The 134,859-nt window shown below is 45.0% G+C and overlaps 1 protein-coding gene across 1 annotated transcript; it reads right to left on the reverse strand.

The window, feature by feature from the left end:
- Positions 1 to 35,596: 35,596 nt before the first annotated feature.
- Positions 35,597 to 99,055, reverse strand: NOTUM (notum, palmitoleoyl-protein carboxylesterase). Its single transcript, XM_044298932.1, has 12 exons — positions 98,601 to 99,055; positions 66,350 to 66,674; positions 63,205 to 63,257; positions 60,634 to 60,729; positions 60,380 to 60,440; positions 60,210 to 60,268; positions 58,900 to 59,002; positions 58,606 to 58,797; positions 57,813 to 57,913; positions 54,615 to 54,762; positions 54,483 to 54,530; positions 35,597 to 36,343 (listed from the first exon to the last, which is right to left on the reverse strand). The coding sequence occupies exons 2-12, from the start codon at positions 66,652 to 66,654 to the stop codon at positions 36,043 to 36,045; spliced, it is 1,467 nt and encodes a 488-aa protein (XP_044154867.1). The 5' UTR covers positions 66,655 to 66,674; positions 98,601 to 99,055; the 3' UTR covers positions 35,597 to 36,042.
- Positions 99,056 to 134,859: the final 35,804 nt, after the last annotated feature.

Here is a 134,859-nt window from a genome sequence, read left to right on the forward strand (position 1 = left end):
CACCAAACCGAACGAAAAAGGAGAAGGAACAATGAACAAGACCTGAAAGCTAGTTAAGAAAGAAGGACACCTCCTAGTCAAATCCCTAGTCACAGTCTTGACTGGCTATCAGTATGAACAGAAAGGTAGGTGAGTTCATACGCAGGATTACCTAGAAGACCCAGGCAATAGTGACAGGACTGAGACAACCTGTTCCTCCAGAAAGGAAGGACGAACAGGAGTCTCCCTCAGGCCTACAACAAAGGGCAGGGGACAAACAACACACAGATAAACCAAAACAAAATGCAAAAGGGAAAGGAAACACTTAACTTTCCAGTAGTTATGGCCCCAACAGGAACTCAGCCGAGAACCAAACACCAGCAGACCACAGATACCACTGAAGCTATAACCAGCACAGGAATGTGGGAGAAACAACTATAAATAGGGAAAGTTAAATGACCACAATAGCAACACCTGGAGGTTAAAGGTGTGGCCAGAATCAGAAACTACACAGACGCCTATTGATCCACAAGGAAACCTGTCAGATCAAAGCATGTGTTGCCAGTCTCACAGCTCTACTAGCACCCACTGTCGTGGGGACGTCCGTTTGTCTCGGTACGTCCATGACACTGTGTTGGGCGATGTGTCTGTTTTTTGCTTTCCGTGTGCCATCCTTGTTTCACTGACCCTGCACAGCTGAAAAATTATTTTCAAAGCATCTCTTCCTAATGATTTGTGAAACCCGGATGAAACCCGGATGGCATCAGTGTTGCATCCGAGGTTTTTATGGACCCATAGACTATAATGGGCCTGAAGGACAAAATAGAGCATTCTTTTCCAGGTTTAATTTTGTTGTCACGTTCCGACCTGGGGTTAAAAATGTGAAAGCGGATGCCCTGTCACGTTGTTTTCCGGGAGGGGGGAACTTCGAAGACCCGGGTCCCATTTTGGCTGAAGGGATAGTCGTCTCTGCTCTTTATCCTGATTTGGAGGCAGTGGTTCAAGCAGCCCAGGCAGAGGCTCTTGATCTTTGTCCCCCTGGGAGGTTGTTTGTGCCTCTCGCTTTACGACACAAGGTTTTTAAGGAGCACCACGATACTGTCCTTGCTGGGCACCCGGGGAGTGGAGCCACAGTGGATCTGTCACGGATGGTGTTGCAGAAAGCTGGAACTTATAAATAAACCTCCGACTGGCTTGATCCCAAACTAAGGAGCATATGGGTGAGCCCTATAAAACCCCTAGAGCTCTCCCTGACTGCTATGCCCATGCAAAGGTCTTAATGGTAGAAGATTGCATGCCCTCGTACCTTTTACTATATGACACCTGAAAACCCTATAATAGTGAGGGGACACGACCACCGGCTCCCTGCACTTAATACTGACGGAGTCAGGGTCACCTACAATCAAGCCAGGAAGGAAACACAAATAAAGGAAACAGACTTATCTGAGGAATCAGGAGAAGCAGCCTCCAGCAGTGAACACAATACAGGAAGAAGTATAAACCGCAAAGTGAGGCAGTATGGGAGGGAATATAAAGGGAGACAATCAGTGCAAATAGGTGACAGCTGGGAGAAGGAAAAGAGATGAGAAAGTGAAACCAAAACAAAGAACATCATACAACAGGTAGAGAAGAACGTCTGCCAGATCTTCTCACAGAGCTGGCGGTGACAGGATCTCATTGCTCAGAGATTCTGGTGGCCGGCTCTTCGTAAGACGGTTAAGGGTTTTGTGGCAGCCTGCGAGACCTGCGCTCGTGCCAAGGTCCCTCATTCACGGCCATTGGGTTCTCTCCTCCCGTTACCCATTCCTTCCCGTCTTTGGACGCATCTGTCCATGGACTTCATTACAGACCTGCCTCGTTCCTTGGGAAAGACTGCGATTCTGGTGGTGGTGGACCGTTTTAGCAAAATGGCGCATTTCATTCCCTTTCCTGGGTTACCCAATGCTAAGATGCTGGCGCAAGCATTTGTTGATCACATTGTTAAATTGTATGGCATTCCTTCAGACATCGTTTCTGATAGGGGCACGCAATTTGTTTCCAGATTCTGGAAGGCCTTCTGTTCTCGCTTGGGGGTTCGGTTGTCATTCTCTTCTGCTTTTCACCTGCAGTCGAATGGTCAGACCGAACTCGTCAATCAGAATCTTTGTCCCTTGCTGTGTTTGCTTTAAATAACCATCGCCAAAAGTCCTCGGATAAGTCACCATTTTTTGGTGCATATCGGTTTCATCCATAGTTTGGGACATTCTCTGGAGAGGGGTCTTCTGGTTTACCTGATGAGGAGAGATTTTCCTTGTCTTTGTCATTTATTTGGCAAAAGATTCAGGGTAATCTGAAGAGGATGAGTGAGAGATATAAGCGTGTGGCAGATAAGAGACGTGTGCCTGGTCCGGACCTGAATGTGGGTGATCTGGTGTGGTTGTCTACAAAGAATATCAAACTGAAGGTTCCCTCCTGGAAGTTGGGTCCTAAGTTTATTGGTCCTTACAAGATCTTGTCCGTCATCAATCCCGTTGCCTTCCGTCTTGATCTTCCTCAGACTTGGAAGATCCATAATGTTTTTCACAGGTCCCTATTAAAACATTATGTCCAACCCACTGTACCCTCCTCTTTGCCTCCTCCTCCGATTTCTGTTGATGGTAATCTTGAATTTCAGGTCTTTAGGATTGTGGATTCTCGCATTATCCATGGTTCTCTTTAGTACCTCGTTCATTGGGAGGGTTATGGTCCTGAGCAGAGGATGTGGGTCCCAGTGGTGGACATTAAGGCCACTCGTCTCATCAGGGCTTTCCATAGGTCTCATCCTGAGAATGTGGGCTCTGAGTGTCCGGAGTCCACCTGTAGAGGGAGGGGTACTGTCACAGCCAGTTCTGTGAGAAGGTCTGACAGACGTTCTTCTCTACCTCTTGTATGACGTTCTTTGTTTTGGTTTCACTTTGTCATCTCCTTTCCTTCTGCCAGGTGTCACTTATTTAGACTAATCATCTTCCTTTATATTCCCTCCCATACTGCCTCACTTTGCGGTTTATACTACTTCCTGGATGAAGTGTTCACTGCTGGAGGCTGCTGCTGTTTGCTCAGATAAGTCTTTTCCTTTATTGTGTTTCCTTGCTGGCTTGATTCTAGGTGACCCTGACTCCATCCGTATTAAGTGCAGGGAGGCGGTGGTCGTGTCCCCTCATTATTATAGGGTTTTCAGGTGTCATACAGTCTTAGATACGTGGCCATGTAATCCTCTACCATTGAGACCCTTGCATTTGCATAGCAGTCAGGGAGAGCTCTTAGGGTTTTAAAGGGCTCACCTATATGCTCCTTAGTTTGGGATCAAGCCAGTCGGTCGTTTATTTATAAGTTCCAGCTATCTGCAAATTTATCCGTAACAGAACCTTCCTGGTGCCCAGCCACGCTTCTCCTGTGAAGGAGCCCAGCACCACCTATGTCCTCCGAATCTCCTCCTTGCTCACAGTTAGATTGCCGTAATCTCGCGATGCGCGAGCCTGTATAGTGTTCCTTCCCTGTGCTGGCATCAGCCTCAGGCAAGGAACTGCGCATGCGCGAGCTCACGCCTCGCGAGATTGCGGCAATCTAACTGTGACGAAAGGAGGAGATTCGGAGGACATAGGCGGTGCTGGGCTTCTTCACAGGGGGGCGTGGCTGGGCACCAGGAAGGTTCGTAAAGCCCCTTGGACACCTTACAAGGTTCATTTACATATCTCTACAATCTTTTTTTAAACAAAATAAAAGGACACAGCCCTATAGGACCGGTATATTGCGAACATGCTAGCACCGATCTAGCAGTGCATGTCCGCAGCTCTATAACCGAAAATGAGGTGACAGAATCCCTTTAAGTTACTATGAATCTGTGAAATCATATAGTTATCTTGTGATTCCTGTTGTTTACCCCAGAGCTTTGGATCACTTGTTGTTTGGTAAGTATACAGTATATTTTCCAACCAAACAGCTAGGAGATACTGCATCCTCCTCACACTCTTGTGATTACAGGCAGAACGGAGAACAATTTTAAAGACATAGAGCTCTAGTGAATGGCGTGGGAAAAGGTACATATGATAGGTTAACACCTTGACATCATTAGCACCTCCTTTACTGATTCAGTTTTTCTTACCAGTTAGTCATAAGGACCAAAAATCATTGCTAAACTAGAAAGGAAAACTCTTGATAGCTTGTCTTTTAAGTATTAGGTTAGTACAATAAAAAGGTATCTCTGCAAACCACAATACTCTCGTATTTTGTTATCTTATTTATATATAGAGATGGCCTTGCGGTTTCCCCCAGCGGTCGTTTTGTGGCGAACTTTGCGTGTTCGCGATTCGCCAACACATAGAGATATTCGCGCCCGCTATATTCTTTTACATTGTGAAGAACTTTGACCCATGACACATCCATCAGGTGGTACAGGACAGCCAATTGAGATGTTTCAGCACATGGACATACCCCCTACCTTATAAATAAACCATTTTACATTCAGTGTTTTGTCAGTGTGGGGAGAGATTGCTATGTGGAGCAGGGACAGGAACACCAAACGCTAGCTAATAGGGCCACAAAAGTAATTTTAAGGACTGGTATAGGTGTGCTATCGATTGGTGTGGTGATACACAGAGGGGTGCGATATACTTATAATATACTTTTATAATGAGTCAAAAACACATAAATCTATATAGTGATCACCTGGAAGTCGGGGGCCTAGGGGCTTACTAGGGCCATTTTTATATAGGGTAAGGTTCCTGTCGGGTCGCTCTTATCAGGGCGCGTGGTCTTTGGTTAGGCTATCAGGGCCAGAATAGCACCCCCCTGTGGGGCAATATCAGGGACAGTTCTTTGCCCACCCTGTCCTTCAATACCACATCATCATCTAGCCCAGGGATAGATGTGTTTTGCTTTCCCTCTTGCCGCTTACCCCGAACTTGGACTCGAATCTGGACTACACACATTGTTGTTTGGAATATGCAAGTACGCCGCATGCCCTGACTTAGCACTGAGTTCAGACTATGTCCTGTGTTCCGTCCTTGGTGCTTCTTTCACCTCTGGGGGTCAGCAGCTAACTACACCAGGAGGTAGAGGCCTTGTTGGTTACCTGTGGTGAAGTCCAGATCCCTGTATAAGGGTTAAAGAGTGAATACCAGGTAACCACCAGGACAATGCCCTTAGGTTTTGCCCAAAGCCAAACTGGGTAGTTGGCACAGTGGGTCCACACCAGCTGTCTGTTACACACACACATAACTATATTGCTTTTTTCACAAACCCAAAAACAAAATGTCATAACAAAAAGAAATGCTAAGGGCAGCACTCACCAATGTTGTATTCAGATAGACAATGTCAGTGGCGTGACGAAGCGCGGTTCTGCGCAAAACGGCTGTCGCCACCAACATGTGTGGGATTGACGAATACTGCCCCTGCTTGCCATTTCAGATGTTTTTGTAACACAATAAAGGACTGCCTATCTGAATACAACATTGGTGAGTGCCGCCCTTTGCATCTCTTTTTGTAATGAAGTTATGTCATTTTTTTAAAGGGCTTGTGCACCGCTAGATTGTTAGTACCTTGAAGACGATGCAGTCGATGTTTATGGTTTTTGAGTAAAACCGCCTTTTTCTCTATATTGGGCCAAAAACAAAATGCAACTGTCTGAAGTTGCCCTGACACAGATTTCAGCCTAGTATTTCATATTAGCATTTCGAGATTTCAAACATTATCATCTGTATTATAAGAAACACGTTGCACACTTGTATTCCGTATTGCTATATTTCACTAAACAAAAACAAAAAGTTTAACTGTCTGGTAATGCCCTAACACAGATTTCAGACTAGTATTTCACATTTTAACTCAGAGATTTCAGACACTACCTTCTGTATTGTAAGACACACGTAACTACTATATTCTGCTATTTTCCCAATGCCCCCTTCCCCCAAAAAATAGAAAATTGAACTATCTAGAGATGCCCTGACATAGATTTTAGACTAGTATTTCACATTTTCACTGAGAGAATTCAAACATTACCCTGTGTATTCTAAGACAAATGTTGCACACTAGTATTACCATGTTTCACAAAACAAAAAAAAAATGAACTGTCTGGAGACGCCCTGACATGGATTTTGGACTAGTATTTCACGTTTTCACTGAAAGATTTACAATGCTAACCTCTATATCATAAGACACACATTGCACACTAGTATTGCTATTTTACACAAAAAAATATAGAAAATTGAACTGCCTGGAGACGCTCTGATTTTGGTCTAGTATTTCAGATGTTTTGATTGACATTTAAAACGCTATCTATCCTCTGGCTGGTAAATCACATGTTGTACAGTTGTATTGAGATTATTCCTGCCACACAAACTAAATTTCTGGTAAAATAGGGAAAAAAAAATTCTTGCAGGTAGCTGCTTTCTAGATTCTGCAGCAGCTGCAGCTGTGCTGGGAGGCACACCCAGCCTCAGCTCCTCACTTTCTGGCTGACAGTTTTCCCTGCCTTTCCCTATTCTACACAATTCTTCTTTTTAGCTTTTCCTTTCACTGTTGCTGACACTAGAATAGAAGCTTGATTGTGACTGTACACTGTCATTAGCATAGTTTCATATCAGATGCTGCTACACTCATCTACCCTCATTCACAGCCCAACACAGAATGACACTCTGCTTATTCTACTAGGGCAGTGTTTCCCAACCAGTGTGCCTCCAGCTGTTGCAAAACTACAACTCCCAGCATGCCCGCACAACCAAAGACTGTCCTGGCATGCTGGGAGTTATAGTTTTGCAACATCTGGAGGCACACTGGTTGGGAAACACTGTACCAGGGCATCTCCCTGCCTGCTGCAGCAGTGATTGGCTTATTCTGTTAGCCTGTGTGCCAATCAGGGAAAGCCTTCCTTTCCCTTTCCTCCTCTTTCTTTTTTTCTTCTAACAGGGCAGATACACTTTAAAGCTTTCACAAACCCCACCACTAGGTGGAGCTCACGTTCTTCTCATCATTTGCATGTGTATTTTCATATATTGCTATATTTTTGAAGACTGGTAGACATTCGCACCTGGGCAAAAACCTTCCCTCTGTGAACCATATATTATTTTCTAAAAATGAGTGCAGATCACATCATAGGAGATCAAAGATCAAAATTAGGGGCCTAAATATTAGTGGGTAGTATTGCAAGGGATGCATAAAAGGGGTTGCCTGGTTTTTAGTACATTCTTCCCCATTTATTGTCGGATTACAGTCTGGAGACCTGTACAGACACTTCTTACAGAGTTAGCTACAACCGTATCCAGATTAGACAATTGTGGATGACCAACAGTCCGTCAGGTCATCATTCTAATATCTTTATCCAGAAAGGACACTTTCCCCTGCTACTTCACCAGAGTTATAATATCGGTGTGTTGGTATTACTTTTTAGGTTTACTAGGGCCATCAGATACTATGGAACTACATCAGGAGTATCTGATGGTGGGATTTCACTGGTCTTAACTGTGCTTTTTTTTTTTACCAGCTTCATCGACTTAGAAGGTTGTGCATGTGGTTTTAAAAACTAGCATTAAACAAGCTATCCATGTGTGCAACAGACTGCATACGGACCCTTAAGAAAATGGTACAATTCACAATTCTATTTTTCAATGCGGAGGAACTCTGACCATGCCCTTTCTTTGGTCCATGCCTCTCTGGAACATGGATCTGGAGACAATTGTCTTATGTGATTGTTAGGTCACAGATATATGAACCTCACCCTGTATTAAAAATTGTCTGTGTGTGTGTGTTGCAAACTTGCAATCACATTGCAGCTGATTTTTCATATAGCGGTCTGAATCAAGGCCTTTTTTGTATAGCCACTTTAAGTTATACTTCTTGCTGGAGCCCTTCAATCCTTGATGCTGCTGTCTCAGGTGAGATCCAAGGAGGCAGTCTGTTCATAGTTCAAGTAAGGTGAGAGTAAGGTAAGAGTTAAGGAATGGTGCTCTTAATTTATTATAAATCTGTGAAATAAAATAGTTATCTTCTGATTCCTGCACAAACTTGTTGTTTACCCCAAGGGAAAATAGGCTTTGGATCAATTGATGTTTGGTAAGTATAAAGTATATTTTCCACCCAGACCAGCTAGGAGACACTGCATACTTCTCACATTCTTGTGATTGCAGGCATGATGGAGATGAGCTTTAAAGGGAACCTGTCATCAACTTAATGCTGACCTCACTGAGGGCAGCATAAATTAGTGACAGAAATGCTGATTTCAGTGGGGTGTCACTCATGAGCTAAAAGTAAGTGGTTGCCGAGAACCAGCATCTTAACCATTGCAGCCCAGGCCTTGAAAAGAGTTAAATCTATCTGAAAAGAGTCATGATTATTCATAATCTCCTGCACTGTTACCCATCTGCTAATGGTTGGCAGTTCTCTGCTAGAGAGAAAGGGAGAAAACTAGGTATAAGACGGTCAATCATCAGCAGGTGGGCAGGGAGATCAGGAATTCATAAATAACCATGACTTTTCTCAGGTGGCCATGACTCTTTTCCAGGCCTAGTTTGCAATGATTGTGAAGTTGGTTCACGGCAACCACTTACTTGTAACTTTTAAATGACAGACCGCAGAAATCAACTTACCTGTTTCTACTTTATTCTGCCGTTAGTATGGGCAGCATAAAATTGATGACGGGTTCCCTTTTAAGGACATTAAGCTATAGTGACTCGCGCTGGTAAGGGTACGTATGCCAGGTGAATATACTATCATCATTAGCAAGTCACGAAACAGCGGGTGGGAACCCATTGTGCCACGTGTCCCACCTCCTCTAAGGATGTTGTCTAAGTATACCCCTCGATTCTTTACAGTACCCCTGATGGTGGGATAGACTTTCCCGAGGGGAACACGAAGTCGCTACCTCTTGAGGAGGATAGGCATATAAGGCAGCTGGTCCAGGAGGACCAGGAGATACCTGAGTAGGTACCAGAAGTACAAGCGTAGTCAGGCAGGCGTGGTCATTACCAGGAGAAACAGTGCAGGACCGAAGGATGAGGAAGAGGTGTAGTCAGACAGGCAAAAGGTCAGGGCAGGCGGCACAGGTACAGCTCAGGCAATCTGGATCAGCAACAGGAGAGTCAAGGCAAGCAGGCAGACGAGTAGCAGAATCCAGGAACGAAGTGTAAGTCAGGAGCACACGTGAGTATCAGGAACTTAGCAAACACTAGGAACTTGACACTGAGGCATCTGGGAAGAGGGGTGAGACACTTTAGTACCTGCAGGAGAGCTTGGGTTGGTCAGCGAGGTCACATGACCCAACCCATGCAGCCAAGGGAGTGAGGCGCGCCGCCCCTAGGGCAGTGTAACCAGAAACCAGCAGCAAGCATGCTGTGGTCAGGTCTGAGTGGAACCTGTGGAGCAGAATCCTCAGCACTACAGCACGTACAACAACAGAGCCCAGGACTGCAGCGGTGGACAGAAGGATCACCGCTAAGCATGGCACACAAGTCCATGGCGGTAAGTGGGGGAACATCGGCGTACACCTCCTTTCCTGATTCAGTTTTGCTTACCAGGTAACCATAAGGACCAAAAATCATCCGTAAACCAGGTATTATAATCTTTGACTAGTCTTTAAAGTTTTGGCTAAAACTGCATCAAAAGAAGACGGTTTGTTATGCTGCTGCTTCTCTTGTAGGGAAAGGCCAGGGAAAAGTGAAGGCCCTGTGGGCATCAGGTGCTGAAGAAGTCGCAGTAAGCCGGACTTAACTGGACCTGGAGAGCCTGGCACAAGAGGTAATTTGACCAATAGTATGATATTTAGAGAATAAATTGCTTCTTCATAAAGCAATTTGCAGTATGCCAGACCAACAGGGGAATTATATGGAAGGTCACGGTGTGAGCATTAGATGGGTCGAGGTAAATACAGTTCTGGTTATTCACGGTTATGTCGTCCCTGGGCAGGCCTGCACAAGTGATGAGGCGAATGGCACAGGAATTCTCTGGGGCACACTCTGGTGTAAGGGACATAGGCCAGATGGTGGTTCGAGGTGCCCTTGATGGTCTGTAGTAATGTGCCTATGGCAAGGTCCCTTGTAGTTGTGATGCCAATACCTTTTATGGTGGTACAACCATTTACTGTAGTGTTAACTGAGGAATTGGATGGTGCAATCCAGCTTATAACTTTTACTGAACGTTGCTCCTGGTAACGATTGCATCCAAGAATAAAACTGTCTCTAGTACATCCAGATATGAAATACAGTCTTTTTAAGAGGGGAAGAAGTAAAGCTCCAAGAGGTCCACTGCTTACAGGTGTGACGTCTGTCTCTGAGGCTTCCGGAGGCTGGTAAATCCTTCACTTTTAACTCCAAAGGTCTTAAGGAGTGCATAGCGATGGCGGTAACCCTTTGGGTCTCTGTTTCTTTAGTATTTTCGGAATTAATATCCTTTTCTGAAGCTAAACTTCTACCTGATGTCCACTAACTCTTAGCAGAGTTCTGAGTAGGATGTGGACCACTTCAGCTCAGGGCTGAAGACTGAAGACTAAAAACTAAGACTGACACACTAAGACTGACTCCTAACTAGGCCTGAGCTGGGTTATATATGGGATGTGTTGTCTCCCCCTAGTGGTAGGCTCAGTGTAATGGAATCTAACACACATGTTGGCAGGGATTATGCATAAAGATGCACTGCAGCATAAAAAAGGTTAGATAAAGCATACAAAGCATAACACTACAACTTTGCAGTATCCACATGGGTAGTGGGACACTGCATACACCCTTGTTTAACCCGTGTTGTCCTCGACACGAAGATGAAGGTCTCCTGAAAGATACAAAAATAGAACAATCCAGCAGGCATGAAGAACAGTACCATAACCCATAATAATACATTTTCTTTAGACTGAAAATAAATTGGTTAGGCACAAATGTAAATATCAGGCAAACATCAATAATGGTAGCAAACAAGTGAAAAGGGGCATTGTTTCTTCCCTCTGGAGACTGATGAACAGGGGGCGCTGACCTGGCACCGTGGAATGGCAATAAACCAGGATAGTCTGTAATGGGGAAATAATAAACATGGATGCAAGTCAGGAGCCTCACGGAGCATGAGTCCATTCCCTGAGCATAGGGGATGGAAAGATGATGGACAACACAGAGGCTCATGTACATTAGAGTTTTTCTCCGGGCACAGGTTTGAACGTTGCGACAACAAAACAAAGAAGACTGTAGAGACTCCTTGGAGTAAGGCAAATAATCAGAGTCAAAAAGTTTCTTACCCTGGCTCTGTAGTTTCACCAAAAAGCGAAATTGTAATCCAAATTTAACTGGGATACCTGGAAGCATTCTTCTCTGATTTTGAAGTAAACACTCCATATAACGGGCAGGTTGTCCCTTTCTAATAGGACTGGATCTGCGAAGTGGGGGTCCTTCTTCTGGCCTTGGCGCAAGGGGACTTGGTACATCTGGAGTTTCTTGCACTACTGAAACTTCTTCCTGAGGTGGTTCCCCTGGCTGACGTGACACTGTACTGATTGGAGTAGGCACAGCAATGTTTAACCATGGTGTAAGAAACCATTTTAGAGGATCTGTTATTGGTGTTTCAACAGTTTGAATAGGCTCTACAGGCTTAACTTGTGGTTCAGGCACTTGAATTGGAGGCTGATGTTCCTCTGCAACAGTCTCGTCTGGAAGGATTCCTCCTAGAGTATTTTTCTCTTTGTTGCACAGTTTCAAGCGATTGCGATGTACTATTTGAGGTGATTTGTTTTCTCTGGTGATCTCATAGGTGTCAGTTGCTGGATTGGGGATAGCTGAAACGATGTAGGGGTCTCTATCCCACTTACTGTCCAACTTGCTGGTGCGATGATTGTTCTTTAGCCACACATAATCACCAATTTTAAGAGGCTCTGTTTTGGCAGATTGGTCATATTCTTTTTGCTGCCTTTTGTGAGCATGTTCCATGTGGTGGTGAACAATTTCTTGTGCATCAGCTAGGCGTCTTTGGTGCTCGCTCACCCAATCAGTTTTTGGCAATGGATTGATGGCATAAGGCACTTGTACGTACAAAGTATGGTACCTTGTCGGCCAAACATGAGGTAGTAAGATGTATACCCAGTGGAATAGTGAATGGTATTATTATAGTATACATCAATTGAGGCAGAAGAGTAGGCCAATCATTCCTGGTAGCAGGTGGCACAGCTCTAAGCATTTCTATTAGTGTCTGGTTCATCTTTTCACAAAGTCCATTACCTTGGGGATGGTAGGCTGTTGTTCTGATTTTCTTGCAATTGTGAAGTGAACACAGTTCTTTGAAGAGTTGCGACTCAAAGGCAGATCCCTGATCTGTAAGAATTTTTTCTGGACATCCATATGGTAACAGGAAATGTTTCCAGAAGGCATCTACAGTTGTTTTAGCGGTCAAGTCCTTAACAGGTACAGCTACAACGAATTTGGTGTAGTGGTCAATAACGGTCATAGCGTATGTGTAGCCTGAGTGACTTGTTTCCAGCTTGACGTGGTCAATTGCAATGATCTCCAAAGGTGTCTGGCTTACAATAGGATGTAAGGGTGCTCTTTGATCATGCCTTTCACCTCGACCAACAGCACAGGCAGAACACTCTCGACACCACTTCTCAATGTCTCCTCGCATTCCAATCCAATAGAATCATCTACGGACAGTAGCTTCTGTCTTCTGCACGCCAAAGTGTCCTGATTTGTCATGTTACATCTCGAGAATGATGCTTGCATCCCGGCAGGGTATTAGGATTTGGTATACTCTGTGATAGGTAACTGGATCCAGACTTCTTCTCAATAGTAGGCCCTTCTGCAGAAAGAGTTGTTTCCGGAGTCTCCACAGCTTCAACAGTTCTGGGTCTGCATTTCTTCTGCGGATTCTCTCAGGTGTTCTTCCACTGGTGAGGAAGTCATGTAGTTCTCCGATTACTCTACTTTCTGACTGAAGTTTGATCCATCTCTCCTTCTCAATTTGAGATTCTGGATTGTTCTGTAGATGGGGATTTAGGACTCTTGTTTTTGATGGAGAGGATGCCTTGTTGGGCGAAATTTTTGTAGAAGTTAGGCATCTCCACTTCTTCCCAGACATCTATGTGTGCAGTAGGATCTTCCTTGGTAGGCAAGCGAGATAAGGCATCCGCGTTCTCGTTGCCTGATCTGTATTTTACAGTGAAGTTGTAGTTAGCAAGATGTGAGGCCCATCTTTGTTTTAAGGCACCTAGCTTGGCTGTATTGAGATGTGCCAGTGGGTTATCAGTGAAAGCTATGAAGGGAGTTGCTGCAAGATAGTCCTTACATTTTTCTGTGACAGCCCACGCAATTGCTAGGAACTCTAACTTGAAAGAGCTATAGTTCCGGTCATTCTTTTCGTCTCCTTTCAGGGATCTACTAGCGTAAGCAATCACTCTTTCGTGTCCTTCTTGCATTTGGGACAGAACAGCTCCCAGGCCTTTCTGGCTGGCATAAGTGTAGAGATGGAATGGCTGTTGGTAATATGGATATTCCAAAACAGGTGGTTCGGTCAGCTTCTTTTTCAGGAGCTGGAAGGCAATTTCTCTGTCTTTATTCCACTCCAAAGGTATCTGAGTCTTCTGATACTTCTTTGGATGTCCTCTTAGGAGTTCCTGAATTGGCTCAGCAATCTGGACGAAGTGAGGGATGAAGCATCTGTAGTACCCCTGAAAAACTTGGTGCATTACAAAGTCCAAAGGGTATGTAATTAAACTTTAATAGGCCCATGGGGGTGGTAAAACCTGTTTTCTCCCAGTCTTCAGGAGCCTTGGGTATCTGCCAGTATCCACTGGTCAGATCAAGGGTAGAGAAATAGGCTGATGACCCCAGTGCTGTCAGGGATAGGCATCCTTGTGAGTGATTTGATTAATTTTTCTGTAATCCACACAGAACCTGATGTTACCATCCTTTTTCCAGACAAGAACTAGTGGTGCAGCCCATGGACTATGGCTGTCTTGGACAATATTGGAATTCATCTCTCGGATCATTTGTTTCACAGATAGGTATATCATTGCTTGTATAGGCCGGTACCTTTCTTTTATTGGAGGGTGAGAGTCGGTAGGGATAGTGTGTTTGATTCCACGGACTTCCCCATAATCCGTAGAGTGCTTACAGAAGGCTTCATGATTTTCCTTCACATTATTCAAAACCCCTTCAATTTGGTTTTTGGGCATACAGCTGTCTCCCACATTGAGTTCTTCCCACCATGCTGCAGGTGGAGCATGTTCTGGAGTACTGGAGCCCTGCACATATTGTTCTACTTTAATTGCAGGTACGCTGATGACATCTTGGAAAGAAATTAGCAATAACTGAGCAACAGGATAGTGTTTAGTGAGGGTAATGTGGTGATCATTCAAGTTTAGGAGACGGACAGGCACTTTACCTTGGAAAACACTAAGCTCCTTGCAGCTCTGACTAGAGAATGATCATCTAGTGCAAAGGGCTCTACCATGGCTTGGTAGTCTTGACCTCGAATTCCCAGGGCGGCACGGCACCATATGAGTGTCTCGGTATTTGGTTTAAGGATCACAGGTTGGTTATCGCGAATGAGGACACAGCAGATTTCCCCTCTCTCATTAGCTAATTTTTGTTGTGCGCTTAACACACAGATGGTCTGTTGTATGATCCTTTTGGAGGCAGGTGAAGCAGTGGGCATAGATTGGCGTAATGCCTCAAGCATTTCAGTGTAACAATTCCTAAGGACATTCATTCCTAGGATTACTGAAGAGCCGCCTTTGTCTCTGTCTTGTACAACGAAAATACCTTGTTCAGGTAGGGTGGTTTCTCCTACTTGCAGAGTTGGCTCCCAATAACTATGTATTGACACGGGTTTCCTGTTGCTGGCTGTAAGATCCAACCAGGATTCTGGTGGTTGCGTAAGTTGGCTCTGGTCCCAGTATTTATCAAATGCAGGCCGTTGGATGGTAGTGACCTGAGATCCGGTGTCTAGTAGGGCGACAAAGGGAACTCCGTTAATTTGGATTGCTAATTCCGGGCGGGATCCTACATATCTGGGCATCCAGTTGGGATCTTGTGGACCTACTGGTTTACATCCCGAGGGGCGGTCCTTAGCCTCGATGGTTTCTCTTTTAACCACCAGCACAATGTTTCTGCATGCCCTGACTTATGACAGTAGGTGCAAATAGGTCGCCTGCAGGTGTTGGAGTGGTCATTTGGACACCCACCAGGACCTCTGGGATATACAGTCAGGTCCATAAATATTGGGACATCGACAATTCTAACATTTTTGGCTCTATACACCACCACAATGGATTACAAATGAAACAAACAAGATGTGCTTTAACTGCAGACTGTGACTATTGGAGCTGGTGGATATGGAGGCAGGGCAAATATAAAGCAACAGGATGCAAGTAACTGCAAGAAATGCACTCTGAGGTCGACATCACCTGAAATATAAGAGGACAGGAACATATGCATAGCGACGTCGCTAGAGTTTAAGTCTGCAGGCATGCGCAGTGACGAAGAGTAAGATCCGGAACCAGAGGGATCGCAAACTAAGTTGAAAGACATGCGCGTTAACATATCCGGTGGAGAGAGCCTAAGTTTACCTGACATGCGCGGCACTATCTTATGACGTGGACCAATCGGGAAGAGAAAGATAGGAGGCAGCTGACGTCAAGGGGCGAGGCCAGGACGTCACAAGGCCGAGCCCTGCCGCATACCCAATCAGCACTTTAACAATGATCTCTACCACGCCCCCAAATGAAACGCATCGCAAATACGTCACCAACGAAGGTCTTATAAGCTAGCAGTGAGGAGAACACGCTCACACCCTGCCCTAACCCCTGAAGACACCGTGGTACGGCGAAACATGTCGGGGGGGCAGCGTGAAGCTCTGATTTTAAACAGTTAATCACTGTGGCCTACTAGCATAGTAATAATGAAAGACACAGTGCCCATATAATACAGGCAAGCGCGCAGCGTGTCACGGCAGTAGTGTGATCAAACATAGTATCAGGTACACCTAGTCAGATGATCACACTGACAAGGTGTTCCAAGTGATATATAAAGGCCAGTGATACTGGGAATTTTAAATTAATATTCAGTTACCTACATAAGTTTTAGTGCCAATAATGAATAAAAGTTAAGTCTTAGGTAATTAGGTAGGTGCAGGATTAATAGGTGTAAATTAGTCCTAAAGGACATTAGTAGTAGTGATTTGTTGAAAACACACCGTATCCTTGCACTTAAAGGGAAAGCTTAGAAATTAACTGCAGACTGTCAGCTTTAATTTGAGGGTATTTACATCCAAATCAGGTGAATGGTGTAGGAATTAAAACAGTTTGAATATGTGCCTCCCACTTGTTAAGGGAGCAAAAGTAATGGGACAGAATAATAATCATAAATCAAACTTTCACTTTTTATTATTTGGTTCCAAATCCTTTGCAGTCAATTACAGCCTGAAGTCTGGAATGCATAGACATCACCAGACATTGGGTTTCATCCCTGGTGATGCTCTGCCAGGCCTCTACTGCAACTGTCTACAGTTCCTGCTTGTTCTTGGGGCATTTTCCCTTCAGTTTTGTCTTCAGCAAGTAATATAGATGCTCAATCGGATTTAGGTCAGGTGATTGACTTGGCCATTGCATAACATTCCACTTATTTCCCTTAACAAACTCTTTGGTTGCTTTTGCAGTATGCTTTGGGTCATTGTCCATCTGCACTGTTAAGCGCCGTCCAATGAGTTCTGAAGCATTTGGCTGAATATGAGCAGATAATATTGCCCAAAACACTTCAGAATTCATCCTGCTGCTTTTGTCAGCAGTCACATCATCAATAAATACAAGAGAACCAGTTCCATTGGCAGCCATACATGCCCACGCCATGACACTACCACCAACATGCTTCACTGATGAGGTGGTATGCTTAGGATCATGAGCAGTTCCTTGCCTTCTCTATACTCTTCTCTTCCCGCCACTCTGGTACAAGTTGATCTTGGTCTCATCTGTCCATAGGATGTTGTTCTAGAACTGTGATGGCTTTTTCAGATATTATTTGGCAAACTCTAATCTGGCCTTGTTTTTGAGGCTCACTAATGGTTTACATCTTGTAGTGAACCCTCTGTATTCACTCTGGTGAAGTCTTCTCTTGATTGTTGACTTTGACACACATACACCTACCTCCTGGAGAGTGTTCTTGATCTGGCCAACTGTTGTGAAGGGTGTTTTCTTCACCAGGGAAAGAATTCTTTGGTCATCCACCACAGTTGTTTTCCGTGGTCTTCCGGGTCTTTTGGTGTTGCTGAGCTCACCGGTGCGTTCCTTCTTTTTAAGAATGTTCCAAACAGTTGTTTTGGCCACGCCTAATGTTTTTGCCATCTCTCTGATAGGTTTGTTTTGTTTTTTAAGCCTAATGATGGCTTGCTTCACTGATAGTGACAACTCTTTGGATCTCATCTTGAGAGTTGACAGCAACAGATTCTAAATGCAAATAGCACACTTGAAATGAACTCTGGACCTTTTATCTGTTCATTGTAATTGGGATAATGAGGGAATAACACACACCTGGCCATGGAACAGCTGAGAAGCCAATTGTCCCATTACTTTTGGTCCTGTAACAAGTGGGAGGCACATATGCAAACTGTTGTAATTCCTACACCGTTCACCTGATTTGGATGTACATACCCTCAAATGAAAGCTGACCATCTGCAGTTTAAGCACATTTCGTTAGTTTCATTTCAAATCCATAGTGGTGGTGTAAAGAGCCAAAAATGTTAGAATTATGTTGTTGTCCCAATATTTATAGACCTGACTGTATATCTTTGTAGTTAGGAGGGAAATGTTTTCTTGGTAACGATGTTTCATCCTCCAACAATAAAGGCTTCTCCCACTGTTCTAATTTTTGACACACCTTCTCCAGGCTTTTTTGTCAAGAAGTTAACCTATTCTGTTAAGGCTGCTACGGCATAAGGGACTGGACTTTGAGCTGCCTGACTGGCTACGGGACAACACGTGGAAGGGGTAGCAGGCGTATGGACAGGAGTTTTAGCAAATTTAGCAGGCTCTGGTGGCGGACTCTTTCCCAGAATGCTAATGGCTAGCTCTTTAAAGTCCAGGAAGGACTAGACTTCTCAGACCCCCCAAACTAGACCTCATATTAGACCAGACCCCATATGATACCTCAGAAAGACCCCGATTAGACCTCTTAGACCCCATTAGACCTCTCAGACCCCCATATCAGACTTTAGACCAGACCTCCATTAGAACTCCAGAACCCTATATCAGACCCGTATTAGACCTCCAGACCCCCAAAGCAGACCTCAGACCAGGGGCGTAACTACCATAGCGGAGACATTGCGACTGCTATGGGGCCCAGGGCACTGGGGGATATATTCTGGAGTTCCTGTGACGAACCTGGGCTCTCCATTGGGCTGCCAGGCGGAGGCATTTCATGCTTCGATGTTCTCCCTTGCCCTGCGCTGGATCGCCCAGGGCAAGGGCTCTTTTATTTACGATAACACACTGCCAGGCGGAGGCTTCCGCCCAGCAGTGAGCCCAGTGACGTCACCGGCACCGATGTGCAGTCTTTAGCACTGCCCTAAACCAAAATAGGCCTCAATAAACCAACATTAAATCAGGACATGAATGCAAAAACCATAATATACCTACAATGTTGTTCACTCAAAAACAATGACACATGCCCAAAATAGTCAAAAAATATAAATCCATTTTATTGCATAAAAAATCCATATACAAAACATATCACAATATGAAAATAAGAATGTAGAGGAAACAACAGTATAAGGGTGCCCGAATAACGTAACCTCTGCTGCTACTACCCTCAAACAGATGTTACACATGTCCCGCATAGTCACAAATATAAATATGTCCACTTATAAAACATAAATTTCCCAGTGAGCCAAATACACGTTATCATGACAGCATAGAGAGGGGAAAACAATTGCAGGTCACAGAAGACAGTCTATAGGGAGAAGTACTATGTAAACTGATGCAGAGTCAGTTCAGTGAGGGATGTCAAATAAAGAAAAAGCTAAAACCAGCACACACAGAGTGTCATGGTCTTACCTTCTTGCTGTTCTCCTTCGTTTGACATGTGCTGGCGGCCATCTTGGTTTCTGGGTTTCTTGTAGCCTCCCACCCTGCGGCTTCTCCTTCCCACTGGGAGGAGCTGGATGCCTAGCTCATATATATAGGAGGTCTGTGGCTTCAGTTCCTTGCTTGGTCCTCCTGTGTTCACATGCTTCTAAGACTGCTGCTGCTTCCGGTTCCTGATCCTGGCCTCGTCTGACTACCCCGCTGGTTCCTGATCCTGGCTTCGTCTGACTACCCTGCTGGTTCCTGATCCAGGCTTCGTCTGACTACCCTTCTGGTTCCTGACCTCTGGCTACGCAAGACCCTGCTTCGGTTTAGCCATCCGTTTGGACTTTTGCTTACAGCTTGATTTTCAATAAAGCCTTCTTATTTCCACTTATCTCTTGTTGTACGTCTGGTTCATGGTTCCATGACATTAGGACCAAGCCATGAATTCTGACGGTACAGGGCCATCTTCGCTACCTACGCTGATTGCCAGACTTGGGGTATGACCGGTTCTGCCCCCCTTCCACAGCGCTTTGGGGGAGAGCCAACTCAGTGCCGAGGTTTCCTTAACCAGGTGGGCATTTATTTCGAGTTGCTGCCACATGCCTTTCCTACTGAGAGATCAAAGGTGGGCTTCTTGATCTCGCTGCTCTCGGACAAGGCCTTGGCCTGGGCCAGCCCTTTATGGGAGAACAACAATCCGGTGGTTGCCGAGTTTTCCGGTTTTGTTGCTTCTCTTCGGAAGGTATTCGATGTGCCGGCTCGTGCTGCCTCTGCTGCGAAGCTCCTTATGTCCATCAGACAGGGTTCACGATCCGTAGCTGAATACGCCATTGAGTTTCGTACCCTGGCAGCAGAGGTGGGCTGGAATAATGAGGCTCTGGTCGCTGCTTTCTCTCATGGTCTCTCGGATGCCTTGAAGGATGAGGTTGCAGCTAAGGACCTACCAGTGGAGCTCGAGTCTCTTATTTCTTTCCTGATTTTGATTGACACCAGACTCAGGGAGAGACCTTCCTTTAAGGAGAGCCTGCGGAGGCCTTCTAACAGATTGGCGCCTACGTTTGCTGTCCCACCCGTGCCTCCCTCTCCTCCCACGCCTCCTGGGGATGACTTGTCTGGGGGTGAACCCATGCAGCTGGGGTTTGCTCGCCTGTCCGAGGGGGAGAGGGTACTCCGGAGACGCGAGGGCCGATGCATGTACTGTGGTCTCGGTGGGCATTTTCGGTTGGCATGTCCGAACCGTCCGGGAAACGCTCGCACCTGTTGACAAACCACTGATCACTGTTGTCCTCTCCTGGGTCGGGGGCTCGGTGACGACCCAGGCGTTGGTGGACTCTGGTGCTGGTGGTTTGTTCATTGATAGTGTGTTCGCTGCCGCCAATTCCATTCCTCTGCAGCCTCGAGGTTCCCCACTGGCTCTTGAGGCGATAGGCGGCAGACCCCTTCTGCCGCCACACGTGACTCATGAGACCCTTCCAGTGGGGATAGCCATTGGTGCCGTTCACAGAGAGTCGGTCTGTCTCCAGGTGATTTCGTCTCCACACTACTCGGTGGTCTTGGGGTACCCCTGGCTCCAGAAGCATAATCCGACTTTCGATTGGAGATCGGCCGAGATCCTCTCGTGGTCACCGCAGTGTGGGGCTAGTTGCATCCATGGGCCTGTCAAGTTGCTGTGTACTTCCTCGGACTCTCTGATGCCTCCTGAATACGAAGAGTACCGGGATGTATTCGATAAGGTGCGCGCGGTTGCCCTACCTCCGCACCGCCCATACGATTGTGCCATAGAGTTACAATCTGGTGCCGTTCCTCCTCGTGGCAAAGTCTATCCACTGTCGGTAGCGGAGAATGAGGCCATGGAGGAGTACGTGAGGGAGGCGCTTTCACGCGGACACATTCGCAAATCCTCGTCCCCGGCAGGGGCTGGATTTTTCTTTGTGAAAAAGAAGGGCGGTGAGTTGAGGCCTTGCATCGATTACAGGGGTCTCAATCGCATCACGATCAAGAACGCTTACCCGATACCCTTGATTTCCGAGCTGTTCGATCGCCTCATAGGGGCCACGGTCTTTACCAAACTCGACCTGAGGGCGGCATATAACCTGGTAAGGATCAAGGCGGGCGATGAGTGGAAGACCGCGTTTAACACCAGGACCGGTCATTATGAATCCTTGGTTATGCCCTTTGGGTTGTGCAATGCGCCCGCAGTCTTCCAGGAATTCATCAACGATGTTTTCCGTGACCTGTTGCAGCAGTGTGTGGTGGTCTATTTGGATGACATCTTGGTATATTCTGAATCCATGGAGGCCCACATTATGGATGTTAGACGAGTGTTGCAACGGTTACGAGAGAACAGGCTGTTCGGTAAGCTTGAGAAATGCGAATTTCACCGATCCCAGGTAACCTTCTTAGGTTACATCATTTCCGCTGAGGGGTTCTCCATGGATCCTGAGAAGGTTTCGGCTGTCTTACAGTGGCCCCAGCCCAGTGGTCTCCGTGCCCTGCAGCGCTTTTTGGGCTTCGCCAATTATTATCGGAAGTTCATCAGGGACTTTTCTATGCTAGCCAAGCCTCTCACGGATCTGACCAGGAAGGGCAGTAATTTCCAGGTCTGGCCGCTCGAGGCCATCCGAGCTTTTGAGGCTCTAAAGTCCGCCTTTGTGTCGGCTCCGATTCTGTCGCATCCCAACCCTGGGTTGCCCTTTGTCCTCGAGGTGGACGCGTCTGAGACGGGAGTAGGCGCCCTTCTGTCTCAGCGTAGAACACCAGAGGGTCCTCTGCTTCCTTGTGGGTTTTACTCCCGGAAACCGTCTTCTGCGGAGTGCAACTATCAGATTGGTGACAGGGAGTTATTGGCCATCGTGCAGGCCCTTAAAGAATGGAGGCACTTGCTCGAGGGTTCGGTGGTTCTGGTTCTCATCCTGACGGACCACAAGAATCTGACCTACCTTTCTGAGGCCAAGAGATTGACACCACGGCAGGCAAGATGGGCTCTGTTCTTGTCACGTTTTAATTACGTGGTCTCCTACCTACCCGGTTCCATGAACATCAGAGCGGATGCCTTATCACGGCAGTACTTCGAGCTGTCCGGGGAGGAGTCGATTCCGACTTCGGTCATACCTCCGAATCAGATCCTGGCCGCCATTCGCACCAGCCTGACCTCTCCCCTGGGTGAGCAGATTTTGGCGGCTCAATCTGGTGCTCACTCTGGGAGACCCAACGGCAGATGTTTTGTGCCTGAGGAGTTGCGCACTCGGTTGTTGCGAACCTACCATAACTCCAAGGCCGCGGGGCATCCTGGAAAGAATCAGCTGTCCTGGGCTGTTTCACGTCTGTTCTGGTGGCCTTCTCTACGTTCCAACATCGCCGCATGTGTAGCGGCATGCTCCGTTTGTGCCCAGAGTAAGTCCCCTCGGCACCTTCCGTTGGGCCTTTTGCAACCCATAGCCACCGGGGAGCGCCCATGGTCACACCTGGGGATGGATTTCATTGTGGACCTCCCTGCATCCCGAGGCCATACGGTCATTCTCATGATTGTGGATCGGTTTTCCAAAATGTGCCACTGTGTTCCTCTCAAGAAGTTACCCTCTGCACAAGAGTTGGCCACGATTTTCGCCAGGGAGGTCTTCCGGTTGCACGGTTTGCCCAAGGAGATTGTGTCGGATCGGGGGAGTCAGTTTGTGTCCAGGTTCTGGCGCGCCTTTTGCTCCCAGTTGGGGATTCATCTCTCTTTCTCCTCGGCCTACCACCCTCAGTCCAATGGGGCCGCAGAACGATCCAATCAGGCCTTGGAGCAATTCCTTCGTTGCTATGTCTCAGATCACCAAGACAATTGGGTTGACCTCCTGCCTTGGGCTGAGTTTGCCAGGAACACGGCGGTGAACTCTTCCTCTGGGACGTCTCCCTTCATGGCCAATTATGGGTTCCAACCTGCCGTGTTACCGGAGGTATTCTCTCCCCAGGATATTCCGGCTGTGGAGGATCACCTTTCCGTCCTACGTGCTTCTTGGGTACAGATCCAGAGGTCCCTTGAGGTCTCTGCGCAGCGCCAGAGACTCCAGGCTGATCGCAGACGAGCGCCCGCTCCTTCCTACCAGGTCGGAGACCGTGTATGGTTGTCCACCCGCAACCTCAACCTTCGAGTGCCCACTCCCAAGCTGGCGCCTCGCTTTGTTGGTCCCTTCCGAGTGCTTCGCAGGGTAAACCCGGTAGCCTATGCCCTTGCGCTTCCTCCTGGCATGCAGATCTCCAACGTGTTTCATGTCTCCCTGTTGAAGCCATTGGTGTGTAATCGTTTCACTTCCTCAGTTCCTCGGCCCCGTCCGGTCCAAGTGGGCAATCGTGAGGAATATGAGGTGAGCAATATCCTGGACTCACGCCTGGTCCGCGGTCGGTTGCAGTTTTTGGTCCATTGGCGTGGTTATGGTCCAGAGGAGCGTTCCTGGGTTCCCTCCGCAGATGTCCATGCTCCTGCTTTGCTCCGAGCCTTCCACGCACGCTTCCCTCAGAAACCGTTCCTTACTCCGCGGAGGAGGGGCCCTTGAGGGGGAGGTACTGTCATGGTCTTACCTTCTTGCTGTTCTCCTTCGTTTGACATGTGCTGGCGGCCATCTTGGTTTCTGTGTTTCTTGTAGCCTCCCACCCTGCGGCTTCTCCTTCCCACTGGGAGGAGCTGGATGCCTAGCTCATATATATAGGAGGTCTGTGGCTTCAGTTCCTTGCTTGGTCCTCCTGTGTTCACATGCTTCTAAGACTGCTGCTGCTTCTGGTTCCTGATCCTGGCCTCGTCTGACTACCCCGCTGGTTCCTGATCCTGGCTTCGTCTGACTACCCTGCTGGTTTCTGATCCAGGCTTCGTCTGACTACCCTTCTGGTTCCTGACCTCTGGCTACGCAAGACCCTGCTTCGGTTTAGCCATCCGTTTGGACTTTTGCTTACAGCTTGATTTTCAATAAAGCCTTCTTATTTCCACTTATCTCTTGTTGTACGTCTGGTTCATGGTTCCATGACACAGAGGCACACAAGTACGTCATAAGTTAATTCGATTATGAGGGGAGTAAGAAATGTACTTACTATACAGTATACTGGAGGGAAGATTTGGCTGTCATACAGAGAAAGCAGCAGTCTGAGATACTGAGCATTCTGCATTGTTCAAGCGCTGAGCCCTGGATGGGGAAGGGTCCTCTGCACTGAGTTCAGAGATTTCAGAAGTGTGTTTTTGCATGGATAACCTGGAAATATTTAATCAAAGTGATTTACAGATTTGTTCTGGTTGACCTAAAGAGATGTTTCAGAAGAACATGCTCATTATTGCCCATTTAAACCATTAGCAGAGTTTCTGGATTTTTTGTATGAACGTGAATCATGCTATAATCCCTTTAAACAGATCATGTAATTGAAAGGGGTTTTACCAGTTACAACATTAATACCTATCCACAAGATAGGTGATATATGTTGAATCGCTGGGGCTGGGACCCCTGCTGATTACAAGAATGAGGGTTCCTGAACCCCCTGTTTGAATGCAGTAGTGATGCTTATGTGAAACATCACTACTTTTACTTAAAGAGGACCTTTCCCCTCTCCTGACATGTAGAGATGGCCTTGTGGTTCGCCCGGCGGTCGTTTCACAGCAAACTTTGCGTATTCGCAAAACATGCAAACATATAGCAATGTCCGCTGGCGCCTTATTCTTTTGCATTGCACCGAACTTTGACCCATGACACATCCATCAGGTGGGACAGGACAGCCAATTGAGATGATCTGGCAGCCATTTTACATTCTGTGTTTTGCCAGTGTAGGGAAAGGTTGCTTTGTAGAGCAGGGACAGGCTGTTAGGGACACCAAACTGTTGCTAAAAAGGCAACAAAAGTCCTTTTAAGGACTGGTATAGGTGTGCTATCGATAGGTGTGATATACTGAGGGGTGTGATATAATATACTTTCTAACATTGAAAGTATATTATAGTGCATTTGTATTGTGTAGCAGTTGTGTGCATTTCTGCTGCGATATCGCAGCTAAATAGAGGGACAAGCGCTATTGGAACAACTATTTGCAATGGCTGCAAAATACCTGTTGCCCCAATTAAATAGGGTGGTGTAATATAACTGTTGTGGCAAAAAAAATAATTGTACTACTACAAATATTTTTTAGAAAGGCTCCACCAGCAAACTACTGGAGCTCAGCCTTTCAGTTCCCAGCTGAAAGAAAACAGATAAATCAAATAATAATATAGGCTGTCTCACAGTATTTCTGCATCAAATAAAATATATATTTATTGATTTTAACAATATAAAATACAACTACTTAGATATCAACATGTCAGCATAAATACATATATATATATATATATATATATGTGTATATTGTATAGATATAGACAGTGCGGAGCACACGCACTAATCTATACAGACTGGAGTACTCCTAACAAATAAATAGAACCTTATGGCTATACTGGGCCTGCAAAAATTCAGTTAAACCACTAGAAATGAATGAAAATAATTGAGGGGTGTGATATACCTGCTTCCACAAAATACTGATTAAAGGGTTTAATATACCTGTGTCCACCAAATATTGATTGAGGGCTGCGATATACTTGTTTCCACAAAATACTGATTAAGGGGTTTGATATACCTGCTTCCATCAAATATTTATTGAGGCGTGCGAGATACCTGCTTCCACAAAATACTGATTAAAGGGTTTGATATACCTGCTTCCACAAAATACTGATTAAGGGGATTGATATACCCGCTTCCACCAAATATTGATTGGGGCCTGCGAGATACCTGCTTCCACAAAATACTGATTAAGGCTAGTATAACACTAGCAGCAGGGGGATTCCGGCAGGCTGTTCCCATGGGTGAACAGCCTGTCGGATTCGTCCTGCCGCTAGTTCACGTGTGCCCCCAGACTGCCACTGCATCCCTATTAACTATAATGGGGGTGAGGGCAGAGTTCTGGCAGCAGCACGGCAGCGCACTCCGAGAGGCGGCCAGACTAAAAGTACTGCATGGGGTGGAAGGCCCCTCACCTTTTCAGCTGAAACGTTCTGCATAACCTACTCTGGGGAAAAAGATTGATGTGACTGCTAAGCCAGATGTGCTAGCTCCAGGTCACCAGGGTTGAAAGATTACCACTGCCATCAGTAGTGTGAAGAAAGATAAAATCACTTCTGTCATGGCACTGTCAACGTCTAGAAGTACGACATGTTTTAAATTGGCATGAAAGACTGTATTGATATTTTGGGGAGATATCCACTTCATCCAAAACACTGACAACCTATATTTTGGGGCATCATAGATGTCATTCTGTATCTCTTTCGTAAGACTTTGGCTTGGCCATTCAAGGACGTTTGCATATTTGTCACGAAGCCACTTGTACACAGTCTTAGTTTTGTGCTTAGCATGATTTTCCTTCTCACAGAGGTCAAAAGCGCACTGGAGCAGGTTTTCATGAAAGATCTGCATTTTTATTCAGTCATTCTGATTAGTCTTCCATTTCCTGTAGCTGAAACACATCCTGACCATGCTCCATCATAGGTAGCTTATTGACCAAATGACTGTTTTTCCCCAGACATGATGTTTGGCATTCAGACCAAAGAATCTCATCTTGGTTTCATCACAGATGTCAGGTTTAAGATTTTTAGTGCCTTATGGAAAACTTTCACTGAGGCAAAGCTTCTACTGTACATTGCCACTCTACCATACAAGCCTGACTAATGTGTGTACTGCAGGGTAGGTTGTCCTTCCAGAGGGATCTTCATCTCCACACTAGAACCGTGGAGCTTGCCAGAGTAAGGGCTTGTTCACACGACCGCTGTCCCTTGCGGTCCGCAATGCATGGGCACCGACCATGGGCCAGCCGTAAGCGGATCACAAACCCATTGAATGGGTCTGCGATCCATCTGTTCTGCAAAAATATAGAGCAAGTTCTATCTTTTTGCGGTGCGGAGGCACGGAACGGAACCCCAGGAAGCACTCCGTAGTGCTTCCATGGGGTTCATTTCCATGCTTTCGTTCCACACAGCATCTCTGGATTTGCGGACCCATTCAAGTGAATGGGTCCGCATCCATGTGGCGGAATGCACATGGCCGGTGCCCTGTGTATTGCGGACTCGCAGTATGCGGGCTGCAATACGGCAGCGGAGGTGCAACGGCCGCGTGAACGAGCCCTAACCTCCAGGTTCTTAATCACCTTCCTAAGGCCCTTTCCTCCAATTTAGACCTGATAATTTCAAACCTCTCATATTTAAAAGAAGCTTCGGGGTAAAACTGGTTCCTATGGCTTTAAATAAAACTCTTAACTACTCACAAATAGATGGATGATGCATTGGTAAGATGTGTCGTTTTGCTGTTTTCACACAGTCCAGATGCCTCCCACTCATCCTGGGAGCATGCATATTTACTGTACAGTACATGTACCTCACATATTAAATTTAATTCTTGCTTGAGCTTTTCTTAACAACATCTAGAAAGCATTAAGAAAACGGGTTTACAGCAGCCACAGGGCCCATAGACTGGTCTGGCGGGGTCCTCATTGACTTCTATGAGTTTTCCAGGCTTGCTTGGTGACCTATGCAGAGGTCATTGTACAAGGAAAGAATAGATAAGAGTTAACAATCACCTATTGTGAATGGTTCATCCTGTCTTATCTATCATTCTAATCCTGCCTGTAATATCACCTCTGTGTATAAATAAGCAGGCAACGGCAGTAAAGTGATCTGTACAGACCATGACCTTGCGCCTATTATTAGGTTTAGAGGCCAGTGTGAAACGGAAGGATTTTAGTTTTTGTTTAAATATATTTAACAAAATTAAAAATGACATCAATTTTATGTTAAACACAGAGGCGTAGCTAGAAATCACTGGGCCCCATAGCAAAAAAAAGTTATGGGCCCCCCCTCCCGGATCTCCCACCCCCACATACCTCTCGGACCTCGCTGCCACATCCACAGCTCCTCATGCACTTGCGACGGTTACGCGTAGGACTGAGCAAAGACGGTTGGTCACTGGCAACGCATTTGTGCCAGTGTAGGAAATGTATGAATCTAAATGTCTGTGTATTAAAGAAGATTGTTAAATTGTACAGGGGTCTGTAACACAGGAAGGTGAAAGTACATATCGTGGGGTGTGTATGTGTATCAGACAGAAGGTAGGGATATGTATCTTGTGTAGTTTGGGTATTAGGGAGAGTAAGGGGAATATATCTAGCGCTGATACACGTGTAGGTGAAGAGCGGCTCTATATCAGCACTAGATATATTCCCCTTACTCTCCCTAATACCCAAACTACACAAGATACATATCCCTACCTTCTGTGTAATACACATACACACCCCCACGATATGTACTTTCACCTTCTTGTGTTACAGACCCCTGTACAATTTAACAATCTTCTTTAATACACAGACATTTAGATTCATACATTTCCTACACTGGTACAAATGTACTAACCATCTGTTAGCTATCTTCAGAAATAAAACGCTCAGGAACGGCTCCGGTAAATAAGGTTACAAGCTGCTGGGGACTACACCCCGGTCATGAGGAGCGAGCGGGAGACGACCGTGCTGAGGGGAAACAGGAGCAGCCAGTGACAGTGACTGTCGAGATGTTGAACTGAGCGGAACAGCGACCACCATGAAACAACAGGAAGAACAGAAGGCGACTCTGAGCAAGGTAAAGATAGGTGTCTGTGTCTTCGCCATCAACCACACTATTAAATAAGGCAGCTGCCAGCTGGTATCCTGGCTAAATACCGTACATGGACTTCGGACACACCGCTACAGTCCCCACTCTCCAGCCAGGGTCTGCCAGAACCAGCCCTCACCTCAGCCACTTGAACCGTGCGTCTGCGCGCCAGCCACCCACACTCCAGCAGCACGCAGCTTCGCTCTACGCTCCGAGTCCGCCTCCTCCACTTCCGGCCAGTAGGACTAGTCAGAACTGCCGCCCAGACTGCGGGACCACTCCATCTCTGCCTCCGGCCACCCCCTATCGCACCGCCACTCGCCAGATGAATTTCTTCTTTACTAATCCTCAGCGGGTGGCCCGAGCCCCCAGTGGCGTAGGGCCCCATAGCCATTGCTATGGCTGCTATGGCGATCCCTACGCCACTGGTTAAACATAAAAACATGATTTAAAGACAAGGTCATTTTCTGATGACAAATTCCCTTTAGGTTTATTATGTACATACAGATATGTCCACGCCTACCTTTCTATGAATGCCGCTAAAGGCACATTCCTACCTGGGACATTTATGTCTAATAGGAGCAGGTCCCACTTCTGAATAAAGGGCTAGCTGCGAATCCACGGCCATAGTCCATTCACTTTTATGGAGGTTACAAAAATGATAATTACTCTTACCGGTAATTCGATTTTTCAGAGTCCATGACAGCACCAGGAGAGAGGATCCTCCGCCCAGGACAGAAAACTCAGAGGGCCTCTCCATTCTTCAGTGGTCTTCAGAGACGAAAGAGAGCATCCCCGATAACCATCCTTCTGATTCATCAAAATCCATGCGTTTTTTACTGATGGTTGCTAAAAGAAACGCATCAAAACGCATTGCACCCGCGCGGAAAAAAACTGAACGCAATCGCAGACAAAACTGACTGAACTTGCTTGCAAAATGGTGAGAGTTTCACTGAATGCACCCTGAAAGCATCCGGACCTAATCCGTCACACTCTTGTGAAAGGGGCCTAAGGGTGCGGTCATTGACTCTGGAAAATCAAATTACCAGTAAGAGTAATTATCATTTTTCCCCTTCATCCTATGACAGCACCAGGAGAGATCTCAGAGATAAAGAGATTAGGGAGGGATAACAGCCTTCAAGACCTTGCGACCAAAAGACAGATCAGAAACAGAACAGAGGTCCAGTCTATAGTGCCTATAGAAGGTTAGAGCAGATTACCAGGTAGCTGCTTTGCAAATATCGTGAATGGACGCATCTGCTCTCTGCCCACAAAGTATATACCGATCTTGTAGAGTGCGCTGTCCAACCCATAGGCACTGGTTTCTGTAAGGAAACATGAGCTAGACAGATAGCCTGTTTAATCCACCTGGCTATGAAACTTTTGCTGGCAGTCTTCCCTTTATTAGGACCTGAATATTGAACAAACAAGATTTACTTGAATCCCTAGTAGCATCAAGGTAAGCTAGAACACATCTCCTTACATCTAAGTAACTAAATTCCAACTCCTTCTGACACCTGGGGTTGGTACCGAAAGACCAGAGAATTACCTCTTGCGACTTATGGAAGTTACATACTACTTTGGGAAGGAAGGCTGGGTCTGGTCTACGGATAATTCTATCATCCTGGATGGAAGTATATGGGGGATTGATGGACAAGGCCTGGATCTCCCCTAGCTTGACACTGAAGAGACATTTCCAAATGGAAAAAGTTATTTCAGAGGTTTCCACACAGGGGGAGACTAATATTACCCCTGACACAAGTGATACTCCTCATTCTAATAATGCATGTGATAATGTAGAAATGCCTATAATGTCTGCCAAGTCTGCAGTTTAATTTGATAGAATTGGCACAGGTAGCCACACTTCAGGAGATGTGCCGGGAGCAGGCTTCCTATACACAGAATATTTCCAGGTCCTTTAGAGTCTCTAATAAAGATTTCTACCTTATCAGTTCCAGGTCTCCTGCTCATGACAGATTTCAGGAATTAGTGGAGTAAAAGATCTTTGTAAGCTTTATGAAAAAACCAACTGTTATGGTCACACTGACAATGATGATTGTTCTGTATGCCCTCCCAGGGCAAGGTTGACTGGATCCAACCACCATTTCAGGGAACTGCATGTCTGCCTGGAAATTGAAAACTTTCTGTCTAATTCCTCTACCTTCCCTGAACAAGACTGGAGAATCTCCCCTTGAAGGCTCCTGGAGTGAGCCTGAGCCCATGGAACCGCCAGAATGCAGGAGGTCAGAGTTCACAGAGTTGAATTAAATGCCCTTTCTGATAGACAGCGAAGGAAACTGAATAAGCTAACGTACCACTGAACTTACTCTCTGGCTCTTCTCTGGTGGCAGAAGAGATTTGAGATGTAGAGTCTAGTAATATGGCCAGGATTTTTTGACATTGATTATCCACCCCAGAGAGTTCAGAATGCAAATCACTGGTTCCATCTGGGTGATACAGGCTTGTTTGGACTGGGCTATCATCGGGAAATCGTCCAGATATGGCACAAACAGGATGTCCCTTTCTCTTATATGAGCAGCCATTTCTGCTACGAGCTTTGTGAAGATCCGCAGCACTATGGAGATTCCAAAGGATAGTACCTGGAACTGAAAATGCCTCAGACATATCTATACCTTCAGTGCCACTCAAGAATTTCTGATGAGCCGGGTATATTGGGAGATGATAATACGCGTCCCTGATGTCTAGGACTACCATATAACCGTCCCTGTATAGGAGGTCCACTACTGACTTTATCATCTCCATTCTGAATTTTCTGTACACTAAAAACTTGTTCAATCCCTTTAAGTTTATGATGGTCCTGAAATCTCCACAGTTTTATTTTTTTTACCAGAAAAAGGTTGGAGTAGAACCCCATACCTTCTTCTGATGAAGGACAAGATATAAGAGTACCTTTTAAAATAGGCTTCTCTACCTCCCTTTCTAGTGCCTCCTGAGCCTACTGTGACGAACTGCGACCGCCGCGGCCACAATACGTCACGAAACCGTCACAGCGCCCCTAGTGGTCAATCCGCAAACAGGCCTCCCGGCCACTTTCAGCACACCGACAGTCTAACTTGAGTCCGTACAGTCGATAGGCTGAAAGCGCAGGGAGTGGACCTCCGATTGACCGCAAGTAAGCGTGCGATGAACTGCGACCCGAACTACACACAGGGTAGTTTAACTGCCACCACCTCACAATTTATGGGAGCGAGGAACCCACTATCTAGATAACACAACCGAGTAGCTTTCTCTTCGGAGAGGCTAGGGTAAGTTTTTGCAGTGTTTGAAAATAGGCATATGGCTAGAGAAATGACTTGGAGGTCATTTATTATATATCTATATACAATACAAATTATCACGATGCACAGTAATTATAACACAATAATCAAGGAAAGTATAGTCCAATAAACAAAAGGGAGAAAAGAAAGAAAATACTTAGTTTCCGCAGAAAAGATGTCCGTTGGTGAAATAGTCAGTTGCAGGGATAAAGTCCAAGAAGCCTTTGTCCAGGGTAATATGCCTACAGCCCACAGGTTCTCTGGCTGAGGCCCTCTTTAGGTGTTGTTAAAAGTGGAGAACTCCTTTAGCAGATGCTAGGTCTGTGTTATAAAGGGTCCTAGAATCAAGGCGGGGAATTGAGAGTCCGCCTGCTGGGCAGGCTGTATTCCTGAGGTGAATGTCAGTTCTGAAATATGGCATGTGCCATATCGTGGGATGTCTCCGCTGTACACAAGTAAAAAGCACATATTCACATTCCCCACAAAATATGGAGTTCAGGGATACCAAATATTACTATTATAACTGGTTCTATGATGGGGTAACACCATAACTTTACCTGGGTACATCTTAGAGTTATGTTTGTCCTATGTAAACGTCCAGTGAATTCTGAGTGACACGATGATGTAATTTTTACGTCCGTAAGATGCATGGGCTCTCTTAAAAAGGTAAAAATCATATCTCAGATTCATGTTGCAGTCTGGGAAACCTTGGTGCCGGCCTGTCTGCAGCAAGCCAGCTTACAGACCCCTTATGGCAGCGACACCGAATGTCTCCCCCCCCCCAGGTGCAGTCTTCACACCTAGCTGTAATATCTCTTCAGGAAGAGAAGTTCTTTTGTCAACCATAGGAAGCCAGCTGTAATTGCGTTATCTGCTGGGCATCTATTGACTGACTTGAACAAAAGGACTATGTTGTTCTCTGGGTACAACAGAAGGAGACGCTCTGAATAATCAAATTGTAGGTTCTGGGGCCTAGGGAAATAATTACTGTTTAATAAGGCAGAGTAATATTGATAATATTGGGAGGACAGTTCAATATTCTCGCGGATCATCCGTGACACCTACCTCTGTTACAACAGATTTTTCTGGGGGAAGACTCTTGAATTCCAGCCTGAATCCCTCATGCAAAAACTGAAGAAACCAAGTACTGTTGGGAATCTTTGACCAGGCTGGGAGGAAGCCCAAAAGCCTTCCTCCCACCCTGCGTCATTGGGGGTTGTCTTTTTTAGTAGAGCCGGGAATATGGCCCCTGAACAAGAAGCCTTTGGATTTAGAAGAGACTTTCCACCTGGAATCTCTTATTCAGGCTCTTCTCTGTACCTGAAAATCTTCTATGATGAAAGGAGGGATTCTGCTTACGAAAGGAAGAGGGAAACCCTTTTTTCCGATCTCCTGCTTTTTCAAGGATATCGTCTAAAGCGGACCTGAACAAGTATTTTCCTTCACATGGAATACTACAAAGTCCATTCTTAGACGCCACGTCCCCTGACCAATTCTTAAGCCAATCTCTGCGAGCCGAATTAACCAAGGAAGATGACCTAGCAGACAATCTAACTGTGTCAGCGGAAGCATCCACCAGAAAGTCAGCTGCCTTGGCAAAAACTGGGATAATAACTGACCCCTAGGAGTCTTATCCCTGATCTGGTCTTCTAACTGCTTCATCCATAAAATAAGGGCCCTAGCAGTACAAGTGGCTGATGAAATTTCCCCAATTTTTTATTAAGGTATTTCCATCCGAACTAGAAACGTCCGAGAATTTTTGCCCAGAAGAGGATCTGTCTTTGCTTCTGTGGGCTTCTTTTTTGGATTTAAGGGCATTACCCAATTCTTCTCTAATCAGCCTTTAAATGCATTTAAACATTGAGGGGGACTCTTCTGCTATAGTGTTTTCTATGCAGGAGCAACAGAGTAGTTTAACATAGGATGGGGGAAAATTGGCTTTACAAATTCCACATTCCTTATGTTTAGTCTTAGCAGACACCTTCCTGAGTTTTTCCTAAAAGACAATATGCCATAATGAACCCACATGTCACTGAAAAAAACAAGGGGGATAGAACCCCTACCGTACATACCATCCAACCATACCATGGTGCAGGGGTAGACTGTTCTTTCTGTGCCTCTCCAACGTCCTCCAGGCTGTACAGAGGTCCACACAAGCATTGGATCTGGTCCTTCCAGCAAGAATCCACAGGCCGCTCTAGCTGGGCTTAATGTGGCCGGAAATTCAAATCTCCCGAGCTCCAGCGCAGTAGGAGACAAAGTATCGCGAGATCTTGCTTTTTCTCCGTGGTCTTGCGATACTAGGGACGGGAAGTGCTATCGCCCAATACCTGCGCTCCCGTCTTCCCCAACCATGACGCTGATCACGTTAGGCAGGAGAAACAAAGGAAAGGGAATCCTCCAGAGGTATGTCACCCTCTCCTCTTCAGGTAGCGCGTAGCGGGGAACTCACTCAGCACACTCCCTAGCCCAGGGCAGTTTCAGGGCTCTCACAAGCGGTCCAAAATGGATCAGTTTTGTCCTAATGCATTCTGAATGGATAAGGATCAGTTTAGAATGCATCAGTTTGCCTCCGTTCTGCCTCCATTCCACTCTGGGGGCAGACACCAAAACGCTGCTTGCAGCCTGACAATGCGAAGGCAAACAGATCCGTCCTGACACACAATGTAAGTCAATGGGGACGGATCCTTTTTCACTAACAAAATATGGCATAATAGAAAACTGATCCGTCCCCCATTGACTTTCAATGGTGTTAAAGATGGATCCTTTTTGACTATGTTAAAAATAATACAAACAGATCCGTTTTGAACGGATGCATGCGGTTGTATTATCAGTGCAGATCCGTCTTTGCAAATCCATGACAGATCCGCACCAAACGCGAGTGTGAAAGTAGCCTTAACTTGGAGAGAAACTACTCCCCAGCAGATGCTAGTAGGAATCCTCTCCTAGGACAGGAAAGCCACTGAGAAATGGAGGCCCCTCCTTCTTAAATATCACATGGCTGTTTTCAGAAGTCCTAAAGTAGTGGATTAAGAGGATGCCACACATGTTCTCAGTTCCTGGCAGGGCCTTGTTCTTGAGCTAGGAGAGAGTCCCTCCTCTGGACATTTATGGTGTATCCTATAAATATTCCATAAATGTCCTAGATTGGACAACCTCTTCATAGGACTGCAATTTCTCGTGATACTAATTCACTACATTATTCCCCTATACATCAAAGTCCTTGACAGATTGCAATTCACATCTTAACCACTGGGTGCTCACTGACACATGTAGCATATATAACTCCCAACAGAATCACAAAATCATGTCTTGTTTTCAAAGCTGGTCATCTCAGAGCAATCATCTCAGGATGGGTCGAGCCAAGAGGAAAGGTAAGAAAGGACACATCTAGAGTTTGCCTAGCAGGGGCCCAGTGCCCCATGAAGGGAAGAAATTGAGTATACTGGAGCTCCCGGAGGAACTCAATTAAACAAAGGAACAGGATATACCAATCTGATTGTATTGGAAATTATGGCCAACAGCTACCCATTGAGTGGTAGAGAATGTTTGTCCCCAGATATGTAAGGAAATGACAGAATTACACAGGCACTCAGGATATTTTTTTTTTATTAATGAGGGAATAGTTTCCATGATACAGGACATGCAGGTACTATTTACAGCTGTACACAGGGCAGCTCTCCTGCCCTCATTCATAAATAGGATTTACAAACTCCAATAAATAACATGGCTCCCCCGGGAATGAGGTTTGTTTGCTTTGTTTTATAAAATAAAAAAAATATCTTACAAAAATTATCTAAAAAAATATTCTTCTTCTATAGGTCTCAGACTCAAGTCACTATAGAAGAGGGCACATTGATGTCCCCACACTGCAGTGGGGTCTATGGCAGTCTGACCTCTTATAAGACCACCCATTTATAGTTGGATAGTGGCTCTGCTCTAAAGCTACACTGACCAAAGCCTCATCTGACAATGACTGGTCACTCCCTCTTATCCTTTCATGCCCTCATCGTTTCATCATTGTCAGATGCCTTACCCCATAAATATCAGCCCCCCACCATTTTACGCAGAGCTTCCCTTAACTAGCTACTAAGCACGCCCAGCAGTTTACTTGGCTCCATGCCTTGTTGGCTTGCCATCTTCTGAACATCAAAGCCAAGATGCATGAGAAACTGGACCACGCTCATCTCCTGCCCGGTGAAGTGGTCGCGGATGGAGGGGCAGGTGGGGTTACACTGTGGCCATGGGCAGCTGTCCATTAAGTGGTAGGGACATCCTTTTAAGGGGGTCTTGCTGTTCTTATTGTTTTCCTGAAGACTGCGATCCCAACAATGCAGCGCACGGGGTAGAGATGTCCCACGGACCTGCACTTCTGTCCAGTGACTGAAAATAAAAATAAAAATTTAACACTGTAAGTAAAACACATTGACAACACTTGTGCTGAATCACACACATGTAAAGCAGTAGGGGCCCAAATGACACCGAAAATAAGACTTATGAGCACAAAGTCAGAATACCACTTAAAGGGGTTATCTGGAGATTAGAATTAATCACCTATCCTCTGGATAGGTCATCAATATCAGATGGTGGGAGTGCTGAGGCCAGTGGAGTCGCCGTGCATCGGTTACATGGCAGCTCAACCTCATTGAAGTGAATAGGACTGAGCTGCAATACCAAGCACAGCCACTATACTGCGCTGTGATTGGAGAGATACTATCCTGAAGATTCGTAATTATTATATTTACAAGGATAACCCCCATTAGAACCCTGTGATTTTCTGTTGTGTTTTCATATTTTACAACCTGCCTTCCCGGAACTATAACTTTGATTTTTCTGTTCACATATGAGGGTATGGTTTTTGCAGGACAATTTTGACTTTCTAATAGCACCATTTAATATTCCATACGATGTTGCAGGAAGCTAGAAAAAAAAAAATCCAAATGGGTTGAGTTCCCTATGTGGTAAAACTGACTTGTGTCCTTCATTTTATGGATCAATTTGAGTTTGATACCAAGGTTTTTACAGTAATAAAAAATTCATAAAGTTATAACACGAACTCTCGCAAGACTTCTCGAAGTAATAACTTTGGCTCATTGGAGCCAATACATTATAATACTATACGGCGCTTCATATTCGATTCGCTCATCCCTAATTATGATACCAGATTTATATAAAGTTTTTCTTGTGTTTCAGAAGTAAAAAAAAAAAAACACACAACAACTTTGAAAATATATATTTTTTTCTTTGCATCGCCATATTCTGACCCCCAGACCTTTTTTATACTTGGTCTATGGAGCTGTGTTAGGGCTCATTTTTTGAGAAGCGATCAGTACTTTTGATTGATACCATGTTGGAGTGTGTATGGTCTTTTGATCACTTTTAGGGCTCGCTCACTCGACCATATGTCTTTTTTTTATGCCGAATCCGTTGTTCCGTTTTTTGTTTCCGTTTCTGTTCCGTTTTTCCGTATAGCATATACAGTATACAGTAATTACATAGAAAAAATTGGGCTGGGCATAACATTTTCAATAGATGGTTCCGAAAAAACTGAATGGATACAGGAGACATACGGATGCATTTCCGCAGGTGTTCCGTTTTTTTTGCGGACCCATTGACTTGAATGGAGCCACGGAACGTGATTTGCGGGCAATATTAGGACATCTTCTATCTTTCAACAGAACGGAAATATGGAAACGGAATGTATACGGAGTACATTCATTTTTTTTTTTTGCGGAACCATTGAAATGAATGGTTCCGTATACGGAACGCAAAAAACTTTCGTGTGAACGAGCCCTTAATTCCATTTTTATCGGGATGTGAAGCGACAGACGGACATTGGTGCTCGGACATTTTTATTTATATCTCAATTATTCTGTTTGCTATATCTGATAAATATTTTTAGGTTTTAATCGTACGTTTTCAGACGCGACGATATCCATGATGTTTATTTATCGTTTTTTTTTATTCTGGAGAAGGGGCGATTTAAAGATAAAAAAATGATTTTAATAAAAAAAAAAAAATTAAAAAAAAAACACTACTTTTTCTTTCTCTCAATTTTTTTTTAAAGAGAACTTGTCACCACAAAATGCAATTCATTATGAAAGCATCATGTTATAGAGCAAAAAATGCTGAGCAGATTGATATGTATCTTTGTGGGAAAATATTCAGTAAAACCTGTAATTTATACATTTACACCTTTGCTTTTTCTAACAGCTATAGGTACAGGGAGGGGATGTTATTAGTGACAGCTATCTGTCTATGCACACACAATGCCATCAATCACACCTCCCTCCTGTACCAGTACTGTTCACAAGAGGTGAAAAATGCAAAGATATAAATGTATATATTACAGGTTTTACTGAGTAGTTTCCCACATATCTCAATCTGTTCAGCTCCTCCTGCTCTATAACATGGTGCTTTCAGATTGCATAGGTGACTATATTAGGCAATCATTACATTGGCATTCAATCTCCTCCATAGTGGGAAAAAAATGAAAAGAAAAACCTCAAAAAACAGCATGTAGTGTGCAAAAGAGAGGCTTCTGTTTAGCAGTAAAAATGTGTGTGTGAAGTAAGCCTAATTAAGGCTGGTTTCACACGGGCGTTGCGGGAAAAGATGCGGGTCCGTTGCGGGAACATGCGCGATTTTTCCGCGCGAGTGCAAAACATTGTAATGCGTTTTGTACGCGCGTGAGAAAAATCGGCATGTTTGGTACCCAGACCTGAACTTCTTCACAGAAGTTCAGGTTTGGGTTAGGTGTTGTGTAGATTGTATTATTTTCCCTTATAACATGGTTATAAAGGGAAAATAATAGCATTCTTAATACAGAATGCTTAGTACAATAGGGCTGGAGGGGTTAAAAAAAATATATATTTAACTCACCTTAATCCACTTGTTCGCGCAGCCAACATCTCTTCTGTCTTCTTTGAGGAATAGGACTTTTGACGACGTCACTGCGCTCATCACATGGTCCGTCACATGATCTTTTTCTACCATGGTGATGGATCATGTGACGGACCATGTGATGAGCGTAGTGACGTCACCACAGGTCCTCTTTCTATGCAAAGCAAAGATGAAGACAGAAGAGAAGCCGGGCTGCGCGAACAAGTGAAATAAGGTGATTTAAATAATTTTTTTATTTATTTTTAACCCCTCCAGCCCTATTTTACTAAACATTCTGTATTAAGAATGCTATTATTTTCCCTTATAACCATGTTATAAGGGAAAATAATAATGATCGGGTTCCCATTCCGATCGTCTCCTAGCAACAGTCTGTGAAAAAGCGCACCGCATCCGCACTTGCTTGCGGATGCTTGCGATTTTCACACAGCCCCATTTACTTCTATGGGGCCTGCGTTGCGTGAAAACCGCACAATATAGAACATGCTGCGATTTTCACGCCACACACAAGTGATGCGTGAAAATCACCGCTCATGTGCACAGCCCCATAGAAGTGAATGGGTCCGGATTCAGTGCGGGTGCAATGCGTTCACCTCACGCATTGCACCCGCGTGGAAATCTCGCCCGTGTGAAAGAGGCCTAAGTCTACTTGCGCACGTTATGAAGTTGTAGGCAGAAAATCTGTGTAAAAAACGCACAAATCCATGGATTGTTGAAGATTTCCTGTTTAACAAACCCCATTGAAGTCTATGGGGAAAACCACTGTATATGTTGGTGCAGAATCACGCAGACTGACATGCTGCAGATTTTAAAATCCGTATGACAGCTAAGGCCTCATGCACACGACAGTTTTTTTTACGGTCCGCAAAAACGGGGTCCGTGATCCGTGACCGTTTTTTCGTCCGTGGGTCTTCCTTGATTTTTGGAGGATCCACGGACATGAAAAAAAAAAGTCGTTTTGGTGTCCGCCTGGCCGTGCGGAGCCAAACGGATCTGTCCTGAATTACAATGCAAGTCAATGGGGACGGATCCGTTTGACGTTGACACAATATGGTGCAATTGCAAACGGATCCGTCCCCATTGACTTTCAATGTAAAGTCAGGAGTCCCTTTACTTTCACACTTGCGTTCATATAATGCAGACGGTGGCTCCGTTCAGAGCGGATCCGTCTGCATTATATTGTTAAAACATTTCTAAGTGTGAAAGTAGCCTCAGACAGATCCGTCCAGACTTTACATTGAAAGTCAATGGGGGACGGATCCGTTTGAAAATTGAGCCACAGTGTGTCATCTTCAAACGGATCCGTCCCCATTGACTTACATTGTAAGTCTGGACGGATCCGCTTGCCTCCGCACGGCCAGGCGGACACCCGAACATAACTTGAAGCGTCCCCATCACCATGGGAACGCCTCTATGTTAGAATATACTGTCGGATATGAGCTACATCGTGAAACTCAGATCCGACAGTATATTCTAACACAGAGGCGTTCCCATGGTGATGGGGACGCTTCAGGTTAGAATATACTGAAAAACTGTGTACATGACTGCCCCCTGCTGCCTGTCAGCACCCGATCTCTTACAGGGGGCCGTGATCAGCACAATTAACTCCTCAGGTGCCGCACCTGAAGGGGTTAATTGTACTATCATATCCCCCTGTAAGAGATCAGGGCTGCCAGGCAGCAGGGGGCAGATCCCCCCCCTCCCCAGTTTGAATATCATTGGTGGCCAGTGCGGCCCCCCTCTCCCTCCCTCTATTGTAATAAATCGTTGGTGGCACAGTGTGCGCCCCCCATCGCCCCCCCCTCCCCTCCCTCTATTGTAATAAATCGTTGGTGGCACAGTGTGTGCCCCCATCGGCCCCCCCCTCCCTCTATTGTAATAAATCGTTGGTGGCACAGTGTGCACCCCCCATCGGCCCCCCCTCCCTCCCTCTATTGTAATAAATCGTTGGTGGCACAGTGTGCGCCCCCCATCGGCCCCCCCTCCCTCTATAGCAGTAACAACATTGGTGGCCAGTGTGCGGCCTCCCATCTCCCCCCCCCCCCCGATCATTGGTGGCAGCGTAGTTCCGATCGGAGTCCCAGTTTAATCGCTGGGGCTCCGATCGGTAACCATGGCAACCAGGAAGCTACTGCAGCCCTGGTTGCCATGGTTACTTAGCAATAGTCCAATAGTAGAAGATTCATACTTACCTGCTTGCTGCTGCGATGTCTGTGACCGGCCGGGAGCTCCTCCTACTGGTAAGTGACAGTTCATTTAGCAATGCGCCGCACAGACCTGTCACTTACCAGTAGGTGGAGCTCCCGGCCGGACACGAACATCGCAGCAGCAAGCAGGTAACTATGAATCTTCTACTATTGTACTATTGCTAAGTAACCATGGCAACCAGGACTGCAGTAGCGTCCTGGTTGCCATGGTTACCGATCGGAGCCCCAGCGATTAAACTGGGACTCCGATCGGAACTCCGCTGCCACCAAGCCACCAATGATGGGGGGAAGATGGGAGGCCGCACACTGGCCACCAATGTTGTTACTGCTATAGAGGGAGGGGGGCTGATGGGGGGCGCACACTGTGCCACCAACGATTTATTACAATAGAGGGAGGGAGGGGGGGCCGATGGGGGGCGCACACTGTGCCACCAATGATTTATTACAATAGAGGGAGGAAGGGGGGGCCCGATGGGGGGCGCACACTGGCCACCAAGCTATTATTACAATAGAGGGAGGGAGGGGGGGCCGCACTGGCCACCAATAATATTCAAACTGGGGAGGGGGGGGTCTGCCCCCTGCTGCCTGGCAGCCCTGATCTATTACAGGGGGATATGATAGTACAATTAACCCCTTCAGGTGCCTCACCTGAAGGGGTTAATTGTGCTGATCACGGCCCCCTGTAAGAGATCGGGTGCTGCCGGGCGGCAGGGGGCAGTCTTTTACACAGTTTGTAGTGTATTCTAACTAGAAGCGTCCCCATCACCATGGGAACGCCTCTGTGTTAGAATATACTGTCGGATATGAGTTTTCACGAAGTGAAAACTTAGATCTGAAAAAGCTTTTATGCAGACGGATCTTCGGATCCATCTGTATGAAAGCAACCTACGGCCACGGATCACGGACACGGATGCCAATCTTGTGTGCATCCGTGTTCTTTCACGGACCCATTGACTTGAATGGGTCCGTGAACCGTTATCCGTCAAAAAAATAGGACAGGTCATATTTTTTTGACGGACAGGATACACGGATCACGGCCTCGGCTGCAAAACGGTGCATTTTCCGATTTTTCCACGGACCTATTGAAAGTCAATGGGTCCGCGAAAAAAAACGGAAAGCGGCACAACGGCCACAGATGCACACAACGGTCGTGTGCATGAGGCCTCGGCTGAGTTCACGCTTCAGTTATTGAAGCAACCAATCAGATTTCACCTTTCATTTTCCATAGGAGCTGTGAAAAATGAAAGGTGTAATCTGATTGGTTGCTATGGGCAACTAAGCCACTTCCCCAGCTTTGATAAATCTCCCCCATTGACATCAATTTTGCATTTTGAAGACGGGTATAGGACATGTTTCATCCTCGGTGGATGCTTTCTGCATCCGTATGTCCGTTCCACAAGAGACAGAACATTTGCTATGCTTGTCCATAAAATTCAGACCCATTGGGGTGAGATTGATCAATCTGGTGTAAAGTAGACCTGGCTTAGTTGCCCATAGCAGCCAATCAGATTCTACCTTTAATTTTTGACAGCTCTTTTGGAAAACGAAAGGTGGAATCTGAGTGGTTGCTATGTGCAACTAAGCCAGGTCTACTTTAAATCTCCCCTATTAAGGTCTCCCATGGCTGTGCTGCGGGCCGCAATGCACGATCACCCACCGTGGGGCAGCCGCAGCGGATCGCGGAGCCATTCAATTTAATGGGTCCGCAATCCAGCTGTTCCGCTAAAAGATACGACAAGTTCCATCTTTTTGCAGAACGGAAGTACGGGATAAAACCCCACGGAAGCACTCCGTAGTGCTTCCGTAGGGTTCCGTTCCGTATCATTCCGCATCTCCGCATTTGCTGACCCATTGAAGTGAATTGGTCCACATCCGTGATGTGGAATGCACACGGAACGGTGCCCGTGTATTGCGGATCCGCAAATGCAGTCCGCAATACGGCCACAGAGTGCACACACTCGTGTGCAATAACCCTAACTTTTCAAAAATGCAGTCGGCACAGGAATTGCATCCATCAGTACTTTTATCCAGCTTCATGCTAATATATATATATATATATATATATATATATATATATATATATATACACACACATACATACATACTGTAATATAAAAAGTGACACTATTATATCAGTGGGAAAAAAAGGGGGTCAGTCAGCATATCCCAATGTGCAGGTGCACGCTGGCATGGCTAGAAATACAAAGAAAAAAATACGATGCAACAGCACTCTGCAAACCAAATAAAGTAATTCAATGCCATAGTTATTATGCTGGTGCTAATGCTATGCTTATTTTGAAAATATGAGATTCTTGGCAAATACATTTTGTACAAAATTATTTGGGCCCGCCTGCCGGCGCCAAGGCGATCTCTGTGAGATGGGAACCTAACACTAAATTCTACCAGTTATGTGCTATAACGGCCACCATAAAATTCAGGGAGTGCAGATTCCACATGCATGCTGGGTCCACTCTGCTTTTTACAATTTTTTTATGCCATAATAGCCTCCATTAAACCCAGGGAATGCAGGTAACATGCATGCCGAGCCCATTCCATACCTCTCCTGGTGCCAGATGGTTTCCAATGAATGCAATGAGCAGGCTACAGCTTTAGGCCTCATGCACACAACCGTTGTTTCATTCCGTGTCCGTTGTTCCGTTTTTCATGATTTTCTGCGGACCCATTGACTTTCAATGGGTCTGTTGAAAACTCGGCTAATGCACCGTTTGTCATCCGCGTCCGTGATCCGTGGTTTCAGTCCGTCAAAAAAATATAACCTGTCCTATTTTTTTCACCGAAAATGGTTTGCGGACCCATTCAAGTCAATGGGTCCGTGAAAAAACGCGGAGGCACACAAGATTGTCATCCGCATCCGCGTCCGTTTTTTTTCCTATCATTTGCATGGCAAACTTGACTTAGATTTTTTTTTATTTTCCTTCATGTCTTGAGATCCTCCAAAAATAGAGGAAGGTACACGGAAACAAAAATGGACACGGATCACGGAACAACGGAACCCCTTTTTGCGGACCGCAAAAAAATACTGTCGTGTGCATGAGGCCTTATACTTACACTAATTAAAATCACCCTATGGGGCAGACAGGCTGGTCAGGAGTGCAAGACTAAATGGAGTCAGCCACACCTCAAGTACAAACTGCAAAAAAAAGGGGGGTCAGTCAGCACATCCCAATGTGCAGCTGCACACTGGCCCAAATAATTTTGTATAAAATGTATTTACCAAGAATCTCATATTTTCAAAATAAGCGTAGAATTAATACCAGAATACTTTCTCTAACTATGGCATCATTGTACTTTATTTGGTTTGCAGAGTGCTGTTGCATCGTATTTTTTTTTCTTACTATTATATCAGTATTACATTTCACTAGGTGACCTGCAGCCCTATGGAAAATCTTAGAAATTTGGATAACGAGTGATGCCAAATGCATATCGATATATTTAATGGATTATTTCAATCCTAATCCGCCAGCAATTTTTTTTTTCTAACAGGAAAGCATTTACAAAGCCCACCACTAGATGGCGGTCACGTTCTTCTCATTTCCACAGTGTCTTTTCATATATTGCTATGTGTTTGAGGACTGGTAGACATTCACACATGGGCTTGAACCTTCTCTCTGTGAACCGTATATTATTTGGTAAACCGGGTGCAGACCACATAATAGAAAAGCACCTAAGCTCAGGCAGGGAGTGATCGGGCAGGCCAGGCTTTATAGCTGCTGCTGATTAACAAGTAGAAGCAGCTTAGAGAAGGGGAGTGGTGGTCATGGCAGAAATGGGAGTAGTAGTAGTTCAATTAATAATATTTCTAATAGAGGTAGTGGGATAGTTACAGACCTGGACCGTCTATGGAACAACATGCAGTATTACGGGGGAGGATTACATAAAGGGGGTTGTCTGGTTTTAATGGTTCACCATTTACTGTTACAGACCCTTCTTATGGACTTTGGACCATTGCATCCAGATAAGACAACTATGAGCAGCCAAATCTCTCCTCTCATCTGATGGTCTGCTACAGTGTATCAGTGTAGGTAAAATGTTTCAGCCTGGAGATCCAGAAGATTGCATACTATGGATACAATTGTAGAAATCTCAGCTGTGAAAATAAGGGGTTTTCATTCTATGGAGTAAGGCAAGAATGTGCACATTCACTGACAGCAAGCAGGTCTTGAAATGCATTGAAACATTCCTGCTTTAGTTACATCAATTAAAACCGACACTTAGGTTACATTTACACGACAATGCCGTGTTTTTTTGCGGTCGCAAAACTCGCATACCGGCCGTGGGCATTCCGCATTTTGCAGAACTGACAGGTCCAGCGTTGTTTAGAAAATGCCTATTCATGTCCGCAATTGTGGAAAAGAATAGGACATACTCTATATTTTCTGTGGGGCATCGGAACGGAACTACGGATGTGGACAGCACACTTGAAATGAATGGGTCCGCACCTGTTCTGCAAAATTTTGAAATGGATGCGGACCCATTCATACGGTCGCGTGAATGCACGCTTAGGCTAAGTTCACATGGCAGACTTTGACGTACTCTGCAGCAGAAACTGCTTCACTTTGAATGCAGCGGACTGCTCACAGCTGAGCTCCACTGAATGGAGCTAAACCACAAGCGGACACCCGCCGCGGCTTCGAGCGGTGTCTATCCGGACGCTGTGCCAAGAAGGGACAGGTCCTTTCCTGGAAAGGTTCCGGTTTTAAATCGTCAGCCGTGTGAACCGCAGTGCTGCCTCCCACTGAAAACAAGTCTGCACCAAAATTCTGGTGACATAAACCGCCATGTGACCCGGCCCTTAGGGTACTTTCACATGTCGACTTTTGCTGTAAAAATACCAGCTCCAAATGTTGGCAAAAAGTAAATGGGAAACATGAAAGGTAGAGCACACCATTTAAAAAGTCTACAATCTTGTATTGAAAAATGGGAAAGATTGTTGGGTAAAAATAAAAAAATGGCATTTAGGTTTTTCTTTCCCGTTATGACATTCATCACACAAGATAAATGTGTACTTAAACAATTTGGACATTTTCGCGCAGGGGCCAATTAGAGGATAGAGGAAGCCTCTCCCTCTGTCTAATTGCTCAGATGCTGCAGTTGCCATTGACCACAGCATCTGAGTGGTTAAACGACCAAGATGTCTTGTATGGAGCAGTCTCAGCTTGTGAACCCGCTACATAAACCCATCACACAACTTAGGCTACTTTCACACTTGCGTTCGGAGCGGATCCGTCTGGTATTTGTACAGACAGATCCGCTCCTATAATTCAAACGATGGTATCCGTTCAGACGGACCCATCTGCATTATATTTCAGAAAAAATTCTAAGTGTGAAAGTTAGTCAGACGGATCCGTCCAGACTTTACATTGAAAGTCAATGGGGGACAATATAGAACATGCTGCGATTTTCACGCCACACACAAGTGATGCGTGAAAATCACCGCTCATGTGCACAGCCCCATAGAAGTGAATGGGTCCGGATTCAGTGCGGGTGCAATGCGTTCACCTCACGCATTGCACCCGCGTGGAAATCTCGCCCGTGTGAAAGAGGCCTAAGTCTACTTGCGCACGTTATGAAGTTGTAGGCAGAAAATCTGTGTAAAAAACGCACAAATCCATGGATTGTTGAAGATTTCCTGTTTAACAAACCCCATTGAAGTCTATGGGGAAAACCACTGTATATGTTGGTGCAGAATCACGCAGACTGACATGCTGCAGATTTTAAAATCCGTATGACAGCTAAGGCCTCATGCACACGACAGTTTTTTTTACGGTCCGCAAAAACGGGGTCCGTGATCCGTGACCGTTTTTTCGTCCGTGGGTCTTCCTTGATTTTTGGAGGATCCACGGACATGAAAAAAAAAGTCGTTTTGGTGTCCGCCTGGCCGTGCGGAGCCAAACGGATCTGTCCTGAATTACAATGCAAGTCAATGGGGACGGATCCGTTTGACGTTGACACAATATGGTGCAATTGCAAACGGATCCGTCCCCATTGACTTTCAATGTAAAGTCAGGAGTCCCTTTACTTTCACACTTGCGTTCATATAATGCAGACGGTGGCTCCGTTCAGAGCGGATCCGTCTGCATTATATTGTTAAAACATTTCTAAGTGTGAAAGTAGCCTCAGACAGATCCGTCCAGACTTTACATTGAAAGTCAATGGGGGACGGATCCGTTTGAAAATTGAGCCACAGTGTGTCATCTTCAAACGGATCCGTCCCCATTGACTTACATTGTAAGTCTGGACGGATCCGCTTGCCTCCGCACGGCCAGGCGGACACCCGAACATAACTTGAAGCGTCCCCATCACCATGGGAACGCCTCTATGTTAGAATATACTGTCGGATATGAGCTACATCGTGAAACTCAGATCCGACAGTATATTCTAACACAGAGGCGTTCCCATGGTGATGGGGACGCTTCAGGTTAGAATATACTGAAAAACTGTGTACATGACTGCCCCCTGCTGCCTGTCAGCACCCGATCTCTTACAGGGGGCCGTGATCAGCACAATTAACTCCTCAGGTGCCGCACCTGAAGGGGTTAATTGTACTATCATATCCCCCTGTAAGAGATCAGGGCTGCCAGGCAGCAGGGGGCAGATCCCCCCCCTCCCCAGTTTGAATATCATTGGTGGCCAGTGCGGCCCCCCTCTCCCTCCCTCTATTGTAATAAATCATTGGTGGCACAGTGTGCGCCCCCCATCGCCCCCCCCTCCCCTCCCTCTATTGTAATAAATCGTTGGTGGCACAGTGTGTGCCCCCATCGGCCCCCCCCCTCCCTCTATTGTAATAAATCGTTGGTGGCACAGTGTGCACCCCCCATCGGCCCCCCCTCCCTCCCTCTATTGTAATAAATCGTTGGTGGCACAGTGTGCGCCCCCCATCGGCCCCCCCTCCCTCTATAGCAGTAACAACATTGGTGGCCAGTGTGCGGCCTCCCATCTCCCCCCCCCCCCCGATCATTGGTGGCAGCGTAGTTCCGATCGGAGTCCCAGTTTAATCGCTGGGGCTCCGATCGGTAACCATGGCAACCAGGAAGCTACTGCAGCCCTGGTTGCCATGGTTACTTAGCAATAGTCCAATAGTAGAAGATTCATACTTACCTGCTTGCTGCTGCGATGTCTGTGACCGGCCGGGAGCTCCTCCTACTGGTAAGTGACAGTTCATTTAGCAATGCGCCGCACAGACCTGTCACTTACCAGTAGGTGGAGCTCCCGGCCGGACACGAACATCGCAGCAGCAAGCAGGTAACTATGAATCTTCTACTATTGTACTATTGCTAAGTAACCATGGCAACCAGGACTGCAGTAGCGTCCTGGTTGCCATGGTTACCGATCGGAGCCCCAGCGATTAAACTGGGACTCCGATCGGAACTCCGCTGCCACCAAGCCACCAATGATGGGGGGAAGATGGGAGGCCGCACACTGGCCACCAATGTTGTTACTGCTATAGAGGGAGGGGGGCTGATGGGGGGCGCACACTGTGCCACCAACGATTTATTACAATAGAGGGAGGGAGGGGGGGCCGATGGGGGGCGCACACTGTGCCACCAATGATTTATTACAATAGAGGGAGGAAGGGGGGGCCCGATGGGGGGCGCACACTGGCCACCAAGCTATTATTACAATAGAGGGAGGGAGGGGGGGCCGCACTGGCCACCAATAATATTCAAACTGGGGAGGGGGGGGTCTGCCCCCTGCTGCCTGGCAGCCCTGATCTATTACAGGGGGATATGATAGTACAATTAACCCCTTCAGGTGCCTCACCTGAAGGGGTTAATTGTGCTGATCACGGCCCCCTGTAAGAGATCGGGTGCTGCCGGGCGGCAGGGGGCAGTCTTTTACACAGTTTGTAGTGTATTCTAACTAGAAGCGTCCCCATCACCATGGGAACGCCTCTGTGTTAGAATATACTGTCGGATATGAGTTTTCACGAAGTGAAAACTTAGATCTGAAAAAGCTTTTATGCAGACGGATCTTCGGATCCATCTGTATGAAAGCAACCTACGGCCACGGATCACGGACACGGATGCCAATCTTGTGTGCATCCGTGTTCTTTCACGGACCCATTGACTTGAATGGGTCCGTGAACCGTTATCCGTCAAAAAAATAGGACAGGTCATATTTTTTTGACGGACAGGATACACGGATCACGGCCTCGGCTGCAAAACGGTGCATTTTCCGATTTTTCCACGGACCTATTGAAAGTCAATGGGTCCGCGAAAAAAAACGGAAAGCGGCACAACGGCCACAGATGCACACAACGGTCGTGTGCATGAGGCCTCGGCTGAGTTCACGCTTCAGTTATTGAAGCAACCAATCAGATTTCACCTTTCATTTTCCATAGGAGCTGTGAAAAATGAAAGGTGTAATCTGATTGGTTGCTATGGGCAACTAAGCCACTTCCCCAGCTTTGATAAATCTCCCCCATTGACATCAATTTTGCATTTTGAAGACGGGTATAGGACATGTTTCATCCTCGGTGGATGCTTTCTGCATCCGTATGTCCGTTCCACAAGAGACAGAACATTTGCTATGCTTGTCCATAAAATTCAGACCCATTGGGGTGAGATTGATCAATCTGGTGTAAAGTAGACCTGGCTTAGTTGCCCATAGCAGCCAATCAGATTCTACCTTTAATTTTTGACAGCTCTTTTGGAAAACGAAAGGTGGAATCTGAGTGGTTGCTATGTGCAACTAAGCCAGGTCTACTTTAAATCTCCCCTATTAAGGTCTCTTGCACACGATCGTGTGCACCCCATGGCTGTGCTGCGGGCCGCAATGCACGATCACCCACCGTGGGGCAGCCGCAGCGGATCGCGGAGCCATTCAATTTAATGGGTCCGCAATCCAGCTGTTCCGCTAAAAGATACGACAAGTTCCATCTTTTTGCAGAACGGAAGTACGGGATAAAACCCCACGGAAGCACTCCGTAGTGCTTCCGTAGGGTTCCGTTCCGTATCATTCCGCATCTCCGCATTTGCTGACCCATTGAAGTGAATTGGTCCACATCCGTGATGTGGAATGCACACGGAACGGTGCCCGTGTATTGCGGATCCGCAAATGCAGTCCGCAATACGGCCACAGAGTGCACACACTCGTGTGCAATAACCCTAACTTTTCAAAAATGCAGTCGGCACAGGAATTGCATCCATCAGTACTTTTATCCAGCTTCATGCTAATATATATATATATATATATATATATATATATATATATACACACACACATACATACATACTGTAATATAAAAAGTGACACTATTATATCAGTGGGAAAAAAAGGGGGTCAGTCAGCATATCCCAATGTGCAGGTGCACGCTGGCATGGCTAGAAATACAAAGAAAAAAATACGATGCAACAGCACTCTGCAAACCAAATAAAGTAATTCAATGCCATAGTTATTATGCTGGTGCTAATGCTATGCTTATTTTGAAAATATGAGATTCTTGGCAAATACATTTTGTACAAAATTATTTGGGCCCGCCTGCCGGCGCCAAGGCGATCTCTGTGAGATGGGAACCTAACACTAAATTCTACCAGTTATGTGCTATAACGGCCACCATAAAATTCAGGGAGTGCAGATTCCACATGCATGCTGGGTCCACTCTGCTTTTTACAATTTTTTTATGCCATAATAGCCTCCATTAAACCCAGGGAATGCAGGTAACATGCATGCCGAGCCCATTCCATACCTCTCCTGGTGCCAGATGGTTTCCAATGAATGCAATGAGCAGGCTACAGCTTTAGGCCTCATGCACACAACCGTTGTTTCATTCCGTGTCCGTTGTTCCGTTTTTCATGATTTTCTGCGGACCCATTGACTTTCAATGGGTCTGTTGAAAACTCGGCTAATGCACCGTTTGTCATCCGCGTCCGTGATCCGTGGTTTCAGTCCGTCAAAAAAATATAACCTGTCCTATTTTTTTCACCGAAAATGGTTTGCGGACCCATTCAAGTCAATGGGTCCGTGAAAAAACGCGGAGGCACACAAGATTGTCATCCGCATCCGCGTCCGTTTTTTTTCCTATCATTTGCATGGCAAACTTGACTTAGATTTTTTTTTATTTTCCTTCATGTCTTGAGATCCTCCAAAAATAGAGGAAGGTACACGGAAACAAAAATGGACACGGATCACGGAACAACGGAACCCCTTTTTGCGGACCGCAAAAAAATACTGTCGTGTGCATGAGGCCTTATACTTACACTAATTAAAATCACCCTATGGGGCAGACAGGCTGGTCAGGAGTGCAAGACTAAATGGAGTCAGCCACACCTCAAGTACAAACTGCAAAAAAAAGGGGGGTCAGTCAGCACATCCCAATGTGCAGCTGCACACTGGCCCAAATAATTTTGTATAAAATGTATTTACCAAGAATCTCATATTTTCAAAATAAGCGTAGAATTAATACCAGAATACTTTCTCTAACTATGGCATCATTGTACTTTATTTGGTTTGCAGAGTGCTGTTGCATCGTATTTTTTTTTCTTACTATTATATCAGTATTACATTTCACTAGGTGACCTGCAGCCCTATGGAAAATCTTAGAAATTTGGATAACGAGTGATGCCAAATGCATATCGATATATTTAATGGATTATTTCAATCCTAATCCGCCAGCAATTTTTTTTTTCTAACAGGAAAGCATTTACAAAGCCCACCACTAGATGGCGGTCACGTTCTTCTCATTTCCACAGTGTCTTTTCATATATTGCTATGTGTTTGAGGACTGGTAAGACATTCACACATGGGCTTGAACCTTCTCTCTGTGAACCGTATATTATTTGGTAAACCGGGTGCAGACCACATAATAGAAAAGCACCTAAGCTCAGGCAGGGAGTGATCGGGCAGGCCAGGCTTTATAGCTGCTGCTGATTAACAAGTAGAAGCAGCTTAGAGAAGGGGAGTGGTGGTCATGGCAGAAATGGGAGTAGTAGTAGTTCAATTAATAATATTTCTAATAGAGGTAGTGGGATAGTTACAGACCTGGACCGTCTATGGAACAACATGCAGTATTACGGGGGAGGATTACATAAAGGGGGTTGTCTGGTTTTAATGGTTCACCATTTACTGTTACAGACCCTTCTTATGGACTTTGGACCATTGCATCCAGATAAGACAACTATGAGCAGCCAAATCTCTCCTCTCATCTGATGGTCTGCTACAGTGTATCAGTGTAGGTAAAATGTATCAGCCTGGAGATCCAGAAGATTGCATACTATGGATACAATTGTAGAAATCTCAGCTGTGAAAATAAGGGGTTTTCATTCTATGGAGTAAGGCAAGAATGTGCACATTCACTGACAGCAAGCAGGTCTTGAAATGCATTGAAACATTCCTGCTTTAGTTACATCAATTAAAACCGACACTTAGGTTACATTTACACGACAATGCCGTGTTTTTTTGCGGTCGCAAAACTCGCATACCGGCCGTGGGCATTCCGCATTTTGCAGAACTGACAGGTCCAGCGTTGTTTAGAAAATGCCTATTCATGTCCGCAATTGTGGAAAAGAATAGGACATGCTCTATATTTTCTGTGGGGCATCGGAACGGAACTACGGATGTGGACAGCACACTTGAAATGAATGGGTCCGCACCTGTTCTGCAAAATTTTGAAATGGATGCGGACCCATTCATATGGTCGTGTGAATGCACGCTTAGGCTAAGTTCACATGGCAGACTTTGACGTACTCTGCAGCAGAAACTGCTTCACTTTGAATGCAGCGGACTGCTCACAGCTGAGCTCCACTGAATGGAGCTAAACCACAAGCGGACACCCGCCGCGGCTTCGAGCGGTGTCTATCCGGACGCTGTGCCAAGAAGGGACAGGTCCTTTCCTGGAAAGGTTCCGGTTTTAAATCGTCAGCCGTGTGAACCGCAGTGCTGCCTCCCACTGAAAACAAGTCTGCACCAAAATTCTGGTGACATAAACCGCCATGTGACCCGGCCCTTAGGGTACTTTCACATGTCGACTTTTGCTGTAAAAATACCAGCTCCAAATGTTGGCAAAAAGTAAATGGGAAACATGAAAGGTAGAGCACACCATTTAAAAAGTCTACAATCTTGTATTGAAAAATGGGAAAGATTGTTGGGTAAAAATAAAAAAATGGCATTTAGGTTTTTCTTTCCCGTTATGACATTCATCACACAAGATAAATGTGTACTTAAACAATTTGGACATTTTCGCGCAGGGGCCAATTAGAGGATAGAGGAAGCCTCTCCCTCTGTCTAATTGCTCAGATGCTGCAGTTGCCATTGACCACAGCATCTGAGTGGTTAAACGACCAAGATGTCTTGTATGGAGCAGTCTCAGCTTGTGAACCCGCTACATAAACCCATCACACAACTTAGGCTACTTTCACACTTGCGTTCGGAGCGGATCCGTCTGGTATTTGTACAGACAGATCCGCTCCTATAATTCAAACGATGGTATCCGTTCAGACGGACCCATCTGCATTATATTTCAGAAAAAATTCTAAGTGTGAAAGTTAGTCAGACGGATCCGTCCAGACTTTACATTGAAAGTCAATGGGGGACGGATACGTTTGAAAATTGCACCATATTGTGTCACCTTCGAACGGATCCGCCCCCATTGACTTCCATTGTAACTCTGGACGGATCCGTTTAGCTCCTCACGGCCAGGCGGACACCCGAACGCTGCAAGCAGCATTCGGGTGTCCGCCTGCTGAGCGGAGCGGAGGACAGACGGTGCGAGACTGATGCATTCTGAGCGGATCCGCATCCACTCAGAATGCATTAGGGCTGGACGGATCCGTTCGGGGCCGCTTGTGGGAGCCTTCAAACGGAACTCACAAGCGGAGCCCCGAACGCTAGTGTGAAAGTAGCTTTAGACATACAGTTACATCCAGGTGTGCAAAGGGGTTAAAGGTGGAGGACATGTTTAAGACTTAAATAGGTTGTGCAGTGCTACGATATTGATGACCTATCCTTGTGATAGGTCATCAATATCAGATCGGCGAGGGTCCGACACCCGGCACCCCCACCATTCAGCTGGTTGAAGAGAAGGCGAGCACTGTGGCAGCGTTGCCTTCTCTTCATTGTTTACCTGGTCGCTGTCGACATCACAGAGGTGAGCAGGTAGAACTACAAGAAGCTCACCTCTGCGACACTTGAATAGGAAGGAGCCATCCCATTAAAGTGAATAGGACGGCTTGTAATTACATCTGTTCACCGCTGCAAAGTCGACGGCGAGCAGGTAAACAATGAAGGGAAGGCAACGCTGGCACAGTGCGTGCCTTCTCTTCAACCGGCTGATTGACGGGGGGTGCCAGGTGTCAGATCCCCATCGATCTGATATTGATGACCTAGCCTGAGGATAGGTCATCAATCAAAATAACTTGGACAACCTCTTTAAATATAAGGAGAAGGATGAGACTTACTTCCTTGTGATGACTTCATGAGACAGACAAGCAGGAGCGAAGCTGGCCCTACAAGAAGAAAGACCATGGTCAATGTCTTAGAAGACCAGCACAGCGGTCAGAGCAGCAGTCAAACCAATTTTGAATATGTACCCAACATCCTTCAAGGTGCTGCGCAGCTCACGACCCAAGTTCTGAATGTAGTTCCACTGGTTTTCCTGCACTGGCTGCCCACTCAAATGGACATTGTCCACCGTCAGCTGGGCCTCATCAAATAACCACTGTACTACAAATACAGGACCTGCAATAAAACAACACATACGTCAAAAACACTCATGCTGTGGGGCATGATGGGAGCTGTAGCTTTGCAACAGTGGGAGAGCCCCATGTAGTAGTTAGCCCAACAGCTATCCAATGCATATGGCCAACCGAACAAAAATGATTAAAAACACAACTGCACCAATTAAATGGCCCCCAAAATATCAACTGGCTGACTGCAATATAATAAACACATAATAAAACATGGGCCTTTCATGGACACTGGTAGCACGACCTGTAGAAACACAAGTGATGTATGGATCTTGACCTTATTTCAGATTACGAATAGGTAATATATTTGTGAGAACACGCGCTCACCATCAGCGTGTGATATATGAATTTCAAAGGCAGACACAAATAGATGCGGCCATGTCTGGCTTACAGATGTCAAACAGCTGGTGACACATGGCCCCTGGATGAGCATCCTCCAGGACCCGATGCAGTCTGCCACACCATGCTAGTGATCAACTACTCCATGGACAGGAATGCAACCTGAAGATATAACATGTAGATCGCTGTACAGGTCACCATACAAAATACACTTTACTGGGGGATCTAAAACCTTGTGTCTGCTCAAAAGGGAAAATTATATTGTTACTGAGCTTCACAATGATGGATCTAAATATGGCTTTAAAGGAACAGGTCCATTAAAAAAAAAAAAAAAAAAAGGACTTAACGTATATGTGAATATTCGATGTAATTTTACATATATGTTATAAAATATGGGGAATGGTTTTCTGGACATCATTTTTTTAAAGTCGCTCCATGTATTCTATTTCCTGTCACAATTCATTAAAGGGGTTTTCTGATGAACTATCCCCTAGTTAGGTAATCAGTATCTGATTGGTGGGGGTCTGACACATGGGACCCCCCTCCGGTCAGCTGTTTGAGAAGGCAGTGGTGCTCCTGTCCTGTTATTGGCGAGGTGAGAGAAGGCCATTGTGCTCACAGGAGCGTCTCTGCCTTCTTAAAATACCTGATCGTGGGGGTCTCGGGTATCAGACCGATCAGATACTTGATGACCTATCAGTGAAAAAAATCTCAGAAAACCCTTTTAAATTCCTCTTTGTTTTCACTTTAGCATAGTAGACATTCTTGATCAACTCTCTCAGTCAGACCATCACTGCGACCAGAAAGAAGACCCCTGTATTGACCCAATGAGAGCATCACACATTACACAAATCAATGCAGTGCTCTTCAATGGACAGGGCTGTCTTACTGGTATTGCAATTCTACACCTACTATCATCATCAGTATTCAGACTACATCCCTCACAGCAGCAGTAAACTGACAATGGATCTATCTATATAGGAGGTTTTCTCATTTGTGTACAGGAGGACAATATTTTATATTTTCAATGGCATAGTAATGCCAACATAAAAATAAAATACAAAAAATATTTGTTTTCTACAAGTTAAAAAAAAATACCCCTTTATGATGGTAGTGTCCCTTTCACCTACTTTGGGACAAGGCTGAGCAGTGTCAGTAAGTGACTGGTTGCACATCAAACAGCATTAGAGCTGTATAAGGTATAAAGCTCCTCATATGGAGACATTTTCAGTAAAGGCTGAGCTACGGATCTACGATTCAGCCTCCATTACTTTTTATGGGTGAAAAACAACGGTAATAAGTAGGCAACAGTAACCCATTGGCATGAAGATTATGCCATTTGGTCCAAACTTCACTTCTAAGGCAATCCATACTAAGGGCGTTCTCTCCCGATCCCCCACCTTACCCCTATTCAAATACGCACTCGCCTCAGCCGAGTCCTCTGGCAATGGCATACATTCCCAAGAACAAACCGTTCAATCTTTAGCTTCCCCATTATCTACAGAACAGGCAAGTTGGGAGGTCCAGATAAACATGGATCAAACGTATATGGCCAATTCAAGGTGCCTCATTTCCAAAGTGGCCACGCCAAATTTCTGTACATGGTGCAAGACTTTATTTTTATCAATCTAATTAAACGTATGAACTTTATATAGTGAGAATCCTAAACCGGTAGCCCAAATTCTACTTATTTATATTGAAAAGTATTATAATTGATTCATGGGTTTTACATTTCATTTTATGCACCCTAATATTTTACTTGCTCTCGCAGTTGCTACTTGGCATTGAGTACTACTATTTAGCTTGTTGTGAACCCAAGACCTTCTCATGCTCCCCTTTGTAGATCAGTAAATGAGCAGTTTGTGTATATTGAAAAGATGTCAAATCAATAAGTAATATGCTTAGTTTTTTCTTCGCTTCAGAGTCTATTTTAAAACAGACCCACACAAACAAAGCAACATAATTTTGACAATAAAAGCCTGAAAGTTTATATTTCATCGAAATAAAAAATATATATATATTAAAGGTGCTATCCAGGAATTTGATATGATAGGTCATCAATATCATGGTTCTGGGGGTCAGACCACTGCCATTCAGCTTTTTAAAGGGGATGCGATGCTCACAGGAGCTCTGCGGCTAATATTGGTGACTTATCCTGTGGATAGGCCATCAATACTCAATTCCTGAATAACCTTCAAAAAGATAAAATAGGTTTTTCAACTATTACTTACTGATTAACTATCCTCTGGTGGGGGTCCAACATCCAGCACCTCCACAAATCAGTTGTTTATGGCAGACACCGATGCAGGAAAAATAACAGGACAAATTCAGAAGCAATGTCTTTCCATTGTGTAGAGGCCATGCCAGGTTATATTAATTTGAAAGGGAGCTAAGCTGCAGTACGCAGTCATAGCTACTACACATTGGATGGAGCCTTTAGCTTCTGGCTCCGCTCCATCTACTTTGTTGTTTCTGGCACCAGTGGCTGCTGCAAAAAGCTGATCGGTAGGAATGAGGGGACCTATACCAGACAGCTATTGAGAACCTGTCTTCAGGTGGACCTTTAAGTTGAAAACACTCTTGCATTATGGAACACAGATGAAGGCACATAATAGACAAGTCCAATTTAAACTCAAGTCTGTAGGGATTCCACCAATATTGGTCTTGTTCTCCAATTTTTGTAGCTCTTTTTGTACTACTTACTTCTTAGGGTTGGGTATATCTTGTAGCCAAAGAAGCAGTTCCACTCTTCACCTTCTTTGAACTGTTGCTTACACCTCTCTGGAACAAGCCCATTCCAGTATCTGATACAAAATAAGGTTTTTGTCAGAGACAATTTCACAGCCATACTTATATCTTAAGACCATGGTCCTTGCAGCTACACAAAACCTGCATAAAGACTATTGGCTAATATGTACTAAAAAGGACATTCCATAGAGACCTTACCAAGACAGAGTTTCCAAAGCATTTAGGGTGGCATTTTCTGATGAACAAAGGCCCAGTTGGCCTCATCCACATGGAGTCAATGCCTCTATTAACCTAGTTGAATATGTATATAGACCCTCTAAATCAATGAGCACTTGCAGGGAGGACTCCAGTCTATAGTCCCTTGACTGCAAATTAGCTGTTATCTGGAGAAAAGGTACTTCCAGAGTCAGACTGGCCCACCATAAGGATCCTCTGCTGGGCCCAGGCTTTGAAGCCATAGTGGGCCCCAAAGATCTAGTAGAAAAAACAGCTGCCTTTGGGGCCAATAACTTGCCATTCGGGTCTATTTCTTTGAATCAAAATCTATTAGACTTTGATGATATAAGGGTTAGGGCCTTGAGAATAAATTTCCTCTGTAGGGCCCAAGGAACCCCATTCCAACCCTACCTACTTCCATAGAATGTTATAGTTTCAGTTTATGTTCGTAAATGTAGTAATTCTGCAAGCTAAAAACCTTTTAGATTGTAATACATGTACAGATCATCTTCATCCTAGGCTGTTCCTTTACCTGATTCCTCTCTGGATGGCCTCTGTAGGGGCACATGTCATAATATCTGTGCAGTCAGTCCTCCTATACTGCTGGTTATCGAGAAACCAGCCAGAATCCGAAAGCCCACGCACTTGGATCCCGGTATAACCCAGTTCTTCTAGTTGCTCAGCCACCAGGTCTACATTTAGAAGAACGCCTGTTCCACCAGCACTAGTATGGTAAAGAATATGAAATATTACAATATTTTATAAGAATCTAGTCATATCGGTCTTTTTTCAACAAAATCCCATATCATCAGAATCTGACTCTCACCTGCTTCCAGCTAAGAGAAGGACTTTGGCTGTGTCCAGCCCTTTCCCCAAAAGTTCCTTCACAACCTCTTGTATAATAAGTGAACCCATGAAAGCATAGTCACCTAAAATAAAAGAACTACTTAACATAAAACTTTTCAGAGCCTCAATAAAAGGTTATCCACTTTTGAGAAATCCTTCATAAAGTGCACTTTTAGGGGAGATTTCACACAACACATTTGAAGCCAAAAGACACACGACCAAGATTTTGTTTTTTGAGGGGGATGGAGGGGATCTGCTTAGTGTTTGTATGTTCTCCCAGTGTTTGTGTGGGTTTCCTCTGAGTACTTCAGTTTCATTCCACACACCAAAAACTGTTGTGAGTGATGGCAATATTTGTACAGAACTGTGGAATGTGTAGGTGCTATATAAATGGATAAAATAAAAGCAACACTAGTAGCCACCAAGATGCTTATATAAAATAGAGACAGTAGTTAAAGGCTAGTGACACCTTTGGGGGCATTTTTTTTTTTTTAACAATAGATCTTTATTAAATAGTGTATACATTTGTCCTCTATGGTCTCCACTTTTCCATACATAGCATAGGCTGCTCTGTCTTCTTCACAATTAAATTTATCACAGGAGATGTCTGATGGCTTAATTTGTAGCCCCTTATTTCTACTTTCCTGAGAGTTCAAGCATTCAGTTAGCTGAATTCTTATCGAATTAATAATAATTCAGCTTAAATAAAGCTGGGCATATACATTAGATAGAAGTTGGTTGATGGTTGGTTGAAGAAACAAACATCTAGTGAACATTTGTTTCTAAAAATATAGCCACACACATTTTAGTCCATATTGGCCGTTCCAGTTGTTCAAACTGCCCATATATACGTTCAATGAAAAAAATAAAAATAAAAATCGGGCAATGGATGAAAGATCTTTATGGTAATATTCCTTCAAAGAAAGATCTTTTGTCCATGAATGATCTTATTTGAATGAAAGATCTTTCATCTGATGAAGATATTAAAAGCGGCAAACTTATTTTCAAATGACAATGGTCTCTCATCTATCGGTTAAAATGATCATTCGTTGTTAAATTCCAACCAACGAATGTTCATTTTGGTTGAAATCCATTCTGATCAACTTTAGACTAATATACATGGCCACCTTAAATCCTTAGGAGCTTTCAGAAAATTTGAGACAAGGGCTAAAGAATGAGGCAACAGAGCAGCTCCTAAGCTATAATAAGGAAATGCCTTAGAATAATTGAGGGAACCAGTTGTCTTTTACCCAAATAGAACAATGCCCACTAAGACACAGGAGAACATACTTTTTTCTGATTTGGGTGAAGCTCCACTCCAGACGTCACTGGAACAGTACGGGATAAATCTGCAAAGGGAAGGATCACCATAGTGAGTAGAAATTCTCAGGTAAAAGACAGGCCTAGCGGATAACTAATATGAATGTATTAAGGTGGACAAAGACGCAGATAATACTTACACCATGTTAGCATTCCACCAATGTGGATTCTCCTCGGGCTGAGTTGACAAAATTCCTGAAGCTGAAACATGAAATGAAGCTTGACACAAACAAATGATTGCCACACGAACTTACATGCATGACGTGTAGGTGACTAGTAAGTGTAAATTACAGAATGAGAGGAGTTACATGGATGGGACAATGCAGACGGAAGACGTATTTGCATCCTGGGACAACTGGATCCCAGTCACAATACATAGTGCAGGGTCACTCACCTTTTTTAGTGGCTGGCCATCCTTTCGAGCTCATGAATCTTCTCATGGTGTCATAGCGGAGGTCACAGTTCTCACGGCTAATGCAGTACCAACCACCTTTAAAAAGGAGCAGATATCAGCACACAAGGAAGCAGGAGACCCAATAGCACAAAATGTTATGAGGCCACTTCAACTGATCACAGTTGCCTGTAGAATCTGTCAGATGTGCTTGTAACTTAATCTTATTTCATGACAAGAACCTTACATTCAGAATGGCTTTTACACATTTACAATGCAGAGCTTTACAAGCCATAAACGACAACCCCTGTGGGACCTGTAATGGCCGTATTTGTTCTAACTCATCTTTCCCAAAATGGATATAGCCAAAAAATAGGGAAAACTAAAACTTGAATTGCAGTGGTACACATGCATTTGTGCTAACACTCAATTCAGCTCTATAGTCGAGTAAAGCACTTGGCCATCTGCAGCAGTCCTGTAGAGTTTACATGGAGCGCCACCGTGCAGGTTTGATTAATGCACCATTCAAATGGGGAGCAGGGCCCCCATTTCTTGTAAACTGTGGGGTTCCCAGCAGTCAGAATAGCACCAATCCAAAACGTATTGCCTGGCTAGTGGCCTAGGAAGGGTGGTGCATCTCCTTAAAGAGACCAGTCCTCTATGGAGACTGACTGGAGGTACTCCAGAGACATGGGAAACAAACATGCAAAGATGTATCTCCCATGGAAAATAACCATCTCACCAGCGTCATCTATTGGAAGTTGCTTTCTACGAGTCAAAATCAGACTTCCCAACAAGCCTTGGAATTTGAAAAGGGAATATAGCCAGACCAGACATCCATCCGTAGACGGCTGCCTCGTGGTGCATGCCCCTCATCCACATGGAGTAGGATACTGGCTGGCTTAGGCTACTTTCACACTTGCGTTCAGAGCGGATCCGCCCAGACGGATCCGCTCATATAATGCAGCCGATGGATCCGTTCAGAACGGATCCGTCTGCATTATATTGTAGAAAAAATTCTAAGTGTGAAAGTAGCTTCAGACGGATCCGTCCAGACTTTACATTGAAAGTCAATCGGGGACGGATCCGTTTGAAAATTGAGCCATATTGTGTCAAATTCAAATGGATCCGTCCCCATTGACTTACATTGTAAGTCTGGACAGATCCGTTTGCCTCCGCACGGTCAGGCGGAGACCCGAACGCTGCTGAGTCCGCCTGCTGAGCGAAACGGAGGACAAACTGTGCCAGACTGATGCATTCTGAGCGGATCCGCATCCACTCAGAATGCATTAGGGCTGGACGGATGCGTTCGGGGCCGCTTGTGAGAGCCTTCAAACGGAGCTCACAAGCGGAGCCCCAAACGCTAGTGTGAAAGTAGCCTTAGTGTGATTGCTTGGAAGCAGCTGAGCAAGGTGATGAATTTCCTTAAAGAGACCATTCTTGTATGGAGACTTACTGCACATGCTCCATGGTATGGGGACCTATTGGCAATGTTCCATGGGAAACGAATATGCAAAGAGACCAGTCTAGCTGTCTAAAATAAAAAAAATAAAAAAAGTTGCAACACTCACCAATCCCCCATTACTCTAGTGCCATTTCTTCTGGGGTCCCTGCTGGTCTTTGTACTTTCTGTCCCAGTGATGAGATGTTGACACAACTCTGGCCACCACTGCGACCGCAGCCATGTCAACCTATCACTACTACAGTCAGTGACAGGTGGAAGTGGTAACACATTGTGCTGACAGGTCACTGCTGCAGCAGGAAGAACCAGAGTGGGACCTGGGAAGTATCAGTACTAGAAGGGTGGGGGTATTTTAGAGCATACTAAGTTTTTAATTTTAATTCATCCATTTCCATTTAATGATTTTTTTTAAAAGGGGATTTTGCTTACAAGTTATCCCCTATCTGCTCGAGAAGGGATAACTGTTAAATCGTTTTGAGTTCGACTGCTGGGACCACCCCATCACAAGAATTATTTGATAGCATTCCAAGTAGTTTTCCTTTTTTATTTTGGGTGGCTGGACAACCCAGTTAAATTTTCAATAGAAAAATGGTAACGAATGTATAGCTATAAATGTTATTACTGTATATTGTACAACCCCTTTTCTCATGAGGGCATATGGACATTATGGAGGTGGGTTCTCCGCTTGTGGTCCTCCTCCTTTAGCCAGGATGGAGAAATGCTGCTCAGAAAAGTGCATCCTGGCCGATCAGTTGATTGCCAGCCGGCTGCATTGAGGAAGGGAACTGATCGTTGCAAGTCAGAAAAAAAATCAAACATTGTATAAGCAGGACTAATATGTATATGATAAATCAGCTTTGTAGCTAGTAGATGTCATGTAGATACAGTTTAACTGTCAAACACTTACTATACCGAGACCTTTCCAAGTCAGGTCATAACCCTTTGACTCTGGATTGCAGTCTCATGTCACAAATTCATTCAAAAACGTGTTTTGGAAGCAAATTACGTTCTTACAACTCCTCACCACAAGCTCTGTTTATTTTCTCTTGCTTAGCTTGGGCAGGAGGCCCAAAATCTTCAGTGCAAAGGAAAAGATAAAAGTGAAGTTTTACCTTCCAAGAAGACGAGCCACCGCCGGCTGCCTTTGGACTCTTTTAGGTAGTAACTAGAAGGTAAACATAAGATGGAGTCTCAGTCACTGGTGGTGGGAGCACCAAGGAGGTGATGGACGCTTATCAAAGGAAAGAGACGGCAAGATGGAATATATACTTTACTTTGAAGCATTTCTGTATACAGATAGAAGAGACTCTGCAAGGTCCTATGCGCCCCACACGCTATTTAGATAGTTTCGGCTTTAATTCCGGCCAAATAAAGGATGTGTGCAGAATATACAATATACGCACATTACACAATTTCTAAGCTGTGAGGCGAGTAGGAGGAATTTAGATGAACATATAAAACAAAGTCCTAATGTAAACTGTAAGGACTACTGGAGCCTTCAAGATGTTTCTAGACCACATGAAAAGAATATACAAATATCACAGAAATACCAGAACATTAGATGGGCTTCTTAGAGACCAAAGCCGAGGGTGGTCCTTCAGTGGGAGTTTTTTTAATCACATCTTCATGCACATAGCTCCAGGGGCATACACAGACAGCATAGGGCCACATAGAAAAACTTACAATGCCCCCAATGATTTTCTATGACAAATTACACATTTTAAGCAAAGAAAATATATAATTAAAAGGAAAAAAAAAAAAAGTTTTGCTCCACCTTACCCACTTGACCTAACTTCTAGGTCTGTGATGGCCAACCTCTGGCACTCCAGCTGTGGTAAAACTACAATTCCCATTATGTACACTTGCTTGGCTGTTCTCAGAACTCCATAGGAAATGAATGGAGCATGCTGGTAGTCGTAGTTTCACCACAGCTGGAGTGCCGGAGGTTAGCCATCACTGTTCTAGGTCATGCTTCTTCAATATGATGCCCTCTCTGAACACCATATTGCTCAATGTATTTACACCAGACAATTGGCACAAATAAAACAAAATCTCTTCCATACAGCTATAAATTCTTAAATTCCCCTTCACACAGTACATGATAACACAGGCTTTATAAAGCCACCACTAGAGGGAGCTTATTGTATAGAAAGTTAATATACTTTATTGAAGCAGTAAAAATCTCTATGCACTGTGCTCCCCCTAGTGGTGGCTTCAGAAAATGCAGTAGATTGTTTCTTGGGAACAGAATTCAGCTCAGGTCCCCCTCCCCTGGACCTCATAGCAGCCACAGTCTTCCTCCATGGTTAATACCCCAAGATATGTATCTATACACCTCTTTATACATACAGGAGATAGAAGTCCATAATCTGTTCCTTCTTTTACAGCAAGTTGGGGAATTTAGACAAATGTACAAAAGGGGTTACCTGCCATTAGCCAGAGTAGAGAACTACTACAAAATATCGTCATGGAGGAGCCCAGGACACCTATTGATTTTGCCTTCACATACAATGGGGGCATATCGTTAGGATATGCCCCCCATTGAATGATAGGTGCAGGTCCCACCTCTGGGACCCGCACCTACAACGAGAACGGAGTGGAGAAATGAATGAGGGGCACACTGCACATGCGCAGCCGCCCTCCATTAATTTTAATGGGGCTGCCGAAAATTGCTGAGCGCTGGCTCGTCTATTTCCGTCTGCCCCATAGAAACGAATGGGAACAGGGGCCGTGCATGCGCGGTGTGCTCCTATTCACTTGTATTGGAGCAGCACTTGGTGGTGGATGGACAACAAGAAACCCGGGGTCCTCCAGCCACAGCTATCCCTGCTCCGTTCTCCTTGTAGGTGCGGGTCCCGGAGGTGGGACCCACACTTATCAGACAATGGGGGGTTATCCTAGCAATGTGCCCCCATTATATGTGATGGAAATACCCCTTTAATGGACCTGCTGAATGAAAGAGGAGTATACAAAGACCCCACTGTCTATCAGTGCCATTAAAGACCAAATTGCATCTGACTGATTGAAATTTGTTAGAATTGGACAGCCATTTTTCACTGGGAAAATGAATTTATCACCCATATTTTTTTAAAAAAATTCAATTTTTTTGTAATCTGTTTTTAGTTTTCTAATTGCAGTTTTTCTCGTTCTATTTTTGGTACATGTATGAGGATAGGCATTACAGCAACCACATGGATCATAGAACCTGTAGTCTAGAGACTCTGTGACTTACGCAGAGGTCATTGTGCAGGGAAGGGAAAGGGCTGAGATGGGTCCATCACCTATTGTGAATATTGGATCATGTGTTATTTATATATGTGTTTTAAGTCATTATAATCCTGCCTGTAATGATAATGAGAGGACTGCGAGATGTGATCTGTACAGTACAGGATGCGTCAACCTATTATAAGTCTCGGTGGACTCAGGCTGTGTACACCTTTGGGGACAACTTTTTATGATTGTATTTTACTCATTTTGGGCTATATTTTATTTTTTTTATTTGGTCTTTATTAAAAATATTGAACCGTTCTGTCACAAAGGGTTAACCGTTTGTCTAGATATGTGACTCATGCTTGTGCCTGGTCATCCAATAACCCTTATAATAACACTTCTGTAAGCCATATTCTTATCAGCAAGATAAGAACTGAGCTATAATAAGTGTTTATAATGTCAGAGAGCAGAGATAAGGAGCCATCAGATTAGCTGTCTGACAGAAGAGAGAGAAAATTCATATCCCTCTATTAGACCATCTCAGCCCCGTACAGAAAATATACTTGTAAAAGACTAATAAAAAAAAATAATAATAATACTAATCTCAAAATGTGTATAATGCAATCATAAAAAAGTGGCCCCCAAAGGTGTACACAGCCTTTAAAGTACCTGGTTCCTTCTTTTTTTCTTCATTCTGCCACCTCATCTACATGCTGACACTATTACTACAAATTTCTAAAACCAAAATTAAAAAGGAGTAGATTGGACCCAACTGCTTTCTTCCATGGATTGTGTCTGGTATTTAGGCTCAGCTCCATTTAAGTGAATGGGGCTAAACTGCAGTACCACACAACCTGTGGACATCTATAGTAGCACTTTTTAAAGAAGCCATATTTTTCCAATCCAAGACAACTCCTTTAAATATATCAGACCTTCGCTTCAAGGCCAACAGGCAGACAGCCATACTCCATAGGACCAACCATTTAAGTCATGTATGAACTACAATTTACATCTACTCTCTCCCAATTCTTCTCCACAGAAACTTACCCAGCTGGACTCCCATCATTGCAGGTGATAGAGTGGTTGTTCAAAAGGTGTAATTTCATCTCCTCATCTAAACGTTGTGCAGAGCATGGGTACAGAGACTGTGCCAGGTTCTTAATTTGAGTCATAAAGTTGTCCATATTTCCCTCCACAGCAGTGAAATCCAATGGGAAACTCTCCCCACCCCCTTCAGTTCTCTCACGGCTGTTGGGCACAAGCTGCTGGCCACGTCTTCTCCAGCTCTTTCTGCTCCCTGTGGGAACAACGCTGAGGAGGAGCAAGAGGGTCACGCAAATACCTCCGGCCATGCCAGGCACTAGGTGCCACCCTGGAAGAGAGACAAAAAAAATATTAATTTGATTAAGAATGTCCTTTCTCAAAAACCCATTTGAAAATGTATAGTTCCTAGGGGGAGGGGATAGAGCAGGGTAACAACTGCTAAGAAGAGTCAATCAGAAAGAAAATAAAAAGAAACAAAGAAAAATAAAAAGGAGATTTCTTGTGAGCCCTGCTTGCAGAAGAAACTTGCAACTGCACAGTCTTGGTATATCCTTTTATGTAGAATACCAACATTTTGGGGGGCAGGATCAGCCCATTCCTCAGGCATCACACAATATGGTGTGGTTTCTGGGTGAAAAAGAAAGCATTTCTTGTTCCACAGAAGTGGAACCCAGAAATGTTTCCTTGTTTTTGGATCCACTTCTGTGTTTGGCCACGAAAACTGCTTGTGTGATTTCATCTTGGAGATAACCCTAACCCAAAAGCAAGACTCAAGAATGAGACTCAATTTGGGAGTCATTTGGGACCTGAAGCTTCAAAACAATGTGAATGAACAATAACAGCCAATAGATCACACCCCTTCATTGGTACCAGTCACATCGTCAACGGATGCACAACCAGAAGAACTTGACCAACATACAAGGTCTATAAAATTAGTATCTTTTATTAATATATTTAAAAAGCCCCGGTAGATGGCCGACGTGTTGTGGACTTTTACCCTTAGTAGACATCTCTTAAAATGAATCTCCTAGTAATTCTATATATAGATTGTGTGTGTATATATAGTGGGGATTTTCTCTGGTAGACAGGCTTGCGGAGGCAGTATCGAGGCAACGTCAACATCTTTAACTTGAACAGTTCAGTGTTTTATTCAAACATAGGGAAAGTGACAACAAAAAGTCACCTTGAGTCTGGTGTTTGTTCACACCAGGGAGCAACACATAAGTCCTTGGGTGAAACAGAAGTCCACGTGCTTTCATATAAACAAGATAGCAGGCCTTAATCCCGGCCCAAACTCTCAGGCCCGAACACAGATACTGTCAAAGCTCCACTGTCAGATGAAGGATAATCCACACCCAGCTGAGACTGCTGGCTGGGTTTTATATCCCTAACCAAAACCCAGCCTGGAACGTGAGGAACAGCCACCCACCTTGCACTTTGGCTGCTCCCAGTAAGAGCCGGCCCGGATCGGCTTTACAGCCACACTAACTAAGCAATAGTGTCAGTCAGCACTAGCTGCCACTGACACTTAAAATTACTGGCTCTTACCTCACCGAGGCCAGAAGCCTCGGTAACATATCTTCCATCAATGATGCACTAACCACAATCACTGTTTTTGGTAGAAATTATATTGCTACATGGCAAATCATTTACTAGCAGGTCTAGTAGAGTAATAGAAACCCAACAGACCCAACAGTCATGCCATGCATGCTGCTGATTCTCTGTAATCCATTCACTTATTGAAAGGGGCATTTTCAAAATAATAGCAGTGTGAAGTTCAATTAGTGAGGTCATTCATTCTTTGCAAAACAGGTGAAAATTATTGCCCTTACTTAAGGAAGGAAGGCAGCAAATGTTGTACATGCTGGTTACAGTGCATTTGTCTCAGCAATTCTGAGGAAAAGGGGTCGTTCCAGACATTGTTCAGAAGAACAGCGTACCTTGATTAAAAAGTTGATTGTAGAGGGGAAAACATATAAAGAAGTGCAAAAAATGATAGGCTTCTCAGCTAAAATGATCGCAAATGCTTCAAAATGTGGAAGAAAGTGAAAAACTACCATTCGAATGGATAGAAGAATAGCCAAAATGGCAAGGACTCAGCCAACAATCAGCTCCAGGAAGATCAAAGAAGGTCTAAAATTACCTGTGAGTACTGTTACAATTAGAAGACGCCTATGTGAAGCCAAGCTATCTGCAAGAAGCCCCCGCAAAGCCCCATTGTTGAAAAAAAAACACTTGCGCAGAAGAGGTTACAATTTGCCAAAAAGCACATTGACTGGCCTAAAGAGAAATGGCGCAACATTTTGTGGACTGATGAAAGTAAGATCGTTCTTTTTAGCTCTAGTGGCCGGAGACAGTTTGTCAGACGACCCCCAAACACTGAAGTCAAGCCACAATACACTGTGAAGACCGTGAAGCATGGTGGCGCAAGCATCATGATATGGGGATGTTTCTCATACTACAGTGTTGGGCCTATTTATCGCATACCAGGGATCATGGATCAGTTTGAATACATCAGGATACTTGAACAGGTCATGCTGCCTTATGCTGAAGAGGAAATGCCCTTAAAATGTGTGTTCCAAAAAGACAAAGACCCCAAACACACCAGTAAACGTGCAACATCTTGGTTCCAGACCAACAAGATTGACGTTATGGAGTGGCAAGCCCAATCCCCGGATCTTAATCCAATAGAAAACTTGTGGGTGACATCAAAAATACAGTTTCTGAGGCAAAACCAAGAAATAGAGAAGAACTGTGGAATGTAGTCCAATCATCCTGGGCTGGAATACCTGTTCACAGGGGCCAGAAGTTGGTTGACTCCATGCAACACAGATGTCCAGCAGTTCTCAGAAACAGCGGTTATACAACTAAATATTAGTTAAGTGATTCAACGGAAAGCAACATCTTCAAACATTTTTCCGTTTATATAGTGAATGTTTGAGTTTGTAAAGAAGAATACAAACACTGCTATTTTTTTTAACAGTCTAATATTCACTTTTCTTTTTCTTTTTTTGAGGAACCACACAAATTTGATATATTTTTCTTCATGTTTTGATTTGGAATAGAATGTGTAGTGTTCCCCATGCATTTGTGTGTATGGAAATAGAAGCTATTAGAATCACACTTGCGTTCGGAGCGGATCCGTCTGGGGTCTGCACAGACGGATCCGCTCCTATAATGCAGACGATGGGATCCGTTCAGAACGGATCCGTCTGCATTATATTTCAGAAAAAATTCTAAGTGTGAAAGTTAGTCAGACGGATCCATCCAGACTTTACATTGAAAGTCAATGGGGGACGGATCCATTTGAAATTGAGCCATATTGTGTCAACTTCAAACGGATCCGCCCCTATTTTCTTACATTGTAAGTCTGGACGGATCCATTTGGCTCCGCACGGCCAGGCGGACACCCGAATGCTGCAAGCTGCGTTTGGGTGTCCACCTGCTGAGCGGAGGACAAACGGTGACAGACTGATGCATTCTGAGCGGATCCGCATCCACTCAGAATGCATTGGGGCCGTACGGATCCGTTCGGGGCCGCTTGTGAGAGCCTTCAAACGGAACCATATAGTGCCCCCAGTATAGATAATGGCCCCATAGTGCTCCCCAGTATAGATAATGGCCTCATAGTGCCCCTGATCAATAATATTTACGGGAAAAAAAAGATTTTCACCTCATCCACTTGGGCAGGCAGAGACACTCGCTCCTCACCAGATGCTCTAGCTGACGTGATGTCATCATGCTGGGTGCACAGGCCCTGGTGCATCCAGTGAGGAGCGGGTGTCCCTGTGTTTTCAAGTGGATGAGATGAGTAGTATTTTTTTTCTTCACCCCTGAAAGCCACTTAGTGTACTCCAGCCTATACGGCCGTCAAAAGCAGTTGCATCGATTTCAATGGGATCTGTCTGGCTGAGAAGCCGGCCAAAAATAGGACATATGAATAGCCTCATAGACTTCGATGGGTTCTAAAAACAGCTGCGTGATGGCCATTACAAAAACGGCTGTCACAAAGCAGTTTTTCACTGTCATGTGAATGAGGTCTCAGAAGTTGCTTTTTGCTCTGGCTAATAGATAAGGGTCCTGACCCCCCCCCCCCCCCCCGTCCCTCCCATTAAAGGGGTTGTCTCACTTCAGTAAGTGGCATTTATCATGTAGAGAAAGTTAATACAAGGCACTTACTAATGTATTGTGATTGTCCATATTGTTTCTTTTGCTGGCTGGATTCATTTTTCCATCACATTATAAACTGCTCGTTTCCATGGTTACACACCACCCTGCAATCCATCAGTGGTGGTCGTGCTTTCACACTATAGTAAAAAGAGTCAGCCTCTCTGGTGGCCGGGACAATGGGAGCGCAACTAGTCTATTCCTACTTTTATCTATGCCCCAGTTACTCCAGAAATCTAACTTTTATAATATGCTAATTACCCTCTAGGTGCAGGCGGCGTGGCCCCTGCTCCTAGAGGCTCCGTTCTCCCACCTCTGGCCACACCCTGCTTCACTAGATTGACAGGGCAAGGCAGCGTTCACCACCAACTGCCGGCCCTGTGTACTGGGGAAATCTCGCGCCGTTCAGTATTAGGCGCAGTGAGGAAACCGGCAGCCAGCGAGCGCCCTTCACTCAATGCGCCTGTGCCAAATACTGTACGGGATGGGATTTACACAGCAGCCAGGGCCGGCAGTAAGAGACCAACGCTGCCTGGCCCTGTCAATCTAGTGTAGCAGGGCGTGGCCAGAGGTGGGAGAACGGAGCCTCTAGGAGCAGGGGCCACTCCGCCAGCACCTAGAGGGTAATTAGCATATTATAACCGTTAGATTTCTGGAGTAACGGGGGCATAGGTAGAAGTAGGAATAGGCTACTTAGGTTCAGCTAGCTTAATAGGGTTAAATCTGGTGACAGGAACCCTTTAAGGAGAGGGAAGGGTTGGCAAAGGAAGCAGGAGGAGGAAGCTTGCACAGAGTGTCTTGGGCGCCCCCAAGTGCACTTAACTGCTTATTTGCCTACTGAATTAATAGTCATTTTTATCCAAAATAATACAACGTATTGTCATCGAAAGGGATCATTACATTCAGCTGAGCCAGCCCTACAAGGCATTGTGAATTTCCTGGCGACAGGCTCCCTTTAATTGTATAGCTGACAAGAAAAATCAAAGATCCTGGCTGAGATGAAGCAATAACCTCGTTTATATCTGGGACTGATTAGTAGCAAAAGATATTGGACATTAATTCCAGACTATTAGCTGTGGGTGACATAGTTTTCCAAGTCAAGGACTTCCAGCAAAGCCTGAAAATCCATAACAATTCTTAGAATCCATCTGGGTTCTTCATTAATACTCGGGTTACTTAAATAGTGAAGTGATGAGCTCAGAGCTGCCCACTTACGTAAAAGACATTTTTACAGACGTTTATGCTTCTAGTGCCGTAGTTACCGTAGAAGTAGCGGTACAAGATTTTGAGCAGGCATCTCAGTTCTTCCATTTTTAGGTAACTTTTGATCAGAGATTTTTTTTTTTTAATGAACTATATACAGTTGGGTCCATATATATTTGGACAGAGAACATTTTTCTAATTTTTGTTCTGTACATTACCACAATGGGCAATTCAGATGCAGTTGAAGTTCAGAATATTTGTATAAATCCGTGGAGTCTGGGGGTTTAAATCTCCCCTACTTTAAAGGGTACTTTATTGCAGCTCAGCTATTGTGGTGTTATGAATCAGAGAACAGCGCACTCTTGAGGAAGCTGGTAACTAGCCATGCTCATAATAATATTTTTACTTTGTTGGAATCCGGTTTATTGAAGAGTTATGAGCACGGCTATAGAGAAACTATTAATCTACTTTTGAAAATGTGGAATACAACTAGGACATGGTTGAAGGTTAAGGGTTCATTCACATTTACGCCTCTTTGGCATAATTTCTATTTACAAAGCTTAGATGATATTGCAGCTGACATATTTTGGCAGAAGAATAAAATCTTATATATTTCACAGGTAGTTAAAGATAGAGAAATTAAATCCTTTATAGAAATGACACATAATATAAGAAATCTTTCATGGTTTAGGTACCTTCAACTGCGATCTGTATTATCCAGTTTGGATGATAAGCGATTGTTGGATATAGATAATTTATCTTTTTTGAATGAGTGGGTAGGGGGTGCACTTGTTAAAATAAAGATTTCAAATATATATAAGTTATTACTTAAGGCACGGTTTAGTGATACACACTCACCAGGACAAAAAGCGTGGGAGGCGGATTGTCCGAATTTACAAGTAGAAGGTTGGGAGAATATTTTTGGGAATTTGGTTTCAGTATCCCAGAACTTCAACCATGTTTTAATACAATTCTGTATTTGTCACAGATTATATATTACTCCCTTATGGATGAATAAATGTGGGTTAAGAGATATGTCCAACTGCCCCAAATGTGACACTGTAGGAGCGGACTTCCTCCATATGATATGGACTTGTCCAGAACTCACAAACTACTGGAATAACATCAATAACTGTATTATCTACAAATTAAAAATTCGAATTCCTTTTGAACCACAAGTATTCGTGCTTAATGATCTTTCCAAATTAAAAAATCATAAGTATCAAAAGATTTTCCTGAGTAGAATATTGATGCTGGCTAGAGTACTGATCAGCCGGACCTGGTTTGCCCGTTCCACTCCAGACATCAACACATGGATAAACCTAACCGATAAGGTTAAAAACTACAAGAAAATTTTATATAAACGGAGGGAGGTTGAGGAACAGTGGAATAAGATATGGGATGGCTGGAAGATTGATTGATTAGTCGAGGTCAAGTTGGTTTATTTACGGGGGGCCTGCTTTGACGCACCACAGATTAGGGATTAGGGGGGAGGGAGGGGAGGGTTTTCTAAATGAAAGAAAAGATGAATTGAATAAATTATAATTATATATAATTAGTTGGGACACTAAGAATTGAGAGATTGTAAAAATGTCTGTAAAAAATGTTTTGTAGTGTTTTTCTAATAAATTTTTGAAGAAAAAAAAAAAAAAAAAAAAGAAGTTCAGACTTTCAGCTTTAATTCCGTGGGTTGAACACAAGGATTGCATACAAATGTGAGGCACTAAAGCTTTTTTTAAACTCCATCCCTTCATTTCAGGGGCTCTAAAGTAATTGGACAAATTAAATAATTGTAAATAAAATGTTCATTTCTAATACTTGGTTGAAAACCCTTTGTTGGCAATGACTGCCTTAAGTCTTGAACTCATGGACATCACCAGACACTGTTTCCTCCTTTTTAATGCTCTGCCAGGCCTTTACTGCAGCGGTATTCAGTTGCTATTTGAGGGCCTTTCTGTCTGAAGTTTAGTCTTTAACAAGTGAAATGCTCTATTGGGTTCAGATCAGGTGACTGACTTGGCCATTCAAGAATATTCCACTTCTTTGCTTTAATAAACTCATGGGTTGCTTTGGCTTTACGTTTTGGGTCATTGTCCATCTGTATTCTGAACTGCCGACCAGTTTGGCTGGATTTGGCTGGATGTGAGCACACAGTATGTCTCTGAAAACCCCAGAATTCATCTAGCTGCTTCTGTCCTGTGTCACATCATCAATAAACACTAGGGACCCAGTGCCACTGGCAGCCATGCATGCCCAAGCCATCACACTGCCTCCGCCGTGTTTTACAGATGATGTTGTATGCTTTGGATCATGAGCTGTACCATGCCTTCGCCATACTTATTTTTTTCTTTCCATCATTCTGGTAGAAGTTGATGTTTGTTTCATCTGTCCAAAGAATGTTCTTCCAGAAGTGTGCTGGTTTTTTAAGATTTTTTTTTTAGCAAAGTCCAATCTAGCCTTCTTATTCTTGAGGCTTATGAGTGGCTTGCACCGTGCAGTGAACCATCTGTATTTACTTTCATGCAGTCCTCTCTTTATGGTGGATTTGGATATTGATGTGCCTTTATCCTGGAGAGTGCTGTTCACTTGGTTGGATAGTGAAGGGGTTTCTCTTCACCATAGTAATTATTCTGTGATCATCCACCACTGTTATCTTCCGTGGGCGTCCAGGTCTTTTTGCATTGTTGATGTCACCAGTGAATTCTTTCTTTCTTAGGCTGTACCAAACTGTAGATTTTGCCACTCCTAATAGTGTAGCAATTTCTCCTTTAGGTTTTTTCTGTTTTCACAGATGAAGGATGGCTTATTTCACCTGCATGGAGAGCTCCTTTGACCACATGTTTACTTCTCAGCAAAATCTTCAAAATGCAAGCACCATACCTCAAATCGACTCCAGGCCTTTTATGTGCTTAATTAAGAATGAAATAATAAAGGAATTGCCCACACCTGCCCATGTAAGAGGCTTTGAGTCAATTGTCCAGTTACTTTTGGCCCCGTTAAAAACAGGGTGCCACATGTAAAGGAGCTGAAACTCCTAAACCCTTCATCCAATTTTAATGTGGCTACCCTCAAATGAAAGCTAAAAGTCTGGACTTTATGTCCATGTCTATTATATAACTATAACTTGAATATGTTTTAACAAACAGGTCAAAAAATAAGATAAAATTTGTGTCAGTGTCTAAATATATATGGATCTAACTGTAGATTTTTGCAAAAGCAATGCTGGGTCTTGCTGTGGCAACTGCTGACAGCTCGATCTGTCATTAGGAACTAATATGCAGAGGCAGGCACAGTAAGGAACATTGGCTGATATCTGCCCTCTACCTCTACTCCTACCCCTGCAAGAGGCACCAAGGCCAGGTTCCAGGTCAATACTGTCACCGTCTCAATACACTGGATAAAGACTATGATAAATCCTTATTACAAGAACAAGCCAAACATGAAAGAAAAAGATCAGAGAACATAAGAAAAGAAGGCCATTAAAAATCTGGACAACCCTGTCCATAATCCATTGTAGGGCACAAAGACGTCATAGAATGACAGCTAAGAGTTTTGTAGGATATAAATATGAACTTTAGCTGAGCCAGCTGATTTCATGATGGCCGATCCTTTTGTTCTTGGCGGAGATAAGCCACCACCACAGCCTGTGTATCACGGGATGGGAGGGATAGCTGTCGGCAGAGTGTGTGCTCTGGTAGACAGGGTGTGCGGACGAAGTATGGAGGCAAATTACAAGTTCTTAAATCAAACTTCTGTGTTTATTCACACATAAAGCAAAAACAAAACGTCACTTTGCAGTCTTGGTGTTAGTTCACACACAATGTAAAGTCCACATAGCAAAAAAATCACCTTGTTGGCAGTTCTGTCTCCAACAGTCCATTGCAGGCTTCTTGGGGGCCCGTTTCCCTTACAAACGGGTCTCAGCCCTCCAGTATGGCACAAGCCTCAGATCCCAGCACAAACACCTCCTGAGCTCCACTGTCAGACTGAGGTAATCCTCCTCACCTGGCAGTGCTGGCTGGTTTTTAGGCCTGGACAAACCCGGCCTGGAACATGGGGAGAAGTCACCCACCCAGCACTTTGCCTACTCCCAGTAAGAGCCATCCTGGATCAGCTATACAGCCATCCTAAGTATTAAAGGTGTCAAACAGCAACTGCTGCAGACACATAAAAACCATCTTACTCCACCAAGGCCAGGTACCTCGGTGACACGTATCCATCATCCTTGACGATTCCTTATACCTTCTTACACCTCTTAGAGAGGTCTACAACACAGTCCTAACTGCTAGTAATGTGATGGTGCTTAAAAGGAGTTTTACGGGAGTAGATTTAGCAAGGATAGGTCATCAATATCTGTCTTGTTGGGGGTCAGTGTCCTGGTGTCCCCAGTAATCAGCTGTTTGAGGAGGCTGCTATGCTCCCCTGAGCACCACGTCCTCTTTCTAGGCCAAACAAACAAAGGATATTTGATCAGCTCACCAATCCCAGGCGTTTATGGATCCAGATGAAACAGGTCCATCAAACAAAGGAAGGAGATCTGGCAGCTGAGGGATGCCCTTTAAAAAAAAAACTTTTTATTGAAAAATCTATTTAAAAAGTCCATAAACCGAGCAGTCACATATCCCCCCACAGAACAGTCGATGCGTTACGGACAAATATAGCACTGTTCTATTAGGGGCCAGCTGTTCCGTTCTGCAAAATATGGAATGCACATGATGTCATCCGTATTTTTTGCGGATCCGTTTTTTGCGGACCGCAAAATACGTACGGTCATGTGCATGAGGCCTTAGTAAAACATTCCCCTTATAGAATACCAGCAACACAATTACTGGCATCACATGATCACAGCTTTGAAAGCACAAAAATGTGAAATGAAATCATACCATCCATATGTAGCAAACAATACTAGGATAAGAAATATTGCACTTACAGCTCAGCATTTTAATAAAACTACATCATATATCGGTGCCTGTTCAGACATTCAGATTTTTTTTTATTTGTCCAGTACATCAATAGGAATGACATGAATTTGAGCTTAACACATCATATTTTGGCTCCATCAGCACGCCATTCCAGGATGTAGTGCTCTCCCAGGAGAAGGGCAAAGTCATTAGTATGCCATTTAGTAAAAAAGCATGGCAGGTAACTCCATCTTGGCAGCTAGTTCATGACACCCTCAAAATGTAATTGAAAATATACCATATGGAGAGCTAAGGCTACTTTCACATCTGTGCTTTTTCTTTCCGATATTGAGATCAGTCATAGGAGTAGAGCTGAGCAAGCGCAGGGCCAGAGCTCCCATAAAACATCGCTGCTCTGCCTGCACCCGCTGTGCTACAGCATCAAATCCTATGGATTTTACCACTGGGCCATCAGAAGTGATGGGTCAAACACCACCAGAGGTTCCAGTCACAGACTAAAACACATGTTATGTAGTTGCTTGTCTAAAAAACACTTCCAAACCCATGTATGCCAACCAGGCTTTAGAAGAACAGCACTGAAACAGGTAGAAGCCACAAATCGGATATTGATGACCTATCCTACCGTCAAGTCATCTATTTAGAGTTCTGGACAGCAAAGCCCCAGTGCTAACTCCTTTGCTGCTCACCTGTTTGAACTGCAGTTAACATGAGATGGGGGGGGGGGGGGGGGGACAAACAGCCATGTATAGATAATGCACTGCTAGTATAGTATTGGTCATTTTGTCATGTGAGGACAAAGAATCCAGGGTTCTGGATTTGGTCTTGTAGTGACATTCACAGACAGTTCCCGGAGAGGAGCGATTAACTTACATAGACTGGAAAACACAACAATATAGACGTTTGAAGTCTGTGCCAAGGTTTTAAACTTGAAAGCGAATGAGCGGCACAGGAATTCATTGGGGTTATTTATGTGTACTCATCTTCTTTATATAGCGGAGACAGCCTATTCAGGGATGGTTGAGGAGAAATCTCTGGGATTCAGAGTCCTAGGGTAAGGATGGACTACATGCAACCGCTTGGGAGATCCGTTTCAGGGCTCGCACAAGCGGCCCAAAACGGATCAGTTAAGCCCCAATGCATTCTGAATGGATAAGGATCCGTTCAGAATTCATCAATTTGGCTGCATTTGGTCTCAGTTGCATTTTTTAGACAGTCACTAAAACGGAGCTTGCAGCATTTTGGTGACCGTCTGACTATGCAGAGCCAAACGGATGCAATTGAAAACGGGCCCGTCCACCATTGAGTTTCAATGTAAGTGAAGACAGATCCGTTTGGACTTAGACTTTTTTTTAATAAATAATGCAAACGGATCCATTATGAGCGGATACAAGCGTTTGCATTATTGGTGCGGATCCGTCTGTGCAGATAAAAGACGGATCCGCACCAAACGTGAGTGTGAAAGTAGCCTTAGATCCATAATACATCTCCCACAGAAAATGATTCATAGTGCACATCTTTATGATTTCACACAGAATCCATTAGGAAAATCTACTCCAGAAGCAATGAGAATACAGTGCCATACAAAGGATGCCACGACACCTAGAATCCTGCACCAGTCCCTGAGCTCTAGACACCCTTGACCCCAGTCAATGCCAATATGCCCCAAGCTTCAGAAGGGACTCTTCCACCATTGCTCTGGGCACTGTGTCCTGTTCCTCCCATTAGTGACACAACCTATTTAACTCCATCTTCCCATCTACTACTCATCCAGACCTCTGCCTTTTTGCGGCTGTCCTCAGTCCATCTATGTGCCAGCAGGTACTACCCTATGGGGTTCCCTGTAGTAAAGTTCATAATTATTTGCAGCGGTTAAGGGTGAAGAACTCACAACCCCTTATCCTCCACTGTTCTTTAGCTCTACACCAAAATCAACAGCGATCCAGTGGGTCCACATCTCCTGTTAGCATCGTTACAGACTGTGTGCCACTGTACGGGCTCAGTGCACCCAGACTTTCCCATGTGCATGAAGTCCAATGGGGACAGTTCTAAGAGAAGATGTACATGGTAAAGATTCCTAAACTCAAGATGGCCCACTGTTTGATACAGAAGTCGTATTCTTCCAGACAAGCTAATCTCACTATGCACCTCTTCCCTTAATTTGCAGGTTCACACTAACCCCATTGTCCTACAGACATCACCTGGAAGATTTTGTCAGACATCCATTGTAAAGATACAAACTAGATCAAAATCCAGTCCACAGGTTCAACAAACTGTTCCTGTAATATATGGATGCATTTTAGGGCTTGTATTATGGTCCTCAAACCCCACTCTACTGAGTTGAACTCCCATCAGTGTAGACTTTATGGCAATCTTAGTTCAGTAGAAAATGGAGGGTTCGGATGACACCTGTTGTATAAACATCCAGTATGGGTTTAATGTGCCAGTCTGGGAAGTATGAAGCCATTACATCTTGCTCAGTTTACTATGCCCACCCCCACTAGATCACCATGGACAGCTTACAAAACTCTAAGTTTCTACTGTACTTTTGCCAAAAAAACATCATTGTACTGAGTGAATAGAAAGTATCACAATGACTTCTGAAGAAAAGTTCTTTTATGAAAGTTGTCACAATGGCCGGATCAGTGGGATGCCGAGAGTCAATACCTCCACAATGTCACTCCACTTTCTCCTTTATGTTCTTGCTGGTATCTAGACTGTGCTTTTGTTTTGACCTAGTCTTTTATGACCATCAATTAGATCCTGTAGGGAGGGACAGTATCCTCTCAATGACACTAATCAAGACCATCATTACAAGGCTTTTAAAGAAGATCAGTTCCCTTGATTTAACATCTGTGTTGCACACAAAGGTCATATCTGTGGAAAGGTCAATTTGTGGCATTACCTTCAGTAAGGTTGACTAAAAACATAGTAACAGTTTATAAGGCCGAAAAAAGACATCTGTCCATCCAGTTCGGCCCGTTATCCTGCAAGTTGATCCAGAGGAAGGCAAAAAAAAACCTTGAGGTAGAAGCCAATTTTCCTCACTTAAGGGAAAAAGAATTCCTTACTGACTCCAATCAGGCAATCAGAATAACTCCCTGGATCAACGACCCCTCTCTAGTAGCTATAGCCTGTAATATTATTACACTCCAGAAATATATCCAGGCCCCTCTTGAACTCTTAGTGAACTCACCATCACCTCCTCAGGCAGAGAGTTCCATAATCTCACTGCTCTTACCGTAAAGAATCCTCTTGTTTGTGTAGAAACCTTCTTTCCTCCAGGCGCAGAGGATGTCCCCTTGTCACAGTCACAGTCCTGGGGATAAATAGATGATGGGAGAGATCTCTGTACTGACCCCTGATATATTTATACATAGTTATTAGATCTCCCCTCAGTCGTCTTTTTTCTAAAGTGAATAACCCTAATTTTGATAATCTTTCAGGGTACTGTAGTCCCCCCATTCCAGTTATTACTTTAGGACCCTTTTTGACTAATTGGCACCACATTTGCTATGCGCCAGTCCTGTGGAACACTCCCTGTAGAGTCCTTAAATATCAGAAATAAGGGTCTGGCTATGACATTACTTAATGCTCTTAGGATATGGGGGTGTATGCCATCTGGTCCTGGCAATTTGTCTATCTTAATGTTTTTAAGTCAACGCTATACTTCTTCCTGGGTCAGACAGGGCACTTTTAATGGGGAATTTACTTTTACATTCTGCATTTCATCTGACAGTTTATAGTCCTCAGTGAATACAGTAGAGAAAAAAATATTTAATAGCTTTGCTTTCTCCTTATAGCTCTCTGCAACTCCCCTCATTACTCTGTAGAGGGCCAACTCCTTCAGATTTATACTTTATACCATTTATATAATTGTAGAACAATTTAGGTTTAGTTTTGCTCTCTTTGGCAATTAATCTCTCGGTCTCTAGTTTGGCTGCTTTTATTAGTTTTTTACATATTCTATTTTTTCCTTATAGTTTTTCAGTGCTACCTCGCTACCCTCCTGTTTTAATGATTTAAATGCTTTCTTTTTGTCATTTATTGCTTTCTTTAGGCCTCTTTCACACAAGCGTGATGGATTGGCGACGGATGCGTTCAGTAAAACTCGCACCATTTTGCAAGCAAGTTCAGTCAGTTTTGTCTGCGATTGCATTCAGTTTTTTCCGCGTGGGTGCAATGCGTTTTGATGCGTTTTTCACACGCGTGATAAGAAACTGAAGGTTTACAAACAACATATCCTAGCAACCAACAGTGAAAAACGCATTGCATCCGCACTTGCTTCCGGATGGAATGAGTTTTTCACTGAAGACCTATTCACTTCTATGGGGCCAGGGCTGCGTGAAAAACGCAGAATATAGAACATGCTGCGTTTTTTGTACGCAACGCAGAACTGATGCGTTGAAAAAAAAAAAAAAACACTCATATACATAGACCCATTGAAATTAATGGGTCAGGATTCAGTGCGGGTGCTATGCGTTCACGTCACGCATTACACCCGTGCAGAATACTCGCTCATGTGAAAGGGGTCTTACAGTTCTATTTATCCACATTGGTTTTTTTCTTGTTCCTTAAAGGGGTATTCCCATCTTAATGATCACTGTTAAATCTGTTGATGATTTAACAGTGATAATTTTTCTAAATATATTTAATTAACTAATTCCCACCCATATACTTACCTGACTGTTGTCTTCCGTCTCCCCTGGTTATGGCCACCGCTCTTCTCCAGAATCGCGGTGGCCGCGCTTGCGCAGACGACTTCTTTTCTCCTGGCCGGCCGCGCGCAGTCCCGAAAGCGCACGCCAATGCCGCGCATGCGCTATGTTGATTTCTTCCTGGCCAGTATAGTATACTTGCCAGGAAGAAGTCACCAGGGCGCATGCGCGGCAGCGTGCACGTTCAGTCCAGCGCGCGGCCCGGCCGGGAGAAGACTTCAGATGGAGCCCGTCCCCTGCCGAAACCAGGAAGTGGACAGCGCGCCGGGAGCAGGTAAGTATGAAACAGCGTGATGGGAATAACCCTTAAGGTATGTACCTCTCACAATTAGATTTTAGGATGCTTTTAAAAATATCCCATTTTGTGGCTGTATTTTTATTTTTGAGGACTTTGTCCCAGTTAGTTAGGCCTATGGCCTCTCTTAGTTGGCTAAATTTAGCTTTTTTGAAGTGTAGTATTTTTGTTCCTCCCTGAAGAAACACTCTTTTGAATGACAATTGGAAGGTTATTACTTTATGGTCACTATTTCCCAGGTGTCCCCCAACCTGCACATCTGTTATTCTGTCAGGTCTATTGGTTAATACTAAGTCCAGTATGGCCATCCCTCTAGTTGGGTCCTGAACCAGTTGGGAAAGGTAATTGTCTTTGGTTATTGCCAAGAACATGTTTCCTTTATGAGATATACAGGTTTCAGTTTCCCAGTCTATATCTGGGTAGTTGAAGTCCCCCATAATAACCACCTCATTATGATTTGCCGCCTCGTCTATGTCGTTTAGTAGCAAATTTTCTGTGGACTCTGGTTTATCAGGTGGCTTATAATAAACTCCTATTAGTATTTTATTATTGTTTTTGCCTCCATGTATTTCTACCTACAGTGACTCCACATGTTCATGTCCCTCACTTATATCTTCTCTACTAAAGTACTCTGAATAGTTATCATATACTTGAAGTCACACAGAAGGGAGTCCCAGCAGGCCAGAAGATGTCTAAATGTGTCAGCGAGATGGAAAGCATAATGGTGAAACATGGGTTTTGTTGTCTTTATGAATCAAGAGACCCGTGTTTTGCAGAATTTAGGATCTATAACAGGGGTCAGCAACCTTCAGCACTCTAGAAGTTGGGAAACTAACGCCAACTCTTGGCATGTTCCATTCAATTGGGAGTTCCAAGAACAACTGCACAAGTGTGTATGCTGAGTGTTGTAATTTTACAACACTTGGAGTGCCAGAGGCTGCCTGACCCCAGAGCTAGACCATGTTTAAGTTGCTTGCATTGGCAATTTAATTTAAGACTCTTAAAATATACACGTGTAAGAAAAAGAACAAAAAAAAAAAAAGATAAGAATAAGATTTGCAAATCACCCAGATTCGTGACTTTTCAAGTTGCAATTGGCATTTTATACTACCCTTGCTAATTAAAAAAAAGGCACGGCAAGGGCAGGCCATCGGACCTGGCGCATTCATCATTTATGCCAGAAACTTGCAAAATCTAGCACAAGGCCTGCCGGGGAAGCCATGTAATTTATTATGAAGCCTGTGCAGGCAGGCCCCATTTAGATCAGTGCAGCAGACGCCTTTCTTAATTAATTAGGGTCTCAGTGTCTAGGGTAAGATATTGGTGCCATCTGCTGACATGCATCGGTTATACGTTAGAAGATAGAAAAGGGTACACAATTATGTATCTAATATCTCTACAGGAGGTGAAAATAATTGATATGGTCAGTGCAGTCCGAGTAAAGGTCAATGTTTGCTCCAGTTTCTACTGTTTAATTGTTCTTTTACCTGATGAACACAATTCAAGGACTTCCACCCCTGGGATTCACCAGGAAAAACCACCAGTCATTTCCTATTAACTTCCATTAATGCACACTTTAGCATGACCCCAACATTAAAGCCCATCCAAAGTACTACAGTACATGGATGCACAAGGTCTGGCAAAGCAAGAACCACTCTTTCAAGTACAGTATCTCTCCACTCTAGAGATCCCAAACATAGGATCACTAATCACATCTATTTAAACTGGGAATGAGGTTTTCCAGAATACATATACCTAAATATGTAAAGAGTTATTTAGTGCAAAACAAGTTTTTTAGATGAGCAATTCACAATTTACCTTACCTAGTGTCTTCTACATTTACCATCCGCTACCAAACACCTCTACACTTTAAGGCCTCATAAACACGGGCGTTGTTTGGGTCTGCATCCGAGCCGCAGTTTGTGGCTCGAATGCGGACCTATTAACTTCAATGGGACAGCAAAAGATGTGGACAGCACTCCATGTGCTGTCCGCATCCGTTGCCCCGTTCCGTGGGACCGCAAAAAATATATAACATGTCTATTCTTGTCCGTTTTGTGGACAAGAATACACATTTCTACAACGGGCCGCCTGGTCCGTTCCGCAAATTGCGGAAGGCACACGGGCGGCTTCCGTGTTTTGCGGATCTGCAAAAAATGGAATGGTCTTGTGCATGTAGCCCAGGCATCCTCAAACTGCGGCCCTCCAGCTGTTGTAAAACTACAACTCCCGCAATGCCCTGCTGTAGGCTGATACCTGTTCGGGCATGCTAGGAGTTGTAGTTTTGCAACAGCTGGAGGGCCGCAGTTTGAGGATGCCTGATGTAGCCTAAGAAAAATGGGAATTACTTAATTTACATTGAATTGCGTATGATAATATTACACAAGTGTGCAAATTAAGACTTAATATATTTGCCACATCTACAAATGTCCAATTGTCTATATAATGGTGGTCTTGCTGCAGTATACCTTAATGTACACCCATACATACAACAATCCTCATGGTGCATCTATAATTCTCAGCCGCCTCTGAGCTGGTTGGGTAGAGACTAGCTGTCATCATGTCTCCACATATATTGCACAGAGACAACAGATTCTGCCTCCTTTCCCTTGCTCATTCACTCAGAATAACCATATAGACATTATAGAGAAATACTGAGCAGTATAGATGTAAATAAAGCACTTGGAGTGAGACATAACCCTGTTAGCTGCTGAATCGTGTCTGTCTGCTTGTTTCTCCCTGCACTTTCTCCCTACTAGTTTACCTTCTCTTCTCCATAGGCTTCTCTGGGATGGCATATTCTGGTTCTTAAGTGAGCAGACAGCCTGTCTTTGGTTTAAGAAGACAATTTCTCACAACTTTCAGAGTGAATATTATTTTAGGAAAGGGGAGAGGAAGAAATAGCTGCTAACTGTGCAACAAGGCATTTTTCTCTGATAAAGAGATATTACAAAGTTTCTTATATTTGCCTGCACTTTAGATTTATGCAAAGTTGTGTGAAAGTACAGTGACTAAGTACTGTATGGGAAAAGCTCTACTGAACAGAAGCTGTTGAGAAACAGATACTAGTGCATTTTAAAAACCTATACAAATATGCTGTATGGAAAAACAGAAAGATTGCTTGTAAAGTAGTTAAAAACTGTCCTTCCTTTGAAACAAGGCTCCTGTTGGAGATACCATTAAGAAGTCTGTAGAACCTTTCATTCTCTAAAGTGTGGCTTGGAGTATAAAGGAAAAAGCAAAAAGGCATAAAATAGCACATGCTTCCTGTGAATAGTCATAGGAATGGTCCTGGCCTCAAAAGTAATCACACAGTCCTGGCATTACAAGAGCTTCAACAGCATCCAGTGTATGTGTGTATTGGTCTTGGCCTCAATTGTGCACTGCGCATTCACCAGGTACATAGATTGTCTGCCATTATCCCTAGTTATGTGGATGAAAACCTGACCTGACCATGTCTAGCTGATCCACATTTATATAAAACCCCTTTTTAGGTGTACGATTTATAACCACATCAACCTGGTCATGGTTTGTAAGACCAGGAGGCCTTTCTAGGTGGCTGGATCAGCTGTGACATACTGTATGGAGTCTATTTGGACACAATACTGTCCACACAAGAAGACATTAAGACCACTTGAGAAGCTTAAGAAGCTAAAACAACTAATGGCCCAGTGTTAAAGGGAACCTGTCACCGGGATTTTGTGTATAGAGCTGAGGACATGGGTTGCTAGATGGTCGCCAGCACATCCGCAATACCCAGTCGCCATAGCTCTGTGTGCTTTTATTGTGTAAAAACAAAACGATTTGATACATATGCAAATTAACCCGAGATGAGTCAGGGACAGGACTCATCTCAGGTGAATTTGCATATGTATCAAATCGTTTTTTTACACAATAAAAGCACACAGAGCTATAGGGACTAGGTATTGCGGACGTGCTAGTGGCCATCTAGCAACCCATGTCCTCAGCTCTATACACAAAATCCCGGTGACAGGTTTCCTTCAAAAACACGTAAGACGCTGGAGCCTTTGTATGCCTTCTCTCCACCAGGATCAGTTTTTGACCACGTCTGCAGGGAGAGATGGAGAGTGGTGGCATCAGTGACAGCACTCAGCTCTATGCTTTCTGCTCTTGGTCGAAGCTCCCCAGCCACCAAATCTATAAGGGCTCTTCTACACGAGCAAGGTTTTCGGCCTGATGCGATGTGTGAAGAGAAAGATTAGCGTCCGGACTGATTCCTAACCCATTCATTTCAATGGCTGTCTGTACACGGATCATCTTTGCATTCAGGAAAACCTGCAGTGTGTTCTATATTGCGTGTTTTTCACACAGCTCTGGCTCCATAGAAGTGAATGGGGCTTGCGTGAAAAACGGAAGCCATCTGGATGCAATGTGTTTTTCACTGATGGTTGCTAGAAGATGTAGATTGTTATTCTTCAGTTTTCCTTGATGCACGTGAAAAACGTATGCAATCCGGTGTGGGGTTTCGCTCTGGTAGATAGGGTAAGCGGGCGCATTACAGAGGCAAAATACAAGTTCTTAACTCAAAACGTCAGTGTTTATTCACACTTGAGGGAATTGCACAAAACAGCGCGTAACTTTGCAGTCTTGGTGTTAATTCACACACAACAGAAAGTTTAACACGTCACCTTGCTGGCAGTTCTGCCTCCAGTAGTCCACAGCAGTCTTTAGGGGGCCCGTTTCCCCAGCCTGCGGCTCTCAGCCCTCCAGCACGGCACAAAGCCTCAGATCCCAAAAACAGAGACCTCTCTCCTGAGCCCAGCTGCCTATTTAAGGACAGCCGGGTGCTGCTAAAACCCGGACCGGCACTTAAACTCCGGTCCGGTATTTGACCTCACCTGGCTGGAAAATACCTGCCTTGCCAGACACAACCCCTCACTGTGTCACACCGGATACAATCTAGATGGAAAATAAACGCACACACTGAACACAGATCCTGACACAATCCGTATCGCTCATGTGTAAAAGACCTAAAAGGCAAATAGCATAATCTGGTTACCACCTGTCTGCTGGATTTTATCCAACCCTGGGTTAAATGATTTCAATGGTCACCCGCTGTACAATAGAGAACCAGATGTTCTTCTTTGGTTACAGGATGCCCCTCTGTTACCATTGAATGCCTTCTAAAAAGGATTATTTTAGGTCAACCTTATTTGCTCCCTCTTCTCCTTCATTTTATATATGTATTACGATCTCCATGACAGACATGTCTATGACCTAACATTCACAATTTCTAAACTAAAAGTCTAAAAGAAATTTGCAGTGGACAGTTCTGGTAAAGTCAGGCACCCTTGAGGCTGCACCCGAAGTTGGAGCTTTGCATGGCGAGTATTGTAGGGCATTTGAATATTTGAGGAAGGGGGAGATGAGTTTTGCATATGGACAAGGAAGATATTTTGCATGGTACAGAGAGGAAACAGATTTGCTCAGTGAGCAAGAGATGGGATTTTGCATGGGAACTGCGATTTACATAGTGAAACAGTGGGAATTGTGCGGGTAATGACAGAAACCTGAATTCTGGGGTGGACAATTTACAGTTCTGTAGACTTTAGGAATCAGTTAGATCAACCCAGGGGTCATCTTTATTTTCTCAGCAGCCAGACAATAAGAGGTCACGGTAATGGGCTGCTAGTATGTAGCTGTGTGCCAACAAAGGGCCCATCGCCGAAGATGGGTATAAGCAGGGGTGCCCATGGCCCTTCGGCTGCCCCCCGCACCTGGTGCAGCCTCACCTCACCTGGCCTCATTGGTGGTGCACCCCTGGGTGCAAGGGGAGAAGAAAGACTTTGATGCTACAACAATCTTTCCAAAGCCAGGTAGTGTGGACTGAGCCCTATGGTATTTTGCTGCTGGTGCCTAAATTCTGAATCTGGCCCCCAAACTTTGCTAAGGTTAGTCCAGGTCTCTTTTATCTTGTGGTGATGTTGTTCCTGGAAGATATGAAAAGAGGCTGATCAAATTATTGCTAGTTCCATTCTCTTTAAGCTCAGATCTTGGGGACTACCCTAGATACTGGAGAAAGAGATGGCGATATGACAAGTCCGTGAGGTCCAACACTAACCTGCCATTGTGCTAATCGAGGGCCGATATAAGGCTTTACTAAGTATGTAAATTGGATCCACTTTAAAAATAAAAAATCTGTCACTAATAAAGACCCTTCTATACTACAACCATACCGAGAAAGTACATGCCATTTCCTGCACGGACGTTGCTGTAAACCGTGGCAGGTGTCCACTAGTGGTTTCGCTCTACTCAATGGGGCTAAACCACAAATTGTGTTTCTCTCTAAGTACACACTGCAAAATTCACCATGTGAACAAGCCCTTAGGAGCTTTTCTGTGTAGACTGGAGAAGATGGAGAAGAAGCAGCTGTAGGTCAGCAGCTTCAAAAGGTGCACAATCTCTTCTTCAGTCAGGATGCCTGCCCTGCCACCTTTTGTACAGACCATTGTAACCCTCTACTGTCTCCCCTATACTGCTGCTGACATTATGATTTTGTGGATGCCCCCATCAGCTTACTTTCTGCAGAAGTGTCGTCTTGGTTGTATGTATGTATAGGATATGCATATGGCATGTGTTATGTGCAGTAGAGGGAAGAAATGCAAATGAGCTCTTAACCAGCTTTGCCTCTAATGCCACCAGATGTAAGGCAGCTATCCTATAAGTCAATGTTCAGCTCTTAAAATAAGCCTTGAGACATGACTTGGATATTAAATAAGCCAGCACCTCATCTGCAGACAGCTGTTTTGGGGTGATTGCCCCTCATCAGTGCAGAGCAGAGAGTAACTGGCTTAACTGGGTAGGAGGCCTGTGTCCGAGCAAGGGGGGGAAACTAACTCTACTTAGGGAGAGAGCCTTACATCTGGTGGCATTGGAGGCAAAGCTTGTTAACAGCTCATTTGCATTTCTTCCCTCCCAGAATTCCAGAGGAGCATGTATGGCCTATAAGTCTCCTCACACTGATTAAGGTGCTCTCTCCCTAAGGAGAGTTAGTTCCCCCCATGTGCAGTAGATGCATGCATGATAAGTGTATGCAAGTAACTGGAGTTTATGCAGGTGTGAAGTTTGCACATGTCTGGAGACTGTACAAGTGTGCAGTGTGTGTGCAGGCGTGCAGCGTGTGTTACTAGCCTGTGTACCAGTGCTTAGAGTGTATGACCACAGAATGTGTGTCTGGAGTGTGTGCAGGGCGTATATAGGAACTGGATGCAGATGTACAGAGTGTATGTTGAACTACAGTGTGTGTGTGCAGCGTATGCAGGTTTAAAAAAAAAAAAAAAACACCTTATTTCCCTTTATCTGGAAAACACATTTAAGGCCTCTTGCACACGACTGTATGGCTTTTTCAGTATTTTGCGGTCCGCAAAAAAACGGATCCACAAAAAATACGGAAGACGTCTGTGTGCATACCGTTTTTTACGGAACAGCTGGCCCCTGATAGAACAGTACTATCCTTGTCTGTTGTGCGGACAATAAGGACAGGATAGGAGATGTTCTATCTTTGAACGGAACAGAAAAACGGAAATACGGAAACGGAAGGCATACGGAGTACCTTCCGTTTTTTTGCCGATCCATTGAAATGAATGGTTCCGTATACGGAATTAAAAAAACTGAACGTAAATGGAGAAAAAATAAAAGTTTGTGTGCAAGAGGCTTAGGGAAAATGCCAACAATGTAAATACTGCATACAACTCAATGTCATAGTAATCATTTTAAGGCAAAAGACCAAAAAAGAAAAAAAATTATGTTATTCTGCATTGCCTCCTGAAACTTTCCCCTCCTCTCGTCCCAGCACCCTCTTGAACTGTGTCTATCCTGCTTCTCTCGCTCCCCGCTCCTCCATCCTCCTACCCACACCCCTTCCTTTTCTGTGGTTCTGGGTGTCGCCGCTCCTCTTTGATCTCAGCTTTTTTTGGCATCTTTTTTTTTTTTTCTCCAAACCACAAGCAGTGTCTATGGAGTGGGTGAGTAGGAGGGGGGGGGAAGGAGAGGGTAAATAGAGGCCCATATCGTGAGTAGAGGGCAACAGCTTGATTAATGCGAAGGAGAAGTCTTTGATGACTATACCCTTGCAGGAATAAGTTCTGGAGAAGTTAAAACTGTGGAGTAATGGGGTCTTGTATGTCCAATGGCAGAAAAGTGACTTCTAGGATCCTATATTTTGGAATATGGAATTCAATTCCTTAGAATCAGTTCTGATAACCACCAACAGGATATGTTCGTCAGCGGACTGCTGCACGCTGTCAACAGGCTGCAGACATAGCCGATCATTTATCATCGTTGTTTGCGCCTTTTTGGGTCTTATTTGGAGTGTTTTCAGCAGTCTATTTTTTAGTCGCATTTAGGCTCCTTTCACACGAGTGAGTTTTCCGCGCAGGTGCAATGTGTGACGTGAACGCATAGCACCCGCACTGAATACTGACCTATTTATTTCGATGTGTCTGTGTATAGGAGCGTTTTTTTTTTTCATGCATCACTTCTGCATTGCGTGAAAAATCGCAGCATGTTCTACATTCTGCGTTTTTCACGCAGCCCTGGCCCCATAGAAGTGAATGGGGCTTCAGTGAAAAACGCATTGCAGCTGCAAGCAAGTGCGGATGCAATGCGTTATTTAATTGACGGTCGCTAAGAGATGTTGTTTGTAAACCTTCCGTTTTTTTTATCACGCATGTGAAAAACGCATCAAAACACATTGCACTTGCGCGGAAAAAACTGAACAACTGAACGCCATCGCAGACAAAACTGACTGAACTTGCCTGAAAAATGGTGCGAGTTTCCCTGAGCCCATCTGGACCTAATCCGTCACGCTCGTGTGAAATGGGCCTTAGAACTACAGTATTTATGCAAGTGCTCCTTTTTTCTGCCAGAATTAGTCAAAAATGTGGTCGAATTTCTACGCCTCCATGGGTGGCGTGGTTTTGTTCGTCAGTGATTTGTGGGACCCTACGACAATTCTATCTAGATCTAGACACACGCCTATTCACAAACGTAAACATATGTATATGGCTGTAATTTTTTATATCCAATATGCAACTTTTTTACTGCACTTAATTAGTGAACCAACAAGATAAGCACACGATCCACTTGCAACCTGCCGAATACAAAGATGCCTAATTCATCACCTGCTGTGAGACCCTTTATAAAACACAATGCAAAATAGGTACCAGCTAGTCGTACTCTAAAAAAAGAGACGAGCACGAGCAGAGATTAATGCATTTCCACATGCAGTCATTCAGAACCATGGACATGCAAGTCAAAACTGCAAACGTTCCAAGCCCCTGGAACCCTTTGTTGAGGGCAGTAACTCACAAGGTGTTGCAGAACTAGAGTCCGGTTGTCAGGACCTGCTGAGAACTTCAGATTTGCTGAAGAACCACAGGTTGGAGACCACTACCAGACCATGATCAACAGTACTTATTTGAGAGTAAATGGTCAGAAAATAATAGAGTTGGAGCGTCTCTTTTAAAAAGGTGCAAACACAGGATAATCAAAATATTCTAATGTTCTTGATTAGTTGCCAATAATGTTCTATGGAAAAGATAGGTTGGCTACCAAAAACCTAAAATCAAGGTATGTTGGTTTTGTCACCTTTATAACCCATTCTCTTGAAAACCCAGATCAAAGGGGGTTGCTGTTTTGAATAATAATAATAATCATTGATATAGCTCCAACATATTCTGCAGTGCTTTACAATCAGGGGGTCATGTACAACCAATGTCACACATAGCAACAAAACAAAATCAATAGTTAAAACATGAGGTGTGAAGATCTTACTTGAAAGAGCTTCAATCTAGGAAGAAATGGGGTCACACAAAGGGTAAAAGGTTCTTGTTTTGCACAATGGTCCATATTAACACAATAGTGAAGTAAATATAAAGCTGCATGAGCCGTCACCAGCCGATATCTGTAGCGCTTCTGAATGTATGGGGTGTGGTGGATACTGATGGATGAGGGTCAGAAGAGTGAGGTTGAAGGGGGAATCAGGTGAATGGAGAAGAGTTAGATTAGGGGATGTGATAGACCAACCTTAAAAGAGGTGTTTTTAGGGAGCGCCTAAAACTGCCATGTTGTGAATCAACCCAATGACTTGGGGAAGGACATTCCAGAGAACTGGTGCAGCTTAGGAGAAATCTTGGAGACGGGAGGGAGAGGTTGGATTATGGTGGATGTTAGTCTAAGTGATTTGCAGAGCATAGAGCACGGGTGGGGGTGGTAGAAATGAGGTTGGAGATTATGGCTAGTTTCACACTAGCGGCAGGCTGTTCCGGCAGGTGAACAGCCCGTCGGATCCGTCCTGCCGCTAGTTCACGTGTACCCCCGGACTGCCGCTCTATCCCCATTGACTATAATGGGGGAGGGGGCGGAGTTCCAGCAGCGCATGGCGAGAGGCAGCTGGACTTAAAGTACTGCATGTCGTACTTTTAGTCCCCCTGCACACGATCAGGATTGCGTGCGGATTTTCCCCGCGGATTTGCGTGCGGAAAATCCGCACCGTAGGTCATGTACATTGTATTCTATGAGAATTTGAAATTCTCAATGCACACGATGCAGATTTTTTCCACGCGGATTTTGACCTGCGGTGCGGATTTTAAAATCCGCGACATGTCAATAAATTTTTTTTTTCCTGACCGGATTTTCTTAAGTCACTTAGTGAAATCCGCACCGAATCCGCACCAAATCCGCACACAAATCCGCATGCAAATCCGCACCAATTAATGCGTATTGACCGCACGGATTTGCCTGTGAACACATGCGGATTTCAGTGCGGATTCTCTGCACATGAATCCTGAACGTGTGCATGTACCCTTAGTCCGGCTGCCTCTCGCGGTGTGCTGCCGCCGGAACTCCACCCCCATTATAGTCAATGGGGACGGAGCGGCAGTCCGGGGGCACACGTGAACTAGCGGCAGGACAGATCCGACAGGCTGTTCACCCGCCGGACTCCCCTGCGGCTAATGTGAAAGTACCATTAGGGATGTGCAGCACTGTGGAGAGCTTTGTGGGTGAGAATGAGCAGTTTAAATGGAACCCTATACTGTATGGGCAACCAGTGCAATGACCGGCACATGAAGGCATCGGAGTAGCGGTTAGACAGATAGGTGAGCCTGGCTGCCCGGTCAGGATAGAAGAGTTTAATGACAAGGACAAGACCAATTAATTTGGATTGAAGGGTCACTTGATAATAAACTAATCAGTGGGACCCCAGCAATAACCTGTAATCTGTGAAAAAACATGATCGCAAGTGTCAGATGCCTTGCAGCGCCAGCACAGGAGAAATTAAAAGGGTTATACCATGACTGATGAAAAAAATAAAACCAGCCCTGTACCTCATATGGATCCAGAGATCTCCCCATTTATTCCTCCAATTGTTCTGCTAGATTTATATCAGGATGGAAGCTCAGGAGGGAGTGTCCTTTCTCAGAGGGAGTGCCCTTTCTGCTGCAGCTCTCTCCATATCATAGCTCGGTTGGGGGGGAGATGTCCTTTCTGAAGTAGTTCTTTCCCTGCAACCATCAGTTTTTGGCCTCTTGCACACGGCCGTATGTCTTTTTCAGTATTTTGCGGTCTGTTTTTCACAGATCCGTTGTTACGTTTTTTGTTTCCGTCGTGTTTCCGTTTTCGTTCCGAAGTTCTGCAAAAAATCTACGTATGGTTTCCGTATGCAATCCGTTGTTTGCGGATCGCAAACGTAAACATACAATTTGTAATCATTACTGTAATGTACAGTAATGTTTTTAAACCGTAAACACATGCGCAAAGTGTGCATGGATCCGCAGAAAACGGAGGACATACGCATTTGTTCCGTATGTGTTCCGTATTTTTTGCAGACCCATTGACTTGAATGGAGCCACAGAACGTTATTTGCAGACAATAACAGGACAAGTTCTATCTCTTAGCGGAACGGATATACGGAAACAGAATGCATCCGGAGTAAATTCAAATTTTTTTGCGGAACCATTGAAATGAATGGTTCCAAATACAGACCGCAAACAGAACCCGCAAAAATGGAATGGAACGTGCAAGAGGCCTTTAACAGAAAATATGGCTGGAGGCAGTTGAAGATTAAGGGTCCATTCACATGTCCATAGTGTATTGCGGATCCGCAAATTGTGGATCTGCAATACACCCGGCCGGCACGCCCATAGAACTGCCTATTCTTGTCTGCAATTGCAGACATGTCCTATATTTTTCCGGAGCGGCGCACGGGAAGATCGGGGGCGCGCTCCGGAAATGCGGATGCGGACAACACACTGTGTGCTGTCCGCATCCATTCCTGCCCCATAGAGAATGAATGGGTCTGACAATTGCGGAACGGGTGCGGACACATTCTACGGACGTGTGAATGGACCCTTAAACAGAGAGCGTGCAACCACCTCAGTGAGGTGGACAGAGATATAAGAAAAAGAACGCACAGCAGGTGGCGCTATACAGATTTTATTGAACAGCTCACTGGCGATACTAAGAAGTGTTCAGATCCAGGTGCTAGTTTGAAAAATGTAGAATATTTTTCATGGTGCAATCCTTTTAAGCATTACACAGCGTCCATTCTAATCAGGCAGTATGCAGAAAGGATTTGTGCTGGAGTCAGACCTGAGAATGCAGTATTTGAGCGACTGGGGCAATGAACATTTGTGATCGGATTGGAGCGTCTTTCTTGCTACCCGGCAGTAGAAGGACTCGGAAAGCCACATGTCTGACTGCTGGTAACCCCAGTGAAGGAATGCAGGTGACAGAGAGTCTGCTCGCACCATGTATTTACTGCACATGAGCTGGACTACGCCTGCCAGAACTCATCCACCACACATAGGGAACAGCCGCTGTCCCCACATGGCATCCTGATGTTTCCCACTGTTACAAGACTCCAGACTGCTGCCACTTCATGTCATCGCCAGCTCCCAGTCACACATAATCCTGGCGTCTCCTTCGCTGCACACACGTGGCATCCTCAGTACTACTTCAAAGCACTGGGATGGCATTGTCTGCACACCTCCTGCCTCCCCACTCCTGCGCCCACGTCGCCTCAAAATTGACTGGAGTTGTAATTACATGTCAGATTAGAGGAAACCTCCTGAAAATTCATTGTCTGCATTCACAAAGCATCCCATGTCCGGGAAATCAAATCAAAGCAGATCTGAAGGTCTCCGATATGGCGTACCTGCGGAGTATCAGGGGCAGATGCAGGGAACGGGATTAGCAAGGTGAAGTGTGAATGAGGCTCTGTACAAGCTCTAAGGCAGGCATCCTCAAACTGCGGCCCTCCAGCTGTTGCAAAACTACAACTCCCAGCATGCCCAAACAGCCTACAGGTATCAGCCTACATCAGGGCATTGTGGGAGTTGTAGTTTTACAACAGCTGGAGGGCCGCAGTTTGAGGATGCCTGCTCTAAGGTTACAAAGCGGATCGGATGACATTGTGATCTGTGCCCGCAGGATGCGGCGTGCCATAGGTAGGGTACGTCTATAGGATCTATCCCATCCCATGGGTGAGAGGCATGTGAATATTCAGTGCTTCCCTACAACTGCCGTCAACGAGGTGATAGCTTTGGAATCAGTCACATGGGGACTATTAGCTTGCCTTTATTTATTCTGCCATATTTAAGCACGTTTCACGGAACACGCAGGACACAAATTGTCCAGTGTAAGGTCCCTTTCACACGAGCGTGATTTCCGCGCGGGTGCCATGCGGTAGGTGAACGCATAGCACCCGCACTGAATCCAGCACCATTCATTTCAATGGGGCTGTGTACATGAGCGTTTTTTTTCACGCATCACTTCTGCAATGCTTTGAAATCGCAGCGTGTTCTATATTCTGCGTTTGTAACGCAGGACAGGCCCCATAGAAGTGAATAGGGCTGCGTGAAAAACGCATTGCATCCGCAAGCAAGTGCGGGTGCGATGCATTTTTCACTGATGGTTGCTAAGAGACGTTGTTTGTAAACCTTCAGTTTTTTTATCACGCGCGTGAAAAACGCATCAAAACGCATTGCACCCGCGCGGAAAAAAATGAACAACTAAACGCAATCACAGACAAAACCGACTTGTTTTAGTGCCAAAATCGCAGCATTTTCACTGAACGCACCCTGAACGCATCCGGATCAAATCCGTCACGCCCATGTGAAACCAGCCTAAGTCCTGACAGAACCAGGATGCTGAATACTTAGCAAAGGGATATAATGACAGGTTACGAACACTGATCTCTAGGTAGGTAGTGCATCCTTATGGCATGGAGCCTGCGGCCGCGGTCTGTCAGAACACTCAGGAAACCGATTTCGGAAGCCCATGCTAGGAACGCCATAGTATATCTACGGGGCAAGCTGCACAGGGTATGTATATTTCAATGTCCCGCGCCAAATTCTGTATAGAGTGGCAAACGAAGCACGCTTCCTTAGTAGTGTTGAGCGAACTTGTGTTTTAAGTTCGGCGTCTAAAGTTCGGGTTATCGAAGAATCGAGTTATGGATTCTAAATTCCGTTATGGTCCGTGGCAGCGGAATCCATAACGCGATTCTTCGATAACCCAAACTTTAGACGCCGAACTTAAAACACAAGTTCGCACAGTCAGTGCCAAGGTGTGAAAACTGCCCAAGGAATCAATCATCGCTCACCAATGTAACACCCTGCAAAGGTGTTGCATCCTTTCTCCTCTCCCCTGCAGCTACCAAGCCCCTGACGGCAGCTCCTCTACAGCACACACATTAGGACGCTTTCACACATGCAGTTTGGATACAGGGTTTTTTTTTTATGCAGCTTTTGACATCAAAGCGAATAGGTTACAGAGGTAGAAGCTTTCCTATAGGCCTCTCTCACATGAGCGATACAGATTGTGTCAGGCAAACTGACGGCTTTGCTTACAAGTTCATTCAGTCTTGTCTGCAATTGCATTCAGGGTTTCCGTTTTTTTCCATCCGGATTGCACTCGGAAAACTGAAAACTGAAGAACAACAATCTAGATCTCCCAGGAATCATCAGTGATACACACATTGCATCCGGATGCCTTCTGTTTTTCACACCAGCCCCATTCACTTGTATGGAGCCAGAGCTGTGGGAAAAACGCACACTGTAGAACATGCTGTGATTTTTCCTGAATTCAGAGATGATCCGCGAAAAACGACGTGTGCACCGACCCGTTGAAATGAACAGGTCAGGATTCAGTCCGGATGCTAGGTGTTCACAACACGCATCAAATCTGGACGGAAAACTCGCTCGTATGAAAGAGGTCCTATGCTTCCACTTCTTGCTTTGGCTTAAAAAAAGTGTGGAAGTGTGAAAGCACCTACAGGTGTAAATGTATCACGCTCTATAAAACGGTGCAAATATTGGCAGTGACATTTACTAATGATGTGCACCACTTTCTGGGAGAACTACCTATAGTTTGTCTGTGTTTAGAGATGAGTAAGGGTGGGTTCACACTAGCATTAGGGATTCCGTTATGGATTTCCGTTATAACATGGTTATAACGGAAAATAACGGAATGCTTTCCCATAGACTTCTATTAGGGCGGAACGCAAATGGAATGCTTTTTTAAAGGCTTCCGTTTCGCATTCCGTCATAATGCAAGTCTATGGGCAAAAGAACGGATCCTTCCGTCTTATGGATTCCGTTATCTTCCGTTATAACGGAAAGCCATAACAGAATCCCTAACGCTAGTGTGAATCCACCCTAAATCCTTTTTACAATAATCGAATGTTATGAATTTTCCCCAAAAAGTTCTAATTTCCTGTGTGAATTGCTCGAAATAAGAGAAGGCACCTCGCATCAAAACTCTTTTTTCCCCCCATTTTTGAACTGTTAATTTTACAAAAAATAAAATAAAATTAATTAACTGATCTCTTTTTCTCTCTCTCTTTCGCTCCATATATATATAGATAGATAGATTTCTAACAGTGCAGCGTGTTGTGAGACAGTCTGATACCACCGGCTACCATGCGCTTACCCATAGCCATATATGTCTGCGTCACTTTGACACTACTAATGCCGTCCTAGGCTAGGGCTACATGGTGACATGTCCTGCGAAAAAAAAAAAGTGTGCAGCTACACAGTGACATACGTCTCCGAAAAGTCGCATGACATTTTTGGTAATGATAGTCAACTTAGATGCATCGCAGTTGCGGCATGTCACACAGCAACACCATTGAATACCATTACCAAAAATGTAGCACGCCAGACGTGTCGCCATGTAAAGAGCTTGAAATGGGTTGGATACAGTCCTAGGAGACCTCAGAGGGTCACTTACGACTTTTCAGGACAATTAGGACACATTCAGGACAGTTAGGACCCATGCACAGAAATGTATTTTTCTACTGTTTCCATTGCATTTATTTACAGGTCCGTATGCGGAACCATTCATTTTAATAGGGTGGAAAAAAAAACTGAAATGATTATGTCCGCATGGACATTCCGCAAAAAACTAGAACAGGTCCTATTTTTGTCCACTTTGCGGACAAGGAAAGGCATTGTTTCAACGGATCCGCAACAAAACGAATGCAACACAGACATCACGGTGTCATCCGTTTTTTTTTTTTTTTTTTGTGGATCCGTATTTTGCAAATTACATAAGGTCGTGTGCATGAGCCCTTAGGTGTCATTTATTCAGGCCAAATCGAAGCGGATGGCTGATCGACTAAATCAAAGCCAAAATGAATTTTGGAAAAATTCATTCATTCATCTCTAGCCATGGTTACATAGAATATTTACAGCAGACACAAAAGAGGGTAAGCAATGCATTCTGCAAAGGTCTTATCATATATTAAAGCAATGGAGATGGAATCTGTACAGAGGATCCCTCACAGGAAAATGAAAGACCCACAGATGGTGGGGAACCTCCAGACCACAGCTTTACCTGGAGCACTTCATCTGTAACAAAGTTGCTAGAAACAACGCAGAACTTTGACAGAACTGATACATAGTAACAAGAATGATGGGACTATTTACCTGGTAGATTGTAAATACTGTAACCCTGTTCTGAGGTCTTCACTGTGCTGTCCTCCTCCTTCTTTAGGTCTTGATTCAGAGGTCCTCTTTAAATGTCTGTGATCCAAGGCAATAGCAGAGATGGGCAGGTGCTGGCAGAGAGCTTGTTACACAGGGTAATATCCAGCCAGTGACATTCCAGGAGATGTTGGAGGAGAAGGGACAATCCTAGGAGTAGGAAGCACTATAAAGCCTGGTGCTGATTCTGAAGGAGTCCACCTTTGAAGGAGCTGAGGTGGGTGGGTGGGTGTGAAGGTGACCTGATCCCCTCTCCAGTTACTAGAACAATGATCATGTAATGTGGATGGAGGTGAGGACTGGAGAAGCAGGAGAACCTCTGTGAGGCTCACACAGCACATCTACACATTTACCAACTGCAAGAAGAGAGGAGGAGGGGGCTTTAAATTAACCCTTTGTGACCTCCCCCTCCTGCTATTTCCTCATTAGGGAGCCGTTAAAGTCATCAGGGTGCAGCCACTTATTGGTCTTTTGCGGGTAAATGGGAAGTAATTTGAGAGGCGATGAAAAGTTTCAAAGGACTGAAGAGCTGGAGATGAGATCAGCGTCCCACATCCGTCCCGGGGATGAAGGGGAGTACTGCCCGGGGGTGGAGGGAGAGCTAGCACTGGAGGGTGAGGGTGCCATGTGGTCACAGACACTGAGGTGCTGGTGGAGAATGAGGGTGCCATGTGGTCACAGACACTAGGGTGCTGGTGGAGAATGAGGGTGCCAGACCTTGGGGTGCTGGTGGAGAATGAGGGTGCAATGTGGTCACAGACACTGAAGTGCTGGTGGAGGGTCAGGGTGCCATGTGGTCACAGACACTGAGGTGCTGGTGGAGAATGAAGGTGCCATGTGGTCACAGACACTAGGGTGCTGGTGGAGAATGAGGGTGCAGTGTGGTCACAGACCTTGGGGTGCTGGTGGAGAATGAGGGTGCCATGTGGTCACAGACACTGAGGTGCTGGTGGAGGGTGAGGGTGCCATGTGGTCACAGACACTGAGGTGCTGGTGGAGAATGAAGGTGCCATGTGGTCACAGACACTAGGGTGCTGGTGGAGAATGAGGGTGCAGTGTGGTCACAGACCTTGGGGTGCTGGTGGAGAATGAGGGTGCCATGTGGTCACAGACACTGAGGTGCTGGTGGAGGGTGAGGGTGCCATGTGGTCACAGACACTGAGGTGCTGGTGGAGAATGAAGGTGCCATGTGGTCACAGACACTAGGGTGCTGGTGGAGAATGAGGGTGCCGTGTGGTCACAGACCTTGGGGTGCTGGTGGAGAATGAGGGTGCCATGTGGTCACAGACACTAGGGTGCTGCATGTGATCCCAATGACACTGTGGAGTTGTAGAGCATGTGGTTATAGACATGGGGTGCTGGTCAAGTATAAGGGTGCCATGTGGTCACAGACACTGAGGTGCTGGTGGAGGATGAGGGTGCCCTGTGGTCACAGACCTTGGGGTGCTGGTGGAGAATGAGGGTGCCATGTGGTCACAGACACTAGGGTGCTGGTGGAGAATGAGGGTGCCATGTGGTCACAGACACTGGGGTGCTGCATGTGATCTAGTTGGCTCTGGGTTGCTGGTGGAGGATAAGAGTGCCATGTGGTCACTGACACTGGGGTGCTGCATGTGATCCCAATAACCCTGTGGAGTTGTAGAGCATGTGGTTACAGACCATGGGGTGCTGGTCAAGGATAAGGGTGACATGTGGTCACAGACACTGAGGTGCTGGTGGAGGATGAGGGTGCCGTGTCGTTATAGACCTTGGGGTGCTGGTGGAGAATGAGGGTGTCAAGTGGTCACTGACACTGGGGTGCTGGAGGAGGATTTGGGTGCCATGCGATCACACTCACCCTGGGTGCTGGTAAAGGATGTGGGTGCCATTTGATCACAGATACTGGGGTGCTGAAGGTGCCATATGATCAGTCATTTGGGTGCTACATGTAACCACACTTACTGATAATGGATGCTCCATGAGATCACACCCAGTAACACTGGAACGCCCCTTGTAATCAGATTGACATGTGGGATATTATGACTGGTTGCTAGTAAGGGGCGCACATGCTAATCCCCCTCACAACTTAATGCAATCCACTCACATACCAGAAGACACAACAACATTGTGGCCAACACCAGCAATTTTATTTTGTCTCTAATAAAAAGAAATACATCTTGACATGCCCAGGCCAAACTGTGGCACCACGCTCCCACACCCAGCCAAGCTGGCAACGCCTGCACAGCACAATATCAGCAGTGTTGTTGGTGCAGTCCTTGCCCACTTAAATTTGACCAAGCATGTCGGGACCACCCTGAGCTCACCAATTACCACTCATCTGCAGGGGGTGAAGAGAGGATGGGCCAATATTGTGGAGCCAGAATACCCGTTTAATAACACCTATTTTTCCCTATTTCCCAGCGAGAGGGTCGCTCTAGTCCCCTTATGACTCCTTGCACCAAGTCCCTGGTCTTCATTGTTCTTAACAGTGTAGTATGGCACATAGATCTTATTGAATGACTTTTCTGTAGGTCCTCAAATGGCTGGAATCCCTTTGTATTTAGGGGATACTACTACATTACATCATTTGCAAATCCTAAGTAATTAGTATTCTTTCCATTCATGTCAAAATATGCATCACTGTGTACAGAGGGAGAATGACCCGTGTGGATTCAGGAGCACAAGGCTTGTTCTTCACCTTTGGGAGTGTAAAGGTAATTAAGCCGCTAAGACTTACATGTACTTACAGCATGCATAGTGAGCATGTGGTCTGACAAGTGACCCTGCTGAATGAGAATAAAGCTGGCCATGTAACCACTGCATTTGGGATCTGTATTTTGCAGAATTAAAGGGATTGTCTCACTTCAGCAAGTGGCATTTATCATGTAGAGAAAGTTCATACAAGGCACTTACGAATGTATTGTTATTATCCATATTGCCTCCTTTGCTGGCTGGATTCATTTTCCCATCACAATATACACTCATTGTATCCAGGGGTTACAACCACCCTGTAATCCAGTAGCAGTGGTTGTGCTTGCACACCATAGGGAAAAGCGCCGGCCTCTCTGGTGGCCAGGACCATAGGAGCAGGTATAGGCACTCAAGACAGCAGCTCCCGTCTCCCCCACCTTGTACCTACACAGCAGCCCTAGAAACAAGCAGCGTATAAGGGTGCATTCACACGACTCCATGTATTTTACGGTCTGCAAAATGCGGATCCACAAAAAATACGGGTGACGTCTGTGTGGCACCCGTTTTTTGTGTGGATCCATTGTAACAATGCCTATTCTTGTCCGCAAAACAGACAAGAATAGGACATGCTCTATCTTTTTTTGCGGAGATGCGGAACGGACATCCGGATGCGGGCAGCAGCATTTTTTGCACATTTGCACACCCACTGAAATAAATTGGTCCAAATCTGTTCTGCAAAAAATGTCGTGTGAATGGGGTCTAATGCGATGGAAAAATGAATCAAGCCAGCAAATGAGGCAATATGGACAATTACAATACGTTAGTAACTGCCTTGTATTTGTCTATATGATAAATTCCATTTGCTGAAGTGAGACAAGCCCTTTAATGTCGTTCTAGTAATCTCTCATTTCATGAGCAGGAGTGATTCTGCAGGCGTCTTCATCAGAATGCAGGCTCCATTTACGCAACCTATATTTTGTGAATGAAATTTGGGCGTTTACAGGCTGAAGTAAATGTCTTCTACGTATGGTCCCATCGGCCAGTTTCATCCCTCTGCCGTTACCCTGTGCTGGTATCAGAACTGCTGAGAGGTTTCTATAATAATATTATATTAAACAGTTGCCCGTAACGACTCCACAGGCAGAAGGATTTCCATGAAATATCATCTATCTTAACTTTTTCTCTATGCTAATAGCTTATAACTAGAGTTACTAGAAAGGTTTTGTCGCCATGTTTGAAGACCGCCGGTTACTCCACTGGTCGTAGGGGATAATGGGTGTGATACCATAAACTCCACTCATGCCATAAACCATCAGCAGTTTATTAAAGAGGACTTGTTGTGACCTCTGGCAGTGACTTACTCTTCTCCTTGGGCATGCGTATGTATGGGGGAGTCAAAAAGAATAGCTTCCAATCGAACTAGGATTCAGATGATGAATGTGCATGGCTGCATGGGTTTTTGGGGATCCAGCAGGCCCTCAAACCCAACTTATTTAGACATAACTGGCCTATAGAAGAAAGTTTGTAATATACCTGCCATCTTGAAGTGTGTGGATCAGTCACTTGGGATCCCAGTCGCGTGACACTCCTCTTCTGAAAATACTTATTTCTCTGGCATCATGTCATTTACAAGATTTCTGGCCTAGGCTATGGACTGGGCCAGCCGAGAACTGGGAAATGCTGGGGACGCAGCTAAAACAGGTGGGTTTACAAACTTGCAGAGGCGCAAGGAAAGTAAAAGTTCTGACCCCGTCCACAGTTCCTCACCTGTCCTAGGCTGTGGAAGTGATGTCCCCTCCCAGGGGTGGATTGGCCAAAGACTCTAAAGGGAAATTTCCCACCGGGCTGATGTCCCAGTGGGCCACCCACCCCTCCCCTCTGCTGCTGGCCGGGTACATAATGAGCCCTCAACAGTAATTAAATGTGAGAATAAGGTAGTCATGGATGTAGCCAGTAAACACAGGTGCCTTCCTGAATTCAGCTACTGTGGCCTGCATCTCACCTCCTAAGCCCCCACTCAAAATCTTTATGAAAGACAACTGGAGGGGGAACACAGAAGATGGTAGCTATTGATGGCTACCACAGAGGGACAACTTTGGGGGGCAGTATGATGTGCTGCACTTTCGTATTTGTGCTGGGATGGTATTTTGCACTATGGTATTGTTAGCCCTGGCTACTTGTGTTGTCCCGCCTTCTGCTAAGTTGGACCCGCCTACAACATGGGGCCACTTTAAGCCCCTGCCCCCTCCATAGCCAAGACCAGGAACCTGGTGACATAGTTGGGGCAGGTTTTCAGAACAAGACAATCATGTGACTGGATTCCTGAGTGGCCAATCCACACAACTTTTTGCCAGTCAGTTTATTACAACCCTAATTCTACAGGTGTGTTATGTGTAATTAAAGTGGGTTTGTGGGGCCTGGAAAGCCCCTATAGGGCACAGAGAATCACACTTCAGCCACAATGAAAACTGTGGTTACAATGAGCACACTAGCATGCTTTAATGGTGGTGATAGGACTACTTGATCCAAAAGGTTAGACAGCTTAATACCTCTTAGCTTCACCAACCAAGACCAAAATGGAAAACCCATAGGATTACTTACAGAACTGCCATTACATGGCAGGTGGCTCTAGTGTGACAGATCTAACCAGGTATGCAATTGACCCAGATAGATTTGTATGACAACCCAACCCAAAGCTTGTCTATTAACCAGCGAAATTGCCATAGTTTGTCAATGAACCACAATAAGACCGTTTTGGCTAAAACCATACATTGCTCAGCCATAACATTGACACTACTGACAATTATCTCATGATAATGGCTCCTGTCACACGGTGGGATACATTAGGCTGCAAGTGTGCAGTGAGTTCTTGAAGTTTTAGGATCTGAGTGACTTTGACCAGGGCTAGATGACAGAACATCTCCACAACGGTAGGTCTTGTGGGATGTTCCTGCTGTGCAGTAGTTAGTAGTACCTACCAAAAGTGGTCCAAGGAAGGACAACTGGTCAGTGGGCATCGAGATTATGGGTACCCTAGGTTCACTTATGAATGTAGGGAAAGCTAGCCCATATTGCCTGATCTCACAGAAGAGCTGCTTACTGTGGCACAAACTGCTGAAAAAGTTAATGTTGGCTATACAAACAATATAGCAAACATCAATCCAGCACTTGGTAAAGTCAAATGAAAATGGGATTCCTGCAGGGTCTCAATTCAAGAATAGACTTCATGTTTACCTATTGATTCTTGCAGTTTTATAAAAATAAGGGTTTAGTTGACTTGAGGTCCATATTGTTGTATTAAGGTAAGTTTTGATTCATTATGAAATACTGTGACTTCTGTGAGTGAGTTTTCCATGATCTGTGTATGAGTGCCATGACTTTTTATGAAGTGACCATTCAAAATGGTTGATAGAGTTGTCATTCAATAAATGTTAAATATCATACCTACTGACTAGAATGCGTTCCTCTATCGTTTTTAACTTATGCACGCCTTACTGCAATTGTAACGAAAATCAAATGTAATGGATTCTGAAACCCATGTTTGTTGCAAATGGTTAAAGGGGTGGAGTTTTCAAGGATAAATAGGAAATAGTCACTACTGCTGGTAGCCATGACTGAGAATGACGTTGGGGTTTGAAACGCGTAGGTTTAATGTGGGGCTAATGATACTATGTGATAGGAATATTGTATTTTAAAAAAATGAAATAAAGTAAAAATACTTTAATTTTACCAAGTACTTAGTATGTGTTCCATTATTGACAGCGCAGTCCAGTGCACATCTTGTCTAATGTATGCAGTCCTGGAACAGCCGTTTGACGGTGCATATCTTTGTTCAAAATGTGAGCAAATTGCCCATTTGGAATCGCACATCAAGTATCTAAACAGGCGAATGTCAACACTGAGACAATTGACAATTTGGAAAAGAGTTTGCTGCTCACTGAGCAGGCACTCTATGGGGTAGATGTGGGGGAGGGTGGTAGCGAGGAGGCTCAGGAAAGTGAGGCAGCTAGCTGGGTAACAGTAAGAAAGCGGAGTAGAGGGAAGAATGCCAGGGAGGCTAGCCCTGATCTAACACACCCCAACAAGTTTGCACGGTTGGCAGATGAGGGGAATGTCAGTTCAAGGAGAGAACTGCTGCAGCCAGACACTTCCTCTGCCAGTCAGGGGAATGTCAGCTCCAGTAAGCAGGAGAGCAGGGCAGTTCAGACAGGTGCTGGTAGTGGGAGACTCAATTATTAGGGGTACAGATGGGGCAATCTGTCACAAAGACCGGGATCGTCAAATGGTGTGTTGTCTTCCTGGCACTCGAGTTCGACACATCGCGGATCGGGTTAACAGGTTACTGGAGGGGCTGGTGAAGATCCAGCAGTCATGGTCCATATCAGAACCAATGACCAAGTTAGAGGTAGGTGGAGCGTCCTTAAAAATGATTTTAGGGATTTAGGTCAAAAGCTTAGGGCAAGGACCTCAAAGGTAGTATTTTCCGAAATACTACCGGTACCACGAGCCACACCAGAAAGGCAGCAGGAGATTAGGGAGGTTAACAAGTGGCTCAAGAACTGGTGTAGGAAGAAGGGGTTTGGGTTCCTGGAGAACTGGGCCGACTTCTCTGTTGGCTACAGGCTCTATCGTAGGGATGGCCTACACCTCAATGGGGAAGGGGCAGCGGTGTTGGGGGAGAAGATGGCTAGAAGATTGTAGGAGTGTTTAAACTAGGGACTGGGGGGGAGGGTAATTATGTTATAGGATGGGAATTAAATTCATGTATACTAATGCCAGAAGCCTGACTAATAAAACTGGGGAGCTGGAGTTGGTGATGTGTGAGGAGGACTATGACATAGTGGGAATAACTGAGACATGGCTGGATGATAGCTATGACTGGGCGGTTAATGTACAGGGTTACAGTCTGTTTAAAAAGGATCACCAAAATCAGAGAGGGGTCTGCCTTTATGTAAAGTCCTGTCTAGAGCCCACACTCCGTGAAGATATAAGTGAAGGACATGAGCATGTGGAGTCACTGTGGGTAGAAATACATGGAGGCAAAAACAATAATAAATTACTAATAGGAGTTTATTATAAACCACCTAATATACCAGAGTCCACAGAAAATATGCTACTAAATGAGATAGATGAGGTGGCAAATCATAATGAGGTCATTATTATGGGGGACTTCAACTACCCAGATATAGACTGGGAAACTGAAACTTGTATATCTCATAAAGGAAACAGGTTCTTGCAATAACCAAAGACAATTACCTTTCCCAAGTGGTTCAGGACCCGACTAGAGGGACGGCCATACTGTACTTAGTATTAACCAATAGACCTGACAGAACAACAGACGTGCAGGTTGGTGGACACCTGGGAAATAGTGACCATAAAGTAATAACCTTCCAATTGTCATTCAGGTCGGAACAAAAATACCAAACTTCAAAAAAGCTAAATTCAGCCAACTAAGAGAGCCCATAGGCCTAACTAACTGGCACAAAGTCCTCCAAAAATAGAAATACAGCAACAAAATGGGATATTTTTAAAAGCATCCAAAAATCTAATTGTGAGAGGTATATACTTTATGGGAATAAAAGGTTAAGGGACAAGAAAAAAGCAATGTGGATAAATAGAACTGTAAAGAAAGCAATACATGACAGAAAGCATTTAAATCACTAAAACAGGTAGCAAGGAAGCAATGAAAAACTATAAGGAAAAAAATTGAATGTGTAAAAAAAACTAATAAAAGCAACCAAACTAGAGACCGAGAGATTAGTTGCCAAAGAGAGCAAAACTAACCCTAAAATGTTTTTCAATTATATAAATGGTAAAAAGTATAAATCTGAAGGTGTCGACCCACATGCTTCCTGCCAAGGACACTGATCCGGCCCGCCGGGTGTTTTGGCCGTTTCAGCAGTTCTGAAGGCAGCGGTGGCGGCTGCAGGGCACAGCAGGAGATGAGCGCTGCGCTTCCATTGCGCTCATCTCCATAGTGATCTGTATTGCCGTCCTCAGGACAGCGATACGGATTGCTGTGCTGTGGCAGGGGAGGGAGATGTGCAGTATGCAGACCTGCAGGGTATTGCGATAGTGAGGTCACGGTTAATGGGCAAACGAGGGTTGCTCTTGGTTACTCACAGTTTATGGAAGACCCTGGGCAGGCGTACAGCAATGATGGAGAGGCTGGTACTTGGATCCTCTGGGGCACTCTCGGTGTATAGGGACCAGGCCTGATAGTAGATGATGTGCCCTGGATGTTGCAGGTGTTTAAAGTGGGGCTATTATGTTAATATACTTTAAACTACTGTATAGTGGCGTGCTGTATACTGTTTGGTGGGCTGTATATTGTGTGGTGGGCTATATATTGTGTAATGGGCTGTATATTGTGTGGTGGGCTGTATACTGGGGGGGTGGCCTGTATACTGTGTGGGGGCCTGTATACTGTGTGGTGGGCTGTATACTGTGTGGTGGGCTGTATACTGTGGGGGGCCTGTATAGTGTGGGAGGGCCTGTATAGTGGGGGGGAGTGCTATACTGCTGTACTGTATAGTGTGGGGGGCTGTATACTGTGGGTGCGATATAGTGTGGAGTGCTATACTGCTGTACTGTATCGTGTGGGGGGCTGTATTGTGTATAGTTTGGGGTGCTGTATACAGTGAGGTGTTGTATACCGTGAGGTGCTGTATACTGTGGGCTGCTATACTGCTCTACTATATACTGTGGGGTACTGTATAGTGTGGGGTGCTAAACTGCATACTGTGTGGTGCTGTATACTATAGGGTGCTATACTGCATACTGTGGGGTGCTGGGGTGCACTGTAACACTAGGGTGAGCCGAGCCCTGGTCTCCTTCCTGCAGAGCGGTGCCCACTTCCAGCCTGAGCCCAGCTGCCCAGAGCAATGATCCTGAGCCGCTGGAGTCTTCAGAACTGGAAGTATTTACAGTCATTCACTGGACTCTACCAGATGTGTGGATTTTTTGTGTGTGTGTTGTGGTGGAGGGCGTGATTGCATGCTAAGGTGTGGGAAGGCGGGATCCAGTAGGCCCAAGTAAATTTTTGCCCAGGGTCCAATCAATATTAAAGATGGCCCTGGGTATGCCCTAATGCTGGCTTTATCCTTGGTAGAAAACTTCCTCAGGTATATATCCTTGCTTTAGGTAAAATACTTCTGCCCTTCAGCCCTCAGGTTGGCTGGTTACTCGTCTGCTCTGCTCTGCACTTTGCTTTGTGGGAACTGCAGGTTTCTCAGGAGGTAAACTCTTCTCCTGGTGGAGCAACTTCTGAGCTGGCTTTACTCAGGAACCCTCAGGCTGGCTAGTCTGCACTCACTAGCCTCCTGGATTACACTGCCCTCCCTTTTCCTGTCTGGACCTCACTATATATATATATTAGGGGTTCCCTAGCTCCCTCTACTGTCTAGGAGGAGGAACTATACCCTAACAGGCCTGATACAGGAAATACACAGGATAATCACATAAAACATCATATAGAATACAATGGCCATATTAACCCCTTTTGTAGTGCCCACATTTACCCAGTGGGACACTACAGATGCGTCTCCCTTCCCTGTTCCTCTGATAGGCTGCCGGCTCAAGGCCCACAGCCTATCAGAGGCCAGTGCAGGCAGCGCAATGATGTCATCGCGCCGCCTGAGCAGTACAGAGCGGGACAGGCCAGAAGAGGCCTGAATCACAGGAGGCAAGTATGAGTGTTTATTTTATTTTATTAAATCGGCCAATTTTTCTGCCACACTTTGGCACATGGGGGGGGGGGGGGGAGGGGTGGTTATAGCAAAGAGGAGACTGGCACATGATGGGGGGAGAATTGGCAAGTATTACTGGCACATGGGGGTTGGCAGCAGAGAGGAGACTGGCACATGATGGGGGGAGAATTGGCACTTATTACTGGCACGTGGGAGGTGGCAGCAGAGATGAGACTGACACATGAGGGGGGAGAGGAGAGTGGCACTTATTACTGTTACATGAGTGGGGGGGGAGAGGCACTTTTCACTAGCACATGATTGGGGGGCATCTATGGGGGCACCTCTTACTGGCACATTATTGGGAGGCACTATGGGGACATTTACTGAGGCCACAAAGGGGTATTTTATATGGGGGGCTCTGTGTGGCACTAATATTATCAGTGGTATTATCTGTTTCTGCAGTATAGTATTGGGGAGCTCTGGATCCGCCACTGGTTCTATTCGTCTTGCCGCGCAGGCGCACATACCTGTGAACCTCAGGTACAGCTGCGTCACAGGAAGTCTGGAGAAGAAGAAAGGAGACGTTCAGGGGTAGGGAAATGTGTTTTTTCACTTCAAAATAAGATATGTGCAGTGTGCATAGGAATTTATTCATAGTTAAAGGGATTTTCCCATCTTGGACAATGGGGACATATCGCTAGGATATGCCCCCATTGTCCTATAGGTGTGGGTCCCACCGCTGGGACCCGCACCTATATAGAGAATGGAGCCCCGAAAGTGAAGGAGGGCGCACTGCGCATGCGCAGCTGCCCTCCATTCATTTCTATGGGGCTGCCGAAAATAGCCGAGCGCTGGCTAGGCTATTTCCGTTGGCCTCATAGAAATGAATGGGAGCATGGGCAGTGCATGCGCGGTATGCTCCCATTCACTTTCGGGGCTCCGTTCTCTATAGGTGCGGGTCCCACCCGCACCTAACGATATGCCCCCATTGTCCAAGATGGGAATACCCCTTTAAACTATAGTCCGGCCCTCCAAAGATCTGAGGGACAGTGAACTGGCCCCCTGTTTAAAAAGTTTGAGGACCCCTGCTCTACAGAGTAAGGCTTCATTCACAGTCAGTGTTTGGTCAGTGATTTCCATCAGTGATTGTGAGCCAAAACCAGGAGTGGATCCTACACAGACATAAGGTAGAAGGGAAAGATCTGCACCTGTTCTGTGTTTTGGACCCGCACTTGGTTTTGGCTCAAAATCACTGATGAAAATCACTGACCAAACACTGACTGTGCGAATAAGGCCTAAAGAGGAGGGAGTTGCAAAAAGCAAAGCTATTAAATTTTTTTTTTTTCTCCACTGTATTCACTGATGAAAATAAACTGTCAGATGAAATGCAGAATGTAAAAGTAAATTCCCAATTTAAAGTGCCCTGTCTGACCTAGGAAGAAGTACACTGTCGTCTTAAAAAGATTAAAATAGACAAATCGCCAGGACCAGATGGCATAGACCCCTGTATCCTAAGAGAATTAAGTAATGTCATAGCCAGACCCTTATTTCTGATATGTAAGGGCTCTATACTGACAGGGAGTGTTCCACAGGATTGGCGCATAGCAAATGTGGTGCCAATATTCAAAAAGGATCCAAAAACAGAGCACGGAAACTATAGGCCAGTAAGTTTAATATCTGTCGTGGGTAAACTGAAGGTTTTCTAAGAAATGCTATCTTGAAGTCCCTCAATGAAAATAAGCAAATAACGCCATATCAGCATGGCTTTATGAGGGATCGATCATGTCAAACTAATTTAATCAGTTTCTATGAGGAGGTAAGTTCTAGACTTGACAGCGGCGAATCAATGGATGTCGTGTATCTGGACTTCTCCAAAGCATTTGACACTGTACCACATAAAAGGTTAGTATATAAAATGAGATTGCTCGGACAGGGAGAAAACATCTGTATGGCTCAGTGATAGAAAACAGAGGGTGGTTATTAATGGTACACACTCAGATTGGGTCACTGTCACTAGTGGAGTACCTCAGGGGTCAGTATTGGGCCCTATTCTCTTCAATATATTTATTAATGATCTTGTAGAGTAAAATATAAATTTTTGCAGATGACACTAAACTTTGTAAAGTAATTGACATGGAAGAGGACAGTATACTGCTACAGATGGATCTGGATAGATTGGAGGCTTGGGCAGATAAGTGGCAGAGGTTTAACACTGACAAATATAAGGTAATGCACATGGGAAGGAAAAATGCAAGTCACCCATACATACTAAATGGTAAAACACTCGGTAACACTGACATGGAAAAGGACCTAGGAATTTTAGTGAACAGCAAACTAAGCTGTAAAAACCAGTGTCAGGCAGCTGCTGCCAAGGCCAATAAGATAATGGGTTGCATCAGAAGGGGCATAGATTCCCGTGATGAGAACATAGTCCTAACACTTTACAAATCACTAGTCAGACCACACATGGAGTACTGTGTACAGTTCTGGGCTACTGTGAGCAAAGCAGACATAGCAGAGCTGGAGAGGATACAGAGGAGGGCAACTAAAGTAATAACTGGAATGGGGGGACTACAGTACCCTGAAGGATTATCAACATTAGGGTTATTCACTTTAGAAAAAAGACGACTGAGGGGAGATCTAATTACTATGTATAAATATATCAGGGGTCAGTACAGAGATCTATCCCGTCATCTATTTATCCCCAGAACTGTAACTGTGACGAGGGGACATCCTCTGCGTCTGGAGGAAAGAAGGTTTGTACACAAACATAGAAGAGGATTCTTTACGGTAAGAGCAGTGAGACTATGGAACTCTCTGCCTGAGGAGGTGGTGATGGTGAGTACAATAAAGGAATTCAAGAGGGGCCTGGATGTATTTCTGGAGTGTAATAATATTACAGGCTATAGCTAGAGAGATCGTTGATCCAGGGAGTTATTCTGATTGCCTGATTGGAGTCGGGAAGGAATTTTGTTTCCCCCTTAACGCTGGGTTCACACCTGAGCGTTCGCGATGGAGTGCTCTGTATGCGCGATTCTCCTAGCGTCTCACATACGCGGCTCCGGAACAAGCGAACGCCTATTGTCGCGCGTTCTAGCTGAAGTCTATGTACGGGAACGCGCGACAAGACGCCCCAAAGAAGCTCATGTACTTCTTGGGGCGTCGGGCGTTTTACAGCGTGATCGTACGCGCTGTAAAACGCTCAGGTGTGAACCATTCCCATAGAGAATCATTGGTTCTTGCCTGTTGAGCGTTTTACAGCGCGTAGGAACGCGCTGTAAAACGCTCAGGTGTGAACCCAGCCTTAGTGGGGAAAATTGACTTCTACCTTACAGTTTTTTTTTTGCCTTCCTCTGGATCAACTTGCAGGATGACAGGCCGAACTGGATGGACAAATGTCTTTTTTCGGCCTTATATACTATGTTACTGGATCGACTTTTGGTACATTGTATGGCTACAGCAAGTCAGGCAGGATCCGTGCATAGGAGAGACACATAATTGCTACAGACCGGTGAGCTGGTGTTTTGTTTTTTGCACATTAATGTTGGCTATGATAGAAAAGGTGTCAGCACCTGCAAAGATCACGGCTGATTACAGTGCCAATACTGACCCCTGTCACTGCCCAAAGAGCCTACAATGGATATGTGAATAACAGAAGTGGCAATAAAGAGGCCAATTTAACAGTAGGACTATTCCTTACTGGCAAATAAAGTTCAAGAACAGCAGTTACAGTTCTCAGCATGCCTGGACCAGCAGATCCTGCACGGGTTGCAATTTTCACAGTTCTCAGGGTACGACCACACAGTTGTGTCATGATGCAGCTGTGCTGCAGCCGAGTACCGCTCTGCTTATATGGGCTGCAGCAGCCGCTAATTGAAGTGGGACCACACTGTTCAGTGGGTCTGTATTGTTAATGGCCGCATGTTATTGAAGGTGCTGCGTGGCCATCAAAGGGGTTGTCCCGGCTTTTTAATATTGATAATATTTTCCTCAGGATAGATGATCAATATCTGATTGGCAGTGGTCCAACACCCGACACCCTTGACGATCAGTTGCTTGGGGAGACGGCACGCGCTGTGGGCACATGCCATCTCCCTTCTGTCTTTCTGTCTGCTGCTGTATGTCTATGATAAAGCAGCGGTGAGCAGAAAGAGAAAAGGGAGGCAACAAATGTGCACTGTCTCCCCATACAGCTGATCGGCGTGGTTCCAGTTGTTAGACCCCTGCCTATCTGATATTGATGACGTACAGTATACTGAGGATAGGTCATCAATATTGAAACACCCGAATAACCCCTTTAATAATGCAGGCCGACTATACAGTGCGGTCTTCTTTAGTGGATTAACCACAGCACAGCCGCATCCCAAATGACCCACGACAGCACTGTATGGTTTCACCCTTATAGTTTTGCAGGGGCTGAGCTGCAATACCAAGCACAGCAGTTTCACAATGTATGGCGCTGTGCATGGTAAGAGGGGAGAAGGCTGCGGCGCTCACAGGAGTACTGCTGCCTTCTCAAACAGCTGATTGGCGGGGGTCCCAGATGTTGAACCCCCACCAATCAGATACTAATGACCTATCCATAGGATTTGGAAAAGTTCAAAGGGGTATGAATACTTTTTTAAAGCACTGTAGTTATCGGGTCAAGTTGTTGTCTCTGGGATTAATCTTTTCAACACTGCACTTTTCTCTCAAGCATCAAGACATCAGGGTTCAACACACTGTTCTTCACATTATCTCTGTACTCACAATGTGGTGCTACAAATTCCCACTGAGGGATGTAGTCCTTACTACTTAGCAAATCCTCTGTATGCCTCCAAAGTATGTCCAGAGTCCCGAAGCCTTACATCTCCTGGACAAGTGATCTAGCCATACATTAATGTAGGCGCAGGAATGGCTGATTTTGCCAGACTGTCATTTAAAAAACTAGTGCAAACAATTGTTTGCTCTTGTCCACCAAAAAAGTAATCTACCGTTCTGGAAAACTTTGCTGTTCATCGTCTGAAACTGCATATTGATGGCACGATCTGCCAAATTCAGCCGATCACTTGCCATTATGTGTCGGCCAGTTTAGTTGGTGCGATCATTCGTACACCAATTATATTGCCAGCTTAAGGCTCTCAGACAAGTTATCTTCCCGGCTTTTATTTACACGCACCTCCTCTTAACACTTGTTCCCTTAGAAGGCTGTTTTACAGACTTTGGTGGAAAATTATCAAAACTGGTGCACTCAAAACTAGCTTAGTTGCCCATAGCAACCAATCAGATTCCAACTTTCATTTTACAGAATTCTTTTGGAAAATTAAAGGATGAATCTGATTGTTACAGTGGCTGCTGTGCGCTGCTGTTCCCCTGGTTACCACCACGGTCCCGGGACTTGTGCTCAGCGGTGATCTGTGGCCAGAGCTTCCCATTCACAGCTGCAGCTCTGGGCTCTGTTTGTGTAGGTTTCATCTTAGCCCTGGCCACAGCATGCTTGTTTTTTGCAGCACTTCCTTAAGGTACGGCACGCGTCACTTCCTGGGTTTTATGGGTTAGGTCATGTGACCTCGCTAACCAATCCTAGCCTTCATGCGCATATGTAAGTGGCTCAGCCCCTTCCCAGATGCCTCAGTGTCAAGGTCCTTGTGTTTTGCTAAAGAGCCTGATACTCATGTGTGTTCCTGACTTCTACTTTGTTTCTGAATTCTGCTAACCGTTTGTTCCCTGCCTGCTTGCCTTGACTCTCCCGGATTGCCTGACCTGTACCTGTGCCACCTGCCCTGGCCATTTGCCTGTCTAACTACGCCTCTGCCTCATCCTTCGGTTCTGCACTGTTGCTCCTGATAATGACTCCGCCTGCCTGACTACGCTTGTACTTCTGGTACCTTTCTCAGGTACCTCCTGGTCTGCCTGGACCAGCTGCCTCGTGTACCTATCCTCAAGAGGTAGTGACCTGGTGCTCCTCTCGGGAAAGTCTATCCCCACCATCAGGGGTATTTTGAAGAATTGAGGGGTTCACTTAAACAGCGCCCTTAGAGGAGGTAAGAGACAGAGCACAGTGGGTGCTATAGGCAACTAAACCATTTTTCGTTTACACCATTCTGATAAATCTCCCCTTCTTCTTTTCATTGGCTGGTTCTCTATTCGGGGCTGTTTTCTGCTTGTTTACTTCCACTGCTCCGTCTCACACTACACTGAGCGCACTCTACTGCATTTAAAGGGAACCTGTCACCGGGATTTTGTGTATAGAGCTGAGGACATGGGTTGCTAGATGGCCGCTAGCACATCTGCAATACCCAGTCCCCATAGCTCTGTGTGCTTTTATTGTGGAAAAAAAACGATTTGATACATATGCAAATTAACCTGAGATGAGTCCTGTCCCTGACTCATCTCACATACAGGACTCATCTGAGGTTAATTTGCATATGTATCAAATCAGTTTTTTAAAGCAATAAAAGCACACAGAGCTATGGGGACTGGGTATTGCGGATGTGCTAGCAGCCATCTAGCAGCCCATGTCCTCAGCTCTATACACAAAATCCCGGTGACAGGTTCCCTTTAAAAAGGTTTTTATCCGTGTGGGTCTGACACCTAGGACTGATCACCTGTTTTGAGAAGGCAGCAGCCCTCCTGTGAAGCATTGTGGCCCTCTCCCTGCTCACCAAGCACAGCGCCGTGGGTTTAGCAATTCTCTACAACTATCAATTTAGTAGATGGGGTGTGATCTAATACTTACCTGCTAACCCTGCCATATGAGGAAGCGACCCCTGGCTAATTCATTTACTGTCTCTCTGAGTAAACTAAATCACATACCCAATTATCAATCATTAGATTGGATACCTGTCTGGATCTTTTATCTTTTCATCTGTCTTTTTTATAGGAACAATAAAAGTTACATGTGAATTATAATATTTTTGGAGTTATCATTTGCTCTTTTTGTCTGTGACCATTAAAAGGGTTGTTCCCCGAAAAATATTCTACAGTTTTTAAACCAGCATCTGAATACCTTTTGTAATTGCATGTGTGGCAATGTGAACATTGAGGTGTTGTTTCCAGTCCGGGACTTAGGGCATGCTCATGTCCAGGGATCCTATTTAATCCTGCTACTGGATCTTGGGTGTGTCTCACTCTGGAGTGTCTTGTGAAGCAGAGTCCTGGTGAGGCTCTGTGTGAGTGGTCTCAGCCGGGTGGACTGAGGGGCCACAAGGCTAGGCGATAGCCTGAACTTTGGGGGGGACGCGGTGACGCCTGTGAAACAGGGATCACGAGGCCAGAGTCGAGAGGACTACTGGGCCAAAATCCCCCAAAAGGTATTGAAGTGTCACAGCCTGGAGGTTGCTGGACTGAAAGGTTGAGGAAAGCCGCATTTGTGTTCCATGTGTGAAGAGGGCTCTCTAGGTGAGTCAGGGTTACGCTTATGTGTTTAGTTAGAGCCTAGCCGGGCAAGCGTATTGTGTGGATGTCACACGTGATAAGTTGAAGCTGCGACTTCTTAACCTGTGCTTTGCTAAAGTGTCTGAAATAAAGCAAGAGTTTGGACATTATAATCGTGACTGCGAAGATATCTGTGAGTGTGACCCCCTGAAAAGAGACGATCCCTTACACATGTAATAAAAAATGTAACATAGCCACTAATAGTGATGTCCTGAACTATTTGCCAGCGAACAGTTCCCGGCGAACATAGCTTGTTCACGTTTGCCGCGGTGGGCGAACATATGCGATGTTCGGTCCACCCCCTATACATCATCATTGAGTAAACTTTGACCCTGTACCTCACAGTCAGCAGACACATTCCAGCCAATCAGCAGCAGACCCTCCCTCCCACCTCCCGGACAGCATCCATTTTAGATTCATTCGGAAGCTGCATTCTCAGTGAGAGGAGGGACAGTGCTGCTGCTGATTCAATAAGGAAAGCGTTAGCTAGGGCAGTGTTCTGTGTCCACAGACTCATCTGCTGTGAGGCTGGGTTCACACCTGAGTGTTTTTTACAGTGCATTCCTACGCGCTGTAAAACGCTCAACAAGGAGAAACCAATGATTCCCTATGGGCATGGTTCTCACCTGGGCGTTTTACAGCGCGTACGATCGGACTGTAAAACGCCCGACGCCCCAAGAAGTACATGAGCTTCTTTGGGGCGTCTTGTCGCGCGTTCTCGTACATAGACTTTTGGGAACGCGCGACAATGGGCGTTCGCTTGTCTCTGTATGCGCGATTGCAAATGCCCGTACAATCGCGCATACAGAGCGCTCCATCGCGAACACTCCGGTGTGAACCCAGGGGAAGGACAGCATCTGGACAGCACCTGGTACATCAGTCTGCTTTTTTTTTATATATATATATATATATATATATATATATATATATATATATATATATATAAAAAAGAAAAAATCCAGCGGGGGCATCAACCTAGGTGTGGGTGCACTATCCGGCGTAGGGTAGCGGCAATACCCTGAGTATTGTAGAAGCGAAAGAATCCGGAATGCACTCCAAAGTAGACGTGAAATAAATGGTTTATTCACCCATAAAAATGGCAAAACTTGCGACGTTTCGGCTCACAAGAGCCTTCCTCAAGCTTGAGGAAGGCTCTTGTGAGCCGAAACGTCGCAAGTTTTGCCATTTTTATGGGTGAATAAACCATTTATTTCACGTCTACTTTGGAGTGCATTCCGGATTCTTTCACACATATATATATATATATATATATATATATATAAAATATTTTGCAGTTGCAAATATTTTGCAGTTGCCTGGCTGCCCGTGTTTGAGAGGCTCAGTCACAGACAGCACTGTGTGCACACCATTCATACAGGGTGACAGAAAATACCTGTACAGTGTGACAGAAAATACCTTGCAGATAAAAAAAAATTATATTTAATATTTTTCTGTGATATAATCACATTTGCAAGCCCGTGTGTGTCAGGCCCACACAGACTGTATTGTGGCCACTGGCTAGTGGCTAGGCCTCCCCTCATACCGTTACAGGGTGTCACTCACTCAAATACATTGCAAATAAAAAAAATTCTATTTAATATTTTTCAGTGATATAATCACAGTTGCAAGCCCGTGTGTGTCAGGCCCACACAGACTGTACTGTGCCCACTGCCCACCACTTATATAGGGTGGCACAGTACCTTGCACGCATAGTACCACTTATCTAAAAAAAAAAATGACAGGCAGAGGCAGGCCACCCCACAGGGGCCGTCGTGGTCGTGGTGCTGTGATTTCCACTGGCCCTGGAATAATGCCCAGTGTTCAGAGGCCACGTACCCTGAACCCAAAAAATTCGGAGAAAATAGTTGACTGGCTTACACAGGACACCCAATCTTCAACAGCTTCCGCTAAGAACCTTGACGCACCATCCTCCTCCAGCTCAGCTTTGGTCACCTGCTCTCAAGTTACCACTCTCCCGCCCACCACCACTACCACCACAGCCGCTTCACTTGATCCCTCAGAGGAGTTATTTACACATCAGTTGGATGAAATTAGTGATGCACAACCATTATTGCCACAGGATGTAGATAACAGGGATATGTCTCAGTCAGGCAGCATTACACACATGGATGTACAGTGTGATGATGATGTTGTACCCGCTGCTGCTTCCTTTGCTGAGGTGTCAGATACAAGTGAAGTGGTTGATGATGATGTGTCCGTGGATGCCACGTGGGTGCCTGCTCGAAGAGGGGGAAAGTTCAGAAGGGGAGACAGAGAGAAGGAGGAGACGAGTTGGAAGCAGGGGGAGGTCGTCGCAAGGAGCTAGTGGCACAGTCAGACAGCATGTATCGGCACCCGGGGTCAGCCTGACAGCACGCCAATCAACGCATGCTGTTGCCACCACCAGAATGCCGTCATTGCAAAGCTCAGCAGTGTGGCATTTTTTTTGTGTGTCTGCCTCTGATAACAGCGATGCCATTTGCAACCTGTGCCAAAAGAATCTGAGTCGTGGGAAGTCCAACACCCACCTCGGTACAACTGCTTTGCGAAGGCACATGATCTCACATCACAAACGCCAATGGGATCAACACATGAGTACAAGCAGCACACAAACTCAAAGCTACCATCCTCCTCCTGGTCCAGCATCTTCAGCCACGTCAACCACTGCTGTCCTCCTTGCCCCCTCTCAACCACCCGCCACTCCGCCTCTCACCTTCAGCAGTTCCATCTCATCTGCCCACAGTCAGGTGTCTGTAAAGGAAATGTTTGAGCGTAAGAAGCCAATGTCACAGAGTCACCCCCTTGCCCAGCGTCTGACAGCTGGCTTGACGGAACTCTTAGGCCTCATGCACACGAACGTATTTTTTAACGTCCCGCAAAACGTGGTTCCGTTGTACCGTGATCCGTGCCCGTTTTTTCTTCCGTGGGTCTGCCGTGATTTTTGGAGGATCCACGGACATGAAAGATGAAAAAAAAATCTAAGTCAAGTTTGCCATTGAAATGATAGGAAAAAACGGACACGGATCACGGACACGGATCACGGACACGGATGACAATCTTGTGTGCATCCGTGATTTTCACGGACCCATTGACTTGAATGGGCCCGTGAACCGTTGGCCGTGAAAAAAATAGGACAGGTTATATTTTTTTCACGGCCTCGAAACACGGGTCACGGGCACGGTGTAAAAACGGTGCACAAGCCGAGTTTTCTACGGCCCCATTGAAAGTCAATGGAGCCGCAGAAAAAAACGGAAAACGGCACAACGGCCACGGGTGCACACAACGGTCGTGTGCATGAGGCCTTAGCCCGCCAGCTTTTACCATACCATCTGGTGGAGTCTGAGGCATTCAAAAAATTTGTCGCTATTGGGACACCACAGTGGAAGGTACCCGGACAATTAAAAAAAAAAAAAAGGCAATCCCAAACCTCTACTCAGTGATTGAAAAGGAAGTCATGGCATCTCTGGCATACAGTGTTGGAGCAAGGGTCCATCTGACCACTGATACCTGGTCTGCAAAGCACGGTCAGGGCAGGTATATCACCTACACTGTGCATTGGGTCAACCTGCTGACGGCTGCCAAGCATGGAATGCGTGGCTCTGCAGCGGAGTTGGTGACACCGCGACGACTTGCAGGCAGGCCTACTGCCACCCCCTCTACTCCTCCTACTCCATCCTCTTCCATAACCTCCTCGGCTGAGTCCTCTTCTGCAGCGGCGTCTGGCTGCATATCAACTGAATCCCCCCAGCTCCCCAGGGGCTATTCCACATCCCGGATATGACAGTGTCACGCTGTCTTGGGGTTCACTTGCCTGAAAGCAGAGAGCCACACCGGACCAGCACTCCTGTCCACCCTGAACGCACAGGTGGATCAGTGGCTGACCCCGCACCAACTGGAGAGTGGCAAAGTGGTGTGTGACAATGGAAGCAATTTGTTGGCGGCATTGAATTTGGGCAAGTTGTCACATGTGCCGTGCATGGCACATGTGTTGAATCTCATTGTACAACGGTGTGTGTCTAAGTACCCAGGCTTACAGGACGTCCTGAAGCAGGCCAGGAAGGTGTGTGTCCATTTCAGGCGTTCCTACATGGCCATGGCTCACTTTTCAGACATTCAGTGCCGAAACAACATGCCAGTGAGGCGTTTGATTTGTGACAGCCTGACACAATGGAATTCAACACTCCTAATGATCGACCGCCTGCTCCAACAAGAAAAAAGCCGTCAACGCGTATTTGTATGACCGGGGTGCTAGGACAGCCTCTGCGGTGCTGGGAATTTTTTTGCCACGTTACTGGACGTTCATGCGCAATGCCTGTAGGCTTATGCGTCCTTTTGAGGAGGTGACAAACCTAGTCAGTCGCACTGAAGGCACCATCAGCGACCTCATCCCATTTGTTTTTTTCCTGGAGCGTGCCCTGCGAAGTGTGCTGGATGAGGCTGTAGATGAGCGTGAATAGGAAGAGTTGTGGTCACCATCACCACCAGAAACAGCCTTGTCATCATCGCTTGCCGGACCTGCGGCAACGCTGGAAGAGGAGTATGAGGAAGAGGAGTCAGAGGAGGAATGTGGCTTTGAGGAGGAGGAAGACCAACCACAGCAGGCATCCCAGGGTGCTCGTTGTCACCTATCTGGGACCTGTGGTGTTGTACGTGGCTGCCCTGGTATAAGCAGAAAGTGGCGGAAAAGTTACCAAATTACCAGAAGTCAGAAAGGATGCAGCAGTTCAAAACCAAACTAAAAAATATGCTTTACACAGCTTATAAGGGGGATGTCACAGCACAACGGGAATCTACCTGGGGAAGAGGTGAAAGTAATCCTCCTCCTACCACGACCACGGCGGCAAGGACAGGACACTTTACAGATGTGTTGTTGATGGAGGACATGCAGAGCTTTTTCAGTCCTACACATCGCCACAACCCTTCGGGATGCAGCCTTAGAGAACGACTCGACCGACAGGTAGCAGACTACCTTGCCTTAACTGCAGATATCGACACTCTGAGGAGCGATGAACCCCTTGACAACTGGGTGTGCAGGCTTGACCTGTGGCCTGAACTATCCCAGTTTGCGATAGACTTTCTGGCCTGCCCCGCTTCAAGTGTCCTGTCAGAAAGGACCTTCAGTGCAGCAGGAGGCATTGTCATTGCAAAAGAAGTTGCCTCGGTCAAAAAAGTGTTGATTACCTCACCTTCATTAAGATGAATGAGGCATGGATTCCGAAGGGACTGACAGTGGGGGATACGTTTGACTAACAAAAGGCCTGATGACATGCCTTGGCCTCAAAATGGTACCCATGCTGCTGTATTTAATGTCTGCATACCGGATGACTTTTGTGAATTCTCCGCCACCAACTAGGGTTCAAGCTGCAATGTTTTAGTCACCTTTCTGCCTTGAAAACATCAGCAGCAGCGGCTGCAACAATACCTAATTTTTCAGGCATGTGTACATGCCTAATTTTTCTGGCCTCTAGTGCTGCAGTGTGGCTGCAAAAAAAAAAAAAAAAGGCACATGTGTCAATTCCCCTTCGTGATCGGTACCTTGTTGTGGCGAAGGGGCTTGCATATCACAATGAAGCGATCATCACCTCTATGAGTGTGTTGACAATGTTGCCACACTCCAGATAAGGCCGTTGCTTATTTATGATCAGACTAAAAGCGATCGGCTGGATAATTTTTCATAGAAAAAACATTATTTATTTTTATTTTTTTGTTGTATGGGTTTTTAATACATAAAATAAAAAAAATCATAATACAGTCTCTTAATAGTTTATTAGAAATAATGCAGACAATTTAAAAAATCTCCATCAATTCCAATACAAAGCAAGTACAGAGCTCAGAACAAAATTATTTCAGGATGTCGTTAATTCGACAATGATTAATCAATTCGACACACGTCCCCGGATAGGGGACGTAACAGGGATTAAACTGATAGGAATAGTACTAGTTAAGACACCACTCATATAGGGTGCCACAGCACATTGCTCCGTGCACGCGCAGTGCCCCAACTTGGGAGTAAGAGGACCGACCAAGCTGCTTTTTCCATTTCCCGGTTCCTAAAATCAATTCAGTTTGGTGTATCAGAGTTTGGTCTGTCACTGTGAAGGCAGTCGAAGGTACCCAGCCTAAATTTTTTTTCACAAAAGGCAATCCCTGATATGGGACGTAACAGGGATTAAACTGATGAGAAGAGAACTACAGAAAATACCACTCATATCGGGTGTGACAGTAAATTGCACGGCGCAGACGCAGTGACCGTGGCGTGGATTCAAACAAAGGGGAGGGAGCAAGCGTTTTTTTAACCATCTCCCCGTTCGAAAAATCTATTCAATTCACCTTTCGGGGACCCTTGGTGTTGTACGTGGCTGGGTGGAGGAAGAAACCTTCAATGACATCAACGGGACATGGCTAGCTTGGTATCCAACCTTGTGCAAATGGGAAGTTTGCAGTTGGGCAAATGGACTGTTTGCAGTTGTTTGCGGTGCATTAAAAGGGGAGTTTGGTCTGTCAATGTCTGTGAAGCGGGCGTAACCCTTGCACTACCTGATCGATACAACATCATACCTGATCGTATACACACACTGGATGTTTTAAACCACGTTGTTCAAAAAATAATTGGATTGTTAGGTGATTTATGCCCTTTATGGATTAAAATCCAACTCTGCATCAACTATGTAATTTTCCATGGGCGTTTTGCCATGGATCCCCCTCCGGCATGCCACAGTCCAGGTGTTAGTCCCCTTGAAACAACTTTTCCATCACTACTGTGGCTAGAAAGAGTCCCTGTGGGTTTTAAAATTCGACTGCCTATTGAAGTCAATGGCGGTTTGCCAGGTTCGCCTGTTCGCAAACATTAGCAGAAATTCGCGTTCGCCATTCGCGAATGGAAAATTTTATGTTCGCGACATCTCTAGCCACTAAGTTCAATAAAATTGGATAGTGTCACCTGCTGTTTGTTATTTTCTTATTTCTTTGACCTGCTCACTGAGAAGGCCACACATGCTTAGTTTCATTCTTTAACTGCCTCCTGAGCTGTGATAGGGAGAAGGAGACACGCCTCCTGAGCTGCAGCAGAAAAGACACTCCCGTTGAGCTTTCAGTTTGATATAAATTAGTACAGGGCTGGTTCTAGCTTTGTTAGAAAGAGGTTATCATGTCCAATATGATGTCTGATTTTCATATTTTACATTAGTCATGGGATAACCCCTTTTAAATACAAGAAGGTTCTATGTAATAGTGTGTCTACTACTTAATTTGTTCAGCCATCCACCTGTGCTTTATATGAATGACACATTAAAAACCGAATGGATGTCTATGGGGCAAAAATGGCAGAAAATGAGGGGAAAAAACCAAACCCATGGCATGCAGCAATTTCTAATAAACTCCAGTTAAACCCCTACCACAATTCCAAGCCCCCCCCCCCCCCCCCCCCCGGGCCCCGCAAAAAAAAAAACCACACACAGACACCTCAAGTGTCAAAAAAAGGGGTTTTCTGAGACTTTTAGGCCTCTTTCACACAAGCGTTTCCGGATGCGTTGCGGCAAACCCACACGAGTAGGTAGGTAGGTTCTCAGATCATGTGATCAGCGTAGTGACGTCATCAAAGGTCCTATTCCTCACAGATGAAGACAGAAGAGATGCCAGCTGTGCGAACAAGTGGATTAAGGTGAGTTAAATTATAAAAAAAAAATATATTTTACCCCTCCAGCCCTATTTTACTTAGCATTCTGTATTCAGAATGCTATTATTTTCCCTTTATAACCATGTTATAAGGATAAAATAATAATGATCGGGTCCCCATACCGATCGTCTCCTAGCAACCGTGCGTGAAAATCACACCGCATCTGCACTTGCGGATGCTTGCGATTTTCACGCAGCCCCATTTACTTCTATGGGGCCTGCGTTGCGTGAAAAACGCAAAAAATAGAGTTGCTGCGATTTTCATGCACCGCACAAGTGATGCGTGAAAATCACCACTCGTGTGAACAGCCCCATAGAAATGAATGGGTCCGGATTCAGTGCGGGTGCAATGCGTTCAACTCACGCATTGCACCCGCGCGGAAAACTCACCCGTGTGAAAGGGGCCTTATACTGATGACCTATCCTCTGGATGGGTCATCGGTATCTAATCAATGGTGATCTGACACCTGGGACCCCACTAATCAGCTGTTTGAGAAGGCACCAGTGCTTGCAGTAGTGCCGCAGCCTTTTTGCAGCTTTTAGTAGGGCATGTAACATCACGTTTATCAGTCACTTGGCCTAGGTGCAGATCAGCCCTATTGAAGTGAATGTCGCCGAGTTGCGATTCTAAGAGCAGCCGCTATACAATGTACGGCACTGTGTTTGGTGAGCTGAGAGAAGGTTATGGCGCTACCGCGAAAGCAGGTGCCTTCTCAAACAGCTGATCAGCAGGGGTTCTGGGCTTTGGATCCCTACCAATCAGATACTGATGACCTATCCAGAAGCTAGATCATCAGTTTGAGGCCTCCTGTACAAGACTGTATCTGTTTTGCAGTCTAAAAATCGCGTATCCACAAAATACGCATGCGGTCTATGTGCATCCTGGAATTTTCAGAGGACCCACTGTCAAAAAGCCTATTCTTGTCTGCAAAACGGACAAGAATAGTACAGGTTCTATAATTTGTGGCCCGGTCACTTGGATGCGGACAGCACACGGCTCTCCATTTTTTTTGGAGACTCATAGAGATTAATAGGTCCATGTGCGATCTGCAAAAAATGCGGATAAGACACGGACCAGAAATACGGTTGTGTGCATAAGGCCTAAAAGTCTCGGAAAACCTATTTAAAAAAATATTTGTCGAGACTTTTATAATTCACATAGTGTCACCATCAGACATCTGAGAAGCTCTGACAGACGTTCTACAGAACCTCCTGCTTGAGGTTCCTTTTTTTTTGCTTTCGTTTTCTCCTCTCATTAGCCTCTCTCAGCTGTCATATAGTTGCACTGATTGCATCCCTTTAAATCCCTTCCCATACTGCATCACTTTGCGGTTTATACAACTTCCTGGAGTGTGCTGATGCTAGAAGCTGTTACTACTGCATCCACAAGATAAGTCTGTTTTCTTTATTTCTGTTTGCCTGTGGGCTTGATCCTAGGTGACCCTGACTCCCTCCGTATTAAGTGTAGGGAGCTGGTGGTCGTGTCCCCTCACTATTATAGGGTGTTCAGGTGTTATACACTCGAGGAACGAGGATATGCAAATTTCTACCATTGAGATTTTTGCATAGGCTGAGCAGTAAGGGAGAGGGCTAGGGCTCTTACAGGGCTTACCCTCCTGTTCCTTAGTTTTGGATCAAGTCAGTCGGATCTTCATTTGTGTCTTCTAGTTTTCTGTAACACCATCCGTAACACATAGACTTCTGTGTAGCCGCTAGAGCTGGCATTTTTAACAAAAAAAAAGAAACGCACCAGAAAACACAAAGCGTTGAAAAAAGACTATGTGTGACACCGCCGTTAAACAGCCCTCAGCCTCAAACTGTTATATAAGGCCTTATGCACATGACTGTGGTTTCGGACCGCATCCGATCCACATTTCTTGCAAATTGGATGTGGACCCATTCATTTCCATACCCGTATGTCCATTCCATGGTGCCGCACAAAAAAATAGAACATGTCCTATTCTTGTCTGTTTTGTGGACAAGAACCGACATGCTGCAGGACCAGCAGGAAAATACAGGATGCACACTACTGGTATCCATGTTTAGCAGATCTGCGAATTAGATACAGCCATGTGCATGAGGCCTAACTTGTGCCCACTTTTTAAGGATCTAAAGCTTCTCCAAGCCAACTTGGAAAGTTGAGAAATAGCAATTTTGGTGCTGACATCTGACTTTTCAGCATTTTGTGACCTTTACAAGAACCACAGTCAAATATAAATATATAAAAATGCACTTCATGATTTTTCTAACCATATGAAATATTTCATCCTGCCAAATGATATAATACTGCAGCACTACTATCTGACCAATCAGAAATCTTTGGGTCAAGACTTACCCTTAGATATAATCTACCTCTTCATCTGATACTTTTATCCTTTGATCATTGGTCTCATAATATAGTGGAGATTACATTATACAGTAATTGAGTATTCCCCCCCCCCCCTTAAAATCACAGACAATCCACCCACAATTCCGAGACATAAGCAACATACTCTGCAGAGATGATGAACCGTCATCAGCGTATTCCCTAAAGTGCTCCAACCCAAGAATTAGGTCAACATGAAACATAGTCATTTGCTGAAAGGTTGACTGATAGGAGGCGTAAGGTATAAATAATTTATCTTTGCTAATTTATTGGCTGTCACTATAACCAAAACCAGAAATGTGAACTTCCATAATGTATCCTGCAGCTCGGAGAGATCAGATATCACACGCCTTGATCTTCAGGAAGATGAATCAGGATTACTTCTTCAAATCCCTGCAAGAATTTGTTAGGATGGATGAATGGAAATATGTAATATGTAAGGAGCCAGGTCCCTATTTCCTCAACTCTCCAGCTACTGATGATCATGTGCCATGTAAAGCCGTTCTTGTTCCTCTGTAATATAAGCATTACTTATAGTCCATCTACAGTATGTGCCATAGGTATACTTTCCAAGTTTCTGTCACATGGCTGCAGGAGATCGAAATTTTTGAGGGGCTAGACATACGCCTTTTTCCAACTCACACCCCTAAATTCAGACCATGCCCCCCTCCTGTGGTATTGCCCACATCCCACTCTGTACTTGGACGCCACACTGTGTCTGATGACGCAGCCCAGGCGCCACACAAAATCAGGGCTAATCTGTCCTTTTTTTGGGAGCCTCCCAGACTCCGGTAGAGTTGCAAGTATGACTATAGGTTACAAAATGCAGCACATTGTTTAATTGAAAGAGCACAGAAGAGAAAAAAGAAAAGGCAAAAATTAACCATTAACCATAATACAAGAAAAAATAGTAAAGACCTGAAAAACATAATGTGATTGAGCCGAGATTGGCAAAGTATAAACTGCTGATGGTGCTTGATCAATTATCACAGAACCATGGTAGTGTATCCTCTATTTTGGGTTCTGCAGCAGGGTATATGTTGAGGAGGGGTCACATTAATACTGGGTGACATCTTCCCTTGCTCTGCCATGGTAACAGTCACATAGATGCTGAATATCCTCCTGTGGTCATCCCAAGCTCTTTCAACTTGGACCCGTAGCTCAGCCAAGGTGGTTGCTGGCTACTGTACATGGGTATTGTATATATGGCGACTGCATTAAGTTCAGTCTGCTGTTTCCAACCTTTTTCAGAGCCTTGCAAAACGATTGTGGGGTGCTGATAGGTTATAAAGGTAGCATGTTCATAAAAAAAAGTCCCCAGGCCTGCCATGGCCATATCAGGTCTAATAATTGCCTGTGAGTTTATTACTGAGTATATAAGTGAACTGCATATTACATTCACATAGACAAGATGGGTCACCAAGATCTGCAAGTGATTGTCACGCTGGACAGGATACAAGATACACAGAAGACCACCAAACAAGTGTCTAGGCAAGAAGCTGGGGATAAAGGTCACCTCCTGACAAATCCCTACCAGCTCTCCCTAGACTTCTATGCCCACGTTCAGACCCTAAAGGTGGGAATAAACGTGTCCCCGTGCCTAGGCTGGACACGTGAAAGGGGGAAAGAGGCAGCCTGCACCCTCAGGACCTGTTGGGGGGGGGGGGGCAGGCATCTCTCTAACAGCCTAGACAGAAAACCACAAGAAAAAACAACTTATCTTGTTACTGAGCAGGAACAGAAAATCCTTCCTTCCTCTGAGCAGAAGCTATAGCCCGCACGGGACACTGGGAGTGGGCGTAATTGAAAAACTCATACCAACGACCCCACCCAATGCACCTTAAAGGAGGCGGATACAGCTCAACTCCAAAACAAAAACAAAAGGCTACACACGTGCTGCTAACCTGGCAGACAGTCATGTGGGATGATTGTGCTACGCCTCCTGTTCCTCAGTGTGCCAGTTATCTCCACTTGTTGCAAAATAAGAGGGATAGAATCCTTAAACTGAGAGATCTTGGTTTATCAGTCCAGGAGATCGCTAGGCCGAGATGTCCGCACTGTTCAATGCTGTGTGTTCCGTTGGATGAGAGAACGATGACAAACTGAAACGACAGCAAGAGTTGAGCAAAGGCGAAATTATGCATGGACAGACAGTGATCCATTCTGTACTGCAAACTAAATTTATTGTCACATCCCAAGCCTAGGACGGCAAACAGCATCTACACAAACCATCAGAAGTCGTTTACATGACATTGGGCTAAGAGCCAGATGTCCAGACACAGATGATCTATTGATCTCATGCCACCACTCTCAAAGACTATCATGGTGTACAGCAAGACAGCAATTGAGGCAGTAATGGAGGTCTGTGCCGCTTTAGTCTTGGGCGCAATGATAGTCGGAGATTGGTTTGGAGACCACGTGGGCAACGGCATGAAGAGGTCTTCTCAAGGGAACATCACGCTGGTCCTACTTAAGCTGGAATCCGCTAGTCTTCATGCACATCTCAGACATCATTGGTTGGCAATTGTAAAGGGAGCTGCCAGCAGCAGATCCTGATGGTTTACATTCCCAAGTGCATTTAGCGAGGCAGAACATTACTCTGACAACCTTTTAAAACCTCAATGATAAAATGTCAAGGTATTTAAGTGCATGTATTTCTGAGTGTGGCGCTCATACTCGATACTGAGTAAACAGAGATGATTTGAAAATATTGTTTCCATTTTTTTTGCATTTGCATATTATTAACATGTCTATTGATAATGTGGTTTCCAGATCCCATGATTTCCATAATTCTATTACTTTTCCTTCTTGCTGTTGCAATTTCAATGTTGAGGAGTGTAAGGGTACTTTCACACTAGCGTTTAAGTTTTCCGGTGTTGAGTTCCGTCATAGGGGCTCAATACCGGAAAAAAACGCTTCAGTTTTGTCCCCATTCATTGTCAACGGGGACAAAACTGAACAGAACAAAATGCTCCAAAATGCATTCCGTTTAGTTTAGTTGCGTTCTTAGACCAGAGAGCAAACTGCAACATGTTGTATTTTGCTTTCCGTCCTGGGATGCGGTGCAAAACAGATCCGGCATTACCCCCAATGCAAGTCAATGGGGACGGATCCATTTTCTCTGCCACAATAGAGTTAATGCTGGATCTGTCTTGGCAATGTTAAAGATATGTTAAAGATAATACAACCAGATCCGTTCATAATGGATGCAGATGCTTGTATTATCAGTAACTGAAGCGTTTTTGCTGGACCCAGATCCAGCAAAAACGCTAGTGTGAAAGTAGCCTAATAAGGCTAAAAAATGTATTAGGTTTATTTTTAAAAATTCTCAGTTGTAGAAACGAAATGTTAAAAAAACACATATACATATATAACAACATGTATAATAAAGTTTACATGTTATTTAACATAGGCATAAAACTAAAGTATTGCTTTTTTCCCCTCCCACCAAAAAATAAATAAAAGTTAAAGGACGTGTCCAATCCCAAGATAAATTAGTGAGTGCTGGGAAACAGTTCAACCCCTTCAAGAATGGGCAATTTTCTGTTATTTGCATTTTTTTTACTCCAAGCCTTCCCAAAGCCATAATTTTTTATATTTTTCGATTCACATAGCGGTATGAGGGCTTATTTTTTGGGGGACAAGTTGTACTTTTTAATGGCACCATGTACGGTTGCATACAATATAGTGGGAAGAAGGAAAAAAATCCAAATGGGGTAGAATTATTTAAAAAAACACAATTCCACCACAGTATTATCGGATTTGTTTTTACAGATTTTTCTATGCAGTAAAGCAGACCTGTTAGTTTCATTCTCTGGGACAAGTACTAGAGATGAGCGAATTTCAAAAAAAAAATCGATTCGCCAATTTAAAAAAAAATATTTGATCCAAATTTATTTGTGGCAAATCACGTTAAAAAACAGCTATTTCCTGGCTGCAGAGAGCCTGTATAGTGGTGTAGAACAATTTGTTTTGCAGTAACACGCATAGGGAGTCTGCTGTGGTAGTGAAACAATACTGTGAGTCAGTATGACACGCACATGACAGGCGTCGCTCTTAGAATCACTGCACACTTCACTTATTTGGGCAGTTATGGGACCAAAAGTGACCAAATAAATCAAGTGTGAACTCAGCCTTACAGGTCAATGTTAGCACCAGGTACAAAGAACCGTGCAGAGGCCTAAGATCCTACTATAGTGTGAAAAAGCGCACTCCTTTTACACCGTCGTCATCTGATTCCACATAGAGGTCTACAGAACCTGTTCTATTAAATGCTTATACAAGTAGAGCCCCCCGACAGAATGGAGAGGGTGTTAGCAGTAAGTTTGTGTTGACTTCACTGATTACTTTGCCCTTCCTTTGATCCGTCAGAACAATTACTGCCTTCAGCATTTGGTCAGTAATCCATCAGTATTGCTAAAGCAAAAAAAAAAAACAGGAGTGGATCCAAAACAGAGATGACACATTAATAGAATATTTGCATGTGTTTTGTACCCACTCCTGCTTTTGGATACCAAATCATAAGCCAATTCTGATGGGACCATACAAGCCTTACAGATGTTACATAGACAGCATCCATTTTGCGTCTCATTTTTCCTTCCTTCTGACAGACCAAAGAAGGGTCAAATAAATGATGATGTCAACAAGGCCAAACATGGACACAAGTGGCCCAGTCACAGAGTGGGGAGGGTGGGAACAGCATGAGAAGTCCACAGAGTGGCCCAATGACATTGTGGTGAGGTGGCAGCAGCATGAGGAGACCACAGAGTAGAGATTTTATAAGCAGCATGAGGAGATCACATAGTGGTGAAGTGGCAGCAGCATGAGGAGACCACAGAGTAGAGATTTTATAAGCAGAATGAGGAGACCACATAGTGGTGAAGTGGCAGCAGCATGAGGAGACCACAGAATAGAGATTTGGCAGCAGCATGAGGAGACCACAGAGTAGAGATTTGGCAGCAGCATGAGGAGACCACAGAATAGAGATTTTATCAGCAGCATGAGGAGAACACAGAGTGACACAATGACATAGTATGGAGGTGGCAGCAGCCGCAGCAGCATGAAGAGGCCACAGAGTGGCCCAGAGACACAGTTGTGAGTTGGCAGCAGCATGAGGAGGTGACAGAGTGGCAGCCAAGGTGACATAGTGTGGAGATGGCAGCAACAGCATTAGGAGACCACAGAGTAGCCAAGAGACACAGTTGTAAGTTGGCAGCAGCATGAGGAGACCACAGAGTGGCACAATGACATAGTGTGGATGTGGCAACAGCAGCATGAGGAGACCTGAGTGGTGAGGTGGCAGCAGCAACAGGAGACCACAGAGAGACCCGGTGATAGAGTGGGGAGATGGCAATAACAGTGGCAATAACAGTACCAGCTGACAATGGTGGTTGTAAGAAGGAGCACTTGGCATCAGATGTGTGGCATCGGGCGGGTGGCAGCATCAGAATAGTAGCTGAGGCAGGTACCCAGAAGAAACCGGTCTCTTTTGTCAAGGTTTGGGTGAGGCAGCATGAATGATGTAATCTGATGCATCAGGCATTGGTGGATGAAAATCCTGGCTGATCTACACCTGATTCATCTTCACAAAGGTCAGTCTCTCCACATTTTGGGTGGACAGGCAAGTTCTCCTTGGGATAACTATGTTCCCCGCCGGCCGCACTAAACAACCGCTCTGATGCCACACTACTGGCCAGGCAGGACAGCTTTTCCAGGGCAAATTTGGCCAGTTGCGGCCACAAATCCAGTTTGGCTGCCCAGTAGTCCAGCAGATCTTCAATGTGGGGTAGCAGAGTGCTTTCCAACTATGCCACCACCTGTCGGTTCAGGTTCTGCTACAGGTCTAGCTGCTGCTGCTGGTGAGTAGTTTCTTCACTAGACGGGTTAAGAAAGCTGATCATCAGCGACTCTAGACTCAAGCTGCTGCTGATAGAGCTGGTACTGCTCCTACCCCCCGCTCCATCCCAGCAGCCATAGCAGTGGAACGAGAGCTCAGAGGGCCTCCCAGGTCAGACCTGCGAATGGATGGACAATGGTGCAGATAGGCAGCAGCCAACTGACTACATAGAATGTCTCTATAGTAGTTCAGTTTGTCTTCTGTCTCAGCAGGTGTAAAAAAGGCCCCCATTTTGGACCAGTAGCGAGGGTCCAACAAGGTGGAGAGCCACAATTCAGCTGTCACTACCTAAGCAAGTGAGCATGCAGCGGGCCATTTGCGCAAGTGACTCAGAGGGACTCCCTGCCTTCATCTCCACTGCATACTGCCACGGTGTGCCTGGGTCATCTGCCTCGTCTTCCTCTTGCTCCTCCTCTTCTGTCACCTGTGTAGAAAAACTACCCATTTTGCTACACATTGCTTGTACTCCAATGTCCTCCTCCTTCAGTTTAGCCCCCACAGGGCTCATGTGGCCATGAGATGTAGGCGCCACATCTTCAGTCCCCTGACCAGCCAGATTTTCCTGCATCTGTTCCAGGATATGAAGCAGTGGAATGACGTTGTTCATCTCGTAGTCCTGGCAACTGACAAATAACGTGGCATCCTCAAAGGGCCTCAGCAAACGTTGGGTGTCACGCATGAGCTGCCACTGGCTGACATCGAAGTTACACAGGGGAGTACTCCTGTCCGCTTCGATCATCAAGAAATCTGTTTGTTTTTCCGGTTCAGCATATGGAGGGTGGAATTCTAACGGGTGGAAACATCGCATATCAGCCTATGTTTGAGGACGCCATTCTGCCACTGAAGCTCAAGAAGGGTTTACTTGGTGGTGTACGAGTGGCTGAAGCGCATGCAAACTTTCCTGGCCATTTTTAGGATTTATTGCAGATGGGTGGAAGATTTCAGGAACCGCTTGACAACCAGATTGAACACGTGCGCCATGCAGGGCACATGGATCAGTCCTCCTTGACGCAGCGCAATGTTCTTCACGTTGTCGGTCACCATGGTTCCGATTTAATTTTTCACAGAGAAAGCCAGGATTCAATTTCTTGATGAAGGACATGGAGCAGTTCCTCCCCTGTGTGACTCTGCTCGCCCAGGCAAACGAGGTGTAGAATTCCGTGACACATGTGGTATGCTGGGGGAGCACTGTGAATTGTATCTGCAGTGGAGGCTGAGGACACGGTGGTGGATGAGGAAGCAGAGGCGGACATTGCTGTAGGACCAATGGCGTGAGAACGTGGAGGCGGAAGCGGCGTCATCTGGCCAATTTGTTGGTGTGGCTGGGCCACCTTCTGTTCTACATATTTGTGCAGGGCTGGTACTGCCTCTTTCGCAAATAAATGATGGCTTGGGACTCTCCACCTTGGCTCGGCACAAGCCATAATTTCTCTGAAAGGTGCAGAGTCCACCACTTGGAAAGGGAGGGAATGCTGTACCAGCAACTTGGCCAGGAGCACGTTCAGCTTCTGCGCCATAGGATGACCACATGCGTATTGCTCTCTCTTGGCAATCGCTTCAGTGATTGAATGCTGACAAAATGACTGATGAGGAGTAGGAGGACGAGGAGCAGGAGCATCAGGACCAGCAGATGATGGGAAGGACAGACAGCTCCCAACATTGGCACCCTGGCCACGCTTCACCTTCTGCCCACAGATTCGGCAAATGGCCATGTTCACCTCTTCCGGCGGCTTAACAAAAAACGTCCACACTGCCGAGTAGGTGATTTTAACCCCAACTTACTGACTGCTACGGCCGCTGCCTCCGCGAACCCTTGCACCACTACTTTCCGGGCAGGTAGGCTCCTGCGAAGCGAGTGGTGTACCCGGGCACGTTTGGCTCCCGACCTCCCACTGCTGCTGACTCCCGGCCATGCTACCGACTTGATGGCTCCACCTCTGCCTCACGCGCAAGCTGCCACCCTCTTCTCCCGATGATGATGAAGCACCTTCGTCACCTGGCTCCCCTGCTGCCACGCCCCTTACTCGGCTGTGACCTGTGCCTGGGCCAGAAACATTTAGGACTCTGCCGCTCTTCTGTGCAGGGCCTGTCACTTCTCTGTCTGACATACTGTTAGATCAAATAAATAAATAAAATGGAAATTAATACAGAAAAGGCTGTAATTTTGTGATTTCACCGCACAACGGCTAACAAGCCTTTTTTTTCTATTAATAAACCACAAAAAAAGCTTTGAAACATATAACTTCACTGCTAAAAGGCACATAAGACTTTTCTTCCCACTAATATACCACAAAAAAGGCTACAATTTTGTCACTTCACCGCACATAAATCACTGCGAAAGGTGCACCACAATGATATGCAACTGACAACATTGGCTAATCCCTCAAGCTGATATTAAAAACTGAGACTTTAGCCAATGTATTCCTGTCAGGAACACATTGGAGCCCTTTTGCACCACCGTCAAGGTATCTCAGTGTGGCATGGGTTCCTAAC

The sequence above is a fragment of the Bufo gargarizans genome, chromosome 6, assembly GCF_014858855.1.
Source record: "Bufo gargarizans isolate SCDJY-AF-19 chromosome 6, ASM1485885v1, whole genome shotgun sequence".
NCBI lineage: Eukaryota > Metazoa > Chordata > Amphibia > Anura > Bufonidae > Bufo > Bufo gargarizans.

Coding starts and splice junctions, on each gene's coding strand:
- NOTUM (XM_044298932.1), bottom strand. CDS start 66,654: ATGGCCGGAGGTATTTGCGTGACCCTCTTGCTCCTCCTCAGCGTTGTT. Junction 60,441..60,633: donor ATGGCCAGCCACTAAAAAAG/GTGAGTGACCCT, acceptor TTCATGTTTCAG/CTTCAGGAATTTTGTCAACT. Junction 54,763..57,812: donor GATATACCCAACCCTAAGAA/GTAAGTAGTACA, acceptor GTTTTATTGCAG/GTCCTGTATTTGTAGTACAG.